At 32.0% G+C, this 144,179-nt stretch overlaps 4 protein-coding genes across 9 annotated transcripts in view; 2 read left to right on the top strand and 2 right to left on the bottom strand.

The window, feature by feature from the left end:
* Positions 1–3,919, bottom strand: part of LOC143079760 (uncharacterized) — a 15,102-nt gene extending 11,183 nt beyond the window's left edge. Inside the window, exon 1 of one of the 3 annotated variants that reach the window (XM_076255339.1) lies at positions 3,897–3,919. The gene's annotated coding sequence lies outside the window, so the exon portion shown is untranslated. Of the gene's footprint in view, positions 1–2,734; positions 2,840–3,381; positions 3,584–3,896 lie in introns of those variants that run through there. The other 2 variants (XM_076255338.1, XM_076255337.1) reach the window with 2 other exon arrangements.
* Positions 3,920–40,152: 36,233 nt separating this feature from the next.
* Positions 40,153–110,178, bottom strand: LOC143079759 (Fanconi anemia group A protein-like). 3 transcript variants are annotated; one of them, XM_076255335.1, is made up of 40 exons: positions 110,105–110,178; positions 104,061–104,173; positions 102,907–102,973; positions 100,073–100,209; positions 94,881–94,973; positions 92,778–92,851; positions 91,668–91,756; positions 88,632–88,699; positions 86,561–86,594; positions 85,870–86,016; positions 84,749–84,825; positions 84,118–84,259; positions 83,538–83,671; positions 80,106–80,312; positions 79,807–79,863; positions 78,940–79,022; positions 77,149–77,209; positions 76,543–76,592; positions 75,209–75,285; positions 70,616–70,744; positions 70,354–70,481; positions 69,463–69,627; positions 68,430–68,626; positions 67,474–67,576; positions 63,111–63,245; positions 60,171–60,244; positions 56,304–56,432; positions 55,062–55,152; positions 54,646–54,782; positions 53,306–53,405; positions 52,804–52,863; positions 52,027–52,104; positions 50,687–50,772; positions 49,542–49,625; positions 49,038–49,098; positions 47,416–47,469; positions 45,899–46,038; positions 44,202–44,316; positions 43,081–43,174; positions 40,153–40,451 (listed from the first exon to the last, which is right to left on the bottom strand). In XM_076255335.1, the coding sequence occupies exons 1-40, from the start codon at positions 110,130–110,132 to the stop codon at positions 40,393–40,395; spliced, it is 3,957 nt and encodes a 1,318-aa protein (XP_076111450.1). In that variant the 5' UTR covers positions 110,133–110,178; the 3' UTR covers positions 40,153–40,392. The 3 variants fall into 3 exon arrangements, with proteins under 3 accessions (XP_076111450.1, XP_076111449.1, XP_076111451.1); XM_076255334.1 differs by having other exon boundaries at positions 40,153–40,516; positions 43,082–43,174; XM_076255336.1 differs by having other exon boundaries at positions 40,153–40,516; positions 43,082–43,174; positions 91,683–91,756.
* Positions 97,661–99,634, top strand: LOC143079761 (uncharacterized). The gene is made up of 2 exons (XM_076255340.1): positions 97,661–97,826; positions 98,487–99,634. Exons 1-2 carry the CDS (start codon positions 97,754–97,756, stop codon positions 98,717–98,719), a joined length of 306 nt encoding a protein of 101 aa, XP_076111455.1. The 5' UTR covers positions 97,661–97,753; the 3' UTR covers positions 98,720–99,634.
* A 4,653-nt stretch (positions 110,179–114,831) lies between the features above and the next one.
* On the top strand, positions 114,832–123,020 carry LOC143079758 (DAZ-associated protein 1-like). Of its 2 annotated transcripts, XR_012979476.1 has the most exons (5): positions 114,832–114,980; positions 116,491–116,531; positions 120,633–120,799; positions 121,298–121,416; positions 122,575–123,020. XR_012979476.1 is itself a non-coding variant. In XM_076255333.1 (4 exons), the coding sequence occupies exons 1-4, from the start codon at positions 114,952–114,954 to the stop codon at positions 122,602–122,604; spliced, it is 267 nt and encodes an 88-aa protein (XP_076111448.1). In that variant the 5' UTR covers positions 114,832–114,951; the 3' UTR covers positions 122,605–123,020. The 2 variants fall into 2 exon arrangements, 1 of the variants encoding a protein (XP_076111448.1); XM_076255333.1 differs by lacking the exon at positions 121,298–121,416.
* Positions 123,021–144,179: the final 21,159 nt, after the last annotated feature.

Below are 144,179 nucleotides of genomic sequence, written 5' to 3'. Positions count from 1 at the left end.
TGTAAGATCAACTTTCAACTCTTTGGGACATCTGAGTATGAATAAAAGAAAGATGTGGAATATGGTTCAATAAAGCATCAACCAACCAAACAACACAAAAAAAACAAAAAAGAGGTCTAGAGGTCTACACATCTAAAATCCTTTGATAAACAACTGATAATTTCTATCAAATTAGTTTATCAATTTCGATAAATAAACAGCTGCAAACAGATTGTGTCAGGACTTTTCCTTATTTCTTTTATCACTTTAGATACAAATGATATCAATATATTCTTTGAAGGTGGTAAATATTTTTTCTATTCAACTTGATAATTGTTTTTTTTTTTTTTTCTTTCTCATGTGCGAGAAGAAAAAATGAAAACGTATATATGCATTAACTCGTATGCTTACATGAGTTTACTTAAAAGGGATAATCGCAAGTTCACTGTGTCTTTCTGTTACTTTGTTATACGTCTTTATATGGGTATTACATCTATAAATTGATCCATTTATAGGTTTTATTCATATCTATTTTATTCGATTGTAGATCATTTCTTTTATAAATGGTAATATTGACATTTAAACTCAATTGGGGATTATTTTTGAACATTTTTTCGGATGATGAAGTAGATGATACAGTTGTAAATACGTTTTTAAAATTAATACAATGCTTATTTGTCAAATGACCTTCGAAAGATTTAACTTATGTATTTACATACTTAAATAACACTTTGAATAGTCTACAAGATCAATATCTCTTTTGTGTCGTTTGTATTCACAAGGTCGTTAAAACCAAACAGCGTCAAATCACACTGACCATTGCACGTAGAACATGGTGGCCTCCAACTTCACAAAGGTCAAATTGATGTGTTCAAAGATATCAGTCCCAATCAGTAAAACAACATGTTGAACTAACGAATTTAGATTTGAAGCATGATAAAAAAAAATTAAAAAAAATATTGATGATAAAATTGAAATAAATGCACGGAGCAATACAAGATTAATCGAATTATCCTGATTTAGAGTAATTTCTCGCAATTTGATTGGCTGATATTGTCCTAATAAATTTCAGTACAATTTTTTATCACGTCAATTGGAATTATCTCCCTTATTTATTACGTCAATTGGAATTATCTCCCTTATACCATTGACCTAATAAAAAAAAAACAAAAAACAATTGAGTTGCTTTGTAGTCATAATATTTTTTATTTTTCACATTTTTTTTATTTAATATCTAAAATATATTTATTGATATTGCCCTAACATTGAATTTGAATATAATAATATGTAATATAACAAAATTAGGATAAATTCGTTACACAGTGTTCAATTGTCCTAATACGGAATTTATCGGGTCAATAAAATTCATATCGGGTTTGGCTTCGCCTCACCCGATATGAATTTTATTGACCCGATAAATTCTCGTATTAGGACAATTGCACACTGTGTAACTAATAATATCATCGCTACTTTATAGTTTATAAAGCAATTAGGAAAGGATTTTCTAGTCCGTCGGCCACATAACATGTCTGAAACGGTTATGTAATGTAAACAACGTTATTGCTAAATATATTATTGTTATAAAAGTTGAAAGCCCTTTAAAGTAAATGACTACTTATTCAAATGGTCTGGGATGTGTTTATTTCGCCATTTACTCGATATTTGATATATTTCTTTGTTGTTACTGTAATCCCCTTGTTATTACAAAAGCCATACCATGTGCAAGATGTTGTTATTATGCATTTTTGAAAAAAAAAAACTTAAATAAAAAAAAAATTAACCATTGGTAACTCAACATCAACGATATACGTATGAGAAAAAAAGGAAGGGTAAACAATATGCGTATGAGAAAAAAAGGGGGGATTACGACAAACTTTTTGTGAAAAAAAATCTAATGAGAACATACGGGAAAGTGAAAATACACTTAATTAATTGTGTAAGTTCAAAATGATTCATGAATTTGACTTCATCAGGAACGTTTTTTCAAAAGCAACACATATTTTAGAGCAAAGAAAGTATAAATAATTGAATATTAAGTTTTGAAGATCGTTATGACCTAAAACTACCAATTAGAACCCTCTAATGTCAACCTTTTCAGGGGGTTTTAAAACCTTACTTTTTTTTAATATTTTTTCAATACATAAACGGAGAATATGTGAAAGCGTTACTTTTTTCTCACAAATTATTTTCTCGGGCGGCATATTTACTACGATTGAACAAAATATGAAAAATTTCTAATCATGATTTTTTGGTTTTTACTTTAACAATTAAAACAAGTTTACATTAAACTATAGGTGATTCTTTCGTTTTGATAATATTTTGCCGCATTATTCCTAACCGTCAACTTAAGCAGCTCTTTTTGGCATTCTTCTCTTGCATGGTGTATGCAGATAAAGACATAAGAAGTTTTCTTTCGTCTTGATTAATATTCTGATAAATATACCATTTCTAAAGACAACATTGAACCTGATTTTTAAAAAACATTGTAAAACATATATTTTAAAAGATTAACCTTTCTAAATAATCATGTTTCCAAACCTTTGATTTCCTCAAATAATAACTTGTTTCTCCGTTTTCATTGGTGGACACAAAAATGTCTACGCTGCAACTTGATAACATTTCCAATCTAATTTTTTTTTTTCAGAAGTGAAAAACAATTTATCAAAAAATATATCGTAAAATATCCCAAGAATTTGAATTTTGTTATTAGAAAATGATGAAAAAATATTTTAAGATGTATAATTCTAAGACTAACCTTTGTCTGGATTTTGTCTGATTGGCGTGTTTTTAAAATAGGTCAAAATTTTTAGACTATGTCCACATAATTAAACTAAAATAACGATTTAAACTTTTATATAGCATGCTAGAAATTGTCATTGTTTGCTCTGGAGGTGTCAACTGTTACGTCATAGGTTTTAATTTCTTTAAAGTTAATTGAATGACGCCTTGGACTTGATAAATCATAATTTAATTATTAGGAAACATATTTTTTAACATTAATATAAGATTAGTTAATTAAATCATTTGGTAGGAAAAGTGCATCAGCTGTCAATTAAATAATGTTAACTTGTCATATTAACCTCGTAAATATTAAAGATCAGTGGTCATTTATCTTTTTGTTTCTTCTCAAAATCTTTCAACTAATTCATATTTTTTTTTATTAACATGCATCGTAACAAAAATGCGGTATAGGGTACTATACAAAACCATTATTGTTAAATTACAGCAACGTTGATTTTTTAAAGTTTGAAACCATTGGCACACATTTTTTTCGCCCCCCCCCCCTTTTCTCATTTCATTTTTCTTTTTTTCTTTCTTTCTTTCATTCATTTCATTTCTTTCCTTCTAGTTTAATTATTCATCTTTATCAATTTATCTTAATTTATATGGTAAAGATCTTACCTGATCTTCATTTTTTTAAACATTATTATACTCCATATGTAATAAAAAGAACAAATCCAATAAAAAAAAATAACTATATCATTTCCTTGTGTACAAACAAGTTTAATCCTGATCCACAGCGGTTTTTCATGTATAACAATGTATAACAATGTAGAGGTGCTTTAGTGATCCGTAGCGGCTAGTCTCAACTATACACCCGACTGTCACCGTAATTGGACACGACCTTTTGTAGCCGGTCCTTTTGTACTGAAACATTTAAACCAAACTATATGCACTGAAAAAAATTAAAAACCAACCATATTGAATGAAGTCACTATTACATGATTTATTTATGTAAGATATTTGGCAATGGCTTTTGCAAAACACATTGCATAAACATCTATGATAGATATGCATGGGCTATTTTGTACGTTATAAAAAATACCTCTTGGTTAATTTTTTCTCAAAGACAATTTAAATTAGTTATTCTGTTATTATTCTATATAGTCGGTATATTAATTTTAATTGTCTCTTACTATATGTTATTGGAAATCTTCGCTTGCAAATTCGCACCTCCGTAAAACAAATTGAACCTGAACCGGAATCTGTAAATGTGGACACCGATGCAGCGAAGTTCTCCGTTCACATAAGCTCATCACATATATTCAGCAACTATTGACCTTAACTATATCAGTAAAACAAGGACATCTATACCATCTATTAAAACCATATAGATTCTTTAGTCGTCTTCCTCAATTTCAGCCCAATGTTCAATGTTTCTTAAATGTGTGACTGTCAAATTAAATTTGCATACAGAAAGTTGTTTCAGCTTCTTAATTAGAAAAAAGCGACTATTAACCGATGCACAATATACATGTATACAGGAATATTCTTCATAAACTTTCTTGATGAACTGGGATATACATGTAATTACAAAACAAACATTTCAGATATAAATCTCAGTCAATTAAAATAACACTTGAAGAATTTTATGTCATACATAGGCTAATGCGCTATTTTGCCACGGGACAATTCTAACAGCGTCGGTTTACATTGTGAAAACAAAGAATTGACCAAAAAGTGCTAGGATTTTTGAGAAGCAAAAAAAAAAAAAGAGATTAATAGTGTAAAAATGTATTTGAATAAAATTTGATGATTCAACGCAATGCAACGGACATCTGTTGCTTTGGCGTTAGCATACATAATAGGGATTAGTCGATGTATTAACTTTAAGATATATCTTTTAAAAAATCGATGTTCATATATATTCAAGTGAATTTTGGGCAAAATCTTTGCAAATAGATATAGGAAGATGTAGTGTGAGTGCCAATGAGACAACTCTCCATCAATTTATAAAAGTAAACCATTATATGTCAGTGTACGGCCTTCAACACGGAGCCTTGGCTCACACCGAACAAAAAGCTATAAAGGGCCCCAAAATAGATATCATCGGAACATTTTAGGATTGAACCTTAATCCCTACTTCACTTAATTCCAGTATGTTTTGGCAAATTAAAGTTGTCGATTGAAGAAGGCCTGTTTTCGGTCCGTGAAACCTTTCACTCTTACGTCGGATCTAATCCAAATTCCAATTATAAATGGGCTAATGGCCGATTTCATTTTCGTAAAATATATAATTGAACAAATGTAAATGAAGTTGCTTCTTTATTTGAATTTACTTTGCGATTTGATTTATTATTATAGCAAGTACTGGATACATGTATATATGTAGCTTAAATGTTGTAATAAATACACCCATCATATATTCCAGGATTAAAATTATGTATTTGTGCCAGACACGCGTTTCGTCTTCAATAGACGCATGAATGCAAAAATGTTAAAAAACCAAATACAGCACGAAGTTGTAGAGCAATTGTAACTAATGTTACTAGTTGCGAATATCACGTTCTGGTTATTAATTATCGGCCCTTTCCAGATCTGAAAGTTTCAGAAGCGGTATGGCATACAAAGTGCAAACATGTTACATGATACATTAATATCATATGTCATTCGGGATCTTTACATGAGATACGGGCTCATATTCCCTGTCAGCGTTATACATCTCCCGATTCGGAAGGGATATAGGGCACTGATAGAGAATATAAGAACCCATATCCCTTGTGGAGTCCAAATAACAGTTGTATTATACTGAAGTGTTCTAATTTCAACACTAATTATCAAATTATCTTTGTTTTCCTTCAAAAGGGACATGGGCTCATATCTCATGCTTAGACAACTAATCGAATAGCAGAATTGACCGAGTATAACATAATAATAAAACACCACGACTCATGCATTCTTAGCAAGTTGTAATTCTTTATGTATTGAATTTGACCTCTGTAGCACTTTTAACAAACATATGTGTGTACTATTTTCAAAATTCATTGTCATATTCAGCAGAGAACTATGTTTTAAGTATGAAATATTATACATTTATTTCCCGTGGCTGAGGGAAATATGAAGATTTGTTCACCCAAGAAAAATCATATTTCACGAGGGCATTGCCCGAGGGAAATATGACTTTTCGAGGGCGAACAAATCTTCATATCTCACGAAGCTATGGGAAATGAATGTTTTATTCCACTGCCTATATTTTTTTTACTTCTGAATATAAAATTTACATAATTGATTTCTTATCCGTTTTGTTTTAAAACTAAACACAACATACACAATGATAATAGGTACCGATCTAAAGTTGATTATTTATTTTTTCTTTTCTAATTGTTTTTAAGATATGAAATAATTTTTAAAATAAACTGTATCAAAATGTTTTATTTAAATATCAACAACGGATAACGTCGCACAAGGCAAGCCCGACTTTCAGAGGGCAATATGAGACTCAGAGGGGAATATGAAGTTTTGTTCGACGTCACGTGTGATAGTTTCAACCAATCAAATGTTGATTTTGCTATCAAAATCAACATGCAGTGGAATAATATGTTTAATTCACAATTTTCTACTTGAGAAAATGCCTGTACCAAGCTAGTTATATTTATTTATTCTATATCAAACATAGATTTTAAACCTTTCACAACTAGTATATTAACTATGTGTTATATAGAAATTTAACAAAATATGAAAAAAGCAACTTTAAAAAATAGAATTTAAATCTTAATGTAAAAGGTGACTTAGAGTTCTTGCACTTCTTGTCTTGAATCATCAGCACATTACACATACGTGAACCAATCGTGCAAATTCATAAATATTTTTTTTTAAATTTCTAATTTTTTATGTAGGCTATTTTTGTAATTTCACACTTAGAAACACACAATTTGGCAAGTATTAAGGATTCCATTGTACTATGTTTGCTAGTTTTGCAAATTTCATATTTACTACCATAAGTTGACGAGTATTCTATTGTTCTTTCTTTTAGTGGAAGATATTAGCAGGCAAAATCGAGGGAATTGTGCAAATGATGATACAAGCATGAAAATTACCACAAAGCATCATTATTATGTACTTTTAAAGAAACAACTGCTGGCCATTAAAAAAAATCATTTTTTCAAGATGGCCACCGCCGTTTTCTAAAATGACTGTTTTTTTCAGTTTGAAAATACTGATTTTTTCTGGAAAACATTTCGTTTACCTTCTTTTAGTGAAAAACAGCTGTCAGGTTTGGTAGCTACCTTCCTTACATGTAAATAATTCACTAGACATGAGTATTTAACATATACAGGGTTTGCGCATGCGCGAAAAATGTAACACAATTCATTAAATAATATTTTAACTATTTACTATAAAATAAGTGATTTGGGATTTTCAATGATATTCTGATTTGGTTTAATAACATTCTCCAAGTTTATGACACGATTTAATCATTTTGCGCATGCGCAAACTATTTATAGACATAATGAGTCATTTGTTTGCACTACCAGGGCAAACCGTAGTTCATCTCATTACTTTAAAAAGCAAGTTAGTGTAAAATCTATGATGCCACTGTTTAAAAACAAGCCCATTCAGTTGCAATGATAAGGCATTTGATGGATAACACGGAAAATGTGGTTAATACGAGAAAAACATCAATAGTAACGGCAGATCAGCCACTTTGGTAATGGATAATCAGTGGGAATCGCCTGATTTGTACAAAGAAGATAAGTTTATCGTCATTTGAGGTGGATTTCACATTGAAATGACTTGTTATAAAATTCTGGGTGATATATTACGTGAAAGTAGATAGACATATGTCCTCACGAAAACCATTATTGCAACACCTAGAACGGCATATTCTTGTATGTATGTTCAAATGTACCTAGGACTAGACACGTGCATCAGATAACTCTATGTGTTTTAGCTTGAATTGTATATATCGGCTTAAGAAAGCTAAACACAGAAATTATAATCATGTCATGACTCTGTGACGTTCAATGATTTGATAGACTGGTGTAAGAAAATATAGTCATCTCTACCACAGTTCAATTCCTGGCGTTCAATTATAAAATAAAAACTTCTTGTGAATTTGGTAGTATGCTCATTTCATGAGTCAGATTTTGTACAAACAGTCCATATAAAGCATGATACCGTATTCATTTAGGTCTTGATCGTGTAACATATTCTCGATCGCTACCGACCTTTTTCAAGATATGGCTTCCCTTCTCTTACGTCACCCACAGGTGGCAATTGATTTTGAAAATGATAATTTAAATGTACGTAAGACCAGCAAATATTTTTCTTATAACACAATTGATCAGACAAAAAACTCAAAATCATACAATTGTAAAGGGCGATGTGTTGTCATAGGTTTAACCGAAGACCCCGTTTAGACGTATTGATGGTAGCTGGACCAGAAGTCAGTAGACTATCAGATGAATTTGCAAGATCTAGTGGTTTGAGGCATTCTATAATAGATGAACGACTTAATGAACACAAAGGATTTCTCTAAAAAGATCAAAGGCAAATAATTTGAAGATCGTTTAAAGCAAATACAAAACGAAGGAGAACCGGTTTCTTATTACCAGATCAAAAAGAACAACTTCCTATTATGTCGGTAAAATAAAACTGTAAACGTTTTGTAGATATCTTTTCTAGACTTTTATTTCTTGTCGCAGTGGACAAACTGATTTGGAATATTTCTTAATCCATAAAGACAAACTGCTCCTCCGTTTTTGTCTTCGGATGTCATTTTAAACAGTGGTATGAAATCGGTGCAAATGGATACACTTGAAACATTTTGCAATTTGCAGATCCAAATTCTGACGCATTTACCGTTGATGGGGCAGCAATGGTTAATTCCAGGCCACCTTGTAGGGCAACAATATTGGATGATTTTGCACTTGTGTCATACGATCTTAAATAAAATCTTTCATCGATAAGTATTCAAGAGTAGACATTGTGTTAGATTTACTAAAAAGACAAAAGTTGGGTTCTGGAGTAGTTTTCTCTATGAAGATGACAACGAAACGAAATTTTTGCCGACAGAAATGCTTCTATATAGACTAATAAGGATACTTTCCAGCTACCCCTTGTAAGCATAGAGAAGCAGATATACGAATGTTTGTCCCTGATTATGAAAATTGTTGTAAGACGGTTATTTAAGGTAGCACCGACACAGATGTAGTAGTATTAAGAATTGCAGCACTCCAAAAATGTGGTGGAACAAACTGTGAAAAGGTTTTGGCAGGAATGAAGACTTTTGATGGCTTCCTGTACGTGATATATCAAATGCGTTTGGTCCTCGTATAGCTAATCTTCCTTTCATTCATTCAGTGGATGTGACACTAAAGGAATAAGTCAGTTTGGATGACATGGGAAGTATTTCAACATGTAAGGGACGTACTTATTTCTTTGCTGAAGTATAAGGACACATATATGGACATAAATAAAGCATTTGTTTGCATCATATCTGACAGAACAACATCACTACTTGCTGTTAACGAGGCACGATGTAAATGTTTACCCAGGTAGCAGCGGCATTGTGATGTAGTTCCGCCTACAAGAGCTTTTTTCCGGAGCACATCTAAAGAGCAGTGTATCAAGGAGGATAAGTTTGGGCTCAGCCTGATTTATGTACCAATTCATGAACACTGGGGTTGGATGAAAGAAAAAAAATCGATGACAGTTGGGAACCAAAAAGGACTTCTTCGGCTGCCGTTAAAGTTGCATCCTCCTGTCGGGAACTTTTGAAATGAGGAGGCGAAAAGTCCAGTTGTGTTGGTGACTGTAAATGCTACCGTTCTGTCCTTCCTTGTACGAGTTTTGTTATTGGCTACTGTCAGATAATTATAAGATAACGAACCTGTCTTTCTATCAAAATTAGGTATTTAATCTTAACAAAGAATGTGATATCACTTATTAAGTTGATGAAAATTATAAAAAAAAATACATTTTCAAAAATTTTGCCGCCATTTTGAAACCGGAAATCACTCTTTTTTGTCATTTATGTGTTGTTTTTTCGTACTTTAGGAACTGTTATTAACGCTTAATAAAAACTTACATTGGATTATACCTATAACACAACTTTCAAGGATTTCAACTGGATATGACGCCATTTGCAAAATGATCGGTGGCCATCTTGAAAAAATGGAAATATTTGATGGCCAGCACCTGATTTCTTTTATTTATCATTTAGTCCACCTTTATTCCAAATTTCATGCTTGTATTTCATGCTTGTGTTATTATTTGTTAAGTTGATGAAAATTATTAAAATATTTTCTACGTATTTGCCTCTAATTAGGAACCGGAAACCACTATTTTTCTTCATTTAAGTGTTGTTTTGTCGTACTAAGGAGCTGTTTTTAACGTTTTATCATACCTTACATTAGATTATACATTACACATCTTTCAAGGATTAAAATCCCTTGTAAAATTGCTTGAAAGTAAAAAAAATCGATATTTTTTACTCTTTTGCCGACATTTTGAAACCGGAAGTCACCTAAAGTTTCATTAATGTATTGTCTAGTGGTTATTTATGAACTGTCATTTGCTTTTTATCAAATCTAATAATGGATTTTACATAAAACACACCTTTCAAAGGATTAATAAATAATGGCTAATTTGTTATGACGCCATTTTCAAAATGTGTGGTGGCCATCTTGAAAAAATGATTTTTTTTTCTGGCCAGCAGCGGATTTTTTATAAGTATCATTTAGTTAACCTTTATACCAAATTTCATGCTTGTATCACGATTTGCACAATTATGTCCATAATATCTCCCACTATTTTACTGAAGATTAATTATTACGGCTTACAAACACTGAAGTTGTATTTAATTTTATAACTAAATATTTACCTGTTTTTTAAAACAACTCTTATCGTTTGTTGGCAAAGGTTGAGTACATATTTTTCAAGTGTTGGTCATAAGTTGAAGATACCCCCTTCACGTAATCAAAGGGTGTCCTGTTTCAATATTAAATCCGTTGAGAACTTTTAGCATTGGTTATTATTTTGTAATGATACATAATGGTAATCACAGTTAATTTATGCTTTCATATCTTGAAATATCTTTCTTTGAATCCCTTTATTGGAGGGGTTTGAGGACGATGGTTCAGATGATTGGATACCCACCTTAACAATTATGTAAACAAAAATCATCAAACTCGTTCTCTATTCCTCGAAAGAGAAAGTACCGAATTAAAATTTCACCTGATTTGTATTAGCATGCGCAACACTACGGATGTCACATTTTGAATCCGCTTACCCTTCCGAAGCACATGACATCACCCCGGTTATTTTTGGTAGGGTTTATGTTGCTTAGTCTGTAGTTTTCTATGTTGTGCTTTGCTGACTGTTGAATATTTTTTGGTCGTTTTTTTCCGTTTTGGCCAATGTAATGGCACTTTGAAGCTTTACTTCGACTTCTCAGTTTAATTATTCCTTTTGTATTTTCCGCCTCTCATTTCAATCAAGAATTTTTTTTATCAGAATAATAAAGACTTGATAGAGCATTCTATCGGGACAATTCATACTAACTTGTTTTCTTCCTGATTTTTAATGTTCCGCTGTAGTAGTCCCTTGGCTTCAAAACATTTCATCTAATTTATTCATTTGTGTAAAAAAGAACAGTAATCCGACGCAAGTTCACAAACGTTTACAGCTATAAATGCATGAATGATAAAATTACAATGTATGTTTTGAAATCCAATGCACAAAACAAATGACGAAAACATAAACAATGATATAACTTACGTTTCACAGACTGTTCTAGTTAAAGTGATTTAAATTATTTTTAAAAATCATCTTTTAAAGTTGTCTTTGTTGTAGATTGAGAACAACCAGAAATAAATTTGAAATTAAAATATTAACGCTTTCTTGTACTATTATTTGACACTTAGTCATACCAAAGAATTGAATTGCGTAGTTTAAACATTTATAGTACAGCTATGCATTTGAACCAGGTTACATTCATCGCTATGCACCGTGATTTATTGTCGTCATCTTTGTTGCATAAACACATCATATAGAGATTAGTCTAAAGATATTTTTCAAGTATATGTAATTAGTTCTGCAATGATGATAATGGCTTTTAAAAAATGCCCACACTTCATTGAATCTTCTAATATTTCGGTGAAACTTCAATCATCTTAATAAGTGCATGCACACATTAGATTGACCTTGACTAATCTAAACTGTATCAAACTTATTCTTGTCTCTTAACTGGTTTTTTTTCTGTGCTCTTTTTCAGACTTGATTATTTTTTTTTAAAGATTTATTCGATTATTAGGATAACAGGAAGGTACTTTTTAGAGTGGTTCAATTGTCCAATTAAGACGTTTAAGACAAATGATGACTTCGGATTCTGGTGATACAGATTGCCCAAAACTGTAATTTTCTTTGTCTTTGCCTCAGTTGTCTTCTTGATTTGTGTATGTTTTTAGTGTACTCTGGAGTCGAAGCAGTTGGTTTGATATGTTCTAACATTAATTCTTTCAGAAAACATTAAAATCGGCGGTTTTCCTTTTCTATGTTGTAAGTAAAACAGCGTTAGAATTACTGCAAGTGTGATGGAATCACTTATTCAGCAATCAGGGTTCCTTCATTTGAATGGTTTGAAGATTATAAAAATGAAATGGCCTCTAACAAATACTACAGATTTCAATCAAATGTTTTAATGAGACATCTTGTTTCTTTTTCCAGTATCCTGATTGTCTAACAAATGCTGTTCCCTTAGTTGTAGATTTCTGATGTAGCGAAAACGTTTGAAATTACTTTTCAAGTTAATGTCCAGTTTTCAGAGGAGTAAGTTGTGGGTGGTTGACGTGGTCTATTTTACTGTGTGGTTTTTGTGACGATTTTTTTATTAAGTTTTTATGTTCTATAAGGTTGAATGAACCAAAAATAAAGAAACTTTATACGCAATGTCATCAAAAAATCAAGCTAGTTTAATGTTCAGTTAATAGTTCGTAGATTCAGGTACGTGACAGACAAATGGGATTTAAATAATATGAATCGCATGAACTCCTACAAAAATGAGACCAGGTGCGTGGACAGGATAAGCGATCGCTTTTCACACTACCAGAACACAGCTATTATACTTGTAGTGCATTTCTTTTAGACAATGAACGAAAACTCAAAAATCGCTACGGCACTTTCTCAATTATATTTTTACAATGTGATAAACTACTTTTGGGACACATTATATCAAAATCATAGAAAACTTCACCAGCTCTAACTTAAAGTATGGATAATCATATCCCCTTCTTGCTATTAGAGGCATAACATATGAAGAAATAAATTTGAAAGGGGTAAGAACATGAAATTGCAAGTAATTCACTGTCTTAACCAGGGACTTTATTTGCGATAACTGCTTTCCCGGACCCTAAATAAGATTTTCTAGCGTTATTACATTCTACATTAAAGCTTCGAATTGCAATCATATAAGTAATAAAATATTAAAAATATAAAGTCAATTAGAAATCTATCAAAATTTATAAAAACTGACGTAATAAAAAGTACGTGCTCTTCAGGATGCATATTAATAAATACGCCAAAGTGTAAAAATCAAAAAAGGAGTGGTTACTTTTACGTTTGGAAGTTTTTCAGAAACCGGCGAAAACCAGTGTAACTTAAAAAAATTGTTACCTTATAATATTTTTAGTGCAAAAATATTTACTTATAAATTATTAACAAAATACACACAATTTAATTGAATCACTAAAAAACTTAAAAATGAAGTATAATGCACTGCCTATGTTTTGTAGGATACTCACCTTTTTCCATCACAGAAACAAAAACAGTTTTAATATTTGAAGACATAGATTCATTGGGAGCTGTATAAGAACACTTGGTCTGAAAAGAAAAGAAAACAAAATAAGTCAGCTTTTCTCAACGGAAATGCAACCTCACTTTTTTGGTCAAATGTACAAAATGTTTAATCTGTCTGGGAATTTGACAAATAAGCTATATACCATAGATAAGGCAACTGGGTTGATGATATTACAGTCAAACAAAAGTAGTATCAACATATATACGTCTTAATTCTAAGAAAACGATTCGTTATGGTGTTAACTGCATTTATTGGATTTCTTCTAAATGGATTTATGAAATCATATCTTTGGTAAACTACTTACTACTGGTTGTATTTTGAATCAAATTTCTAAATTGCTATTTACAACCAACGTTCAAAAGTGAAGACAGCTGACGGATGATAAATACACGTTGAGGATAAAATACTGAAAGAAGCATAACATGAAAGTCAAAAGTAAGGTATCTTTGAAGTTTTTAGTTTGATGTGAGAAATTATTTAAAACTATGCATAAATCATGCGTATTTCAGTTCAATATGTAAACTGAAGATTCTCCATGTATATCATTTGGAACAGAGTGTTAGACTTGAAAAAATAACCCACTTCTTTCAAAACAAAATGATGATGTTCTTGTAAAAATCTATCAGCTTTTGACCTTCTTAAAACTTCCTTTTGAGTAGATTTTTATGCGATAGGATTAAATTATGCTTCTTTTGAACAAAATGCAAAAGGAGACGTCTTTACACTTAAAAGAATGTGAATAAATGAAATTTTCACGCTTGAATTATGTCTTAATTTTTTAACTGAACATGAAATAACTTTTTATTATTAGAAATTGTATACTACAGACTTCAGTTCCCAGGTTTTGATAGTGTAATGTAATTTGATCATTTTTTTCTCATCTTTTTGTACTGTAATATCATTTATATTTTACACAAATTTGAACACAGATTAAACAGTCTTCATTCTAAATAATCTCATAACGTATATCCAACTCTGTTGGTTTGCTCTTCGCCTAAATGTTCACATACTGTAATATCATATTGTACTTTACGTCTGCTCCTTAATTCAACATTAATTCATTTTCTGTTAATTTTCAAAAGAAACTTATGCAGTTTGTACGTATGTTCGTATGTATGTAAGTATGTAGGTAGGTACGTACGTACGTATGTATGTATGTATGTATGTATGTATGTATGTATGTATGTATGTATGTATGTATGTATGTATGTATGTATGTATGTATGTATGTACGTACGTACGTACGTACGTACGTGTGTGTGTGTGTGTGTAGGTAGGTAGGTAGGTAGGTAGGTAGGTACGTAGGTATGTATGTATGTACGTACGTAGGTTTGTATGTATGTACGTATGTAGGTTTGTACGTAGGTATTGTATGTATGTATGTATGTATGTATGTATGTATGTATGTATGTATGTATGTATGTATGTATGTATGTATGTATGTATGTACGTACGTACTTACGTACGTACGTATGTATGTATGTATGTATGTATGTATGTATGTATGTATGTATGTATGTACGTACGTATGTATGTATGTACGTTTGTATGTTTGTATGTATGTATGTATGTATGTATGTATGTAGGTTTGTATGTAGGTATGTATGTATGTAGGTTTGTATGTATGTATGTAGTTCTAAACGGTGCGGATACCAGAAAAGTGTGTGGGAGGATGAAAATCGCCCTTCTGATGTACTGAAATTTGAATATCAATGCGATTGTAAGTTATCTACTTCGATGTCAGTTATGAATTGCAGACACGGTTTCTCTATCCTCAACCAAACATAAGGGTACTTTTATATGAAAAGGATAATGCGAGAATACAAATTTTATGGTTAGGAATATAAAATTATTGTAATTTCACCTTTAAGATGTTCACATTGAAATCGAAATTCTACTGTTGATTGACAATCAGTACCGCAGAGTATTGAGAACCCAGCAGTCAGTCCCTCAGAACTAGTAATATGCCAATTTCAGTTTATTGAATGATGTACCGACAGTAAGGTTACAACTCCCTCAAGCAATTAAAAGATGGCATTGAAATTGATATAGTTTTATTTGAACTGCTGGTGAGATGCAGTAATACATGTTGGTGTAAACTGAATCTGTATCATTCGTTTACATTTCAAGTGCTCATTCAATAATATCAGATTATTACATGTCATTTTTCATATCGCATGTATTATCAGCCCTAGGTTCAATATCAGCCCAAGAGCCGAATGGCTCGAGGGCTGATTTTGACCGAGGGCTGATAATACATGCGATATGAAAAATTGACATGTTATGATCTTTTTATCATATGCTTCAACAATGGAGAAAAATAAAAGATTCATATATAGATCCTTTTACGTGGTTCCCAAATAGGAGCTCAAAGAGCGAAAAGTTCACGGACATCGGACCATAAATTTAGTTCATTCGATATGAAACCTTTCTATCATATGAATCAACAGAGAAGTAACACATTTTAACATGCACGAATCGACAAAAAAGTAATTCAACAATATACATAATGAACAGTTTGGAAAATTCAACTTTTTTAAAGTAACTTTCTAAATTATGTTTGAAACTTTTAAAAAATGCATTTATTTTATAATTTATAATTTTTAAATTATTTTTTTTAATTTTTTTTACACAATATACTTTCCAGTATCCACATAATTGTTTTGTACACTACTTTGTAATGTTTTTCACTGAAAACGTAGCACTGAGGTGTATTTTCCGGAATTTGCCGAGTATCACCGGAATGACATGCGATAACGTTACGGAAAGGAATGTGATAACAATCGAAGCATGTGATAAACTTTTCATATCAGCCCGCTAAGCACCAATTCGAAAGATATGGAATTAACGTTAATTTAATGCTATTATCATACAGTAAAAATCATATGTTATTAAGTCTAAGTATATGATAATTTGTTTTACTAAATTATTATTGGTCGTTATTTATATTTTGGAAAGACATAAACAGTATTTAATAGGCTTCAGTCTCTTGATTTAGGTAAAAGCTTCCTAGCTGTGAGTGAACAAGCAACTTAACACTTTCTACAACTATTTTGTTATGTTAAGGTTTTTTTGGGGAAATAACCTAATTTGTACTCATAGGCGGATCCAGGGGGGGCCTGGGGGGCCCGGGCCCCCCTTTCGTGGGAAAAATTTGGTTGATTATATAGGGAACAATTGAAAATTGAAGCATGACTGGAGCGGGCCCCCACTTAGGTCAGTCAGCGCCCCCCCCCCCCCCCTTAGGAAAAGTTCTGGATCCGCCACTGCTTATACTCGTCAGTATATCACCAGTGCAACATTTATTTTAGTCAAATGTAAGAATATCATCAACAATATCACTCACTGCCGGTTCAACAGTTCTAAAAAAGATTTGTCATTTAGTTCCAGCTGTTGGATATTTTTTCCAATGTAGTATATGTGAATTTTAAAGTACTGTTGACTTTACAAGGTCAGTTTACTGCATAATTCGTAGCCATTAAGCATGAAAAACATCGTGGATAAATGATTTATTCAATATAAAGTGCATTTTGTACATAAGTTGTCCTTCGGCAAAAATAATTCCTAAATACTCTGAATTGTTGGTATAAGAATGTTTACAATTTTCAAGATCTTATAAGTGCATTGTCATGAAAAATGCATTTTATAATTCTGTCAACTTAATTATACATTTTCTAACGTTTTAAAAGACGAAATGAAATGAAGTAATATAAGCAATACGCCTGAGAAAATAAAATCCTGAAGGATGATAATGTCTCCAGAGAATAACAATAATTTCTACATTATTTTTTTTTTTTTTTTTTTTAAATACACAAAATTGCGATTCTTATGATTTATGTAAACAAAATAAAAACGTTGAATACTAAGCGAACTGTCCTGTAAGTCTGTTTCAACCTCCGTCCAAATTTGAATCGGTCTATCATTCTGTTTGAGAAAACCAGGACAATATTAAGATTATTCATATACATTTGAACAAGTCTCTCGAACCTTTTGGAAAGAAGTGTTGTTTTTGTCTTGGTTCATATACTTATTGACATAGACATTACCTTACAAGATATCAACTCCTTATAGATAACTGTCTTTCACGTTTTTACACCAGACACACGTTTCGTCTATCGGTGACACTAGAATCAAAATGTTTAAAATATAGACAAAATATAAGTACAAAGTTAAAAAGCATTGAGAACACAAAATTTTGAAAATTCAGCCTAAGAAGATACAGTAAACTGTTCCAGGAGTGAAAACTCCTTGGTATTTCGAAAAATTAATTGTTTGACAACAGTTTATTTATAGTCATGACCACATCCATGACAATTCATGTCTAAAGTGCTGACTACTGGACTGGATGAATCCTCGACCAGCAGTGATATCGACCAAGTGGTTGTAAATAAACTCATCATGGATACCAGACTTCGATTGTGTACGTCAGACGCTTTGTGTCTATTGATGGATGGTCTTTTGTGTTATTTTTCATGTCAATACGACGGGGCGAAATAAAACAGTCAGAATCATGGGGCAGTTTATATTTATTCTAATTGAGGTATTTTCAAATCTATCATCTTTAAATATTTTAGATTTAATTCTTTTTGTATTCGTTTTGAATCTAAACTTGTAGATCGTCTCCAATCCAAATCCGGAAATTATAACTCTCATTGAAAGGTCTCTTCAGGGACTCGAACCACCCGGGACCTCTGTGTTACAAATTAGCTGAATGAGCAAAATGAGTACTCCTCTAACTCGACTGCTGCTTACGACTGGCTAAGTATCTACGATGCAATGGAATTAGTCCTGTTACATCGTCCAAAAGTCTTTAATTGTCAATGTGCTAATATAGTTACTAGTATTCAATCATTGTGTGTCAATAATTGTCATGACATTGTAGATCATTTATATATATATATATATATATATATATATATATATATATATATATATATATATATATATATATATCTGTGAAATAGATGAACAGATTTTGCAAACGAAGGGAAATTTAGAATTTAGCTTCGTTCGAAATCAATGTATCAATGACTACTTTTAAAAAAAAGTACTCTAACTTCGTCACATGATTCAAATTCCAACCCAAAATGATCGGATATCATTACCTCCCCAAAGTTTAGCGTCCAATTGCCGAGTATGAGAGCGTCGTTTTTTTTTTTGCTAAGAGGTTACACAAATAGTGCGTTTGTGTATTATTTTGCTCGTAAGTTGCACAGTTACTAGTAGAACTATTGCATATTTGGTTTTCTATGAATTTGAACGGGACATGTGAATAAACTCATCATAGATTCCAGGACTAAATTTAGTATACACGCCAGACGCGCGTTTCGTCTACAAAAGACTCATCAGTGACGCTCGAATTCAAAAAAGTTAAAATGGCCAAATAAAGTACGAAGTTGAAGAGCATTGAGTACCAAAATTCCTAAAAGTTTTGCCAAATACAGCCAAGGTAATCTATGCCTGAGGTAGAAAAGCCTTAATTAGTATTTCAAAAAAATTGAAAATTAGTAACCAGTAAATTTGAAAATTAGTAACCAGTAAATTTAAAAATTAGTAACCATATCAATGACAATTCATGTCAGCACAAAAAAGTGCTGACTACTGGGCAAGTGATATGTCCTTTCGTTGTGATTGTCAATTATGTGGGATATTTAACATGATACCGAGTATGTATTTTCAGACAATCACTAGTTTGCTTATTTCTACAGGTCACTGAAAATACAGAATACATGCATACAAGTTTGGTTTTTGCCGTGAAAGTACTCTATCATTCTGTTTGAGACAACATTTAACCGGTCCATCTCACCACAAACAAAAAGTTTTATAACAGAAAAAGGACGACTCAGAAAACATAATAATGTCACGTCAGTATGTTCTTAAATTTTTTTGCCTTTATGTAAAATCATTCTTATTTGTCTTTTTATAATTTTTTACTAACATAATCTTTGTTATACTGTCAATGCGAAGGACGGGGAAAGTTTGATTTATCTACTAAGTAGTACAGTTGAGGTTAGAGCATACGTTTTCTATTCAAAATTTACTTTTATCTTTATCTTTGATTTATTACATTAATGTTAAAAGTGTCGTTTTCAAAAATAGATAAAGATTTATGCATCACATATTCTGCAGTCAGTTATATATAATACATCAAAACGAAAAAGGTTATAATTCAAATAAAATATTAGTTTCTTGTGACTCTTTTACCATCGGATATTGAACTTTTATAAATCACGTCTTTAGTTTTTCCCATAAAGGACTCTTCTACATGCATTTACAGTATACAAGTACAATTCTCATACAAAAGAAGATTATTCACACAGCATACAATGATGAAAGCACGCGGTCATTGTCGTCCCTTGATTTTCGTTGTTCACGAATATAGTCCCTAGTGTTGACAGTGGGTTACTTGCCATTAATTTTTATACCCCTTCCAAATTTATTTCTCCATGTTTAATGCCTCAAATTGCAAGTAGGGGGTGAAATTACACTGTAAAAAAATTTGGGTCCAGAATTTTAAAGGAAAGTAGTGATTTGGTCCAGCTGAAAAAGGTTGAAAATTAGCACTTCGGAAGCTGTCAAAAGATTTCAAGACGCCCTAAACATAAAATTGTCCATATTTTGAATTAGAGCCGATGAAGTTTTCTATAATTTTGATATAATTTGTCCCAAACGTAGTACAACACACTGTAAAAGTTTCTTTGAGAAAGCGCAGGTGGGATTTTTTTTATTTTCATTTATGTTCTAAAAGAAATGCACTGCGAAATAATTGTGTTCTCGGACCACGTGTGTCGCTTAATTAATAATGTGACTGTTATTAAATAAATCTGATATATTCTAGATAATAGATAATGGAACAAAAAATATATACAGTTGTTACAGAAATTTCGAAGAAATAGCGTATCAATTAAATGTCGAATTTGGATAATTTAGAAAAAAAAGTAGACTTGCGCTTTTGCACGATCATATTGAGTCAGGTTAACGATAGTCTACTAAATAAGACATATTCTATATTTGTTAGGATGAAATTGAGAATGGAAATGGGGAATGTGTCAAAGCGACAACAATCCGACCATAGATCAGACAACAGCCGAAGGCCAACGATGGGTCTTCGATGTACCGAGAAACTCCCGCACTAGGAAGCGTCCTTCAGCTGGCCCCTAAACAAATATGTATACTGGTTCAGTGAAAATGGACGTCATACTAAACACCGAATTATACACAAGAAAAAAAAATTTAAAATCATACAAGACTAACAAAGGCCAGAGGCTCCTAACTTGGGACAGGCGCAAAATTGCAGCAGGGTTAAACATGTTTTATTTAGATCTCAACCCTCCCCTATACCTCTAGCCATATAGAAAAACTAACGCAAAACAATACGCACAGTAAAACTCAGTTTAAGAGAAGTCTGAGTCCGATGTCAGAATATGAAACAAAAGAAAGTAAACAAAATGACAATAATACACAAATAACAACAGACTACTAGCAGTTACTGACATGTCAGCTCCAGACCTCAATTAAACTGGTTGAAATATTACGTCTTCATCATATGTATATCAGGCACAATCCCTCCTGTTAGGGATTTAGTATTATACCATCATGAGTATTTGAGAAGAACATAACCCGTGTCATGCCAGCAACTGGTTCTAGAATAAATGTGTTTAATTCCGATGCAAAGACCCTATAAATAAACTCATCATAGATACCAGGACTAAATTTAGTATATACGCCAGACGCGCGTTTCGTCTACAAAAGACTCATCAGTGACGCTCGAATCCAAAAAAGTAAAGTGAATCAATATTAAAGCCAACATATGCAATCTTTGATGACCTGACAACAGTATCGTAACTATATCCCTTCTTAATAAGTCTGTTTAAAGGTTAAGTTAGCTTTTGAGGTGAATACTGACATTTTTGTGCTTTGTAAAGAATATTACCATAAAAGATTGGATGTGAAATACATAAACGTATAAGATGTCTGCATGTTGAGTTATATTTATGAATTATTTTCTTATACCGATGATAAAGTTTAGTAAATGGTTTGACTTATGGTAGCACAATACAAAGATTTGTTCACTCCCAATCAGACAACTTTAAACTGATGTAATTCATTTTATCTTTCTTTATACTTTATAAATGAGGTACCAAAAGAAAGAAGATAAATTAATCTTTCAAATTGTGATAATTTCATTATGACATAATTATTACATAATCAATTGTGTCTCAGATTTCCAAAAACATTAATAGAACAAATTTTATACCACTTTGAATTTAGTGATCTCTTATGAATTGATGTTGCAAACTTCAATGAAGATTTACGAGAGAATGAAATACAATAGGAAAAATCTGAGACACAGTTTTGGAGGTCAAACTGTGTTGTGCAGGAATCTATAAAATATTTTGGGATGCTATGAATAACAAAGAAGCTAAATTCATTCAAGTATGGACATCACAATATAGCAACTAATCATGTAATAATTATGTCAAAATGAACTTATCACAATTAGAAAGATTAATCATTCTTCTTTCCTTTGGTACCTCATTTTTAAAATTTAAAGAAGGATGAGTAGAATTACATCAGTTTAAAGATGTCTGATTTGGGATGAAAAATAGGTGTTTTAGGATAGTCTTAAAAGTTATGATGTCAGAAAATGAAAAATAAAACAAAAAAACATCAAATATAGAATAAACTCAATAACAAAATACTCATTCAATATTAAACTATTAAACTGTTATTAGAATTAAACTAATGAGACACAACATTATATAATATTTGAATGCGATTCAATTGTTTTACATTATTTTCAATTTGTAGAAAAATTTGATCCATAAGATACTTCCAGATACCAACAAAGAGCGTTTATAGTATTCAGTTTGAGTTTTTTGAAATAATAAGCATAGTACAATATCTTTCTGTTGGTGTTCTTGAACTAACTTGATGCACATAACATAATACATGCAGATAATGCGGACTCATTTAGTTAAGTACTTTACTAATTAAAATTGCTTTTCTATATACAAATTAATCAGAATTGGGCATCACTACTAGTAGTAACTCTCCAAAAAGTATATTTGACGATGTCATATTATTACGCTCATTTTAAATAATTCGTGCTGCTTCGCTCTCACCCAATATGAAATTTACTGACCCCATATATATCGTATTAGGTCACTAACACACCATGTAATTAATAATATATGACCAGCCCTTTTCATTTTGATTTCATTTTCAAGATATTTTATAAAGTTAACAATATAGTTATATAAAGTTAATGATATATCTGATAAAGGTTATTTAGTTAATGCTATATCTTATATAGTTGATAAGATGTATTTTACACTGAAAAAGATCTCCTATAAACCAAATAAGATATCTTATCAACTAATTGGGAATTATCATAATTTTAATAAATTAACTTATAAACTTATTGACATATCTTTTCTATGAAATAAGATATATAATGTTTCATTTAACCGTTTTTAAAAATATAGTTAGGTTATGATAAATTATATCTAGTTTAACCGTATGGAGCATCATATATGGTAAATGCATAGACTTTATAATTAGTTATCAAAGGTATCAGGCTTATAATTTAATACGCCAGACGCGCGTTTCGTCTACATAAAACTCATCAGTGATAATATTGAAATAGTTATAAAGCCAAACAAGTATATATGTCTCACACATAAGTTGCCTAGTCCAGCTGTTTCCCCTTTTTCAAAATCCCGGATCTGCATCTGGTATGCTCGATCTTATTCAGCATACATTGTTTAAAAACCACTTTGCATGATTTGTCTATTTATGAGAAGAAAACAAACCAGCGACTTTAAAATTCTTTAACTTACTTGCTTTTAATCGGATGGATAATCTGTTCCAATATCACATCTATATTTAAGACGATCACGTTTATTTTAGGAAAGCCCCGAGTAAGCAGACACTGTAATTTATTCTGATTTGGGCATCGAATCTGTAGGTTATCAGAAATCATGTCACTTTTTCAAATGATTTAATAGATGTTACCTACCTGGTTTATTTTCTATCGCTTATCATGATTTTGTAAGATCATGTTAGTAATTTTCAACCCGGACGAGGGATGTTAAATATTGAAAGACTTAGGCCGGACCAAGCAGTTGTTGTTCTTATCTCTAGTGATATATGTACCATTGGCGTTTATTCAACGTCACCTTATTATGATATGGTACTTCTACAAATTATTATCGAACGAGTGGCGCTCTTAATTTGCTAATTTTATTTTTAGTGTAACCATAAAGAATATGTTTCGTACAGTTGTTTTATTTTAGGAAAGACGTGATATTTGAATTTGAAGAAAGTCAATTGTTTTGAAAGCAATTCCCTACTTGATCTGATTTTCAGTCAGTTTTAGTTCTGTTTCACTTCTCATACCTTTCAGGCAAGTCTGCATTAAAAAGACTACGTAAGTATTATTGAAACTGTGACAAATAGTTCATTCACAAACACATTCGTGTGCTTCTGACAAAACCAATCATGCAAATGAAAAGGAAAAGTAGAACCTTTCGTGATGGATTTTGCGCATGATAATTACGAACTGATACGATAATCTTAAACCACTAGTCCAATGGTTTTGACATTATCAGCGAGTAATCATCGAATCAAATAGTTATCAAAGGTACCAGAATTATAATTTAGTACGCCAGACGCGCGTTTCGTCTACATAAGACTCATCAGTAACGCTCATATCAAAATATTTATAAAGCCAAACAATTACAAAGTTGAAGAGCATTGAGGATCCAAAATTCCAAAAAGTTGTGCCAAATACGGCTAAGGAAATCTATGCCTGGAATAAGAAAATCCTTAGTTTTTCGAAAAATTTAAACTTTTGTTAACAGGAAATTTATAAAAAAAAAAAAAAAAAAAAATGACCACATTATTGATATTCATGTCAACACCGAAGTGTTGACTACTGGGCTGGTGATACCCTCGGGGACGAAACGTCCACCAGCAGTGGCATCGACCCAGTGGTGTAAATAGTTATCAAAAATATACAAATTACAGATATATCAAGCTTGTTTGAAATTTATAAAAGTTATATAAGCACGAATATAGTAGATACGATATATTATGTACTTTTAAAGATATCTTATAAACTGCACTAGATATCGTATGTAGTTTTTAAGATATATTATAGTTGAATAACAATACATTCTGTGTGTAAATAGTTATCAAAGGTACCAGGATTATAATTTAGTACGCCAGACGCGCGTTTCGTCTACATAAGACTCATCAGTGACGCTCATATGAAAATATTTATAAAGCCAAACAAGTACATTAATATATACATACCGAGAGGAACGATATCAGTTAAACATCCCTTTTGGCGTTGACGATCATCGAATTTTTCTGACCCCAATAGCACCATACAAACACCTGATATTCTTTACAGGGCATACTTATTTTGATAATTTCATCGAAAACCTTTCTGAAAAAGGATATGCCAATTATTTTTTTCCAAAAAGCATGTGATTTCGTGGTGCTACTTTGATTTAAACATTTAAATTGATTTTCACATTTTTACCAAAAAAACGAACACAAATTTGATAGGAATTTATATTAGTAAACGACGAGGAAGATCGAATGCACTCAATATATTCGGTTAAATTTATCCAAAATGTTCACAATTATAAAGACTTCTTTGTTCTTTCATTAACACAAATACATAAATGTGTCAAATGATTCTTAAACCTCTACTTACTTTTCATTTCTACGTCTGTGTTCAAAAATTTGAAATATCCTTGAAATTTAAATCATATGCACATAATTTGTGATAAACTTTTATATTATATAATCATAAATTGTTTAAAATTAGCTATCAGATTTTTTTAGAATTTCGGTGTTTGATCTACCGCAGATAAAAAAAATCAATATAGGGGATAATTGATAATTTAAGAAAGGTATGGGTAGATGTTTAATCGGGAGGTAGAGTAAAGGGGGATGTATTTTAGCCCTTTTCTTTAGAGTATCTTTCAAATAATAATATCTTAGTAACAATATAATTCATATTATTACCTCTATTAGATGACATAATTATGATTGATCAATCATCGTTTGTACATTTTTCCTTCGATCTATAAGTACTAGCTGATTATGTCAGTATATTTTGACTGGTGATGATAAAACGAATTGTCGGTTCATTTCACAATTGGAATGAACAAAATGCGTCAAGCAATGATCTACTTTTTTCTTCCATTCACAAAAATCGTAACTGATTTGCTTTCTCAGAAGCACTCGATTGTGTGTGTGTAATAGTTCTTATTGTTTCAATAAAATTTCTGTAGCATCTCGTTTGGCAGACTTGTCTGCATGTTTGAAAACTGCATCAGAAATTTAATGTACTAAAACCCTGATTAACTACGAAATTTCATTCAAAATAATTAATTTTCCACAAATTTAATTTCATGTTTTAACAAATCCTTGTACAATGCATAAACTATAGTCATAAAAGAAGGTTTTCATGTAGCAGACCGTTTGATTTTGAATCTTTAAGAAATTTGTACACGTAGGTAACATTTGATTTGTATGGGGTGGGGTGTGATGAAATTTGAAAAATAAGCAGGACAGGAGTTTTAAGTAAAAAAAAGAAAAGGTTAAAATTTGTGTAAACAAATGTCAGGAAAAACTAAGGCAGGACCGAGTAGAGTAAAATATAAATAGACAGGACAGAGATTACAACTATAAAAAAAAAAGCAGGTCAAATATTTTCATCCTTTTTTTTTTTTAATGATTATTGTTATTTTTAACTGCATAGTAAAATTGTGGATAAATAATAAACCTCTTAAGTGTTGAATTTCACTCTTTAAAATATTCGACTGATTGCAAATATTACAAGAATTAAATTATACAAATGAACAAATTCTCAATTTTTTATAAAGTCAAAATGTCTAACGGATTGAAATATCAAAAGTGAAGCTTGCAATTTCGCATTTTCCCTTGTTGAAATGAAGTGGTATATTTTCACAGCTTCATATACCTAAATCATTAGATTTTTTTACGATATTTACCCGACTTTAAATAAAACCATGGTCTGAATTTCACAGAACCACATTTATTATTTGTTCAATATCCTGATAAAAAGAGATTTTGTTTATGTATTCGCCATATTGAAAAGGTCAATGATATTTTCTGGACGATGAATACAACTTAGTTCAAAAGAACAACAATGTATGTATCACCAATATATATTTGTTAGGGAAATGGACTTGAAATTGCAGATTTGATGCTTTCAATACAAACTTAAGAACGTTTTCACGCAGATTTTATGTGTTTTGTGTACAAATATCCACGTATTTTGCAAGGATTCCGTAAGTAATATTCATAAAAATAAAAGAGATAAATGCGCCATATTTTTTCTATTCATAGTTCAGTTCAGTTAGACAGACAGTGTACTAAACATATTCTTTCTCCTTATGTTAGACAGACTGAATACGCCTAGTTCTTTACAAGATGTGTAGAAGCGTGTTCATCACTTTTTCAAAAATGGATTAGAATCAAATTCAATTTTGATGATGACCTTATTGGATTGGATTGCTAGTACTTCGAAAGTCCATTACGCTTGCTAAATAAAATAAGGATATTTGATATAATAATAGTTGATGCTTAGCCGAACCTAAGTATGTGGAAGTCTTGTGCAATGTATATGTTACCAGTTAATCAAAGTTATCAAGCTTAAAATTTGCTTTGTCAGATTCACAAGACTCACCAATGACGCTCAAATCAAAAGATCGAAGGCCAAAACCAAATAAGATATTGAAGACCACTGCAAGACAATTGCTATAAAAAAAATGTGCCGAATATGGCTAACAGAATATCTGGCTGGTTTATTAATGACACAATCAATCAGCATGCAACTAAAAATATTAAAAAAAATATATTAGAGGGTTTATAAATCGTCACTTTGTTGAAGTTTAGATTTAAAAAAATCAAAGATTTCAACTTGAAATGTAAGAAAAAGAGAGAAACGAAAAATCCTCAATAAGAATAACTGCCTCGCAATGCCCGCTATATTTTTATTTCGTCCTGTGATATAACAATGAAATATTTTATACAAGACCACCCATTATCAATAAAAGGTATTAAAATAATCAATTTTAAAGCACTTTCCCACATGTTCGAGATAGATTTTGTAGATATGATTAATATGATTAATCTAAATACTGTCCTGGTTTCAAAGGTTTTTTTTTGCACACAGATTGATAGAGAGATGCAAACTTGCATGGTGGGTGGAAAAACTTCATAAATACTAGGCTTTAAATTTGAAAGCCAGACGAGCGTCGTTTCATCTACAAAAAAACATCGCACAGTGCTGAACTAAAAATATTTGGACAAATAAAGTTCGAAGTTGAAACGCATTTAGGAATAAAATTACGAAAATTATTGCCAAATACGTCTAAGGTGATATATTATTGTGGTACAAAATCCTAAGTATTTCGCAAAAGTTAAAATTTTGTAAATAGTAATTGTTACCATATCAATGATAACTCGTGTCAACACAGAAGTGCAAACGGTAGGGTTGGTTAAACCCTCGGGGAGGAAAGCTCAACCAGCATTGGTGTCGACACAGTGGTGTTAATAAACGCATCATAGATATCAGGCTTAAAATTTTGTACGCTCGAATAAAAAAAATAAAGTACGAAATTGAGGTTCCCTGAGAACCCAAAATTTTTATCGACAGACAGAGAGAGAGAGAGAGAGAGAGAAACCATTGCACTTATATCAACTTATTATTCAGTCTTTTTCTTTAATCTTTAGAATTATGTATTTCAAAAAAATATCGAATAATATAAAAGTACATTTTTTAGTTTTTCTCTATAAGACATTATCATCATTGTTTGGTTTGCCGATGTGTGTACTTCTACGATGCCTTTTCACTGCTTTCTTCTTTCAAAACATAAGTACATGTGAAAGAAAATGAACAATTGAGTGGACAGATTTATACATCATATTTTTATGACAATGCACTCACAAGATCCCAAGTATTCAACCTTCAAGAATTATACTAACAATTCAGATTATTTAAGACTTATTTTTGCCGAAGGATAACTTATGTACAAAATGCATTTTATATTGAATAAATCATCTACCACAATGTTTTCCATACTCAATGACTATGATTTATGCAGTAAACTGACCTTGTTAAGTCAGCAGTACTTTACAATTCACATATACAATAATTGGAGAAAAAAATGTCAGAAAATTCGAACTAAAAGGGCTTCAATTTGTTAGGACTGATGAACCGGCAGTGATATTTAGATCATCTACTTACATTTAATTGATGTAAATGTTGTAACGCAGATGTATTGACGCACTCAAGTAAAGTTCTTTTTCAAAAATAAAATAAAAACGTGTCAGAGGACACGAATGGCTCCCATCAAGCTGCCCAAATTCGAACTCTATGCATTAAGTTTAGTTCTTAGAATTGCGTATGAGTTTCATCAAATTTGAATGAGAAAAAAAAAATTAAAATGTTGAAACGAAATGAAAATAGCAATTTCCAAATTTTAAAGGGTCATTTACCCTTACAATAAGCTGCTACCCAAAGTGATTGAAACAAAGCACTTGAAACCTGTCAACTACAATTAAAGAGTATTCAAAACGTCCACAACGACCCATAATAATTTAAAAAAAAATTAATGAATGAAATGTAAAAGAATGAGAATTATTCAGTGTGTAATAGCATTTATTTCTGGGCAAATCTTTATTGGTTCGAAAGAGGTCCAAATAAAACCGACATAAGTTCCCATGCCATCTTTAAATTGCTTTTGGGAGTTACAACATTAGTAATGGCACACGTACAATATTAATAAAATATAAAATTTGTATTTTCTTTTTCATTGGCGTTGTGAGTTTATTTTCGATTTATGAGTTTGACTGTCCCTCTGGTATCTTCCGCCCCTCTTTTGTATTGCATCAATTATACCAGTTCTGAAGGACTGGCTACTTGGTTACTAGTACTCTCTGGAACTCACTGAGAACCTGTAGTGCACACGAACTCAACGTGAACATCTGAAGGTTGACATCATGGCGTGTACAATAAATTGAATTACGAACCATAACAAAGTGATCTTATCACATTCTCACTTATTTATTCAATGAGTTCAATTACCCTTAAATTTTGGATAAAGATAGGGGGACCATATCGGCTATTCATAATTTATTTTGAAAATCGCTAAGTTACAGTTGAGATTGAAATTCAAATTGTTCACTAGAAAAGACTGGGAACAGTTAACAAAAACCTTAAAATACAAGGTTGGTTTTTTGTGTGTGTGTTTTTTTCTTTCTTTTTCGTAACATTTACAGCAAACAAAATAAATGACCTAGTAAATGTGAGTATGATTATATGGATTGAATCTTCAATGTGACTAGAACACCCCCGCGAAATCGCGGGGAAATAGAGGGTATGTAAACTGTAAAAAAATATAACTGGAGAATTCCAGAAGAGGTATCAAAAGTCAAAGGTACTTGGGGACTGAGCACATTTTTTTTTTGCCCTCCCCCTTTTTTCCAAATACCGATTTTTATTCTTTCTGTATACTATAAACATACATATAGTATATATATATATACTATACTTACTATATGATAAAACGGTCACTGATATATTAAAAGTCACCCCAGTAAACTATTGGAATTTATAGTAAAAAATAGAAAATTTATACAATTTATTCATAGTATATGTATGTAGTATACAGAAATATTTCAGTGACCGTCGTGGAAAGAAAACTATTGGAATTCATAATATATATAAATAGCAAATCCACTTTATCTATGTATATGTATGATCATAATATACAGAAAAACGTAAAAATAAAATTGTTCTGTACCAAGTACTTATGCAAATTGTGTTTAATTTCAAAACAGGCCTAAAGGGCAGCGGAAGTCTTTTATATTTCTCAAAAAGTCAGTCCAATGACGGAAAAAATAAACATATGAGCGCCTATATTTTCGTTTTCCTCCAAAAATAACCCAAACTGGAATACTTAAGCAAGGCATGATGATAAATGCTAGAAACACACCCGCGAAATCGCGGGCATCCAGAGCGTGGTTGAAAGCCAGTACATGTAAAGTGTTGTAGGATGAATTTTTGTAAAAAAAATTAATGACTGGAGAATTTCAGGTTTTTTGTTTTCTATTTATTTCAATATGAACATACGTTTATGAACATACATTACTATAAATAAAGTGTGTTTGCTTTTTACTATCAATTCTCAGTTAACTAATCAATCCACGGCGGTCATTGATATATTATATAGACCCTCTCTATTTACTATACTTAGTGACCCGATGAATTTTTGTAAAAGATTTTATGACTGTAGAATTTCAGAAAAGGTATAAAAAAATATAGGTACTTTGGGACATGACAATTGTTTTTCCTCCAAACTCCTACATTTTTTGTTTCTATTGATTTCAATAATGCTTTTTACTTTCAACTCTCAATTTACTAATCGATCCACGGCGGTCATTGACATATATGTATTATATAGACTCTCTCTATTTAATAAACTCAGTGACCGCCGTGGATAGTAAACTTGAAATTGATAGCAGAAATCAAATACACGTTATTCATAGTCTTTGGTATGTACAAAGTACACAAATTACGAAACACAAACCGGATGTCTAGTCCGACTTAAAATTTCGTCCAATGACGGAAAAATATCCGAACGCAATTTTTTTCGTTTTTCTCCCAAAATAACCCAAACTGAATAATCATAAGAATGGATGACAAGTGCGACAATACATGGTACCTATAGGATACAGAGGCATGATGATTAATTTATTGTGGAAGGAAGAGAAGCGACACACAAAATGAGGTCTTCTCGTTTAATAGTATAGATGTCAAACTAAAGAAAAGAACAGGGGCTAAAGTACAATATGCGATCATAAATATTTAAACTCAGGAACAAGAACTAATTAAAGTACAATGTGCGATCACAAATCTTTATACTAAGGAACAAGGACTAATTAAAGTACAATGTGCGATCACAAATCTTTATACTAAGGAACAAGGACTAATTAAAGTACAATGACTTTTATGTGCGATCACAAATCTTTAAGCTTCTTTTGTTTGCACTGGACAAACCAACTAACATTATGCGAGAAAAGTTAGATATATACACGTATTGAAAAGATAAATGAGAACAAATCTGGCTTAATATATGTTCAAATTGTATTGTAAAATATTAACGACACGCGAGTACTATAAAATACCCCCAAAAATATATCTATTTACATAACTCTATCCAAACAAGGGAACTGGAGTGTGCAGTGTACAATTTCTTATATAAATAGAAAGGTATGTCATGCTCAGCCTAAAACATAAATCAACCGTGAAATGTTTAACCTTTAACACCCCAAAAGGGAATTTTATTACAACTTTGATTTCAGATTAAGTAGATCTTGATTTTTAAATTATTTTTGCCCCGTGTTATCAATTTCATGTAACCCCTTATTTCTTCTTTTTCAATTATGTCGCTCAACTTGGTTGATAGTCATAATTTTTCAACTAAAATCAATACACACTAAATCATACTTGTCGAGTTTTGTTTGAATAAGTATGACTTTCGCTTTATTATACTGAGAATGACTTGCAAACTCAATTAACGACAAGAATCAGTCTATTTTTCAAGTTAAACAATCATCAACAATTGTTAAAATCGTCGTTTTAAGTTTACAACTCTTACCCTTCCGGAGCACCTGAGATAACCCCTAGTTTTTTGGGGGGTTCGTGTTGTTTATTCTTTAGTTTTCTATGTTGTGTCATGTGTGCTGTTTTTTGGTTGTCTTTTTCATTTTTAGCCATGGCGTTGTCAGTTTGTTTTAGATTTAGGCAGCAACCATTTGATTTTCTGGGGGTGGGGGGCTATGGTTTTTTTTGGAAAAAAAGTTTGTTTCCAGTTTTTGGAGAAAAAAATAATTTGTTTTTGATTCTGAGAAAAAAAAATTGTTTGTTTCACCCTCAGCTTCCACTATATGTTATGCTAAAATTGAAAGAAAAAAATTGTTTTCGACTTTTCACGAAAAAAATTTGTCCAGAAAAAAAAACCCATAGCCGCCCCCCCCCCCCCCCCGAAAATCAAATGGTTGCTGCCTTATGAGTTTGACTGTCCCTTTGGTATCTTTCGTCCCGTCCCTCTTTTGTAAGAAGTCTTTGGTGATAATTTTCTTCGTAAAATAGTAAGCTTAAATTAGTACTTAGATTTTTCAAAAACTAGTCAAAAGTGTTTTGTTAAAATATACATTTCACTTTTTTTGGTCTTTTGGAAAATGTTGTTTTTGATGTTTTTAGACCCCTCTACCAAGACATTTGTTTTGCATGCACACGTATAAAAATTGCGATTTTATCCAACGCTATCATATGTTTGAACGTTGTTTTCAATTTAGACTTGTTTAGTCCAACAATGTTAGATCTGTCTTTCCTGGTCGGGATCGTACTGTTATATCGTGGCACTCAATGTTCCAATGTAATGTTGACGTATATATCATACATGTATAGGAAAGAGGGGCATACTATTACGGTTGGTTTGAAAATATTTACATCTCAATTGCGGGAAAGAAATTGTTAGACAACCCTTTTTGAAGTTGTCCTAGAAATACTTTTACGAAATTTCTGTTTTTGATTATCGTAAATACCATCATAAAAAAGAACTTTTTAAACGGTTTACTTGTTCAGCAACTTCTCAATTTTTTATAAAGTCAAAATGTCTAACGGATTGAAATATCAAAAGTGAAGCTTGCAATTTCGCATTTTCCCTTGTTGAAATGAAGTGGTATATTTTCACAGCTTCATATACCTAAATCATTAGATTTTTTTACGATATTTACCCGACTTTAAATAAAACCATGGTCTGAATTTCACAGAACCACATTTATTATTTGTTCAATATCCTGATAAAAAGAGATTTTGTTTATGTATTCGCCATATTGAAAAGGTCAATGATATTTTCTGGACGATGAATACAACTTAGTTCAAAAGAACAACAATGTATGTATCACCAATATATATTTGTTAGGGAAATGGACTTGAAATTGCAGATTTGATGCTTTCAATACAAACTTAAGAACGTTTTCACGCAGATTTTATGTGTTTTGTGTACAAATATCCACGTATTTTGCAAGGATTCCGTAAGTAATATTCATAAAAATAAAAGAGATAAATGCGCCATATTTTTTCTATTCATAGTTCAGTTCAGTTAGACAGACAGTGTACTAAACATATTCTTTCTCCTTATGTTAGACAGACTGAATACGCCTAGTTCTTTACAAGATGTGTAGAAGCGTGTTCATCACTTTTTCAAAAATGGATTAGAATCAAATTCAATTTTGATGATGACCTTATTGGATTGGATTGCTAGTACTTCGAAAGTCCATTACGCTTGCTAAATAAAATAAGGATATTTGATATAATAATAGTTGATGCTTAGCCGAACCTAAGTATGTGGAAGTCTTGTGCAATGTATATGTTACCAGTTAATCAAAGTTATCAAGCTTAAAATTTGCTTTGTCAGATTCACAAGACTCACCAATGACGCTCAAATCAAAAGATCGAAGGCCAAAACCAAATAAGATATTGAAGACCACTGCAAGACAATTGCTATAAAAAAAATGTGCCGAATATGGCTAACAGAATATCTGGCTGGTTTATTAATGACACAATCAATCAGCATGCAACTAAAAATATTAAAAAAAATATATTAGAGGGTTTATAAATCGTCACTTTGTTGAAGTTTAGATTTAAAAAAATCAAAGATTTCAACTTGAAATGTAAGAAAAAGAGAGAAACGAAAAATCCTCAATAAGAATAACTGCCTCGCAATGCCCGCTATATTTTTATTTCGTCCTGTGATATAACAATGAAATATTTTATACAAGACCACCCATTATCAATAAAAGGTATTAAAATAATCAATTTTAAAGCACTTTCCCACATGTTCGAGATAGATTTTGTAGATATGATTAATATGATTAATCTAAATACTGTCCTGGTTTCAAAGGTTTTTTTTGCACACAGATTGATAGAGAGATGCAAACTTGCATGGTGGGTGGAAAAACTTCATAAATACTAGGCTTTAAATTTGAAAGCCAGACGAGCGTCGTTTCATCTACAAAAAAACATCGCACAGTGCTGAACTAAAAATATTTGGACAAATAAAGTTCGAAGTTGAAAAGCATTTAGGAATAAAATTACGAAAATTATTGCCAAATACGTCTAAGGTGATATATTATTGTGGTACAAAATCCTAAGTATTTCGCAAAAGTTAAAATTTTGTAAATAGTAATTGTTACCATATCAATGATAACTCGTGTCAAAACAGAAGTGCAAACGGTAGGGTTGGTTAAACCCTCGGGGAGGAAAGCTCAACCAGCATTGGTGTCGACACAGTGGTGTTAGTAAACGCATCATAGATATCAGGCTTAAAATTTTGTACGCTCGAATAAAAAAAATAAAGTACGAAATTGAGGTTCCCTGAGAACCCAAAATTTTTATCGAAAGACAGAGAGAGAGAGAGCGAAACCAGTGCACTTATATCAACTTATTATTCAGTCTTTTTCTTTAATCTTTAGAATTATGTATTTCAAAAGAATATCGAATAATATAAAAGTACATTTTTTAGTTTTTCTCTATAAGACATTATCATCATTGTTTGGTTTGCCTATGTGTGTACTTCTACGATGCCTTTTCACTGCTTTCTTCTTTCAAAACATAAGTACATGTGAAAGAAAATGAACAATTGAGTGGACAGATTTATACATCATATTTTCATGACAATGCACTCACAAGATCCCAAGTATTCAACCTTCAAGAATTATACTAACAATTCAGATTATTTAAGACTTATTTTTGCCGAAGGATAACTTATGTACAAAATGCATTTTATATTGAATAAATCATCTACCACAATGTTTTCCATCCTCAATGACTATGATTTATGCAGTAAACTGACCTTGTTAAGTCAGCAGTACTTTACAATTCACATATACAATAATTGGAAAAAAAATGTCAGAAAATTCGAACTAAAAGGGCTTCAATTTGTTAGGACTGATGAACCGGCAGTGATATTTAGATCATCTACTTACATTTAACTGATGTAAATGTTGTAACGCAGATGTATTGACGCACTCAAGTAAATTTCTTTTTCAAAAATAAAATAAAAACGTGTCAGAGGACACGAATGGCTCCCATCAAGCTGCCCAAATTCGAACTCTATGCATTAAGTTTAGTTCTTAGAATTGCGTATGAGTTTCATCAAATTTGAATGAAAAAAAAAAAAAATTAAAATGTTGAAACGAAATGAAAATAGCAATTTCCAAATTTTAAAGGGTCATTTACCCTAACAATAAGCTGCTACCCAAAGTGATTGAAACAAAGCACTTGAAACCTGCCAACTACAATTGAAGTGTATTCAAAACGTCCACAACGACCCATAATAATTCAAAAAAAAAAAAATTTAATGAATGAAATGTAAAAGAATGATAATTATTCAGTGTGTAATAGCATTTATTTCTGGGCAAATCTTTATTGGTTCGAAAGAGGTCAAAATAAAACCGACATAAGTTCCCATGCCATCTTTAAATTGCTTTTGGGAGTTACAACCTTAGTATTGGCACACGTACAATATTAATAAAATATAAAATTTGTATTTTCTTTTTCATTGGCGTTGTGAGTTTATTTTCGATTTATGAGTTTGACTGTCCCTCTGGTATCTTCCGTCCCTTTTTTGTATTGCATCAATTATACCAGTTCTGAAGGACTGGCTACTTGGTTACTAGTACTCTCTGGAACTCACTGAGAACCTGTAGTGCACACGAATTCAATGTGAACATCTGAAGGTTGACATCATGGCGTGTACAATAAATTGAATTACGAACCATAACAAAGTGATCTTATCACATTCTCACTTATTTATTCAATGAGTTCAATTACCCTTAAATTTTGGATAAAGATAGGGGGACCATATCGGCTATTCATAATTTATTTTGAAAATCGCTAAGTTACAGTTGAGATTGAAATTCAAATTTTTCACTAGAAAAGACTGGGAACAGTTAACAAAAACCTTAAAATACAAGGTTGGTTTGTGTGTGTGTGTGTGTGTTTTTCTTTCTTTTTCGTAACATTTACAGCAAACAAAATAAACGACCTAGTGAATGTGAGTATGATTATATGGATTGAATCTTCAATGTGATGTCAAACTAAAGAACAGGGGCTAAAGTACAATATGCGATCACAAATCTTTATATTAAGGAACAAGGACTAATTAAAGTACAATGTGCGATCACAAATCTTTATACTAAGGAACAAGGACTAATTAAAGTACAATGTGCGATCACAAATCTTTATACTAAGGAACAAGGACTAATTAAAGTACAATGTGCGATCGCAAATCTTTATACTTTATACTAAGGAACAAGGACTAATTAAAGTACAATGTGCGATCACAAATCTTTAAGCTTCTTTTGTTTGCACTGGACAAACCAACTTACATTATGCGAGAAAAGTTAGATATATACACGTATTGAAAAGATAAATGAGAACAAATCTGGCTTAATATATGTTCAAATGTATTGTAAAATATTAACGACACGAGAGTACTATAAAATACCCCCAAAAATATACCTATTTACATAACTCTACCCAAACAAGGGAACTGGAGTGTGCAGTGTACAATTTCTTATATAAATAGAAAGGTATGTCATGCTGGCCTGTCATGCTCAGCCTAAAACATAAATCAACCGTGAAATGTTTAACCTTTAACACCCCAAAAGGAAATTTTATTACAACTTTGATTTCAGATTAAGTAGATCTTGATTTTTAAATTATTTTTGCCCCGTGTTATCAATTTCATGTTACCCTTATTTCTTCTTTTTCAATTATGTCGCTCAACTTGGTTGATAGTCATAATTTTTCAACTAAAATCAGTACACACTAAATCATACATGTCGAGTTTTGTTTGAATAAGTATGACTTTCGCTTTATTATACTCAGAATGACTTGCAAACTCAATTAACGACGAGAATCAGTCTATTTTTCGAGTTAAACAATTGTTAAAATCGTCGTTTTAAGTTTACAACTCTTATCCTTCCGGAGCACCTGAGATAACCCCTAGTTTTTTGGGGTGTTCGTGTTGTTTATTCTTTAGTTTTCTATGTTGTGTCATGCGTGCTGTTTTTTTGGTTGTCTTTTTCATTTTTAGCCATGGCGTTTGTTTTAGATTTATGAGTTTGACTGTCCCTTTGGTATCTTTCGTCCCTCTTTTGTAAGAAGTCTTTGGTGATAATTTTCTTCGTAAAATAGTAAGCTTAAAATAGTACTTAGATTTTTCAAAAACATCCGGTGTTCGACCAACCAGTCAAAAGTGTTTTGTTAAAATATACATTTCACTTTTTTTGGTCTTTTGGAAAATGTTGTTTTTGAGATTTTACTTTTTGTTATGCATACACTGTGATATACACTTTGTTGTAAAAATGTTCAGCAGTGATATCTACGAATTTCTAATCAAGACCAGGAAGATAAAGGAAGTTATTGTCCTTCAAAGTTTTTAACAGAAACTATGATTGAAGCATATCAGCATATAAAAAGTTCATATGTTTTGCAAAGCAAGACTTACAAATTAGGCAAAGGTTCGATCCCCGTTTCGGCTCTCATTTGCGAGTATGATCTTGATAATAGTCCGTCGAATTGTGACGATAAATGGCTGACCTGTTTTAAGAGAGTCATATCTCTTGCACGTAAGACACCTTTGTAGATTTCGAAAAAGAGAAGGTTAATGCCGCTACAAGGCAGAACCCGCACCAGCAAAGTGCAAAGGGATTAATATAAGTTGCCATTACTTGTTTCTCAGTCCACTATAAATAAAAAGGTTTAAACTTAGTCATCATGAACGAAATTGTAAGTCGACCTCTTATTAGAAGTTGTATCCCTCGATAGACAATTCTTACCAATTGTTTTATTTATTGTAGAAACTATAGTAGATGGAGAAAACCTTAAAATGGCAAAGCTGTTAGTAGTACCGATACACCCTTATTGGCGGCAGATCAAACTTGACATCACAGGCTGCATTACATCGTTTAAAATGTCGTCACAATGTTGTAATAATAGCTTTGGGCTGCCCCAAGATTGATAATTGTTTTGTAGTTTATCGGAAAGCACATTTCTTTTAAATCTCAAACTTATTTCAAACATTTTAATAGATGTAACTCAACTTTGGTCTATCAACTTTCGCTATTCATGACTTTTGCAATCATGTCAATGATTTTTCAGTCTCAACCGATATATAAACCATTAAAGCACAACATTAACCTGTAATTTGTTAACATATTTGTTCTTTGTCTATGAATAACTGTCCATCTACTGACATTCAAACCATACCTCCATCTATTTTTATCTGTTTATTGTGTATTTGTTTTTTTGTTTATAGATTCTCTCATGTAATGGCTGCAACTCTTTAGTTACTCTTTATGTGTTGTGTCTAAATTTAAATTGCAACACTTAAGAGTGACTGAATAGGTTGAACAAAATCTTCACAAGAAAGAGAAATGGAAGACGCATTGGAACAGCACCAGACAATTTAGCATTCAAGCTTATAAATGAATACTCAGATCTGTATATTAATGTGAGCAGGTTTTTGTATATACATTTTCTGATCATATTTTCACTACCATATAAAGTGACAACTAATTTTATTATAGAAATGCTGTTTCTGAGAAAAAAAAAAGTACATTTCTGAATGAAAATGAAAGGATTATTGTTGTTTACTCATGGATGTCAATTGTGAACTAACCACCAATTTTTGTTCATCATGACCAGTAATCTCAAATTTAAGAAAAAATGTACAAATTACTGATAAATTATATTTGCCCTGCAAGATCCTGTAAAAGGGAGTAGGCTGGATCGATGTTCTGATAGTAGTAAGTATGCTACCAGACATAGACATATTTATGATACCCTGATTAGGACTACATAATATGAGGGTTTTTTTTATTGACTATTGACTATGAAGAACCTTTGAGAGCATTCTCATGTGTCCTAAGTCATACATTATCACTTTTGAAACAAAATCTCAAACAGTTTAAAGACTCATTACTCCTACAAAAATCAACTGATAAAAAAAGTGTGGATATTACCACCTACATATTATGTCCTTATTATATACATAGTTTCATTTAATTCTATTGTGTAGTTTCAGGTGTTGTGAGGACAAACTATTGCATTAGTATATTTAGGTCAAAATTTTATGTTCAAAGATGTTTAACTCCTTGAAAAAAAATTAATCATAATATCTTGTCAATATGCACATCTACATAGGATGAAAAAAGTAAATGAAAAAGTTTCATGAAATTCTGTTGTGTGGTTTCAGAGGAGTTGCTGGTCAAAAACAGTTAACCCTAAAGAACTTTGTTTTGTGGGGTATAATAAATATGATGGTTGTTATTGGTAATCAATCCATTCATAAAAAAGAACAGATTTTAACTCATACCATTTCATTTCTGAGCATGTATACTTGATGAATGGGAGGCAACTCCTGTCTGTTGGATTCATTCACTGTCTTATTTAGACAATGAACAATGTAAAGATTGACATATTGTATTTATTATTAAACCTTTCTTTTGTTGAAGACTTTATTTTGACCTCAAATGTATTACAAATATTTTATCATTATGTTGATAACTCTTTAACATATACCCCACTCCATCTTATTTATATGCCATGCTATATCTTTGAATTTTTCTAGAAAAGCAACAAATCCAAATAAGAATTCATATCTTAATTTTTTTCTTGTTTCTTTATTAATTTATAAGATCTGATGATCTTATTTGTATCTTTCTTGAACAGCTAATGTAATTTCCATTCCACATTTCTTCACTAAGTTGATCTTATTTGTATCTGTCTTGAACAGCTAATGCAATTTCCATTCCACATTTCTTCACCAAGTCCTAAAACAAAAAAAGATAACATATAAGCATTCTCTCCAAAATATTGCCATATTTAAAAATGAGCAAAGTAAAATCTAAATACAGAATATTTTTTTCCAACAGAAATAGATTAAACACTTCTGAACTTTTCTGGAAAACAAAAGTTCAGATATGCAATAGAAAGAAATGTACAATTTGTTCATAGAAGATATCATTTTGTTGCAACTGTTGATAAATCAAGCAGTTTCTTGTTCATAGTTTCACATAAATAGGGTTTTTAGCTTAAAAAGTCCATTATTTCTGATTTTAGTAAAAAATATTGTTTTACAATGATTAAAATGTTCTTCTACCATGAATATCTGATGGGTGTTGATACACAGTACAAAAAAAAACAGCACTTTTAATCAAACTTTTTATAGAATGAAACAAATGTGCAGGTATGGGAATACATTTTCTCACAAAAACTTGTAGTTGTATTTGGACAATGTTTCTTAATGCACAAGCTCCCTCAATTAGGTAGAAATCAGTAGAGGCATCCTATAAAATGTTACGTATGTAACCAAACAATTTCATTTTTACTGGTGTGCAAGCACATTATTTATTTTGTTTATTTCCACCAGAATTATTATACAGTATGTGTATATATTTATGTACAAGTTATTTGATAATTACTAAACACAGAAACTTTATTGATTTATAAGGCAAAGACTGACCCTTATGATTATCTGTATGTTTGAAGAATAAGTTTGGGTAAATTTAAATCAATTAAAACTAGAGGCTCTTAAGAGCCTGTGTCCCTCACCTTGGTATATGTGCATATTTAACAAAAGGCACAGATGGATTAATGACAAAATTGGGTTTTGGTGATGGTGATGTGTTTGTAGATCTTACTTTACTGAACATTCTTGCTACTTACAATTATCTCTATCTGTAATGAATTTGGCCCATTAGTTACAAAGGAAAATATTTTGTTAAAATTTATAAAATTTATGAAAATTTTTAAAATTGACTGTAAAGGGCAATAACTCCTTAACCCTTTCGTTGATGAGTCCCGGTTTACCTGGATTCACGCTTCAGGCAGCTGACGATGAGTCCTGTTTTACCGGGATCGGAATACCTCTTTTATACTTCCCGCTCAAAACAGTGCAAACATGAGTTATCTTTCTTTGATGAATACCCGGATGAAAGTGTAAACATGGCGCTTCCGTTTGTTGAAAACCGTGTCAAAATCAGAGGAAATTTACGGAATTTACGAGAATTTGAAATGAGGGAACATTTTTTTTGAAAGAATATGGAAGAATTGAAGCCAAACTAGTATACTTTTTTGACATAAAATGTCGTTTTATGTACTAAACACTTGGAATGGACATTGTTCAGTATGAGGAATTTGTACAGCCTCTTCAAATTTTTCAAAATTTTGCCGTTTTTGGTTAAAATTACGATTTGGGGTCAAAGAGCAAAATTTTGAGAATTTCACCTAGATAATGTTGAAAATTTGAATATTTTATGAAGAAAAAATTATCAAAACATGAACAAAACTGTGAACATAGTGTAAATGAATGAAATAAATACACAAATAACTACAAACAAGTTTTTATTGACATTTATTATGAAGATCCCCCACTTAAGTAATAGTAGCCAGGGAAGCTATCGTCTCAGAGTAGCTTCAGTCTGGGCAGCAATCGGTGAAAGGGTTAAGGGGTCAACTGACTATTTTGGTCATGTTGACTTATTTGTAGATCTTACTCTACTGAACATTATTGCTGTATACAGTTTATCTCTATCTATAATAATATTCAAGATAATAACCAAAAACGACAAAATTTCCTTAAAATTGCCAATTCAGGGGCAGCAACCCCACAACCAGTTGTCCGAATCGTGTGAAAATTTCAGAGCAGATAGATCTTGACTTGATAAACAATTTAACCCCATGTCAGATCTGCTCTAAATGCTTTGGTTTCAGAGTTATAAGCCAAAATCTACATTTTACCCCTATGTTCTATTTTTAGCCATGGCGGCCATCTTGGTTGGTTGGCCGGGTCACCGGACACATTTTTTAAACTAGATACCTTAATGATGATTGTGGCCGAGTTTGGTGCTCACTTGGCCTTTTAGGCCAGGTGAGCTAAAAATATGAAATGGGAGATAATTTATATAGGAAGGGGCCTTCTTGTCACACCTACATTTTCTAAATTTGTATGGATGTTTTCCCACATGAAAACTTCTGACAGATGAGTCAAAAAATCAAAAATATTAAATGAGGAGCTTTTCCGGCAGGACTTTCCATGATTTTAATTTAAACTTAATAATTATTAAACCAGTATATTCTTTTCATTTACTTTTTGTTCATTATAAAACTGTCAATATGTTTCAGTTCCCCCATATCCTTTAACAAAATAATTTATCCCTTCTATCAGTTAAAACAAGTTTCATGGATTTTCCTTTTTGGAACTTATATTATTAAAGAACTCTGCTAAAAAGAACTCTTTGTACTCTGTCTATTTTGAAGAAAACATCTTAAGAGTGATCTTTTCCTTGCAGCTTTATTTCAACAACTATACAGTTAAGTTTTAATGGAAAAAATACCTTGTCTAAATCTTTAAGAACAAAATCCGGTGATGTATCAATACATTTCTGTACAAATCTAGATAATTCTAACTCTGACTGAAGATGTGGACCCTAAAAAATAAATATATTTATTTAAATTACAAATATTAAACTAACAATGTATAATTTCAAAATATATAACAGGCTTTCAGATAGCCTATTAAAAAAAAATCTAAATGTTAACTTGTTCTTACACATCTTCTTGAAAGAGTCAGTGTGATTGTGAATAACCAAATAAGTAGGGAACAAAACAATATAAAAAACTTGTCTAGTAGTCAAGAATCTTCAGAGAGAGATATTCAAAAGACTATTTTAATCCAAAAATTTAGCCTTATGAAAAAATAAGCAATATATTATAGGTTATGAATAGACTCAAATTAACTTACTGTAGAAATATTAATTTTTGTGGGGTAAAAATTTTCGTGTTTTTTTTTTTTTTTTTTCCTCTCCTTAAATAATGTCTTTATTGCACTTTTCTTTGCTGTTATGCCAAATTACTCAACCTACAGCAGTTGGCCAAGTATCCCTTTGAATTAGTCACTGGATAACCCATGGAATTTATTCAGTGAATTCATATTTATAGATAGTTTGTTAGTTTTACAATTCATAGTTATTACATACATTTTTGCAAAATATAAGGTACCATGATTACGGAAAGTGTACAGTTTTGTCGGACAGTCTGTCCCATTCTGTTTCTAAAGATTAAAACTTTCGTGGTATTGTCTCTATATAAGATTTTTCTTGGGGATTTAATTTCGTGGTTTACAGTATATGGAAGTGATTTTATATGTAGGTTAAATTTTCGTGGAGTTTTAAAATTTCATGGATATATTCTTCCACCAAATAAACGAAATTAAGTCATCAATGAAAATTTATGCTTTTACAGTATCTTGCACTGCTTTAGGATTTATTTTAAGAGTGCCATAACACATTTTTGATTATAGTATAATCTACCACTGTCAATGCCAAATTTTATCAAGGCCTTCCTGATGAACACAACCTGATAATTTTTGGATATATATATCATACACCAATATTTTGTATTTTAGTTTTTCAAATAATGTTATTTTAGATAATAAAAAATCTATCTTATACTTACAGATCCACTGTTTTCCTCATCATATAAATTAACAACCATGCTATACAGACTTAAAACTTTTCCTAAGAAGTCAGGAATTGATTTGAAGTGATTATAATGTCCTTTCGAAATGTACCTGAAAATATAACAACAAATACTGGTTTCAATGATTCGTCAATTGAGTTCTCAAGAAACTGCCAAAAGGCATTTCATATTTCTTAAAACTACCTGTTCCCACAGATGATATCAAGTGATTATAGAATATTATAAATGCATATTACTTACAACTGTTTTATAATATGATGTCTCAATTCTGCAGACATTTTTACCTTGAAACAACTCATCATTTGTCCAATAATTACTGATCCAGGGAAATTAAAATAGACAAACATTTTCTGTATCATTTCAGTACTTAATTAATCTTCAAAAATATACAAGTGTTGCTTAGAAAAAGAAAATTAATGTCTTTTAATTGAAATTGTCTCTTTTGGGGAAGATTCTGTTAAACAGATGTTCTTTAGTGCCATAATCAAAGTAAATAGATGTAAGTTAGATAACAGAATTTAGTTTCTCAATTATCAAACTCCAATTGTAGATTCTTTAATTGACTTTACAGTGTGAAATCTTTTTTTCTTAGAACTTGTCAAATTGGCGAGCAGATTTTCATTTCAACTTGCCAAATTGAAATCCCACTTGCCAGCTTGGCGAGTGTCTTAAATTTTTAACTTGCCATCTTATTCAGATGTTATTGTAAGGATTAAACATTTTTAGAAATAGCTCTAAAGTTGCTACAGTTACCATAATTAATGCATTTTTCAATATCTATGCTACGAGAAAAACAAATATTCTTCTGCTATGTACACTGTAATTATTTTGCTGACCTTTTCCTTCCTTTCATGTTATTTAAAAGTTGGATTAATAACTTAAATAAGCAATGTACAACCTAAAGATTATTTTTGTTAACTTTTCATTTAAAAACTAAATTAATAATTAGCAGCTTATTTTTCCATTGATGCTGCTCATTTAAATATTAATAATAATTATAATTTAGTTTTTATTTACAGTTTATAAGAAAATTATTCTTGCTTCAATCTTCAAAACGTATTTTACATTGCCAAAAGGAAAGTCAAAGTAAATTTGTCTATCTATAAAACACAGTTTGATTGGTTTTAAGTTTTTCATACAACTGCCATCTAGCTAATCAGAACACATGTAACATAATATGTTTCATCTGTGTCCCTGTTTAAACAGAAGTCAAGGTAACAGTATAGATTTTGCGGGAAAATTGTTTTGGTTACAATCTTTTTGATGGCTTGATTCATAGTCACCACAGAAGAGCTACTCACCACTAGGGTGAGTTCTATTGAACTTGGACTTGCCGCCAAATACGATTTTTACTCACATTTGGCGAGTTGACGAGCAGAGGTTTCACACACTGCTTTAAAAGTAAGTAGACTCAACACCCCATGCATGCCTCTATCCATTACATGTGAAATAAGAAAATATCGTTCATAGTTCTATGTTTAATGTTCCTCAATTTGCATTCGACTCTCAAAAGTCAGTTACTGTAGTAAAATGCCTAAAGGACTGAAAAACTATTTAAAAAAAACAGCCTATGGTAAATATCCTGCACACAACACATTACGTCATGAAATTGACCTTTAGTGAAAAATTGATCTCTTTGTGAAATTTCTATGCTATAAAAAAAAAATACTAACATGAGCAACCTATAGGGTATTATTGACTGTGTTGAAGATGAGCACATCTGTTTTATTATACTCTCGTTAGGAAGAGCGAGTATCATATCTGGAGAAGAATTTTGAATAACATCTAATACTCTGCAGAATCTTGGTTCATCCTGAAAAATACCATTATTTTATTTCTGTTATTACAAAATAGCAACCTAAAAACTATTGAACAATTTCAAATATATTCCCATATTTGTTTGGAGATTAAAATACATTGTTGATACAGAGAAATGTCTCACCAGTCAGAAGACAATTCTGAAAAAGACAATCTGATCCACAACATTGTTAATCATTTCAAAGTTGCTGGATCATGACATAATCGTGAAAGTTGGCAGGTATGATATTTGCTGGGGAGCTCTAGGTATCAATTAAAGAACTTTAGTGAGCACGCTCACATACCCCACATCCCCACATTGTCATTGGAGAAATTAAATAAGTATAAGAAAAAAAAATTGTATAAGAAAAATTATTGAATAATAATTTCCTGTTAATATACACAACTACATAGTATGTCCTTATTATCTACAAAATTTCATGAAATTCTGTTGTGTGTTTTCAGAGGAGTTGAGATGACAAACTGTTGCAGAAGTACATTGAATCAAATAAGTTCAAAGGGGCGTAACTCCTAGAAATAAAATTGAATCGTAATTTCCCGTCGATATGCACAACTACATAGTATGTCCTTATTATCTGAAAAGGTTTCATGAAATTCTGTTGTGTAGTTTCAGAGGAGCTGTGATGACAAACTGTTGCAGTAGTACATTGAAGCAAATAAGTTCAAAGGGGCGTAACTCCTAGAAATAAAATTGGATCGTAATTTCCAGTCGATATGCACAACTACATAGTATGTCCTTATTATCTGAAAAGGTTTCGTGAAATTCTGTTGTGTGGTTTGAGAGGAGTTGCAATGACAAGAAACAGGACTGACGGACGGACAGACTGACGGACGGATGGACGGGTCAAAAACATTATACCCTCCGCAACTTCGTTGCATGGGGTATAATTAAGTAATTAAGGGGTTACCACACTTTGACTTAAAATAGATATGGCCCATTTAATTTTCTTAAAATTTTGACAAAATATTAACATTGATCTGTCAATGTAAATATGTAAATTTAAAAAATTTGAACTTAACAATTTACAGGAATAATTTGGTTGGATATATAGCAGTTTGAAAAACACTAATTTTGATCGTTGAAAAGCTTGATTTGTCCTTACTAATAGTATGTGATTAAAGAACTCAGCTGATTTTAAAGAGTTAACTTCCTTAGGTGTTATGTACCCCCCTTAATACATGTTGCCACTGTAACAGAACTGTGACAAGTAACTATTATTTGAGCTTATTCTAATTCAAAACAATTCTTATCAAATGAATTCTGCCAGTTATCTTTTCCTTGAAATCATAATATTTCTAAATGCAACTATACAATCATATTGCCATATTACTGTCAGATTCAAAAAGAACCATTGTCTAATACAATACTTACCAAATCCTGATATGCTGTATGTGCAGTCAATATCACAACAAATTCCTTCAAAACCTGAAATAGATTTTTACAAAAAGACTATTCAAAACACAGTTGTAAAGGTGGTACATTATTTTCTCCCCAATATTCATTTAATTTTAATTTTTGTCTTCACTTCTTTATGTATATTTTCAGGAACATCTAATTTTCATTAAGATTTGTTAATAAGTTGCTACTATTCCCCCAAATAATACAAGTTTGATTGCATTTTATCTAAGGCTTTTTAACACTTCTCACTTCATCTGTTATAACTTAGAAACATTTTTGTATAGTATTTCTGCAGTTATAGCATCTGAGAAAAAAAATCACAAAAAAATTAAACTATAAAATTAGGTCAAGGTCAGGTGCAGCATTTGTTGGAAATAAATACATTGAACTGATTTTTTATGAACTTATTATAAAACTAATATGGTTTTTCTATTGCTCCTAGGCTCCTAACTAAATATCACGCTACAAAAAAACACAACATAAATCATTTAAGTTTTTCCAATCAGACAATGGACCATTAAAAGGTTGCCATGAACAATTGACATATGCTAGAAAGTAAATTTACATCCGTAAAGCTTTTGTATGTAAGATATCAAATTGTCCTTTTGAAATATACAGCTTTATACTAATAGGTTATGTGATTATTTATGGTACAACAAATGGAAGTTTTTAGCGACCTTGACTGGCTATGCAGCCCTCACACGGTCGGCTCGGTTGATGTTAGACAGGGTTCCTCTGGCACAAAGTCTGTTGAATTCATTGCAGAAAGGAAAAAAATAAGTTAACAAAATAAACGTGAAAAATAATTGACAAACTGCCGAATATTTGTTAGAGTATATTTAACAACAAGAATAGAATTGGCTGCAAAAATGAAATATGAACAGTGACACTGTTTTTGTGAGTTTCTTTTTCTTCTCATAAAATCTTGTCTAGGCCAAAATTTTGATCTTTTGAGAATTGTGTTGCTTAATGGACAGTTTCTGCTTGACTTATGATACCTGTTATGTTACTCCTCATAAATTCTATATGATAAAAAAAAACTGATTGTACTAAATCATTATTGTGAACTAGCCTTTCAATTTGTTTTTCAATTCTTTTTGAAAAAAAACCAAGACATAATGTGTGGCATGAACCTACCCCTTCTTTGTTATATGTGTTTATTTACATTTTATTGTATGAATACTGATAGCATCAAAAGATATTCCAAATGAACACTTCATTCAACCTAGTGATTTCCATTCACTTTTAAAGATATAAAAATCATTTTTTTTTTTTTAGCACAACACACATTCATGAGGAAATCGGTCATATATTAAAAATTAAAACTTGGCCAAAAATACACTGTATTGCTAAATTCCATTGCACTTTGTCAGAAAATCACGTAATCATATAATTTTCACATTCACTTAAAAAGCAAACGAGTTATTATCAGGTGAAAGAGAATTGATCTGAAAGACAACAAATAAATCATCTATCAATAAAAATGGTTTGTCAAATTTGTAGGTCCTTGCAAACATACAACTATGTATACTCTATGTCAATGTTTCTACCTGAATACCATTCCAATGTTTTGTCTAGGTGAAATGAATACTCACCAAGCTGTTTTTGTTTGTTTTCTGTGACAAGAATTGTGAAATCATATCTTCTACTTGGTCCCTAAGTGAAAAAATCATCAGAAAATTTACATTGACAATAGAAATTAATAATCTTTTATCTTAAAATGAATAGAAATAACTGAAAATATGTGAAAAATTAACTTGAATAAAATGAGATGTGGTAATGCTTTTACAATTGCATACCAAATATCATTGACCTACCATTACTGGTTCCCCTTTATCTGACCACATTAAAAGTTAAAAGTCAATAAATTATGACTGATCCCTGAGTGTCGGACTTGGGAAAAATTATATTAACAGAACTAAGATGTGAAATAAGCTGTAATGTATTTGCCAATAGCATTCTTTTATCAAACAATGTAATTGTGAAGATATAATAATAACAAAGAAAATTTAAATCCAAAAGATCAGAGGAATTCAAAATAACGAAAACAAGAAGAGAACATAACTAGCTAACAGAAAAACTTTGTGGCAATTAGATACCTGTTGATACAAAGGGACAACATAGCTACTGCATACATCCATGGAGGGCAGTCATCAAAACTAGGGAAATGGCCTTCTAATGCCCTGCAATAAAGAAAATAACTTATGATAGTAATCGCTTTGATACATTCATCAAAAGTGGAGAAATGGCCTTCAAATAGCCTGCAATAGAGAAAACAATTAAAGAACCTTAGTGAGCACGCTCACATACCCCACGTCCCCACATTGTCATTGGAGAAATTAAATAAGTATAAGAAAAAAAAAATTATATAAGAAAAAATATTGAATAATAATTTCCTGTCAATATACATAGTATGTCCTTATTATCTACAAAATTTCATGAAATTCTGTTGTGTGTTTTCAGAGGAGTTGAGATGAAAAACTGTTGCAGAAGTACATTGAAGCAAATAAGTTCAAAGGGGCATAACTCCTAGAAAAAAAATTGAACCGTAATTTCCTATTGATATGCACATCTACATAGTATGTCCTTATTATCTACAAAGTTTCATGAAATTCTGTTGTGTGGTTTGAGAGGAGTTGCGATGACAAACTGTTGCAGTAGTACATTAAAGTAAATAAGTTCAAAGGGGCGTAACTCCTAGAAAAAAAATTGAATCGCAATTTCCCGTCGATATGCACAACTACATAGTATGTCCTTATTATCTGAAAAGGTTTCGTGAAATTCTGTTGTGTGGTTTGAGAGGAGTTGCGATGACAAGAAACAGGACTGACGGACGGACGGGTCAAAAACATTATACCCTCCGCAACTTCGTTGCGTGGGGTATAATTACTGTCGATAATCACAGAGACAAAATTTTGAGAATACAAGGCATATGTACTGTTATTCTAAGATGAATTATGTAATTTCCATGATAAGGTTTGTGAGTCCAAAATATCAATGAATTCTATTTAGAACACACGACCAATAGCTAAATGGACATCTAAAAACAATCTATGCAGCAGTGCCAAATTTAAAAACAAATGATAATTAATAAATAATGATACAACTTTCACAACCACAACAGATAAAAGTTATTGCTTTAAAATTTAATGTAGATACATTACAATTATTGAAATTTAATGTAGATACATTACAATTAAAAGGTGATACCTTAGAGATGATGAGGAAATATTACAAAAATTACCTTTTCAACCAGCCCACTACAGACACCAGATTGCCATTCCTAAAAGTTACCTGTTCTATTAGATATTTAATTGTTGGAAGATAAACCTGAAAATACAGATTTAGTAGATTATAGACTGTTTGGAACTTGTGCTCCTTCTTAAAAAAAACTGAAAAATTACACAATTATAGCCTTTGTATGAGGTCGATACAAGGATATATTGACCTGATAGAAGTATATTGACTGAGGAGGAAGTCTGAGGTCGATATACTTCTTCTAGTTGATATATCCTATCTTTTTTTTCCCTTTTTTTTTTTTAATGTATTTGAAGATTATTTTCCTTCAAATAATCCATCATAGATATTTTTTATTATCATTATATGACTTCACAAAGTATATCGGTTTTTAGATATTCTAAAAATAACCGTGCAATATGCTTTTTGCTATTCGCCGTTTTCTGTCTACCTTTGAAAATATAGTTTAATATGTGATTATCCCTGAACTAATCAAATAAGTTAAAATATACAAATTAATAATATAATCAATTAGTGTATAGTTTTTTTTTTCTCATAGGTTTAATTGATGTGGAATATAAACCTGATTATGTATTTAGTGAACTAGGGTTGGGTCTAAATGAAAAGTTTTTAAAACAAAATTAATCTGTTTAATAACTTGTGATTATATGTTTGTTTTCATAATAAATTCCTTAAAATCATTATATACATACAGATTACAGTTGTAACTGAACTTTGTATAAAAAACAAAATTCAAACGTAAGACATGGAATAAGTTGTCTGCTAAAAAAATGTTGAATAGAAATAACACTTGTGTTAAACTTTGTAATTGTTTTTCATCCAGTTGTCATATATTCAGAATTCTTCAAATGTTCAAGGGTTAACTATGAAATGTTCAAGTAGCTTGCTATGAAAAGTGACATTATATTGAGTGAAGTTAAAAAGAAATTAAAAACATTTGTTCAAATGGCAATCAAAGATTTAATTAGACATGCATCCATTGTATTTTTATTTAAATCATTTGGCAACACTTGTTTCCAATAATCTCAAAGTTCTTAATCCTTCAGAAGAATCAGAAGGACCATAACTCTTGATAAGCACTTTTTTAACAACATATGCATATTTTCTCCTGGCTTGTAAGTATCTTCCTAGTTTCCTCTGTAATTAGTGCTAAATGCTGTCAAATCAATATCAAATGTTCATAAGATGAAGGTACAAAAATCAGTATACGTTTTCTTAGACAGGATGAAAGTATTTTGAGTTCTGGGCCTTAGTTTCGATTCTTGCCCTAGTTCCAGCATGGATCTTTACAAATTTTTGATTGGTTGCCATTACAAATGTACTTACCATCAAAGATGTCAACATAATTGGACAAGTAGTGAATATTTTATCAATATCAATAGCCTGTTTAACCAGGATCATGCCCTGAAAAAGACATTACACAATCAAACTAAACTTATTTAATCTTTCAGCTTTATTATTAACTTTTAAAATTGCATATTGAAATGGGAATACATAAATGTCAGTTTTGCTACTATACATATAAATACAATGGTAATTTGTGTTGAAAAAGATCCTTCAAGACTTTCCTTGTCATATCCTTTATACATCTTTTAGTTTACCAACTTAAAAACAATATTGCTATTACTAAATTTATACATTTAAATTATAAAAGTCTGAGTTTTTTTATAAATATTTATTATAGTACTTTCAATGCCTTTCCCAAAAAACTTAGTACTTAATACTTCTGTGACTGTAGATCTTTATGAAACAAGAATGTGTCCATAGTACACGGATGCCCCACTCGCACTATCAATTTCTATGTTTAGTGGACCGTGAAATTGGGGTAAAAACTATAATTTGGCATTAAAATTAGAAAGATCATATCATAGGGACAATGTATACTAAGTTTCAAGTTGATCAGACTTCCACTTAATCAAAAACTACCTTGAGCAAAAACTTTAACCTGAAGTGGGACAGACAAACGGAGGGATGGACGAACAGACGGAGGCACAGACCAGAAAACATAATGCCCCTCTACTATCGTAGGTGGGGCATAATAACTCATAATGGTGTTCTTATCCATGTAAATTATATAAACTAAAACAATGACAACATTTATACCTGCATAAGATATGAAAACACATTACTAGGAAAGACACAGCCATCTTCTAGACCTTCTCTCTGAAAAAATAAAATGTTGTTGTCAAGATGTTTAGTTTTTTTTGAATTTGAAAACCCCGAGTTATATAGAAATTGTCATATAGTATGGTGCCAATTGCTTAAGGTCACTATACAGTATATATAGAACTTGTAATATATTATGTGCCAATTGCTAAAGGTCACTGTACAGTAGAAAATGGGCTAAAGTCACAGATTTTGTTAAAATTTCGAATAAATTTATATTTAAGTATGTAGATAACACTTTAGTGACTCACATGTAGGAGCACGGTTGTCGTAGTCAAGTGCAAACAAATAACAACTTTGTGATAGAATTAGGTAAAATTTGTTTCTGCCAATACAAAGAACGTAATAGAAGTAAAAGTTGATCCCACACCATTCTACTAATTTATGGCTATGATTTCATAATATGCATAAAATAGACAAGACACCACAGTAAACTCACCATTTCACCATTTATAGTAGAAAGAACTAAATCTTCATCAACCATAGGTTCTGTAAAACTGTCAGTGTAAAAAAGGTGTCTTGGAAGACAACAAACTGTCCTTTAAAGAAAAAAAGAAAAATATGGTCAGCATGTTTTCTTCATAATACCTTTTTAACATATTTTTCAAATAGTTAAGGCAGTTTAGTAACCATAATTGATGCAAAGTGTATATGGTTATTGATTGAATCAATGTATTTTATCCGAGTAACTGACTAACTTCATGGACCAAGAACAACAGACTGAAGATAAGTGAAAAATTACTTAAATGTATTACTTTGAGTGTACTTTAGCGACACATGGAAGAAGATATTTTCCTTTGAAAAAGATCTGAAGTTGGTTTCACCAAAAAACTTCCGCCTCAGTATGATCTTAAGTATACTGAATTGTTCATGACTGACGATCAATCTTAGTCGCAAGTTTTTTTGTGAAACCAACTCCTGGCTGTTAAGACTTTCTCAATAATGAAAAACACAGGACAAGGCACATTACCAGTCACATTTGGACACACAAATGCTATTATTAAGCTTTCAAGTTTAGAATACTCTATTAAAAAAACAACTCATTATACATATTTCCTCAAACTTCTTGCAATGGTATTTATTCATCATGCTTGCATACTTACAATTTCCACAATTTTAGTTGTCTTCAAATTGCACACATTACATTCGTTTGGAAAGTGTAACCATAACCCTGAATCAACTTCATTATGAGTACAATTTAATAAATGTATTTACCTTTGCCTAAAAATTGCATTTTAGAAAAATAGTTGAGGTTTTCTGAAAACAAAATATGGAACTTAAACTTGAGCATTAAGAAACTTTTCAGATTCATACCCTTTAATAGTCTATTTGCCAATTCCCGTAATTGACCCTGTATTTAGATCCCTTTTTTAGTTGTCTCCCTTATGAGGGACATTAATTTTTATTTACAATGAAGAGCTAGCGGAAAGAGCAAATTTACCTGAGCGTAATGTGAGTAACCTTTAAGTTTTTTAAATCTTTTAATTACATTAATTTGTTATGAAGCTTAATACTTTTGACATCAGAAATTATTTTTCATGAAGAATTAGTCAATAGTCAATAAGAACCACCAAACCAACACTTTCAATTGATCATGCTTTGCATTGGCAAAAGCCAATTTTGTCTGGTATAGAACCCAGTTTACAATTGACAAAGGGAAGTAATTTGATCAAAAGATGTTTAATAACAGAATCAAATCGGTTATTGGCAAATGGACTATTAGGACTACTTTTTATGTTGCATTTTATGTAAATACATACATGTATATAAGGTATTTACCTGAAAAAAGTTTTAACAACAGCCTCTAAACTCCAGGAAGTACTGTAATTCTTGGCCAACAGTTGCAAATGAGACATTAACCAAGGTCTACTATCATCAGCTGAATATCTAGATGATGGTAATAACCAGCATAATTCCTTCAAAAAACAATAAATTATTTTTGAAATTAATGTTTACTGATTGTGAAGGATCACAAAAGACCAAATGAAACTAGAATTAGGTAATCAAGTGATCACAGATACCCCAATCAGCAGCATAACTCTTGAATGGTAAATGCTCACTGCCAAAAAACAAACATGAAGTTGTTTCTCAAATTATTTTTGTTAGCAAAAAGAGAAAATATTGAACTAAACCTTATACATAACTTATTCTGGGAACCATCAATCTATAATTATGATTCTAAACATAGACTGTACCTGAAGATACTGTATAAAGATCACTTTACTGTTTGTCTCCTTGCATCTTTTTAAACATAAAGGACAATACATGTCATTGTTACTGTAGGACCTGAAAATAAATTAAAATTAAAACTTTTGAAACAAATAAAAACTTCAAGTCCAACAGAGACTTCTAGATAAGCTAGCTTGAACTCATTTTTGTTTTAATGGCCTATGATAGTCCATAGGAAAGGGACAATAAATGGCTGACCCTTGTTAAGAGAGAGCCATATCTCTTGCACGTTAAAGACACCCTTGTAGATTTCGAAAAAAAGAGAAGGCTAATGCGGCTACAAGGTAGCACTAGCACCCGCAAGGTGGAAAGGGGTTAATATACAATGCAACACTTGTTTCCCAATCCACTTTTAATCAATATGTTTAAACTAAACTAAAAACTAATTTATAAGACTAGAAACACATTTTCAACTTTTACTAATATTTCTCTTTGGAACAGTAAAATCATTTTGAGACACAACAGACTAGTCTACAATTAACTGTTGTCTGTAGTCATATGTTTAAATTGAACACCAATGTACTCAAACAAGAATAGTGAACTAAAAATATGATTTATATATTCCATATATTGTTTAAAAAAAAATGATTATAAATACACTTGTATTTTTGTCCATCTGATGAGTTGAGCCTTTTTCAACTGATTTTTATAGTTCTTTCTTATGTTGTACGGTTATACCACTGTCCCAGGTTAGGGGAGGGTTGAGATCTCACTAACATGTTTAACCCCACCACATTATTTATGTATGTGCCTGTCCCAAGTCAGGAGCCTGTAATTCAGTGGTTGTCATTTGTTTGTGTGATACTTACTTGTTTTTCGTTCATTTTTTAAAAATAAATAAGGTTGTCAGTTTTCTCGTTTGAATTGTTTTACATTGTCATTTTGGGGCCTTTTATAGCTGACTATGAGGTATGGGCTTTGCTCATTGTTGAAGGCCATACGGTGACCTATAGTTGTTAATTTTTGTGTCATTTTGGTCTCTTTTTTATATAAATCAATCATACCACATCTTTTTTATATAAATATCATAACTCACAAACCTGAAAAATTTCATCACAATTTAATTCAAGTGAGATATGATATTAGTCACAGTATTTTTATATGGGATGTCCACCAACAATGAACTCTTAACCCTTGAACTAATACTTCAGATAATTTGATATAAAGCAGCTACTTCACGGCAAAAAGTTTGTCTAGGTAAGTTTTACCTCATATCTGAATGGATTACAGACTCCAGCATGATGGAACAGGTATATCTGTAGTCATAGTTACAGCCACCATCTTCTTTTGTTGTTGCCATGTAATGTTTGTATATACGGTCATGTAGATATTCCTGTCTGAATAAAGATATGAAACTATAACAAGCACTTCTAAGAGTGTTGTATGACAAACAATTCCCCTATAGATTACAAAAATTCATTGAGCTGAATTGTGGAAATAAATGACAAAAAGTGCTGAAAATTGACTATTTGTACATATTTTCTAAGTCTGATGACCAGAACTCTGTAAAAACATGATATGAACCAAACAAAATTCAAACCTAATCTGTAACTTGTCATGGTAAAACTATTTACCAAATATTAATTCATGCTTGACCAAAAAAGTGTGGGAAACTGATTACTTGCATGAATTTTTTAGGTATAAAGGACCATAACTCTGCATAAAGTCATCAGTCCAGAACAAAATTGACAGTTGATCTGAAACTTGTCACGATTAAACAATATACCAAATATCAAATAAAAAAAAAAAGGACGAAGAAAAAAAGTGAGGAAAACTAATTTGCAAGACTGACTGACAGACAGACAGACAGAATGCAAACCTTATGTCCCCTTCCATTTTGCCGGAAGGAGAATAACTAGAGGCTCTAAAGAGCCTGTGTCGCTCACCTTGGTCTATGTGCATATTAAACAAAGGGCACATTAGTCATGATAAAATTGTGTTTTGGTGATGGTGAAATGTTTGTTGATCTTACTTTACTGCATATTCTTGCTGCTTACAATTATATGTATCTATATTTGGCCCAGTAGTTACAGTGAAAAATATTTTGTAAAATTTTACAAAATTTATGAAAATTATTGAAAATTGACTATATAAAAGGGCAAAAAACTGACCATTTTGGTTATGTTGACTTATTTTTAGGTCTTAACTTTGCTGTACATTAATGGGGTATACAGTTTATCTCTATCTATAATAATATTCAAGATAATAACCAAAAGCTGCAAAATTTTCTTAAAATTACCAATTCAGGGGCAGCATCCTAACAACAGGTTGTCTGAATGGTCTGAAAATTTCAGGGCAGATAGATCTTAACCTTATGAACATTTTAAACACAGCCAGATTTGCTATAAATACTATGGTTTCAGAGATATGAGCCAAAAACTGCATTTTACCCTATGTACTATTTTTAGCCATGGTGGCCATCTTGGTTCGCGGGTGGGGTCATCTGACATATTTTTTAAACTAGATATCCTAATGATGATTGAGGACAAGTTTGGTTAGATTTGTTTCAGTAGTTTCAGAGGAGAAGATTTTTGTAAAATATTACAAAAATTTACAAAAAAATTGTTCAAAATTGCCTACAAAGGGCAATAACTCGTTAAGGGGTCAATAGATTATTTTGGTCTTGTTGATTCATTTGTAGATCTTACTCAGCTGAATATAATTACTGTTTACAGTTTATCTCTATCTATAATAATATTCAAGATAATAACCCAAAACAGCAAAATTTCCTTAAAATTACAAATTAAGGTTGTCGGATTCATCTGAAAATTCCAGGGCAGATAGATCTTGACCTGATAAACAATTTTACCACGTGTCAGATTTGCACTAAATGCTTTGGTTTCAGAGATATAAGCCAAAATCTGCATTTGTTCTTTTTTAGCCATGGCAGCAATCTTGGTTGGCTGGCAGGGTCAACAGACACATTTTTTAAACTAGATACCCCAATGATGATTGTGGCCAAGTTTTGTAAAACTTGGCACAGTAGATTCAGAGGAGAAGATTTTTGTAAAAGTTAAACAACGATGGACGACGGACGCCAAGTGATGAGAAAAGCTCACTAGGTGAGCTAAAAAGGAACACAAGAACAGATATTTAGGACACAATATGTCTTGCTTGCGAAGAGACCATACACAGATATTTGTAATGTTTAAAAGAACTAGAGGCTCTAAAGAGCCTGTGTCGCTCACCTTGGTCTATGTGAATATTAAACAATGGACACAGATGGATTCATGACAAAATTGTGTTTTGGTGATGGTGATGTGTTTGTAGATCTTACTTTACTAAACATTCTTGCTGCTTACAATTATCTCTATCTATAACAGTACTTTCTGTGGAAAATGTTATTGAAAATCTTCAAATTTTAAGAAAATTGTTAAAAATTGACTATGAAGGGCAATAACTCCTTAGGGGGTCAATTGACTATTTTGGTCATAGTGACTTATTTTTAGTTCTTACTTTGCTGTACATTATTGCTGTTTACAGATTATTTCTTTCTATAATAATATTCAAGATAATAACAAAAAAACAGCAAAATTTCCTCAAAATTACCAATTCAGGGGCAGCAACCTAACAACCGATTATCCGATTCATCTGAAAATTTCAGGGCAGATAGATCTTGACCTGATGAAGAATTTTACTCCTGTCAGATTTGCTCTAAATGCTTTGGTTTTTAAGTTATAAGCCAAAAACTGCATTTTACCCCTATGTTCTATTTTTAGCCATGGCGGCCATCTTGGTTGGTTGGCCGGGTCACCGGACACATTTTTTAAACTAGATACCCCAATGATGATTATGGCCAAGTTTGGTTAAATTTGGCCCAGTAGTTTCAGAGAAGAAGATTTTTCTAAAAGATTACTAAGATTTACGAAAAATGGTTAAAAATTGACTATAAAGGGCAATAACTCCTAAAGTGGTCAACTGACCATTTTGGTCATGTTGACTTATTTCTAGATCTTACTTTGCTGAACATTATTGCTGTTTACAGTTTATCTCTATCTATAATAATATTCAAGATAATAACCAAAAACAGCAAAATTTCCTTAAAATTACCATTTCAGGGGCAGCAACCCAACAACGAAATGTCCGATTCATCTGAAAATTTCAGGGCAGATAGATCTTGACCTGATGAACAATATTACCCCTTTCAGATTTGCTCTAAATGCTTTGGTTTTTGAGTTATAAGCCAAAAACTGCATTTTACCCCTATGTTCTATTTTTAGCCATGGCGGCCATCTTGGTTGGTTGGCCAGGTCACCGGACACATTTTTTAAACTAGATACCCCAATGATGATTATGGCCAAGTTTGGTTAAATTTGGCCCAGTAGTTTCAGAGAAGAAGATTTTTCTAAAAGATTACTAAGATTTACGAAAAATGGTTAAAAATTGACTATAAAGGGCAATAACTCCTAAAGTGGTCAACTGACCATTTTGGTCATGTTGACTTATTTCTAGATCTTACTTTGCTGAACATTATTGCTGTTTACAGTTTATCTCTATCTATAATAATATTCAAGATAATAACCAAAAACAGCAAAATTTCCTTAAAATTACCATTTCAGGGGCAGCAACCCAACAACGAAATGTCCGATTCATCTGAAAATTTCAGGGCAGATAGATCTTGACCTGATGAACAATATTACCCCTTTCAGATTTGCTCTAAATGCTTTGGTTTTTGAGTTATAAGCCAAAAACTGCATTTTACCCCTATGTTCTATTTTTAGCCATGGCGGCCATCTTGGTTGGTTGGCCGGGTCACCGGACACATTTTTTAAACTAGATACCCCAATGATGATTGTATCCAATTTTGGTTAAATTTGGCCCATTAGTTTCAGAGGAGAAGATTTTTGTAAAAGTTAACGCAGGACGACGACGACGGACGACGCCGGACGCCAAGTGATGAGAAAAGCTCACTTGGCCTTTCGGCCAGGTGAGCTAAAAAAAAAAGAAAGTCAAAGCATAAGCATTTTATGTTAATATGATTGCTGTAGAAATTATTTTTCTCTTTGTGTTTTGTGGTTAGGTCTTTTGCAGTACTATTACGTATTACACTACTGATAAAGTACAATATTACTTACCTTTCAAAATCAGATAACATATCTTGATTAGGACAAACTGCCAACTCCATATTCAACCAGACTTCAAAGGTTAGCTATATTTTGGACAAATATTAAATAAACATATAAAAAGTTTCCAAAGCCAAAAGAATCTACTGATCAAAACTAACTAAACAAAAGATCTATATAATAGCTTGCTTATACATAGTATGTAGTAAAATAACTAGAGGCTCTAAAGAGCCTGTGTCGCTCACCTTGGTCTATGTGGATATTAAACAAAGGACACAAATGGATTCATGACAAAATTGTATTTTGGTGATGGTGATGTGTTTGAAGTTCTTACTTTACTGAACATTCTTGCTTCTTACAATTATATCTATAATGAACTTTGCCCATTAGTAACAGAGAAAAATATTTGGTAAAAATTTACATAAATTTACCAAATTAATGAAAATTGTTAAAAATTGACTATAAAGGGCAATAACTCCTTAAGGGGTCAATTGACCATTTAGGTCATGTGGACTTATTTGTAGATCTTACTTTGATGAACATTATCGCTGTTTACAGTTTATCGCTATCTATAATAGTATTCAAGATAATAACCAAAAACAGCAAAATTTCTTTAAAAATTACCAATTGGAGGGCAGCAACCCAACAACCGGTTGTCCAATTCATTTGAATATTTCAGGGCAGATATATATTGACTTGATTAACAATTTAACTCCTTGTCAGATTTCCTCTAAATGATTTGGGTTTCAGAGTTATAAGCAAAAAACTACATGTTACCCCTGTTCTATTTTTAGCCGTGGTGGCCATCTTGGTTGGATGGCCAGGTCATCGGACACATTTTTCAAACAAGGTACCTGAAAGATGATTGTGGCCAAGTTTGAATTAATTTGGCCCAGTAGTTTCAGAGGAGAAGATTTTTGTAAAAGATAACTAAGATTTACGAAAAATGGTTAAAAATTGACTATAAAGGGCAATAACTCCTAAAGGGGTCAACTGACCATTTCGGTCATGTTGACTTATTTGTAAATCTTACTTTGATGAACATTATTGCTGTTTACAGTTTATCTCTATCTATAATAATATTCAAGATAATAACCAAAAACAGCAAAATTTCCTCAAAATTACCAATTCAGGGGCAGCAACCCAACAACAGGTTGACCGATTCATCTGAAAATTTCAGGGCAGATAGATCTTGACCTGATAAACATTTTTACTCATGTCAGATTTCCTCTAAATGTTTTGGTTTTTGAGTTATAAGCCAAAAACTGCATTTTACCCCTATGTTCTATTTTTAGCCGTGGCGGCCATCTTGGTTGGTTGACCGGGTCACGCCACACATTTTTAAAACTAGATACCTCAAAGATGATTGTGGCCAAGTTTGGATTAATTTGGCCCAGTAGTTTCAGAGGAGAAGATTTTTGTAAAAGATTACTTATATTTATGAAAAATGGTTAAAAATTGACTATAAAGGGCAATAACTCCTAAAGGGGTCAACTGACCATTTCGGTCATGTTGACTTATTTGTAAATCTAACTTTGCCGAACATTATTGCTGTTTACAATTTATCTCTATCTATAATAATATTCAAGATAATAACCAAAAACAGCAAAATTTCCTCAAAATTACCAATTCAGGGGCAGCAACCCAACAACGGGTTGACCGATTCATCTGAAAATTTCAGGGCAGATAGATCTAGACCTGATAAACATATTTACCCCATGTCAGATTTCCTCTAAATGCTTTGGTTTTTGAGTTATAAGCCAAAAACTGCATTTTACCCCTATGTTCTATTTTTAGCCGTGGTGGCCATCTTGGTTGGTTGACCGGGTCACGCCACACATTTTTTAAACTAGATACCCCAATGATGATTGTGGCCAAGTTTGGTTCAATTTGGCGCAGTAGTTTCAGAGGAGAAGATTTTTGTAAAAGTTAACGACGCCGGACGACGGACGACGGACGACAGACGACGGACGCCGGACGCCGGACGCAAAGTGATGGGAAAAGCTCACTTGGCCCTTCGGGCCAGGTGAGCTAATAATGTAAAATATAAAATAATCATACATTGTCTTGTATTATAAAATTTATTTGTACAAGGCTGTGGAAAAGGAAAAATGTGCGGCTTTGCAGATTAATATCATAATAACACTCCAACTGATTTCAAGGTATACTTCAGATTTTCATATACCTATAGAGCTAACATAAATTTTGCAGGGTTAACAAATATTACATTTTTGGTAATTTCAGGGTCAAAATAACAGCACTTAGCTCCTTCTTTGTCAACCTTGTTGAAGGTTGATGACTATATATATGATGACCTTAAAATGTCTTGTAAGCCTGCCTCTGGGTGAGGGATTTTCTTGATGTGTTGAAGATCTATTGGTGGCCTTCTGGTATTTTCAGCCCTCTGGTGGTCGGGTTGCTGTCTCTTTGACATATTCCCCAATTCCATTATCAATTTAATCTAGAGTTTTTCATTTAGGTATTAATCTACCTTAATGTCAGGTATTATCTTTTGTTGTCAAAACATCACTCCTCTATGAAACTGCCAAAGCATGTTGCAATTTTAAAACCTAGTAGTACTTAAGCCATTAGCTTATGGATCAGATATCAGAATGTAAGTTCTTATTATTGCCATACTCACCCAGGCGTATTATTCACATTAACAAGAGGCTCTCAAGAGCCTGAATTGCTCACCTGTATTTCAGAGGAGATTTTTAAATGTTAGCAAACTTGATGAACATCTTGTGTAAAATTGTCTTTAAAGGGCAATAACTCCTTAATTGTCAATTGACAATTTTGGTCATATTAACTTTTTCTCTTGTTATGCCAAATAAATATGATTCCTTCTCAACTAAAGACAATGTCAAAATAACCTTGTGCCCATTCCCACCCTTTCTTTTATATAAAGCACATTATCATAATTATAACATTATCTTTACTATAGTAACACACCTGCATGTTATGTTTTATCTCTTTGAACTGTTTAGATTTATAAATGTACAATGCCATCAGTAATTCACCAGATGCCGTCTGCTGTAATGGTCTTCGCTTTAATTCTGGTATCAATCTTTGACAAAGAAACATAAACTACAAAATCAAACAAGAATGCATGTGATGTCAGGATAAGTATAGTTAGTCTATTCAAAATTTTTGGAAAAGAGTAAGTTGGTGATTTACAGATCTGAAAAGCCCTTGATACTTATAACTCATCACAGTCAAGCAGCTGACCAAATGTTACCTCATTTAATTCAGTATTACTAGAAAATTGTATGATATTTTATTTTTTGAAAAACAAACCATGTAACTGCTATTCTATTAGGCCAATTAAAATTAATTGATAGATTTTCATCCCCGCCCGCCCCTCTGAAATCTTCCCGCCCTGATTTTTTTTATTTTTGAAAAAAAATACGATTTCCGGATTTTGTTCATTTCCTTTACCGGTAACCGTCGATAATTTCGTTTCATTTAAAACTTCCTGTTTCAACTATCGGTTTTCGTGTTTCTTACTAAATGATTTAGTCGATATATTCTGCTGATCTATGATGACAACATAATTTACCGTAGATACTCGCTTATAAGTCGGAAGTTTGGGAGTAAAATTCAGAATCCAGAGAGGGGTACCGACTTATAAGCGAGATCCAGCGACCAGAGGAAAAATCCAAGTTCGAGAAAAGTGGTCAGGAGTGAATTTCCTGGTCAAAACTACGTCGGTGATTGCCAAACCTACATAAATTCCTAAATTAAAAAGTTTTTGAAGAAAATAAATGACTACAATACTGTCTTTATGTTTTATTTGTTCTCTGTTAACCCTTTTCTGTCAATTTGTGTTGAATTTCCGACTGTTTCCGGTTTGTGTATTGATTTTCATGGTCAAATGGTTTGTGCATAAACCCAAAAGAAATAGCCAAGAACCAAAAATGAAAACGAGATAACAATGTACCAACTATGTAAAAGGATGTATTCAGCGGAGTTATTGTGTCATTTTTGTGATATCATGATATCAATTCAATACTTATAAATCATACAATAATCAAAAATAATTTTAATATTCATTCCCAAGATTAAAATATTATTCATTAAAATGTCTCAGGTAAACACAAAGATTACAAAATTGATTGGCAAGCCAATATAATCCATTGATAACCCCTAATTAAGAGACAAAGAGTTGTATTCACTAAAGGTGTGAAAAATATCAGTGATAGGTGAACAGATGACACTAATGAGTTGGGAGTTATTTTAATATAAAGTTGATTAGCTTCACTTAATTTTTTTAATCCTTTAATCATCACAATATAATAAGAATTATGAAGTGTACATGCTATTTTAACACTGAGTTATGTATGCTGAGAAAAATATTGATTGACTTAAAAAAATTTCAGGTTCATATTGGTTTATGTTCGCTTTTCTCAAACAATAGGTTGTTAGTCATACCCTACAAAATCATTGATGCATTACGTAAACAACACATGGCTAATCTGTAATCAAACAGTAACAAAACAACAGGAATAAATACATCTTTATTATTACTGTAACAGCTATATAAATTATCATAATCAACATCAACTAAATTAAAACCAAACAAACATTCATTCAGAAAATGAATATAATTCCTGGATTTGCATTTGTTTTACCGGCATTCAGTAACTGTCAGCTGCAAAAAAAATGTCAAAATTTTGTCCGACTTATACGAGGGTCAAGACTAAATCCTCAGAATTTGGAGCTGAAAAGGGCATCCGACTTATAGTCGGATCGACTAATAGGCGAGTATCTACGGTACCAAAGAATGGAGATTGATTACGAGAAGGTAGTGAAATATTCGGGTTACGGGTACTACGCTGTGTTCAAGAACACAAATCGCCGTATGTCAAAGTCGTTTAACAACTTTATGTTCTACATTGTAATTATATTTGCATATTAAGGACCAACCCTATTATTTCAACACTGTTTGAGTTTTCATTTTATTCTGTACTTATCATACTTGTTTTGCATACCAATGCATTTGCTTCATTTTATTAGAACAACAACAAACTAACACGACCGGTGCAGTATACTGTGCAGGAAATGCTTACCCTTCCGGAGCACCTATTTTATTTCCAGTCAGTTTTAGTGGAGATCGTGTTGTTTCTTATTTATTATTTGTAACTGTTGATTTAAATGTCTTTTGGTTTTATGAGTCTTTGTTTACTCCTTGGTTTTGATTGTTATTGTCTTATACACTATACCTTATGCATGTTCATGTATTTACATGATACAAGCTTATTATTACAATTGCATATATGAATAACACGTGACAAGAAGGTTTCATATGAAATAAAATTTAAAAAAATAAAATCCTCCCACCCGACCCTTTTTTTTTCAAAAATTTGGATGAAAATCTACTAATTAATTTTAGTTGGCCTTACAGTGTGAGACTATAAGAGGCTCCTTAGAGCTGAAAATCAGTCCAAAATTATTATTTAAGGGATATAACTCGTATATGGATTATTATGCTGAACATTTTTGCTTTTTTCAGTTCCACCTACTTATTATTGTTTTGGATTTAACAGGCCAAACCTATAAAAAATGTGTAAGAATCTCATTAAATAGTAAAAACTACTACACATCCAATGATTTCAGTCATACTGGCATACTAGTGGATCTTGTATTGCTAAAATATTTTGCAATAAAATCTCACCAGATACAAAAGTTCAAAATTTCTCAGCTCCTACAAAAGTCAACTGAAAAAATTTTTCTGAAGGATATGCACATCTGCATAGTATGTTATTATTATCTTAAAAGTTTCATGAAATTCTGTGTGCGGTTACAGAGGAATTGCGATGACAAGAATAGGACTGCCTGACTCACAGATGGACCTACAGGTTAAAAACTTTATACCCTACTGTTCTTTCCCTTTTGAGAAAAAAACATTGACCATCAAAATTAAGTTTATATCAAATACTTGATTCAAAAGATGGTATCTGTTAACCAATAATAACATGAATTCGTCACATTACAAAGTATTAAGATCAGACATCATGTGTTTTACAACTCTCCTACAAGAAAACGGCTGCACACAGAAATGATTTAGTAAATGAAAATAAAAACGGAAACTCATTAAAAAACAAGAGTGCACACGCTGAAATGTCTCGCCTTCTATACTAATCATTGATATTATGTTGATAGTCCTAAGTATAAAGCTAAGCTTTATTACAACTGTCACATAAACTTAACATTAATCAAGATAACTTAACAGAGACCAATGAACCTTGAAAATGAGGTCAAGGTCAGATGAACCATGTCAGGCAGACATGTACAGCTAACAATGCTTCTATACAACATATATAGTTGACACATTACTTATAGTTTAAGAAAAATAGACCAAAACACGAAAACTTAACACTGTGCAATGAACCATGAAAATGAGGTCACGGTCAAATAAAACCTGCGCGACTGACATAAAGATCATAAAATATTTCCATACACCAAATATAGTTGACCTATGGCATATAGTATTAGATAAAAAGACCAAAACTCAAAAACTTAACTTTGACCACTGAACCATGAAAATGAGGTCAAGGTCACATGACATCTGCCCGCTAGACATGTACACTTTACAATCATTCCATAAAACAAATATAGTAGACCTATTGCATATAGTATGAGAAAAACAGACCAAAACACAAAAATTTAACTATAACCACTGAACCATGAAAATGAGGTCAAGGTCAGATGACACCTGTCAGTTGGACATGTACACCTTACAGTCCTTCCATACACCGAATATACTAGCCCTATTGCTTATAGTATCTGAGATATGGACTTGACCACCAAAACTTAACCTTGTTCACTGATCCATGAAATGAGGTCGAGGTCAAGTGAAAACTGTCTGATAGACACGAGGACCTTGCAAAGTACGCACATATCAAATATAGTTATCCTATTACTTATAATAAGAGAGAATTCAACATTACAAAAAATTTGAACTTTTTTTTCAAGTGGTCACTGAACCATGAAAATGAGGTCAAGGACATTGGACATGTGACTGACGGAAACTTCGTAACATGGAGCATCTATATACAAAGTATGAAGCATCCAGGTCTTCCACCTTCTAAAATATCAAGCTTTTAAGAAGTGAGCTAACGCCGCCGCCACCGGATCACTATCCCTATGTCGAGCTTTCTGCAACAAAAGTTGCAGGCTCGACAAAAAACCACACGAAGGTACAGTACAGTCCAAACAAAATGATCAGGCTTTTTTTAAAAACATTATTAGGTGTTTTTTTTTTAAACATTATTGACAACAGCTTGATATCATTAGTTTAAATATTTCTACAAACCTTTTGGATTAGAATATGTGGAAATATTCTGTTGTAATCCTCCTCTAACAGACAAGAGTTGTCCACAACATTAAATACACAGAAGAAATAAGATGACATTAACCTACAAAAAATACAAAAAATTACCACTACTGGGCAATAATTTATACATGTATATTATAACTTCTGAAACAATACACATAGGTTTCATTATTATTAAAAGATACTTATAGTTTAGTAATATGTAGGAGGTATTTGCTTAAATGTAAAATTTCTTTAATCAAGGTTATATCTTTCTGCAGTTTAAAAGATGAAGTACCAAACCAGCATCTTAATGAAATGCCTTATAACTTTTCATCTGTATATGTTATTCCTCTTTGGTGTTTTTTTTCTCTTACTGAAATAAAGATTTTGGGTCGAAATGAAATCTTTTTAATTTGCTAATGTATGTGTTTTATATTCTACTAGATCTAGACAATAATATATCTAAAGCATTCTTTGAAGAATTATTAAAATTCTGACTTTGTTTAATCCCATCACATATTTGAGGCGTAAAATGTATGCACATCAGACCTTCCTTACTATCCAATATCATGCCAAATCAAAAATATCATTCTTAAATGACATAATATTGTTTATCTCTGGTACTTTCTTGTTCTATGTAGAAGTAAATATATGTTTCCGTGGCCCTTTGTGGTTAATAACCAGCAAGTGCCAATTGGTAGAACAGTCAACACTGAAGTGATCCAATTCAAAATAGAAATTTGTCATAAGCCATTACTATCTACACCCTTACAAAATATTAAAGCTATTAGGCTTGCTCCAATTTGTATATTAAGGTTATCTACGGTAATTAAAATGTGACATAATAGGGTTCTTCTGTGTAAAACAACATACAATATAAACCATACCTTCATGATATATTACTGAAATTGACTTAATTGTATGATTTCTTACTTATTTGCATTTATATGTACCTCAGACAAAATATCATCTGCTGCGCTGTCTGAAGAGGAAGACAGGTCCATAATTTTTGGGTAAAATACTGTTTTTCTTTGCAGTAACTGCTTCTACAAGGTGAAAATCCTACCAAACCAAAGATTTGGCTTTTCATTGACATGAAAGTCAGCAGTGTTGATAGGCCAGCTATGTGATGAGATTCCATTTCATTGATCTGAAAGAAGATTCTTATTAGATATATCAAAGGTGGAAATAAGTCAATGCTATTGAAGTGGTTTTAACAACAAAATTAGGCTCAGTGTCAATATTTTAAAGCCAGAAAAAGTCCAGCACTTGGCTTCTAGGAGAATTTTCTCCTACCTTAGTTTTCAATCCTGGATTGAAGATGACTGAGGTTACTGACAGTGCACTACTGATATGTTTTCTAAACCTTTTAAAGTTGATTTTTTGCAATTATCGTGAATATTGGTAATCTTTTTAAGAAATAATTGATGCAAGCTATACTTTATTTTAGTTTAAACATGGGTAGGCATTATATTTGTGATTATTTTTGACCGAGCGATAGTGAGGGATAAAATATCACAAATATAATGCCTAACCATGTTAAAAGTACAATAGAGTATAGCTTGCATCAATTATTTTGATTCTGATTAGGACAATTAAGGTAATTTGTATGTCCGATGTGTATAAGTGTAGGCTCTTCCATGAACATCCCTTTTTTGTTTGTCAAAAAGCAAATGACTGGCAATGTGATTTTTTAGAGGGAGGAGTTTTGAATAGCCAGCATGAACAGTTGTCGTATCTAGGTCAAATATGTCAATTTGGAATTGCAACACATTAGTCATAATAAATGAATAAGTAACAACATGTGCATCATTTAAGAGTTTGGAAGTGTTTAAAGTAAATGAAATATATTAAATGCATGCCAATTTGATAAAATTCATTATTCTACAGTAGTCATTATACGCATGTGCAAACACATTTTATTGAATTAGAGCATGGGTTTATTAACAAAGCAAAAGAAGCACGTCATATTAGAATATAATATACCTGATATGTAACCAGTCTGGTAATAACTACAAACAAAGTGTGATGAAGAGTTGTAAATTCTCCCAACATATCCACTAACTGTACTGCCCAGGACAGGTCTGGATTGTCCACAACTAGACATGCTTCACTGACTTTACAGAATAGATTAAGTAAACCATTCACTATCTATAAAGAGAGGTAAAAATATCTATAAACAAAAAAAGTTTTATAGTGCTTCCTAACATTTACATTCGAATAACAGACAAACAAAGGATTTGAGGTATCCACCCATCCATCCATGAATAAGCATTGCCATTGTCACAACATAATTTTTAAAAGACTTGTGACTTCAAAATCTGAAACAGACTCTACTTGAACTATAGGTGTTAATATCTGTGTCATTTTGGTCTCTTGTAAAGAGTTGTCTCGTTAGCAAACATACAAACATCTTCTTATTTTTATATTTGAATACATAATTTTGCTTGATGCATCTCTAATAAACAATCAGACCTTGACATTAAATTTTAAAAGCCAGTACAATGCATTGTCACTGAAGTATATCTATTAAGTTGCCTAATTTTGGCCTGTGAAATACACAGAATTAAATTTGGAACTTGATGAATTAGAATAGGACCAGGTTTCACAATCAAATATTAAATCTACTTCATTCTGAGTTAAGTCTCTGAGTGCCAATCAAAACTTATAAAAATAATCTTCTAGCTATAATAAGATAACTAGTGTATTATTTGCACCCATTTAGAACATAAAAATAAAACAATAATATTTGCATGGAAAACAATAAATTAATTTTTGTCAGCACCAAACTTCTCTCTCTTTTTTTTCGATTCACAATAAATAATTATAACAACCTTCTTTTCTGTATCTAAGTTTTAATGATCTGATTTTACTAACCTTAAACTGAAGTGGGTTTATCTTAGTGTTCATGTTTAATTGCAGTAAATTTCTAGTACAAATTGATTCCTCAGAATTAGCAAGTAGCACAATTATCTTTTCTTTAAGTACAGATATCATTTCTGGCACTGAAATAAACAAATCTTTATTTCACAAGTTAAACATTGTAATATAATTAAACATCCAAAAAACTTATCTACAAATAAATATAACACAAAATGTATGTATGGACAACCTTCCCTTCCTTTACAATGTAACTTACAATGTTTCTGCCATTGTCTGTTGATTATTTTATCCATCATTTGATTTAACCTGTGATCAAACTGTTCCATTGTAGTCATTGTCATTTCTTTATCATCATCTTCATCATCATCTATCTCCATAAAAACACCTATGAAGAATATTCAATAAAATGTAAAATGAATTATATTGAAAAAAAACCCTAAAAAAAAAAGTAAAGATGGACTACATTTATTTTTGTTTCAGTTTTACCATGGAAATTTTGGAATAATATCTGTTTGCTATTACGGGATATAATAAAAGGTTTACCTATAAATAACAAGTATTCTCAATACATAGTCTCATACCATTTAAAAATTCATTGCACAAGAACAAAATACTAACTTGATCTATAACTTGACATGGGGTAAACTATAAAACAATTATCAAGTCAATTTCTTAAACATGACGAAAAAAAGTGTGGAAAACTTATCATTTGAGCAAATTTTCGAAGTCCAAGGACCATAAAAGGACCATAACTCTGCCCAAAATAATGTAACTTGCCATGATTAAACGATACACCAAATATCAAATCAACATCTTCAAGCATCAAGAAAATCAAAACGCATGATTGCTCTGAGGGATATGATTGCCATTTTTTGATTTTCATTTGATTTTTGTTTTCATTGATACATGTAATTAGTTTTATTCTCAAAATTAATTCAACTGCACATGTAAAATGTAATTTACATAATCTGAATAGTTATTCAACTTTAAAAATAGCCAATCCTGGATACAAGTGGATGAACAATGTAATGATTGTGTTTTATTTTGTACTATCAATTCCAAGTTACTTTCCATGTGCAGCAGTCACTCAGAGTGAGAGAAGGTATCTCACTTCGTACCTTATCACCTATTGTCTACATGAATTCTAGGAGGAACCCCATTTCTATCTTTTTAAATATTAAATTTCCTGTGGGTCAGTGGGCATGACTCCTTTCTGTACACATTCCTCTGTTCAAATTGTGATCGCTTTTAATATAATATGACGTCTATCAACAGAACAAGTTAATTTTTCTCGATGTATCGTCATATTTTGATTCTGAATTGAAGGAAGTGAAATTAAGGGCAACAACTCGAAGCGATAATAATGAAGACTTCATTTAGGCTGAAGGGGTGTTGCAGTTACACCTTTACGTTGGGGAATACATTTATTTAATTCAAATGATGCATATGAATTAAAATTATGCAACAACAATAACTCTCAATACAATAGCAGACAGACATGGAAAGGATCTCATGAGTTTCAAATTAATCAATGGAGTGGGGAATCCAGAGCAACCATTCAATCTGATACCCCTTGAAGTCAAGAAGACTACAAACATGCGCATACTTACCTAAACAAACCCTAGACTTGTGATTTGTAGTATAGACATATATTAAATGTTAATCAAACGACCTAGATGGTTCTCCATTTCTTTAAGGAAGTACAATATCAAATATCAGTTTCATAATGGTGACATATAAGTAAAACTCCACTTCAGTTCTTATCTGACAGAAATAGATTTATCGGAAATCAGAGAACTCTCGCATTTAAACAAAACTGGGGAATTTTCTCTGACGTGTTTCTTAATTTATAAAAACACTTAATATAAATACTGCTTAAATCTGATTTTCCGTGTTGTTAAAAACATGCATATAAGTCAAGAGAAATATCGAAACATGAAGATTATGAGAAGAACATTATAGGATAGTTGTATGAATTTCGACCCTTTTGTTTGTTTTTACCTTTTAAAGCAAGACAATCTTAAGTATCTGAGATGTTCCTTAATGTTTAGAATAATACGGTTGACGTGAGGACATGGCCCTGAGTCAAATGGTAAAAGTCTACAGATTGCTTGAAAGCAACTGTATTCCTAAAAGTGTGGAAAACTGATTTGCCAGACTGACCAATGGACAAACAGACAGACAGACGGACAGAGTTGCACTTTGACTACATCTGTAGGGGAAAAATTAAGAAGTATGTCTAGAACAAGAATGCATATGCTGAAATGTCTTCCCTTCTTTACTAATAATTTTCATATTATGTTGATAGTCCTAAATATAAAATTTTATAACAACTGTCACATAAACTTAACCAATGAACCATGACCATGACGTCAAGGTCAGATGACACCTACCAGCTAGACATGTACACCTTACAATCATTCCATACACCAAATATAGTAGACCTATTGCATACAGTATAATAAAAACCGACCAAAACACAAAAACTAAAGTTTAACCACTGAACCATGAAAATGAGGTCAAGGTCAGATGACACCTGCCAATAGGTCATAGACACCTTACAGTCCTTCCATACATCGAAAGTACTAGACCTATTGCTTATAGTATCTGAGATGTGGACTTGACCACCAAAACTTAACCTTGTTCACTGATCCAGCAGGTCTAGGTCAAGTGAAAACTGTCTGACTGGCATGAGGACTTTGCAAGGTACGCACATACCAAATATAGTTATCCTATTCCTTATAATAAGAAAGAATTTAACATTACAAAAAATCTTATCTTTTTTTTTTTCAAGTAGTCACTGAACCATGAAAATGAGGTCAAGGACATTGAATAAGTGACTAGTGAAAACTTCGTAACATGAGGCATCTATATAGAAAGTATGAAGCATCCAGGTCTTCCTCCTTCTAAAATATAAAGCTTTTAAGAAGTTAGCTGCCACGGCTAGATCACTATCCCTGTTGAGCTAAGTCGCAGGCTCAACAAAAATGGACTGACAAGGACCAATCAATGTACCAAGATTGCACATGAAAACAAGTTTACATTGTAATAATATTTATTGCTATTTTACGAAATTTTCCTTTGATCTTACTGCCTGATAATTTCCTTCTTTAGCAAAGTAGGGTGATATGAAATATTATTGCAAGAAACTAAGGGCGTGTGTGCTCATTGTCAATGAAATTAAAAACATCGTCATAGGTATTATAGCCATAGACAGATTATCATTGGTCATTTCAACTCGATTGCTTTTCTCTCTTTCACCATACCAGCTCAAGCGAGAAATTCAATCTCATTGACATGGTCAACCATAATCTATAAATATTGGCACCTTAAATTACTGTGCATTTTATTCATATTGCAATAAACTAATTAACTAAACATCTAATGGAATATGAGATTTAAGAAGATATGACAAGTTACCAAAACTAGAGGCTCTCACCTGTTACTGTATTTACTGATGTGGGCCATCTTGGTTGGTAGGCAGGGTCATTAGACACTTCTTTAAAATAGATACCCTGGTAAAGATTGTGGCCAAGTTTGGTTAAATTTGGCCCATAGTTTTAGAAAAGATTTTTGTACAAGTTACAAAAATGACAAAAGTTGTTCAATATTGACTATAAACAGTCAGAGCTCAGACATAAACAAGTCGATTTTTGTTTTCGACTTAGAAGTCAAAACATGTATTTATCATAAAAATATGTTTTCAATTTTAGACTTATCTAAGTCAGAAAATGACAGACTTGTTTAGGTCTATTTATGTTGATGAAAAAACTTAATTTCACTTGGTGGCCAAACTACACCACCTATGACAGAAAAACCTGTCTGAGAGTTCACAAGGACTTGAGCTATCTATATTTAATTTTCTAATTGAACATCCTCACTAAACACAGATGTTTCACCTCATTAAGTGTGGTTCCAGGTGGTTACATTGTAAGGTTAATTAACATTATCTCCGATTTTTTAGACTCTCATTCATATTTTTCTTTAGAAGACAAAACATTGTCTTTCAATGTTGTCATTATTTGATTTAGATGCATGACCTCCTTATAAATATGCGTGGGTCTTGAAGTTTACCAATTTTGATCACTTATCGACTCGTAGAAGTCGTTATTTGCAACTTTTTGATTCTGGTCAATTATTTCTTGCTTAACAATATTTGACTTATTAAAGTCGTATTTTGTCTTGCATTAAAGGGAGACAAATCCTAAAACTTACAAATTTAGACCTCTATGAGTCAAAAGCAGATTCAGACTTATTTATGTCTGAGCTCTGACTGATAAAGGACAATAACTCCTTAAGGGGTTCTCTGACAATTTTGGTCATGTTGACTTATTTGTAGATCTTACTTTGCTGAACATAATTGCTGTTTACAGTTTATCTCTATCTATAATAGTATTCAAGAGAATAACCAAAAAATGCAAAACTTCCTTCAAATTACCAATTCAGGGGCAGCAACCCAACAACAGGTTGTCCGATTCGTCTGAAAATTTCAGGGCAGATAGATCTTGACCTAATCAACAATTTTACCCAGATTTGCTCTAAATGCTTTGGTTTTAAAGATATAAGCCAAAATATACATTTTACCCCTGTGTTCTATTTTTAGCCATGGTGGCCATCTTGGTTTGATGGCCAGGTCATCGGACACATTTTTTAAACTAGATACCCCAAGGATGATTGTGGTTAAGTTTGGTTAAATTTGGCCCAGTAGTTTCAGAGGAGAAGATTTTTGTAAAAGTTTATGGACGACGGACGACGGACGCCAAGAGATGAGAAAAGCTCACTTGACCTTTCAGGTCAGGTGAGCAAAAAAATAAGGAAACTATCTTGAAAAATATATAATATTGTATACCTTGTAACAAGTTTGCTGCCTCCTTCTTACAATCAATTTTATAAGTCTTGTACATATTTGGTGGAATTTTCTCTACTCTTTGTAAAAAAAAAAAATAAGTTATCATTGAAGAACCTATACGACTGATGCAACTGAATAGAATATTACAAAGAAAAAGTACAAAACAGTTAATTGTTTGAGCATTACAATGGTAAACAACCGCATAAATCAGAGTTTGAGTATTGTCCATATATTGTTTTGCTTTCTCTTTTTTCCAATTTTCTTTTGTTTGCATATGTGTGTGTAAGTCAGTATTTTAGTGAGTTAAAGGGGATCTTTTTTAATAGGAATTTTCTACAAACACCTTGTTTTATAAAGTAGCTTCAGTTTTCCCAAAAGAAATATTCTTGCTCTAAAAAACTGTTTTATTTTTGTGTGTCTTTAGTTTTAATCTTTACCTAGCAATATCATAACATTTCATAGTTGCCTCTGCTGTTTAGTTTTGATATTTTTTCTATTGAACTAAGTGTGCAAAGTATAAATACTCCATTACTCTATCATCCTAGACTTTAATATCATGTAAAAAAGCCTTCTATCATATTCGATTCTATGGAATAAATTTATAGTAGATACTTTTAAATGTCTATTGGGTTTATTTTTAAACCCTTTCCTTCCAATATTACTTCACAATTCACTATTGAGACCCCTAAAACTTTTTGATAACCTCTATATCCATATCTGATAAAATAAGTTTTACTGATTAAATATATATAGCAAACTGATTTGTTGAACACAAATCAAATTAAGAATTTTCAAATTTTGCGTGAACAGCATTTTTATGATATCAATATAATACATTTGTTGTCGGAAGAAATCTTGCTACATGGTTCAATGGATTTCAGCTATGAACAAAACATCGAAATATTCTTGGCAGTTCAAGCATTTATACTCAGTAGCAAACGATTTGTCATATGATAGCACACATTTTGTTCAACAAGTAATACTTATATCTTAAATAATTGTGTCCGTTCAGAAACATACACTTTATTATTGAATTTCCGATGTATATCTTTTTCTTCTTTCTTGTGTGTCACAACCTTATATGTTTTTTTTTCTCTCTTCTTTCCATCTAGTGTAACATTGTTATATTTTTTTTTAACATTTTACTCCTTGAGTATTACAATATGAAATGTTCTTTTTATGAAACGGATTAATATAAGCGAACAGCTTGTTTCTGGATCATATTAATTATTTCACTTGTATTATTATGTAAATGCCTATTTGAGTACATTGCTGAATTTAATTAATAAAATATGTTTACACTAAATTAAGAATATTTCAAGCCGTATACATACTTCCTGAGAGCGTCTATAAAAATCATCCTGGCATCAGGAATATCTGGTAGCTAAGAAATATAACACAGACAGTTATCATTATTATTTTGAATGTGTGACTACAATATGTAAAACATTTAAAACATTCCACATTTTAAACCTTATTTCCAAAGAATTTGTGGATGTACAGTGGGCAGCTGCCAAAAAGTTTTCATGCATTTACTCTTGAACCACTCAGCCAAAGCTTTTCAAATTTTAATATGTTGTTACTGATGACAAAATAGAGGTCAAGTTCAATATTGAAGACTGTCACTTTTACCTTTTAGGAGTAATGGTCATTGTGATATTGAAAATTGCCAGGACACGAATAAACGTTAAAAATTTCGGTTTGCTGTCACTCTGACAGTCTCTTATTTACTATGTTGTGCTCATGAATCACAAAAGCTGAGGATCTTAAGTTGACAACTTTCTATGTTTTATTCCGGTAAAGTTTGTTAAACATTTTCAAAACAGTTCTAATAAAAATTTCAAACTTTCTTCATTCAACACATTTTTATTTAATTGTTCAATAAAAAGTATTTTCAAACATTAACATATATATATATATATATTGAGCTATAAACTTACTGGTCTTGGTTTCAGTAATGCAGGAATAAATTTTCCAATAAAGTAGGACTTCCTGAAAATGCTGAAAATAAAGTGATTTTATATGTTTTATAAGCCAGAAAAAAATCAATGGTTACAATTTGATTTAAAACAGTCTGCGACGTTAAGCGGTAGCCCGAAGCCCGTGTCTAGTTTAAATAAGCTCGGACTAGTTAACGTACACTGCCGATAGTCCGACCGGTCTAGTGCTTATCTGTGTGCACTTTTTTAATCGTTACCGTAAGTTAACGCAGAATGTCACTCAACGCCATCGATATTAATAAACTGATACTCTCTTCCTTGCAAAAATTCCGTAAACCAGTTTTGACGGTCTCCCTAATAACCGATTGTTCAAAATTAAAAAGAAGCGCGAAAACGGTCAGTACCACGTGTTTTGAAAATGTCAAATTTTGGTAATTATTGATTGATTTATGTTGCATAGACTGAATAAAATATAATCATAACAGAAAATAAAAAAAAATTGAACATTTTTGCGTCGGAAGATATTAATTCGTAACTGCCCGCTTGATATTGTGGGTATTTTAGACGATTGGTTATTAGGACGACTTCAGTGACTGGTTACCGTTAATTTTATGAAGACGTGGAACCAGTCTTGTTTTCATTTCGAAAGTGTACACATAATTTTGTTCACAAATATCGTTTAATATACATGGCTTCACTGTCGGAAAGTGCGAGACCATGAAAGGCACCACAAAGGCCGTCTCGCAAGTCCGACCAAGTTACGGAGGCTAAAAAAAAATACGAGGATAAACGGGTCCGAGAATTTAAAACTCATTGGACGGACGGTCATCCCTGACCCTGGCTCCAGTACGAGAATCTTGTTATGTTTTGTAGCTACTGTAAGGAGCAGGGAAAAGGAGGTAAATTTGTATCTGTATTTGTATTTGAACAGGAGTTGTTCAGCAAATTGAAAAACAATATGAAAAATTATGAAGAATAAAATTTAAAAACTTATTGATTTTCTTCTTTTCTTGGTCTGCATCAGAAAGGATGATCTCTTTAACTTCCAAAGTCAAATTTGAATGAGAAATTATTTAAACAAAATGTGATGACAAGGGGTTTATATCTACATGTATATATTTATTTTACATGTATGTCTTAAATTCAAAGAAAAGAGTCTTAAACAGTCTTGTCAACAGTTTTGAGAAGGTTTTTTTTAAGGAAAGTAGAATTTTTTATATTACATGGAGAAAAAACTCTATATTTCTGGAAAGTTATATACACTTCCAGATACAAAAATGTAATCACAGAATGCAGGATTTTACATCTAATATTCCAAAATTTTCTTGGGGGGGCATGCCCCCAAACCCCCCTAGCTGGTTCGGATCACTTCGTGATCCTCACCAGTGACACAGATTTTTTTGGGTCCAGTACATATAAATTCGGGCTAGTAATTTTTTTTTTTAACTAGCCCATAGGGCTAGTGCTTCAAATAAGTTTTTGGCACAGACTGGATATCATTTAACAATTAAGTAATTTCAGGGCCTTAGACAATAAATCTAGTTTCTATGTAGGTGCATAAATTATAAATAACTGAGGTAATAGTAAAAATTGAAAACTGCTTTTTGGTAAGAACTGCTACCTCTTGACTGGTGTGTTATTAGCAGATAAGAATTTTGTCCTTATTTTGCCCTCATAATAGTTTAAATGATATAAATTTAAGCACATTTACATTTCAAAATATCAACAATATTATGGATTATGTATATCATCCTGTACTTCAGGCAATATAAAACAATTTATGAATAATACCTGGCTTCCATCACAGCTGATGGCATTTTGTTATTGGTTTCAAATGCTGCCAATGCTTTTTGAACATCTTCTTCCATCTGGTTCTGAAATTTTAATAGCCATCAAATTTATTTATATAAGTTATACTTAAATAAGGCAAATTGAGAACAAGATATTTAGTTTAAACATATTTGCCTATTATAGTGGATTGGGAAACAAGTTATTGCAACTTATATTAATCCCTTTTCACTTTGAGGGTGCGAGTGCTGCCTTGTAGTGGCATTAGCCTACTCTTCTTTTTCAAAATCTACAAGCTTGTCTTAAACCTGCAAGAGATATGGCTCTATCTCTTTAATACGGGTCACTATTTATCGTCCCCTTTTGACGGACTATTATTGTTTCTCAAGACAAAATGGTGTTGAGGGAAAGCTGGAAATTCAGTCCCTGAAATTTTCTCCAAAGAACAGGAATTGAACTAGGAACCTTTATGTTAGAAGTCCAATGGGCTAACCACTACACTACGACAAGATATAAGATATTTGGACATCTTCTTACAAAACAAGTTTGATTATAAGTGTTACCCAAACAATAACCCCTTTTGGAGGAAAACTGGCATTCTTAGTTAATTAAGATCAGTCAATCCAACTTGGCTACAAACAAAGTTTGAAACCATGACCACAACTGAATTTATAATCACACAATTGGTGGGAATCAGGGAATCCAAATTCAAGCATTGATTCAGAAAAATTCAGCACATAAGGTAATGTTTCAAGTTTTGATGCTCAAAATACAACTAGGAATTTGGAAAAGTATAACTTATAAATCAATATCTTTTTCTGCAACCTACCTTTTTCGGCAAAATTCATTATATCCTGTATAAATACTTACCTTGGAAGAAGATGAACCATTTGATGTGTCAAACATTCCAACTTGTTCTAATGGTTCCTAGTGTAAAATAAACTTTACATTAAATTCAACTTCACAAGAATTCGCAAAAAAATAAATTGTAAATTTACAACAGATAAGGTTAATTAAAAATTCCTAAACAGTACAACAAAGAAAACTGAAGTTAACTTCTACGTTAAAACTGCAATTTTAAACATTTCCTTCTCTCTAAAAGTCTTCTGACAACTCTAAAAGTCTTCTGACAACTTAGATCAAAATTAAAGTTTTTAAACAAAATGTACCTTTAGATCAGCTAGTCTAGTCTTTCCAAGGACAATGTAATCTGATAGTAGCTCTTTACACTTTGAAGGTACAAATGGTGGTCGCAGGATATGAACCTTTAAACAAGATGGCTGATCATATGGTACCAGATCAGTTAAAACCTTCATCAAGCATGTAAATGTCTTCTTTGAATTTGCTAAAGACCTTTGGCTGTCACCAAATAAATTCTAATAAAAAATACATAATTAACAAGGTTGCATACATGGCAGAACCAAGAGTTCTGTCAAATAAATTATTTATCAAAACATTATAATGTTCAAAATATATCATATGCATCAAAAAGGATAAGGCTGCATGAGGAATGTAAATCAAAGTGCTGGATAGCACCTCTGGAAAGTTTGCAACTGTATATGTGCATTATTTCAAATAGGTTATACACGTGTATTATTTCAAATATGTACTAAATCACAGTTTTGATTTTTCAAACTAAACCATTGTCTCGCAGCAATTTCCAAAAATCACTTTTTATGCCCCATTTATGGGCATTATGTTTTCTGGTCTGTGCGTCCGTTCATCCGTCCGTCCGTTCATCTGTCTGTCCCATTCAGGTTAAAGTTTTTGGTCGAGGTAGTTTTTGATGAAGTTGAAGTCCAATCAATTTGAAACTTAGAACACACCCGTGATATTGGGGGTCCGTGACTTAGTATTGGGATTGTCATATGATAAAGTCATGCCCATTATAAGATGCACAGTTTCCTCTGCTTTCAAAATCTTTCTGTTTGAACCTGTCGACCTGGAACTTATCAATTATTGGTAATATTAATTATTCGGAAAACAAAAGGCCCTGAAGTATTTTTTTATTTTTTAATGAACATGCAGCATTGTCCTATATTTATTCATTTAGTTATAAATAAAGTTGAATTCTTTGATTCGCTGTTTTATGTCATGCCCGCTAACAAATTGAAAACTGTACCTATACGCCTTATTTTAAAAATTTTAGTATTCGTATTGTCATCTTAGAAAGTCTTACTGATTAAAATACTACAATAGGGAACAATTTGACAATGATTGAATTTATTAGTGTCAACCCTGCAATTATGACCCGTGTATATAGCAAAATTCGAAATACATCGTTTGGTGGTGCACCTGTCAGATGAGAAATGTACAGATAAGGTAATAGGTAATAGGTGAATATACATGTACTATTGGTATTGGTATCGGATTCGACCCTGAACTTTTGTACTCACTTGTGTACTATGGACACATTCTTGTTTTATATATATACATATCTATACTTCTAAATCTAAAGACCGTTTTTATATTCACCGGATAAATGTATAACCGAAGAAAGCTACAAGTCAAACTTATATATACACATATAAGGGTAAATATACTTGATAGGGTATACTGAAAATTTCACCCCTTTACATCTAGAATGGTAAAAGTGACGCCAACAAAATTCAAACTTGACTTGTGTTTTGTGTTTAATATAAGAATTGCGTATAAGTTTCATAAAATTTGGTTTATGCAAACTAAAGTAAGAGAACAGAAATCAATTTTGGGATGCATGGACATACGTACAAGTAAGGGACGTACATACTTACAGAAAAAAACAAGGATAAAACTCAATATGGTGGGGGCATAAAAATAGTAGTATGACCTCAGGAATAAAACGTTTATATACACTAGATTTATACAATGTTGATCAGAGGCGGATTTAGGGGGGGGGGGGGGGGGGGGGGGCCAGGGCCCCCCCTTTTGGGAAAAAATTTGGTTGCTTATATAGGGAATCACTGAAGCGTGACTGGAGCGGGCCCCCTCTTAGGTCAGTCAGTGGGCCCCCACTTATGAAAATTTCTGGATCCGCCACTGTTGATCTGAGGTGCTTATAACCCTGTAACACATTTTAGTTGCTGCTGTGTAATTACCATTGAAGCAATGACATTTGAGATTTTTGTTTTAAGCCATTTATTTGATATACTAGTAATCATTGCCTCTGTGTTAGGACGACACATTGTTAATTATAGGTCATTCACAATCTTAAAGAATCATACTGCCCCAGGAATAAAGTGTGAGGATAAAAAGTTCTGGATCCGCCACTGCATTGTTAAGCACTAAGAAAGTCATTGTGCTAGTACATGGACAAATGTTATTAGATCATTTTAATAATTTCTACAGCACTTGTCTTTAGCTTGACCTCGGTCTTGATACACTGAACTATAATATTCTAAGAAGTAGATGATGACTCGGTTGTTTTTAAATTATACGGATGCTATGATAATTGTCATTAAGACAATGTTTTTCTGTTGTCAGTTTGATCCACTTGAGCATGCTGAACGAGTGAAGGTCCTTATATCCACATTAGAATGTGAAACAGCTAGATATTTAAATAACGCAATAAAGTTTTCAAATGATTTTTGGCATCAAAACTTTCAGATCGATGTCAGTTTGACAAAAACAATGCACTTTTCTATTAAAGCCGGTATTTACCTTTACTCGTCCTTGGCGTGAGACACAAGCCACATTATTATCGATTATTTTATATTCTATCACCTGTGTATTGTTAAAATAAATCAAACCATTATCACTTGTCAATTATCTGACAACTTGGTCAAATATCTACTTGTTCTCGCATACCGGATTTTCTTTCGATACACTCGGGCTTTTACTTATTCAATAATAAACAGTTGTAAATATCGTACATAGTAAAAAATAGTGCGGGAAAAAGTTCATTCATGAAACATTCATGAATGAAACGCTGTCTCAAGTAGATTTCTTTTGATTTTCTCTTCAGCCAATGGCCGATCCGCAAAGTAGTGTTTGTGATATTTATTTTCAAAATGATGTTAACTCATCTGAATTGTCGGTGAACATTTATTCCTTTTTTTTTCAAGCTGTAATCTTTTCAAAAGATTAGCAACTCAAAATATCCAAGAATGAGAATTCGAACACTAGTACTACATTATCATGGATCAGAACATTGCGATAGTCTGTCTCATCAGAAGTTAAGGTTGACGCCTATGGAAAGTAGCTATAGCAAGCTATAGCAAACTTTCCAAAAATGCTCACTTGCTACAACTCAATATTATCCAGACAAAATATTAATATTTTCCATTCAATAAAACCCAAGAAAACTTTGACAAAAGTTTTCTACCAAAGGTCTTTATGACGGACAGTCCAGAGATACTAGACATGGGTTGAGTTCAAGATCGTAGCGGCTATGTAGTGCTAGGTAGATTTTGACTATTGAACGCGTAGCTACTTTCTAGTCGTTACATAAATATTGATAGCAGCTACGATATTGAACTAAACCCTGTTCTTGTCTTCTGCCTATGTAGAGCGGACAATAGATCTGTCTTTGGACTACCTCAATGCATATAAAAAAAAAGTGTAACCAAATCTTAAAATATACTTTGGGGATTAAAACTTTTATTTTCGGCAGCTTGACTTACCAGAAACCAGTCTTGGTATGAATGGAAGACATGTGATCCCTCAAAGCAACATTGGCGACAAATCAAAAATACTTTTAAAATGTGGTCAGTCCTGGATTCCTCAAAAGCCATCTTCAATAACTGAATCAAAATATCTGAAATATTTTTTGAAACCAAGTGATACTAGAACAGGCTTAAGTACAGCAACTTCTCTACAAGAATGATAAATTTCTTACTTATATGCAATCTTGGCTAAAAGACAAGAATCTTAATTTGTTTATTTAGAAGGCATCTTTCATTTAGCTTTTCATTAATAAGAGTTTAACCTGGTTAAATGACAGGAATTTGTGTAATAATAACCTTATCTGCAGATGTGCTAACACATCAAATTGATACATGCACTGAGTCAGAAAATTATGTGGCAATGAAGCACATGTGCCACGGAACGAGAAAACTATATACAATGTTTATTTTGAGTTTCATTTCTTCGTAATTTTATTTCATTTAAAGAATGATTCAATCTAATCTTTAATACAAGAAAAGGATTTTCCTAGCTGAGTGAGTTAACTTAAACTAAGTTTTTTTTTAAAGTTTTCCTTACCTTCAGCAAGACTTCTTGACTTCTGGGTACAGATAATAAATACAGACCAGAATGCACAGAAATGATACCAATTTACATCTGATGAATCTAATGTCTGCTTCAACATCCCCAACACATCTTCTACATCCAAAACTAATAAAATCTGAAATAAGTTTTTAGTACACAGAATAGGAAATTTGACACTGTATGACCTTCAAAATCATTATAAGTATACTTATTTCAGAGACGCTTGTCTCCTAAACAAAATCTTTGAAGGATAAAAAGGTGTTTTTTTCTGTTGTCAATTAACAGGGGTTGTACAAACTATTGCCTTAACTGATACTGATTGCAAAAATAATCATATCTATAATAGAACCCTTTCCTTGTTGCCTCATAACAGACAACAGAAGAAAACAAAAGTTGAAATTATTTTTTAACATGACCGTCTTCTATTATTGAATTTATTTCCCATTAAAGCAAATGTCAGCTTTGTAAACCTGCTGTTACAACTTTATTTTATTTTTGCTCTGTATCTTTATATGTGTTTGGCCTCCTAAATCGATTACTAAAACAGAAATATGTTTCATTCACAACAAAGCCATTGTCTCATTTTACAAACATACAACCTTATATGCATTCCTAAATTATTCACCTCTTTACACAACTCAGTAAACTGAATTGGTAGTTTGGCAAATTTCCAATTCTTCTGTAGGCGAAAAGATTCAGCAACTACAATAGAAATGAAAACTTGATTAAGTCAGATCCTATATTTGAAAACTATATAAACATGTACATGTACATAAAAAATATATACCAATCTAAAATCTAGAAGGCATAAGACACCATTCTCCAAATTTTAAACCAAAAGATAGCAACTGCTTGATATATACATCCTAAAAAAACAAATATCTAATTGAAAGTTTGGTGTTATTTTCCTCCTCAGTCACCTGGTATATGGACATACAATTATGTTGTCCATTTGTTCCGGAGCAGCAATATCATTAATTTTTATGTGTAACAAAGCTTATTTTCAAAATATGTTTCTCAGAATAATTTTATCTGTACAAAAAGTTAATTAAAAATGAAATTTTCATATTTTGTGAAACACAGTCTTAGAAACTAAGCAAAAGAAGAGACATTCAACCTCATATGTCAAAAACAAACTGACATTGTTATGGCTAAAAAAGAAAAAGACAAACAGTACACAAAACACAACATAGAGAAAACTTTAGATTTAGCAACAGTACACAAAACACAACATAGAAAACTTTAGAAATAGCAACAGTACACAAAACACAACATAGAAAACTTTAGATTTAGCAACAGTACACAAAACACAACATAGAGAAAACTTCAGATTTAGCAACAGTACACAAAACACAACATAGAGAAAACTTTAGATTTAGCAACAGTACACAAAACACAACATAGAAAACTTCAGATGTAGCAACAGTACACAAAACACAACATAGAAAACTTCAGATTTAGCAACAGTACACAAAACACAACATAGAAAACTTTAGATTTAGCAACACTTACACAAAACACAACATAGAAAACTTTAGATTTAGCAACACTTACACAACCAAAAACATTTAAAAACTGGGGTTTATAAATTGATAATAATGATTGTAATTCACATTAAAATAGTTGACTCTTACTGGTAAGCATTCTGAGCAGGTGCAGTTACATGCCACTTTAATAATCTCTCTCGCAGACTGACATCTTGCAAAAGCGAGGAAACCTTCTCTCTTACTAGATATTAATACATACCAGAAATAGTGGGAATGTAGGTAAATATCTGTTGTAACAAGAAGCATCCATATTTCTTCAAGGAAACTTCTGAGCAAATCATGTGATCACATGGAACCAATGAAATGAGGAGTGAATTTTTGTCATTCTTCATGTTGTTAAGATGTTCTGAAAATAAATAACTTTATCTTACATTTGTCGATTTGATAAAAAAGATTTGGTGACATTGATAAACAATAAACAATGAATCATGGACAATATGAAAATAAAGGAGATGATACTGAGAATGATGTTTATTTGGGTTTTCCTATGCCTTACCATTTTGTCACTACACGCTTCCTTCTACATTTGATTACTTGTTCTATCATCACATTTGTTTCCTTTTGCACTTGCACTTTTCAAATTTCTAGAGAGGTGTTATAGATTGAGGTCACTGCATACAGAAAAGCTGCCAACCAATTAACAGTCAGGAAATCTGCAGCACATTTCTGAAGATTTGAATAAAATATTGGATTTCGTTTTAAAAGTACATCTACGTACACATGTTGTATAGTAAATCTAAGCTATTCAAGTATATAAAACATATTGTCTGGTATGCATGCATCCTTTTTGTCTAATTTGAATGATCATATGTCAGACAGATCTAAATGAAAAATAATCAGATGCCACATTACATAATTTCTGAACACATAATATTTGTTAATTAACTTACGGCATATTGTCTGTATTAAAACTGTTGTACAGATCTACAGTAAAGAACATCAAATTAAAATTATTCAAAAACCAGTTGTTGGCATGACACGGGTTATGTTCTTCTCGTATCTGTTATGATGGTATGATACTAAACCCCTAACGGGAAGGATTGTGCCTGATGTTCATATGATGAAATCATAATCTTTCAGTCAGTTTAATTGAAGTCTGGAGCTGGCATGTCAGTTAACTGCTAGTAGTCTGTTGTTATTTATGTATTATTGTCATTTTGTTTATTTACTTTGGTTACATCTTCTGACATCAGACTCGGACTTCTCTTGAACTGAATTTTAATGTGCTATTGTTATGCGTTTACTTTTCTACATTGGCTAGAGGTATAGGGGGAGGGTTGAGATCTCACAAACATGTTTAACCCCGCCGCATTTTTGCGCCTGTCCCAAGTCAGGAGCCTCTGGCCTTTGTTAGTCTTGTATTATTTTAATTTTAGTTTCTTGTGTACAATTTGGAAATTAGTATGGCGTTCATTTTCACTGAACTAGTATATATTTGTTTAGGGGCCAGTTGAAGGACGCCTCCGGGTGCGGGAATTTCTCGCTACATTGAAGACCTGTTGGTGACCTTCTGCTGTTGTTTTTTTTCTATGGTTGGGTTGTTGTCTCTTTGGCACATTCCCCATTTCCATTCTCAATTTTATATTGGAGAAAAAGAACACATGATGGAATCATATTTGATCACCATAGAATAATCACATTACAAAGTAAATGAAAGTTTACTGTTGTTCTTTATCTTTACAGTAAATGGGACCAGTTAATGTCATTATTCAATTCTATTAAAACCATACACTAAGATTTTCATCAATATCAACCAATTTTTTAAGTATCAAATGTAGGCAAGAGTTTTTTTCATACAATACGATAAATATGTTTGTTACAACTTACATCTTGATAAAACTTAAATTTGAACACTAGTATAGAGAGTATATTACATTTTATGTAGTATCAAATCATTTTCGAATTTTTGAATATAAAAATGCTAAAAAAATGTTCAGTGTAGTATTTACTTCTGTCTTCTGTTTTCCTTATTACTTCTGTCAGAGGGCTGTTCCATTAAAACATACATTGTATCCAGGGAAGGCACTTTAAAAATTTCCACTATGCAATAACATAAATAGCACCACCCACCAATAGTTGAGATTTGGAAGTGCTTTCCCTAGGTCCCATCTATGTATTATGTTACAGCCCTGACATATACTAATGTGGCCAGTACTTTCCATATAGAATATGTTCAATTCTAATGCAATTTGGATGTTACAATTTTTTTCATTGGCTCAAAGTTGCCGTCAAATCCACAGTTGACCAGGCGTAACTATGGAGGGACCCGCCATTTTGAATTGATTGAATCAACATATGTTCGATTACTACTACATAATGGAAAATAAAACAACACCAACCTCGAATATGCCATTTTAATGTAATTTTATCCCAATTTGAAGCGTACAGGTATATTCGTTATAACCTCCAGTTAGTAAGTTTTCATTTGTATGACGTCACGTTTAGCCATGACGTCTTTGTGCCAAAATCATTCATGAAGTTTCGCGGATTTTTTTCTATTTGTCAAATTAGACATTTTTTCAAGTTTTATCTTTTTTTTTTCTTTTTGTAATGCATTAGAATTGGAATAACAGTACGGTAGTTGAAGAGTTGCCACCGTCAATTTTGATTTGATGGTCGCAAATCTCCAGTTTACTTTCTCCGCTACGCGTCGCCAGTAAAACTGCATTTGCGACCTTCAAATCAACAATTGACAGTGGCAACTCTTCAACTACAGTACTGTTATTCCTTAATTAATGGATATCTAAATTGAACAAACTGTAAAATGTCCAGAAAACATAAATCAGGCCACTGGTTTTCTCTTAAGCCTTTAATCTAATGCTATGTTGTGATTTTGGAATATCATTTTGGTAAACTTGTACTGCTCTGCTCCCATCTCACAGAAGTTTACCAACTACTTTTTTTTAAAGAACTCAATTGGATTCTTTATTTTTTTATTTTGTTTTAACAACTTGAAATTACCTTTTTCACAGAATGATCTGTTTCTGACTTTTCTGGAAAACAGTGGTTCACTAACAAACTTAAGACACCTGTAATAACACTAAAAGTTTCATCTTCGCATATGCTGTACAAATATTTCTATAACAATCCATACCTCTATCAACAATATTTTTATGATTCACATATTTTTCATAAAATTGTATAAATGAAGGATAATTTGAGGATTATTGTGACTTCAGAAAAGTCTAAAATCTTAAGAAACTACTTTAATTTTATTGTAAACCTTTTATCAATGTTTTATATCTCTTTTATTGAGGACAATTGATTTTGACCACTATAATGGGTTACAATCCTTGAAATTTTTTTTTCATAAAGTTGCATCTTTTAGTTATCTACACTTCTTTCAAATTATATCTTAAATAAACAATAATTAAAATCAAACACTGCATGTGCAACGGTTTATTTCTTCCTCTGTGATATTTTATCCTGGGGATAATTTTTCACAGTATTTTTTTTCCAGACATGGTATTTCTCAGGTAGATTTTTTCCAAAGGAGTGAAAATCTATCTGTGTTATGTGGATAGTATGTACCAGTATATATTTTTCGTTCCATATTTCACAGAAACTTGTGAAATAGAGTCCCATTAACTACTATGTAAGTTACTCGCAATCAATATATACCTGACCATAATTATAAATGTTTCACAAAGGTAGAACAAACTTGCACAATTTATCAATCAAAGGGAGGTAATTATGAAAAAATTATATTTTAAAGATATTTATATTATATTCCTGAATCTATTTCATAGTGAAATTTTTCCTTGAATCTTATTTTTTATATTCTTTTATATAAAAAGATGACTTAAAACATGATTTAATAAGACAGATAATATTTCACAGGTAAATACTATCCAGCTGTTGAAATTGCTTTTGTTCCAACATATTGTTATGCTATGATTCATCTGATTTTCATATAATCATCAACTACATCTTTGTCCCCAAAAATATCATCATACTCAAATTCTTCAATTACTGTTTACAGTAGTAATGCAACTATATTTCTACCTTTACTTTTTAATTTATATTTGTACTGAGATCTGAAAACAACTCACTTGTATTTCACTTACCTTATTTTACATATATATTAAATTAATCATATTATTTCACAATTATATTCTTTGAAATTACTTCTGGTTTTCTTTCATATGTTTCATGATAATTGCATTGTCTTTTTAATAGAATATTTACTTGAATATTTCAAGATATTATTTTCAATGATAATCTGTGAAATTATTTCCCATTATAATACATTTTTTTTAACAATTTAGCTTTAATAATACACTATTATTATTTCATAGTATTTGTAAAGATTATTTGTTTTTAATAACTATTCAATAGTTTTTTAATAACTACCCAGATAGAATATCCTATGAAAATATTTTCCTCCAGATAAAAAAATAACAACTACTGTGACATTTTTTCAATCGGATTAAATTTCACCTAGATATAATTTTGCTTTACACATGCTTAGAAAGCATTCCTAATATACACATGGAAAAAAGTATTGCAACACCTTGATTTGTTAAAACTTGAAAAATCAGCCTCTTTTTTTGGATGAAATATCATAAAATATGTGTATAATATTATTGAAACATAGTTTATGATAACATTGGCATTGAAACGAACAAAAAATGTTTGAAAAAAAATGATTTATATAACCACAATTTTAATAACAAAATGAAGTGTTTTTTGTACAAAAAAATGCATTTTACAACTTTTACTGTAGTCGAACTTTACAATGTCAGACATTTCAAAATTAATCTTCAGATGACTGTTCACATCATGGTTGATCGTTATATGCCAAAGAATTAATACTTTGTGCGCAGCCTTCATTAAAACGGATAACCGCATCTTAACGTCTTCTGATTCCTGCCATAAATCGACTAATTTGTTGCTAAGGTAGCAGCAACCATTTCTGATGAAGGGCATTGTTTATTTCATGATGTGTTTGAACTGGGGTGTCCTTTCGCGCACTTTTCGCCAAATAGTGTCCCATATATGCTCGATATGGTTCAAAGTCGGGCTACGATCGGGCCAAGGAAGATGAACCAAATTCCATTTGAACATTGGATCTTCCTCCACGATGCTAATTTCCAACTTTGGCGTGCTCTGCACTACATTAGATATGGAAAACTGTGTGTCTGTTTGTTAGCAAAGGTCTCCAAAATGGTTCTAATCGCACGATAACCAGTAGCGATGAGTTGATCTCGAACAGGTCTTGTTAAAAGGCTCCTGTATGGCCACCACTCTCTTTTTAGGATTGTCTTGTATGCAATGGGTTAACTTCTGACCAACCTTCATTATGCTTGATTTTCTCTAGCAAATGATATAGGGGGTCTTCATTATCTCGGAAGGTCTTTAACAGCGTTTATTGCCTGATTTTTATTCTCAAAAAGACTTATAGTGGAATGGTGATGACCAACAATATGCGCAGTTGTTACAGCGACATCCCTGCTTCTCTTATGCTGATAATCTGCCATCTTGCTGCAGTTAAGAGTTGTCAGGGACCCATTACAAGGTGTCAATCACATAACTTTAAAAACTTGGTTATTTAAAGTGTTGAAAACAATGAGGGTAAAAACATCTGTTTTGCTGTTTACAGGTACAGTAGCTGCATGTGCAGATAAAAACTTATCGAGTCGATATTTATTGGTTAAACTCAGGTGATACTTAAATAATGTTTAACTAGTTCTATTTTACCAAATTATATCACAAAAAAATAAAGAGTGTTTTTTTAATTTCAATTTCAATTTGGTGTTGCAATACTTTTTTCCATGTGTATAGTTAAGGTCTTAATGTTTTTTGAGCTTAAATAACATTGTGGTACCAAGTCCGCTTAAAAATACCACAAACCAAACAATAAACCAAATACTTGTCTTGCATCAAACTAAAAAGATGAACCTAAACTGTATATGTTTACCTGATTGATGCAAGCTAGCTATAAAATATCAAACAGAACAAATAGTCTAATAGTAAACAGTAAATGTTATACAATACCATTAAAATGTTTACTTTCTCTGTTAGTCTCTCCAGAGCTCAGAATTTCTTCAGCAAACATAGAAATAAATTTAGAATCTGTCTGTTTGCTGAAAAACAAACATCCAATTGAATAACTTAAAACTATGGAGGCCGGTTAAGGCCATTTCCTGTTTTCGCCTTTCATATTCTATTGGGCAAAAATGCGAATTCGAAAACCGCGAAATCGAAAACACTATGTACGTCAATAGTTTTTTGCAAATGATCATGCAGACCCCAATTTCTTTTACATGTATTATGTTAAATCTAAACTTTCACTTGACCTTAACTTGTTATATACATCTATTTTGAAGGAGTAAACAACTACTTTCTACATAATCTTACAAATGTACATTCTTATGTTGTACTGTTATACCACTGTCCCAGGTTAGGGGGAGGGTTGGGATCCCCTCAACATGTTTAACCCTGCCACGTTATTTATGTATGTGCCTGTCCCAAGTTAGGATCCTGTAATTCAGTGGTTGGCGTTCGTTTATGTGTTTCATATTTGTTTTTCGTTCGTTTTTTTTATATAAATAAGGCCGTTAGTTTTCTTGTTTTCTTGTTTTACATTGTCAAATCCTGGCCTTTTATAGCTGACTATGCGGTATGAGCTTTGCTCATTGTTGAAGGCCGTACAGTGACCTATAGTTGTTAATGTCTGTGTCATTTTGGTTTTTTGTGGACAGTTGTCTAATTGGCAATCATAACACGTCTTCTTTTTCCTATTGGTTACTTACTATCAGTTGAAGAACATTTGAAAGTCTCTAATACGGTACTCTTTCTCCATAACGTTCCTGCATTCAGATATCTGACCAAACTATTTTATGTTAGACAATACATTGTTGTTTTACATTCAAATTGCAAAAATTAACACCAACTTGAAATGCACTGTTCTTATGCAGTTACTCCCTTATGTTTGGCACAAATACAACCATCTTCATTCAATATGTTAGAAGAGTACTTTTCTAATGGTTCACTTTTACAAATTGTGACTTGGATGGAGAGTTGTCTCATTGGCAATCATACCACATCTTCTTATATCTATTTTTAATAAGCTCATTAACATTACATTTTCTGTGTTTTACTTACAATCTGAGATATGAAGTTACAGACATTATGTTTTCTTCATGTAATATATACATTATGGGAACTGGTAAACAGGTCTACAATAATAAGAAAAAAATCAGATCTACAAACGAGCTTAAATTGATAGAGAATGAGAAAACAAACTATTAACATAAATATCTTTTTTTGTTTAAATACCAATCCAATACTGAACTTACTGAAGATTATGCTTTTATACTGATGTAAATTTATATAAGCCTAGTATCTTTGATGAGTTTTTAAACGGGAAATTTGGAATATTGGACATCAATTTCAACAAGCATTCTGAGATTATTGCCTACCGGTTAAAAATAATTGTACTGGAACAAAATACCAACTTGATCTATAACTTTTCATGGTGTAAACTATTGTACAAATATCAAGTCTATAATTTGAAGCATGATGAAAAAAAGCGTGGAAAACTAATTATTTGATTGAAATTTATATGTCCAAGGACCATAATCCTGCATATTCATCAGACCAGAAAAAAATTCGTAAGGGTTCCACGGAACCCAGTGTCTCGCCTACTTTTGCTGTTAATCGCAGACTCAACAAAAATGAGGAAAAACATCAATAAAAATTTCCCTCACGATACTGTCTTTTGATTGAAAAAAGCTTCCAAGTTTGGTAAAAAATCCAGGATAGTTTATGAATCTAATAAATGTTTTATAAAACTTTAACTGCAGACTGTATGTAATGTTAACTGGAAGAAAAACTAAGTCCATTTATAAGTAAAATATGGAAAAAGTGATTTTTCTTTTTACAAAATTTACTTCTGAATAATATCTTATGATCAGAAACAAGCTTTTGTCTAAGTTTGGTAGAAATCCAGGATAGTTTAAGAACATTATAAAAATTTTAAAAACTTAAACCACAGAGTGAATGTTTTGTTTCTGGCAAAAAAAAACTATGTCCATTTATAAGTAAAATACGGAAAAGTGGAAATTTAATTTTACAAAATTTTCTTCTTGATACTATCTTATGATCATAAACAAGCTTCTGTCCAAGTTTGGTACAAATCAAGGATAGTTTATGAAAGTTATTAAAATTTTAAAAACTTTAACCACAGAGTGAATGTAATGTTTCCTCGCAGAAAAACTAAGTCCATTTATATAAAGTAAAATACGGAAAAAATGGAATTTTATTTTTACAAAATTTACTTCTGGATACTTTCTTATGATCATAAACAAGCTTCTGTCCAAGTTTGGCAGAAATTCAGTATAGTTTAAGAAAGTTATTAAAATTTCAAAAACTTTAACCACAGAGTGAATATTTGTGGACACCGCGGCCGACGGCGTCGGAATGTAGGATCGCTTAGTCTCGCTTTTTCGACTAAAGTCGAATGCCTGACAAAAATCATTCTAATCTGAAACTTGTCTTGATATAAGAATATACCAAATTATGAATAAATATCTTCAAGAATATAAAAAAAAGTGTGGAAAACTAATTTGCTGGACTGACAGATGGACAGAGACAGAGTGCAAACCTAAATTCCCATTCAACTTTTTCGGTGGGGACTAATAAACAACTGTATTAAGAGCACACAATACTCCCTTAATGTGCATCTATAAATTACTTTTGACAGTCTTGATGGTAAAAGTCCCATAACTCTGAAACAACATATCTATATATTTATTAAATCAGTCTGTTGTGATGTTTTTTTCCTTTGTATTTATCTGGTGAGTTAAAGCCTGTTGGCAATCATACAACACCTCCTAATTATTATTATGTGTTATTAAAACAATTATGAAAAGTTTCAGGTGAATCAATGCAAGCAAACTAAGTTAAGGTACAACATGTGAAAAATTTACTTAAATCTAACAATTCAAGTCCTGTAACTTTGGAACAGAAAATAAGAAAATCTTTAAAATTCATAATGAAGCTTCCTTTTCACAACGCAACAATAACATGAAGTTTTGAGGAAATAATCCAGGTATGATATAAAAAGTGTCCAATCTGTGAAAAATTGCATAAATTCAAACAATCAAAGTACCCAAATAGATTGAAAATGTCAAAGAATGTCTTGTTTGTTAATTAATTGTTACAACTTCTGGTTTTTTTTATAAACAATGATAATGTTGCATTTACCTCATTACATAATATATTCAGGAATCTTGGTCTGTTAAAATATTGTCCTTTCATCAGTTCTTTAACCACACTTGTATACATTTCTATAGACTCCTACAACAAGAGCATGTTTCTGGTAGATATACATTTCTGTAGACTCCTACAACAAGAGCATGTTTCTGGTAAATATACATTTCTGTAGACTCCTACAACAAGAGCATGTTTCTGGTAGATATACATTTCTGTAGACTCCTACAACAAGAGCATGTTTCTGGTAGATATACATTTCTGTAGACTCCTACAACAAGAGCATGTTTCTGGTAGATATACATTTCTGTAGACTCCTACAACAAGAGCATGTTTCTGGTAGATATACATTTCTGTAGACTCCTACAACAAGAGCATGTTTCTGGTAGATATACATTTCTGTAGACTCCTACAACAAGAGCATGTTTCTGGTAGATATACATTTCTGTAGACTCCTACAACAAGAGCATGTTTCTGGTAGATATACATTTCTGTAGACTCCTACAACAAGAGCATGTTTCTGGTAGATATACATTTCTGTAGACTCCTACAACAAGAGCATGTTTCTGGTAGATATACATTTCTGTAGACTCCTACAACAAGAGCATGTTTCTGGTAGATATACATTTCTGTAGACTCCTACAACAAGAGCATGTTTCTGGTAAATATACATTTTGTATCCTTTATTTTTTTAGGCCAATTTTCTCCATTTTTAAGTTATTTTCCCAATTAATAAGTACAAGAATTATACAAGAATCATGCAAATAAAAGAAATTGTGACTTATTAGCTCATCATCAGTATACCAAAACAAAACAAGAGGCTCTCAAGAGCCTGAATCGGCCACCTGGTAAACAATGCCTTATTGAACATATTGAACCATGCCAGGCAAACATGTACAGCTAACAATTCTTCAATATTACAAATATATATGACTTACTGTTTATAAATAAAGAAAATGAGACCAAAACACAAACACTTAAAACTTAGCAATGGACTGTGAAAATGAGGTCAAGTTCAAATAAAACCTGCGTAACCGACATATAGATCATAATATATTTTCATACACCAAATATAGTTGACCTAATGCATAAAGTATTAAAAAAATAGACCAAAACTAAAAAAGTTAACTTTGACCACTGAATTATGAAAATGAGGTCAAGGTTAGATGACACCTGTCAGCTAGACATGTACACCTTACAATCATTCTATACACCAATTTTAGTAGACCTATTGCATATAGTATAAGAAAAACAGACCAAAACACAAAAACTTACCCCTATGTTCTATTTAAAGTAAGGGTGGCCATGTTTTTTGACGGATCAAAATTCGAAGCACACACTTTGTGCAGGATAATCTAAGGAACTATCATGCTAAGTTTCATCCAAATCCATTCAGTAGTTTCAGAGGAGAAGATTTTTTAAAGTTAGCAAATATGATGAACAAATTGTGAAAAATTGTCATTAAAGGACATTTACCCCTTAAGGGGTCAATTGACAATTTTGGTCATATTAACCTATTTGTAGATCTTACTTTGCTGATCATTTTTGCTGTTTACAGTTTATCTTTATCTATAATGATATTCAAGATAATGACCAAAAACTGCAAAATTTCCTTAAAATTACCAATTAAGTGGCAGCAACCCAACAATGGTTTGTTTGATTCGTCTGAAAATTTCAGGGCTGATAGATCTTGACCTAATGAACATTTTTACCCCATGTTAGATTTGCTCTAAATGCTTTCGTTTTTGAGATATAAGCCAAAAACTGCATTTGACCCCTATGTTCTATTTAAAGTAAGGGCGGCCATGTTTTTTGACGGATCAAAAATCGAAGCACACACTTTGTGCAGGATAATCTAAGGAACAATCATTTTAAGTTTCATTCAAATCCATTCAGTAGTTTCATAGGAGAAGATGTTTGAAAAATTATTAACGACGACAGACGACGACGACGGACGCCAAGTGATGAGAAAAGCTCACATGGCCTTTTAGGCCAGGTGAGCTAAAAAAAGAGATATAAGACTATTTCAAGAGTAAACAATAATGTGTCCATAGTACACAGATGCCCCACTCATTTTCTGTGTTCAGTGGACCTTTAAATTGGGGTCACAACTCTAATTTGGAAAGATCATAACATAGGGAACATGTATACTAAGTTTCAAGTTGATTGGACTTCAACTTCATCAAAAAGTACCTTGACCAAAAACTTTAACCTGAAGCGGGACAGACGGACGAATAGAGGCACAGACAAGAAAACATAAGGCCAAAATAAAAAACATGTTTGTTTCCCCTCGCCCCGACCGGGTCAAAAATAAGCCCCAGAGTCAAAAAATTATTTGCCCCAAAAAAATCTGATTTTTTTTTATTCCCGAAAATAATTCGTTTCCATTCCGACATTGGTTCCGATATCACCGGAAGTCTTCCCGGAACTCTCTGGAGTTATCTATCAATTTAGCGGTATGTATCGAGGGTAAACTGTCTGCTTGAAAGATGGGCGACAAGATCGCATTGTCGTCTTCTGTACGAATTAAGTACAAGGACGCGTCAAAGGTGTTACCCATCGTGGTAAGTAGATTATACAGCTTTTCAAAAAGGTGCACATGGAACGACGTGTTAAACGATTTAACTACAGATGATGGTCACAACATAGATAAATTACATGAAGTGACAGTTTCTGTGTCTGATAAGATGGCTAACGGTGTGACTTTTGAGCCCGATTTTGCTGAAGAAATAAGAGTTGTTCATGATTTTGACAAGAGACTCAAAATGAAATACGTCCAATTTGACATTATAAGGGACGCACCACCTTCAAATGACAAAAACAATAATCAGACTAATAGCAATGCACAAAATGCATTTGACGTCCTAATGAGAAAAGCTAATACTCAGGCAAACTCGAAAGTGCCTTCCAAACTTGATGAAACAGCACCAAGATTTACTGGTAAGTATGTTAAAATTATTTAAGGTATTAAAGAATTTTCTTTATTTTCTTGAAGGCTTGTGATGGTGTATGGTTCATGTCATTATAAATTAACCTGCCCCACACCAACTCAATTTCTATCTACATCCCAAACTTTTGGCCTGGAAAATGGTGTGGGAGGGGCTAAAATGGTAACTTCCTAGGCGAAATGCTGCCGAAATTTTTTACAGGTGTGGACTTTGTCATTTTTTATACCCCGCCACACGTAGTGGCGAGGTATTATGTGATACCCTCCGAAAAATTTGTAGGTGTAAAGGGGAAATATTATATACCAAACATGATAGTGATTAATTTTTTAGCTCATCTATGTGGGCTATTGCCAGGATCATACACCTTTTTGAATAACTTATGAGGTCAACTTTTTATAAATCCCCTAGGTACATGTACATTTTGTTTTATTTATTTATATGATGAATGTAGTTTTGTACAGTGTGAACATATGCCTGGATCAGATCCTTGTCTGACACTAACATATTTCTTTCACCCCTGGCATGCCAGGAATGAAAGAAATATGTTATAAAGTGTAATAAACAATTTGCCTTGTCAGACAAGGATCTGATCCAGGAATATGTTCTGACACACTGTACAAAACTACATACAAACTGTGTCTTTGTTTTACAGGAGATGTTATTCATGGTAAAGCCTTTGTGAGACTCCAGATGTCCTGCACCACACACATTGAGTTCGCGTACTATGGTTCAAGTGTTGGGAGATTGGATCTATGTGCACAATGTGTATCTCCTGATACCACCAAGGACCCAGAACTACTTAAAAAATTCAAAATAGTTTTACCAGTGTGCAAGGCCTGCATTGACAGGAAAAAAGAAATCCCTAAAAGAAATCCAAAGAAATAGACTTTTGTCAATTAATCTACTGGCCCTTTTGATTCTAGTCATTGTGTGTTCGATTGTTTTGTTCTAGTCAGACACTTTAAATGTATTTATACTAAAGTACATATGTAAAAACTTTTATTTCTAGTTCTATATTTTGGAAGAAATCCAAAGAAACAGACTCTTAATTATTAATCTAGTACAGTTGATATAAAAGTTTGTTCAGTGCCTCTTTTCATTCTAGTCATTGTGTGTTCTATTGTTCAAACCAGACATTTTGTTCTAGTCAGACACTTTAAATGTATTATTATATAAAATACATATATATAATAACTGCAAAGTTTGATTTTCTTAATGTTATTTCCAGTTATATATTTTCGAGATTTTTGTGCCAGGGTAAATATCCTGGAATTGAATACAGTATACATGTATAACAAGCATGGCAATTTGGAATCTTCACCTTGTCATACATGTATTAATATGTTATTAATAAAAGCTTTAATAACTGTCAGATCAGAAAGTGGTAAATATACACTTTAATGCTACATTAGTTTTATGCACTTAATGTGCATATTTTGAATAGTGCTTGAAAGCAAAAGGATTGATAATCTAAATAAATACACTCAAATTGAGGACTAACAACTGATAAGTGGCCTCCAGTGGACAAGTCAAACCATCCATGACATCCAGTTGGAAAAAAAAAAATTACCTGCCTGCCTGGGGAGGGGAAACAGACATTCTTTTAAATGTGGCCTAATGCCCATAAATGGAGCATAAAACAAAAATGGAAAAATTACAACCCTTAAATATCTGTCTTCACATTAAATTCTGCCTTGGGGATTTTCAAAAGTTGGCAGGATTGTAAAAGAAAACAAGAATGTGTCCCTAGTATACGAATGCTCCATCTGCATTCTTTTTCTATGTTCATTGGACCCTGAAAATGGGGTAAAAACTCTAATTTGGCATTAAAATCAGAAAGATCACATCATAAGGAACATGTATACTAAGTTTCAAGTTCATTGGACTTCAACTTCATCAAAAACTACCTCTACCAAAAACTTTAACCTGAAGCAGGACAGATGAACGAACGGACGAACAGATGAACGGACACACCAACAAGAAAACATAATGCCCATAAATAGGGCATAAAAATATTGGCACCAAGTGATGGTGATAGGTTACATTATCCCTGGGGGCCACCCATGCTAAAAAGAATCACTGGTATTATGAAATGCTAATTTCATAAACAAATTTATAATTTCTTTAATTAAAAAGAATTTAAGTATAAGAAGTCAACAAATTCTGATACATTCATTTTTTGTATGTATGTAAATTGTTATTCAATATAAATTGTAAATTAATCCTGTTAATAAATACCATGATGCTAGCATTATCTTCCCTTTGTTTGCTGTCCAATCTGTTAACCATTTTTAGAAGTTCTGTAGCACATGTTTCTGCAGTGTGCAGAACTGTTGAACTACTGATACTGTTTTTTACACATTCTTTTAAAATTCCTAAAATAGACAAATACTTTAAACACATTCAAATTCACAAACATATAAGATACAATGTAACATTTTTCAAATTAAAATATTTTTCCAGATAATGCATTATAAAAATAATGTGCAATCTAAGAGAACAGCATAACATATAACATAAATAATGGCATATAATGTAAACAATATGCATGAGGTGAAAAAATAAGTGCCAATCCGTTCAGCATTCACCAAGTTATTTGGGTAAGGTAAAAACGTAACTGAATTAAAATCTTTATCATTCATATATAGCAAGTTCTTATACGTGTATATACAAATCCTCTCTAAAAGTTTTTTAAATATGGGCCATATAAAAGAAGATGAATCAGTAATTGTGACAAACAAAAAGTGAAAAATATTGAAAAATAAAGGACATGGGTAAAACATATGGCCAAACTTTTCATATTGATGGGAGGGTGAGAAGGGCATACAAAACATTATCAACTATTTTTTAATTACATTTGAAAAAAGTGACATCACAACAAAAGACATAATTCTCACTCATGCTGGTAGGTATCAAACAAAAACCCAAATCATAGGAACATTAGCTAATTTTCTTTCCCCAATTAATTTCTTACATAAAACTAGTGTTGTCAAATTGTACACTTTAGCCTAACCGGTTACTCGTATAATCGTTCGACTGATTAACAGGTTAACCGGTAGTTTAAGTTGATGTTTGAAAGCCTTATCAATAGTACCCTACAAATCAGTATAAGAAGATGTGATATGAGTGTCTGTGAAGATTCCTAGCAAAGTTTGACTTTTAATAATCAAATACACGATACCAACTATGGCATTTGTACTAACTTCAGAGTGAAAAAAAACATGTCATGATCTCGTAGAATTTAATATGTCTGAAACCGATGATTCTTTCATTTTGTCTTGTTGTCTCCAAAAATAATGTAAGGTTTTTCAATTTAAATTTATTAATCCTGATAATTGTACCATCAAGTATACATTGATTACATTCACGTTGGTTTGCTTTTTACAGTTTTTGAGTTAAAATTTAGTTTAAAGTATGACAAAGACTCGCTTGACAGAGATTGCACATTCAGATGTAGGTCTACACAATATAAGATCAAAAATGAAATACTGTGTTAGCGGTAAAGGTCGCCACACTGGCCATGGGCGAATGATTTTATTGTGTGGCTAATAAAAATTCAGTTGCGATCGCCACTTTGGCGAACGAAAATTTATATAAACATGAAAATGTGGCTAAGCAAAAAAATAGTTATTAGCCACTTTGGCTATTGACAATTATTGACTACAGCTTACACAGAAATAATGAAGTTATTGCGAACCCTATGATAGTTTTCCATAGACTCACCTGCAAGTTACCTGTCCATTTAAACTTTTGTAAGTTCTATTGTCCCATTGAACAAATACAACAGGTATTGTTCTCTGTATAGTTTATTTGATGGGACCTTTAAATTTCTTCCAAGAGAAATCTATCACTCATTGATTAATTTGCCTGACCAAAAAAATATCTTCTTTGTTCACTGAAATACATGTATAATCTCACATAAACTGCATGTGATACAGTATTTATTCAATATCAATAATATATTTTCAATCTGTTCAATATAAGCACTGATTTAATTATAAAAAGTTTATTTCTATTGGTTTTTTTAACTACTGCATGCATTTATGTTTTAAAGAATTTGCATGTTTTTTGTGGTTGTTCAGTTATAAAGAATACATTTATGAAGACCTTTATTTAAACATTATCATTTCAAGTTTTTACTTATGAACAGACTAAAAAAAAGCAAATTTTAATAGGTAAAATGTTGAAATTTGATCAGAAATCAACTTTTAATTTTTAAATCAGTGTTTATATCAAACAAATTGAAAATGTGTTATTGATTGAATGAATACAACATCACATGCAGTTTCATAATTACTTATTTGTACATGTATTTCCATCATTGACAGTTCAATTTTTTGTTCAGGTAAATTAATCAGTGAGTGATAGATTTCTCTTGCAAGAAATTTAAAGGTCCCATTGAATAAACTAAACAGAGAACAATAGCTCTTGTATTTGTTAGATGGGACAATAGGACTTACAAAAGTTTAAATGGACAGGTAACTTGCAGGTGAATCTGTGGAAAACTATGATAGGATTCGCAATAATTGTAAAATTTATTCGTATACCCGATTAAAAATTACTGTTAAAAAAACTAATGATGTTTACTTAAGATTTAGCCTTGAGCTGAAAGACAACTTCTAATCAATTTCATTTTTTTGGATTAACAATAGCAATTAATATACTGGACCTTTGATCCTTCAAATTAATTAGCACAACGACAATTTTTAAAGAAAGAACTATTTAATACAAATTCATATCAAATCTATTAAAATTGAAAAAAAAGTCCGGTTAACCGGTTAGCGTTTTTGGTATTCGGTATTTGGTCGTTCGAACGGTTAACCGGTCAACCATTGACAACACTACATAACACCAATCAGTTTTCATCTTCAAGATAAATTGCTATAACCCAACATACTGTCCTGACCTATCTAACATCAACCTATGTTCTTATTGAAGGTGACTTTTCATTGAATTTTCAGATGTTATATATACAGTTAATAAATATATCTTGAAAAAATGCCTCTCCCTGCTTTGTAAGAGACATTTTACTACAGACTTTTTATATTTCCAGGTTTTCGATTGTAACTTACTAGCTGCGATAATTTTATCCTCTTCACCTTGGATTTTTTCTGTCTTTGTTATACTAATACTACTAGCCTGAAATTAAAGGCAACATTTTTTTCAAATCTTATTCAAATCTAAAATTACTATCATTTGACTCGTCATAAAACATGTAAACTTCTATTGAGATCCATCATCCCAGACAATCTCATATCTGTGCAGCAGGTGTTTCCATTTCACATACTTTCATTTTCTTAATTCAAAATTGGTCGGGCAGAAAGATTTATCAAGGAGCCAACTCCCTAACCCCTTCATTAAATTTTTATTCAAATGAAAGCCTTTACACAAGATTTCTGGGGTCTTGACTGAAGCATTAATGTATTAACCTAGTTCTAATTGAGGAAGGCTATTTCTCTCTTGTCTTCTTACCAGATAGTTAGGAAATTATACTCTGTTACTCTGACAAAAGAAATCTAACTTAGTACCTCTGACAAAAGAAATTAAACTGTGTACCTCTGACAAAAGAAATTAAACTTTTGTACCTCTGACAAAAGAAATTTAACTGTGTTCTGCTGACAAAAGAAATCTAACTTAGTACCTCTGACAAAGGAAATTAAACTGTGTACCTCTCACAAAAGGTATTAAACTGTGTACCTCTGATAAAAGAAATAAAACTGTGTACGTCTGACAAAAGAAATTAAACTGTGTACGTCTGACAAAAGAAATTAAACTGTGTACGTCTGACAAAAGAAATTAAACTGTGTACCTCTGACAAAAGAAATTAAACTGTGTACATCTGACAAAAGAAATAAAACTGTGTACGTCTGACAAAAGAAATTAAACTGTGTACGTCTGACAAAAGAAATTAAACTGTGTACGTCTGACAAAAGAAATTAAACTGTGTACCTCTGACAAAAGAAATTAAACTGTGTAACTGACAAAAGAAATAAAACTGTGTACCTCTGACAAAAGAAATTAAACTGTGTACCTCTGACAAAAGAAATTAAACTGTGTACGTCTGACAAAAGAAATTAAACTATGTACCTCTGACAAAGGAAATTAAACTGTGTACGTCTGACAAAAGAAATTAAACTATTGTACCTCTGACAAAGGAAATTAAACTGTGTACGTCTGACAAAAGAAATTAAACTGTACGTCTGACAAAAGAAATTAAACTGTGTACCTCTGACAAAATGACTTTAACATCTTGATGATATGTCACCAACTGTAAAACAGCATCCTTCAGCACACATTTACTTCCATCTGATCCTTGATCCTTTACTATATGTCTTGACTCTACAATTAAAAAAAACATGAACAGATATGAAATACATCCTACACAAAACTTAATTTTTCAGCATATAACTTTTATGCAAACATATCTGACACCCAAATTTTTCATGTGTCTACTCTCAGGAAAAGATAGCAAATGAAGAATGCAAGAACATTTTGTGCATATTGTTATCACTATACATGAACAAGTGTATCACTCAGTACATTTTAACTTTATCACTATCAGGATCACTATACAATGAACAATTTCCAAATTAATTCAATAATCTGTTATTTTAAATCGTGCAACGAATTCAAAACTGACAGTACATGTAGATGTATGATAAAACAAGATGTGGTATAACAGTCAAGGCATCAATATTACAAGTCTTAATGAAAAAAATGCAAACAAGTAAGATGAGCCTTGACCGCAGGGTTTCTGCTGGCAGTTGCCATTTTCACAATTTGCCAAAAAATAATAATTATGGCGATAATAAAAGGTCATTTGCGAAAGAATTTTGCGCAAGAAATATATTTTTTAGGATTTCTCGGACTAACCTGATAAGACAATACTAGAAATTCACCTTGAACTCCTTAAGATTTTGACAGAAAATCAATAATCAGCTGATTGCATTTTATAGGTTTGACAACAAAGGACTAATAAATAAAGGCTTTCATTGTATTGTTTGACAAAATGATATGGTTAAATGGCATCCTTCACGTCACATTAAGAATTTTTTAACCACTTTGCGACGCACGTGTTCAAAGCAAGCAAACTTTTGACGGCTCCTCTCCTTCTTTTAATGATAGTCCACAAAAGAAAACTGTTTTTAAGACGAAAAATTTTTAAAAGATTTTGATTTAGATAATTGATTTGAGAGAGTACTTTCAAGTCGTTTGAGTGACACAAAGTGTTAATTTCAAGCATAGTTTTAGGTCTCACCTTTTTCAATTACGATTATCTAGAAAAGAAAACTGTTGTTATGAAGAATTCTATGCATAAGGTTGGGATGACTACACCTAAAATGAGGAATCAGTTGTAAGTGTTCAAAATATAATGCATTTCCCACATTTTAAGTTAAAAAAGTTCTTCTTCCAAAAGTGCCGGAATGTTTAGTGTTTATTCATTAGAATGTAACTCTAAAATAAGTTTTAGATAATAACTACAGATAACAAATGTGCAAACTCATCTTATTTAGGTGGGAGAAAGGGGGGGAGAGAAAAATTTTAAACCAAAAATAAATGTATGTTTATACTTGGTGAAAAATATGATAAAGTGAGGGAAAAATATATTGTTTTGGCAAAAGAAGTGGTGCAAAAAATAATTGACCCTGGGAAAACCCTGCTTGACAATAAATAAAACCTATACAATACAGTAAGCTATAAAAAGCCCAAGGATGGCATAAAAGTGAAATACATTTTTTTGTACATGTAGAAAAAAACTATTATCTTATACACCGAATATACTAGACATATATTGCATATAGTTTCTGAGATATGGACTTGACCACCAAAACTTAACTTTGTTCACTGATCCATGAATTAAATTTATCCTTTAATCATAATGGCTAAGATTCACTGCTGGATCACTATCCCTACATGTATGTTGAGCTTTCTGTGACAAAAGTTGCAGTTTCAACAAAAATGACAAAATAAATACATGACAGTTACATATCTTGAAGATAAGGTGTCTGACAGGCAAATGACATAGCTGTGCTTCAGGCCACACTTTAAAATATTTTGGTTTGCCCAAACCCAACCCAACATCAAGACAGTGGGTATAGGTAGGCATTTTCTTCTTTTTTTTTTTGGCAAAGAGAAATTTAAGCATGTTAAGTATCAGATGTTTATAAGTCTTCATGCCTATCTGAATAAAAAAAAATATTTCCACGTCAGAACAATGAAATATTTTGAGTACCAACAATGCAATAGTAGACACACTATGTGTTCTGTGGTTTTGGTTTTAAATGTAACTGTACTCAAACTAAACCTGCTAGAACACCTTAGCCTTAGAATGTGTTTTTCCCTGCAGGTAGAAATAGTATTCTGAACGCTTTGCCTACATGTATTAGCAATAGAAAGGGATTAAGGGCAGCCACCTGTCTGTAAATTTACTATTCCTAATATAACAACAAAAACATTTTAAATAGAACAATTGTGAAGTTATATTCTACTCCGTTTATTGGAGGTGGTCTTATATAGGACGGAACTACTACAAGACAAGACAAGTAGGCAGCTATTTTCTGGGTAGGTAGGGTTAGGGCAAACAAACCTATTCTTTTTTATAGCCTCAAATGTAACCCTTCAAAATTTTTCTGATTATTAAATAAAAATGGCTAAACAGATCAGTTTTATTATCGTTGTGTCATATGTTTTCGTATCAACCACATTTTGTCGTTTTCGACTGCATATGCATACATTGTGGTATGTTTTACGGTTTCTATATTTAGAACAACACCACAACTTGACAAATTTAAAACATATTCAACATCATTTTTAACGGTGCATTACGTTTGCGCGCATTACCATTACATTTGCGCGCAAAAATCATTACGTTTGTGCACAGCTTTTGCTTACATTTGTGCTTATTTTTTTGACAGGTAAACTTAGGTAAAATACAGGTCATAATACTTATTTATTTATCAATTAATTTGTTCAATTATTTACAATTATCAGTACCCCTTCCGTTAGTCTAAGTCTCTTCTTAGGCAGGAAAAAAAGGAGATAAAGCCGCATTTTTTTTTTTCGATTTTCAGATACAATTCAACAAGTCAAAGGTGTAGACAAAAGTTTAAGAAATCTATGACATAGCCCATTTTTCATAACTTGAACTTAAGATATAACAGGGTTTTAAATTGATTTTAGAATTCAATATGAACAATATATAATTTGAATAAACAAACTATTTTCAAAATTAATAATTGATAGTCATATAGTCATGATAGTATAGTCATTTATAATTTAATATATATGAATTATCATTTTTACCTGAGATTACCTGTAAAATGAATGCGCGCAAAAGTAAAATATTTTAATCCCCAAATGCGCGCAAATGTAGTGCGCCCATTTTTAAAAGACGTTAGATCAAATATAATACAAGAGTGCACACGCTGAAATGTCTCGCCTTCTATACCAATCACTGATATTATGTTGATAGTCCTAAGTATAAAGTTAAGCATTATAACAACTGTCACATAAACTTAACATTAACCAAGATAACTAAACAAAGACCAATGAACCTTGAAAATGAGGTCAAGGTCAGATGAACCATGCCAGGCAGACATGTACAGCTAACAATGCTTCCATACAACATATATAGTTGACCTATTACTAATAGTTTAAGAAAAATAGACCAAAACACAAAAACTTAACATTGTGCAATGAACCGTGAAAATGAGGTCATGGTCAAATAAAACCTGCACGACTGACATAAAGATCATAAAATATTTCCATACACCAAATATAGTTGACCTATAGCATAGAGTATTAGATAAAAAGACCAAAACTCAAAAACTTAACATTGACCACTGAACCATGAAAATGAGGTCAAGGTCACATGACATCTGCCCGCTAGACATGTACACCTTACAATCATTCCATACAACAAATATAGTAGACCTATTGCATATAGTATGAGAAAAACAGACCAAAACACAAAAATTTAACTATAACCACTGAACCATGAAAATGAGGTCAAGGTCAGATGACACCTGCCAGTTGGACATGTACACCTTACAGTCCTTCCATACACCGAATATACTAGCCCTATTGCTTATAGTATCTGAGATATGGACTTGACCACCAAAACTTAACCTTGTTCACTGATCCATGAAATGAGGTCGAGGTCAAGTGAAAACTGTCTGACAGACATGAGGACCTTGCAAGGTACGCACATATGAAATATAGTTATCCTATTACTTATAATAAGAGAGAATTCAACATTACAAAAAATTTGACCTTTTTTTTCAAGTGGTCACTGAACCATGAAAATGAGGTCAAGGACATTGGACATGTGACTGACGGAAACTTCGTAACATGAGGCATCTATATACAAAGTATGAAGCATCCAGGTCTTCCACCTTCTAAAATATAAAGCTTTTAAGAAGTTAGCTAACACCGCCGCCGCCGCCGCCGCCGGATCACTATCCCTATGTCGAGCTTTCTGCAACAAAAGTTGCAGGCTCGACAAAAACTGACATATTTAGCCATTTTTATTTAATGTCAAAAATATGCATCACTAGAATAGTTGTGGAAAAAAAATCTGAAGGGTTAAAATAAAGTCCAGATATGTTTTTTGCCTGTCAGACACTGGATTTTCAAGACATGTGACTGTCATGTTTTTTTGGCCATTTTAAGTACAAATCAGCGAGTTAAAATTAACAAGGTTCTTATATAAAATGGTTGTTCAAAATCTTATTATTCAATATTTTATTGACAATTTTTTGTATAAATCCTTGATACATGAAGATGAAAACATTCTTAACTTTTTATATTTAATCCTAAATTTTGAAAACTGCATTCTATTTTAGAAAAATAGAATGCTGTATTTTGTATAAACCAGGTGCCAATCTGAAATTAATCAAAATCTAACAATTTCAGCAGATGAAACACCAACCTATAACTATTTACTAGTAATTTTTAGTTCTGAAAAGTATTAAATAACTATTTTTATGATTCAAGCAATCACCAGAACCACGACTGTAGAAAATGTTAATTTCCGGATTTTATTAAATAGTCAATTCCTGTCCGTGTACTGATCCAATTTTTATTTCAAACGAAAACATATGACGCCGTTTTTTTTACATACAAAAATCGCAAAGTAATCAGAAACAGTCAAAAATCGTAGCAAGCCTTGACAAGAAAAAACTAGATACCTAAAATTAATCTACAGGACATGCTTTTTAAATTTGAGTAATCATCTTAATACAGTGGCGGATCCAGGGGGGGGGGGGGTGCGTTCCAACTATTTGCTCCCATTCAAATGCATTGATCGTCCAAAAAAAAAGGGAAGGGATCCACACCCGGACACCCCCCCCCCCCCCCCCCTGATCCGCCACTGCCTGAATAAAAACTCATCAGTCAAAAACGTAAGCAGTGAAAATTGTCATTAGTACGAAAACACATCACACGATGATAATCCTTGGACTTGGTTTTTAATAGTCGAAATATTTGGACTAGCTTGGTTTTTAATACATACCTGCCAACTGTCACTATTTGTGGGGGTTTTCCCCCATGAAGACTCCAAAAAATAATTTTGAAAGATCAATTTTGTCCATAATTTTTAACAAAACAATTAATTTTAAAATGGCCATAGGCTTGTTAAAGTAAGAAGCCAAAAAACAACTTTAAAATGTATTTAAAGGCCCCATTGAAGGTTTTGTAGGACTACATTGTTTTACACTAAAGCCATCTTGCATGTAAAACCCCCATGGGCATTTCGAAAAGTTGGCATAATTGGACTAGGTTTTTAATTGTTATTTCGGCAACATCAATTAAGTGTCCCTCCCAGTACATGTGGCCTAAATTTCTGTCATTCTGCAAAAGTGTTTTGAACTTGAGTTCCCCTCCCCCAAAAATGTGAGGTTTTTTTTATGAATGCCAGAATGGGTTACATCGGTTGACCTGAGGTCAATCGCATAGGCGGATCCAGGGGAGGTAGGCCCTGGGGGGCCCGCCCCCCCCCCCTTTTTCGTGGGAAAAATTTGGTTAATTATATAGGGAATCATTGAAGCATGACTGGAGCGGGCCCCCTCTTAGGTCAGTCAGCGCCCCCCCCCCCCCCCCCCCTCTTAGGAAAAGTTCTGGATCCGCCACTGAATCGTGTTTACTGTGACGTAATATTAATAATAATAAATATTGTGAGTTGTAAAATGAACCAGAACATTCAAGAATTTGCAAGTCGTCTTTGAATCAGTCAAACATGATACAGTCCGTCTCTTGGCAATATAATCTTACTGGTAATTTGAGAAAAATTATATGACATAATTTTGATAATAATTCTCCTGTCATAATATAATTTCCCGCAATTTTTGTTTACACAATTTTGATTGGACAGAAATTCTTGTAGCCGGCACTCTTGAGACATCTCGTCCCATTCCACTCAGTCGGTGCGCGGATTTGTACAATAAGTTTTCCAAATAGTCTTACTTTGTAAATCGTTGGTTAGTCATAATGGATTCGACCACATTATTTCATGATTATTATCTGCCAAGATTGTTTTTTGTTTTTTGTTTTAATAAGATTACTTATTAATTAAAGAACGCATGTAGGCCTACTATACCAAGGATTGTAATAAATAAATTGAAAACTTATGCAAATGATGTTTTTTTTTTAAATAAAACACTTTGTAATTGAGAAGAAAATTGTCGTTTTGTTTGTTTCTATTAACTTTTAAAAATTGTGTTACTATAGTAAACATTACAGTTATCATTTATCATGTTCATCGACTTCTCTAACAAAGCGCTTCGATTCTTTTGTTCTATTTCAACTGGGTTTCCGCCTGTAAAAAGTCACGGCCATGTCAGTTCTTATAATATATGTTGCTCCCAAAGGTGTACTGAGACCCATAAAATCCGCATCTGGAGTCAGTATTACCTTACACACGCATTTCTAGTTACCATCAACACTTTGTGCCCAGGTATGTCTCCGGATTAGCTATTGAACGCAAATTGTCAATATGATAATTAATACCTGAAACATATGTGTGTCTGTGTTAATACCCTCTTCTACTAGTCCTATGATATAATACCTCGAAGTTTCATATCTTTTACATTAAAACGTTTTTTTATCGGATATTCGAAGTTCAACTTTACATTTGATTGTATAAAAAACATATATCGGAATAAACACGTTGAGTGTAAATGATATGAACCTTTGAAGTCTTATATTATAGGACTAGCATTTTATTTGTCTTTTGCAGTGCAGGTGTTTTTGTGTCATGGATCGATGGATATTCCATTTTTTTTTTTCTGTTTTATAAAAGAAATCAAAAGCTAAAGCCGTGACTTGATAGATGATTGGATCATGTTTTCACCCGAAGTAGCTGGCAGAACTTAATGATTAACCCATTATAACCATTTCAATAAATCTCAGCATAATTGAAATGTATTCTACAAGTAATGTCAAACAAGTTTTTTTACGAACATTACAACACGACTGGTGTTGCATTTGGGAGCAGGATCTATAATTGCCCATCTGAAGCACCTGAGGTCTAAAGACTTAAACAAAAATTTGTTATAAGACTTAACAAAAGGTTGCCACATATGTATACATGATGGACATATCAACCTTAAACAAAAATTTGTTATAAGACTTAACAAAAGGTTGCCACATATGTATACATGATGGACATATCAACAGGTACTCTTTCTATCTATGTTGCCTAGCTATGTATCCTTGGAAATCTTTAGTATATTCTCATTACTTTTAAATGTGTTTCCCTAAATTGGGTACACAATTTTTAAATAGTTCTGCTTAAAAATTCATCTATTCTTCTTGTTATTGAAAATTATTACCATTATGCAATGCGGGAAAATTGATATTGTCAAATTCAATTTCAAATATATAGATGCGTTTAGATTATGTTTAACATAATGATGATCAGTGTGTGAAACGAATAAGATATTCAATGGTCGATACAATCATTAAAGTTCCATATGTTTAGCGTTGAATCAACACAAGGGTACATAAGTTCCTAAGGGATGACATCAAAAGTTCAATGTAGGATAAAAAACTGAATTCACATAGTTTTTTCACTGACCCCCCCCCCCCCCCCCCCCCTCCCCTCTTAACTTAATTTGGGAAAAATTGATTTACCAATAGGGATATATGTAAAATCGATTTTAGATATACAAAACTTGCAGAATTTTAACCCCCACCCCCAAACTATTTGATTTAAGTTTTTCATCCTACATCGATCTTTTGATGTCGTCCCTAACACATGACATGGGTTAAATCTCTTTGTTCTTACTGTGCTATAATCTAGATAATGTACAGCAAATGTGTGATATACTGCATAGTTCAGGCTTGCGTAGACCCTGGATTTTGAAAGGGGTGTAATTCATAAAATTATAAAAAAAAAATACCACCGAGTGTGGCGAGACTTAAAGCACCTTTTGACGATTTAGTCGCGGCTAAAAATGATACCTTTTCCAATCAAAGGGTGGGACATGAAATATTTAATAATATTTTGTGTACAGTGAAAATCTTAAATCTTGAATTAGTGTTTCACAGTCAAACCGGATGATAATTATTTTTTTTTATATATAATTAGAATATCCAAATGAATAAAATGTCATGATTTGCAATAGTTTTGAACTCAATGGATTTGATGACGACTTTTTATATATGCATTTTTAGGGACTATTTTGGGATCGAATTTGATGAGGATCATATTTAAGTTTGTAACAAAACAGGGGGGGGGGGGTAGCTGCAGATCAATCAGACTTTGTTAATGTAGAAAATATAGCCAATGTAAATAAATTAGACATAAATAAAATACAGGATTTAAACTATAAACAAGAGAAGAGTTCATTCTCAAAAAATATTTAAAAAGAACTAAAAGATAGCTTTGAAAATATTTTCTTTGAAAAATTAAAATTAACTAATGAAACCAGTAAAATATTCTTGATCATTCTTGTACAGTAAAATAAAAACAAAATATGAAATAGACAAATACATTTCTAAAAATAGTTTTGAATATAGAAAAATATTATGTAAAATGCGAGTAAGTGACCATTTCTTGGAAATAGAGAGGGGTAGATATAAAAGAATTCAAAGAGAAAACAGAATATGTAAACATTGTAATATAAATGCGGTTAAAGATGAAACCCATTTTTTCCTTAAAATGTAAAATTAATAAATCTTTACGTAATCAACTTGAAGAAGATATAAATAATATATGTCCAGAATACTTTAAATTGTCTGAAACAGATAGATTACAATTAATTCTATCTTCATTTGATATTATGCAGCTTACTGTTCCGTTCATTAAAAAGTCATTTGCACTGAGGGGAGTGGACAACACCTGCATAAATATTACTGTTTTACCACTTTATATATGATGTTTAATATGTTAATTTTTCCATTGTATATATTGTAGTGTATTGCTTGTATATGTATTCAACCCCCAGGGGTATAAATGTGCATTTCATAAAATAAATATATGTTAATTTGCGACTTGTCTTCAACAATTAATACAGTAGACAACACATTTTTGAGGTGGAGGAGGAGGGGGGACATTGAATTTGAAAGGGAAAAAAATCCGTTTACTTAATATTTTTTAATTTAGGTATATCTCTCCTCGGTTAATCTTCCTCTTAGCATACTATTGAGGGAAAGAAAGGCAACTAATCTATACTCAATAAACATTTCAATTTTGATTTTTTTTTTTACACCAATTTAAAAGGTACACCAACCCGACCTTAAACTGAAGATGTAGGTTATACGTACGTCAAGGCTGTGTTCACACCAAACGCCATGTACAGTAAACATGTTTACAATTAGTTTAATGTAGTGTACACTGGTTTCCCACTAAATTTGTTCACATCCATACACTTTGTTTAGTTACATGTACCTGTACATAAGATTTGTTCACACTTGTAAACTTTGTGTCATTTAAAGGTTCATTACGTAGAATTGAATGAAAATTTTTCAGACAACTTTTCTAGCAGTTAGAGAACAACCGTTTGACTTTAAAAAAAGGGGGGGTTCATTGCAGAATATCCCCAATTTGATAAAAAGACAAACATGATTAAAAAAAATCGGAATCCAGAGCTTTCCCATACGTTATAGTGCTATATATTGTAATCGAAAAAACTGAATAAAAACGTTTGCGCAAAATCGGACTCCCCCCCATCTTTTTTAAGTTAAGTGGATGCTCCTTTATAAAAGCCATTTTAACGATTTTCAGTAGTTTTAAGAGATACCAAATATTTCTCGCATAAGAAAATGTAGGCTGCATCAACATGCTAAACATACGAAGAAAAAAGATTGACATGTTAAGGAGCACTACATTTCTATCTTCTCTGTGTGTTTCTTTTTCTTTTGTTGGTATTTTTCTCCAAGGAGTATTTTGAAAATTGAAAGGGGTACTGTTTTTTTTATATTCCTAAGTGTGTTTTAACGGATCTCAGATACTAGACAAACAAAATAATTTACCTCACACTTTTTTTTTTAGTAATGCATTTATGAGTAAATCGTTGTTTGAGTAAAGACCAGTGGCAAATATTTCTTTGTACCTCCAGTCGATTCGAGACGACTTTTTCAAATGATTTTTTGTTCAGAAATGATGATGCTATGAGTCTTGATAAGGGGTTAATAAAGAAACGTTACGTGGTATTTATAACAAATGAATATATCAAGTTTATACAAATATTTCCGTAAAGAACTTTATTAATAATTGTTATAAATATCAATTTTATTCTATAATCGTTTCTTCTTTATATCAAGGATTTGTACTATACAAATCCTTGTTTATATATATTTGATAAAATTGATGTTCTAAATGCCAAGTTGTGTGTACACTTAACCCCCTTTACTCTGGGTTGGGACCCCCCCTTTTTTTAAATGGCTGGATCCGCCACTGAAAGCTATCAATATTGCTTGCATCAGAGACATATAATACAATTTATTTATGAAGAATATTTTCCCGGGTCGAGACAAAATTAATGGGCGACGTCACCTTTTTCGGAAAAATCAAACGGGATTTACCGAGGCCTTCCGATTTATCTTTCGACGCGCACTTGCAAAAAAGAAGAAGAAACGCCATTTTTTAAACTTAGTCAGATACCTTCTTATTCACAATGGCAGACCGTGGACGAGATGACCCAGGGTAAGAACACTGAATATCTTAAACCACTTTATATTTTAATGTACGATAATACTATCGATAGGCGTTATCACAATTGTTTAGCAAAAACATAGCCATGACAGCCAACTACTTCGGCATAGAACAGGAAATTAAAAGATAAACCGCGTTTAATTAATATTTTGTGGGTGAAATAAAGTCTAAATTAAGTAAGTATGGTTGTTTTCAAGACTAAAACATTATACATTTATACGATATACGTACATTGAATATTGTTATAATATTATGTTTATAAAACTGGTCCTTTGACGGCTTTGTAAAATAATATATTTTTAGCTCACCTGGCCCGAAGGAGGGCCAAGTGAGCTTTTCTCATCACTTGGCGTCGTCGTCCGTCGTCGTTACTTTTTCAAAAATCTTATCCTCTGAAACTACTGGGCGAAATTAAACTTTTTCAAAAATCTTATCCTCTGAAACTACTGGGCGAAATTAAACCAAACTTGGCCACAATCATCATAAGGGTATCTAGTTTAAAAAATGAGTGGTGTGACCTTGCCAACCAACCAAGATGGCTGCCATATCTAAAAATAGAACATAGGGGTTAAATGTAGATTTTGGCATATTACTCTGAAACCAAAGCATTTAGAGCAAATCTGACGGGAGGTAAAATTGTTTGTCACGTGTAAATCTATCTGCCCTGAAATTTTCAAATGAATCGGACAACCGGTTGTTGGGTTGCTGCCCCTGAATTGGTAATTTTAAGGAAATTTTGCTGTTTTTGGTTATTACTTGAATATTATAGATAGAGATAAACTGTAAACCGCAATATTGTTCAGCAAAGTAAGATCTATAAATAAGTCAATATGACCAAAATGGTCAGTTGACCCCTGAAGGAGTTATTGCCCTTTATAGTCATTTTTTACCAATTTTTTGTAAATTTTTGCTATCTTTTACAAAAATCTTCTCTGAAACTACTGGGCCAAACTTAACCAAACTTAGCCACAATCATTATTAGGGTATCTAGTTTAAAAAATATTTTCCTCTGGAACTAAAGGGCCAAGTTAATTATAGATAGACAAAATTGTAAGTAGCAACAATGTTCAGTAAAGCAAGATCCCCAAAAACACATCACCATCACCAAAACACAATTTTGTCATGAATCCATCTAATGATTGTCTTTGTTTGATATACATATATACCAAGGAGAGCTACACAGGCTCTTAAGAGTCTCTAGTTTATGATCCCACCATCATGACCATTTCAAAGGGAAAAGCTTCACTATTCTATTTCTAAAACTGATAACCGCTAGATTCAACTGGTGTCAATATATATCAATTAAATTAATTTGCATTGAAGTCTATGGTAAATCAAGAGGATTCTTATCCACATCACCTCTCAACATTGTTTATATAACACAAATTCTAATCATTGATTGGTCAGTTACATGTTGTGATGTCACTGCAGATCTGAGAATATCGTTAATTTTATGCAAGTATTTAAATATCAAAATTTTGATATTGTCTTTCCTTTTCAGCAAATTTTTTGTTGGAAACCTGAGCTGGGATACAGACAATGGTAAGTTAAGATAACCATACCAAATATTGTGGAAATGTAGCTCCATAACTTTAAAATGTTTGTACCACTGATGAGAATTATTGCTGCATGATATTTTAACTTTAAGCTCTCTAAGCCACAGGGTAGCTCTTGAAGAAATTGCAGGATCAGATTCGACATTTGGGGCGTGGCTGGCAATGCACCCCATAAATTATTAAAGTACATGTATGGGTTGCCTTAGCTACTAAACCGTAGCTCTTAGGTCCCTATGTCATTTTTCACTATTTGCAGAGTACATGTATATACTGAAAATATAACATCAGATCAGGAGTTTTGGATAGCGCTGTAGTAAGCACGTAGTTTTCGACAATTCTCAGCAACTTTGTCGGGGCACGCGGTTTGTTTGTAATTGAGTTGTCATGTGTTTTTCTTGTATTATGCTATTGATGTTTTCTCTTGTAATGATGTCCTCATCCTTCTCATGGAAGTAACCCATTTGTTTGTTAATGTTATTGTCTGGATATAGAAGAAGAGTTTTTTCTCTCCATTGTAAATTCATATAATCCTCATATCATCTGTGTATAAAACCCAAGGAGAAGTCTTTTTCCATGGTGGGTCTATACCATCCTGCCTATGTGAAGATTTCTTAGCACTAACAGGTGATGTTGCAGAACTTGTAGGACCAACAATCAAGTCATTGTCAGCTTCTGTGTTTGGTTTTGTAACCCACTGTCATGACTGTAGCAGTGTACGGTTATCCGTATGACATTTGACAGAAATTAACATTTTTTAGCATAATGATTTCTCATTTTTCTGACCTTAACGTTTTATAACATTCAAATGGCTTCATCCAAGCTGGACATCGAGAAAGTGAATTTCTCAAGTCATATCAGCTTGGGGTTTGTTTTTCTAATCATATCCTCTCAATTGTTTTCAAGTGGTAAAATTCATTACTGTAGAATTGCTGATTAAACAATTATTAGTTTGATTAGGTGATCATTAATACTTCAGAAACTTGCTTATTTTCAGGGTTTGCAAATTGTAACAAACCCCCATGTTTGATTGTTTTTAAAATCATCGTTTTTTATACGACCGCAAAAATTTTAATTTTTTGGTCGTATATTGCTATCACGTTGGCGTCGTCGTCTGCGTCGTCGTCGTCGTCCGAATACTTTTAGTTTTCGCACTCTAACTTTGGTAAAAGTGAATAGAAATCAATGAAATTTTAACACAAGGTTTATGACCACAAAAGGAAGGTTGGGATTGATTTTGGGAGTTTTGGTCCCAACATTTTAGGAATTAGGGGCCAAAAAGGGCCCAAATAAGCATTTTCTTGGTTTTCGCACTATAACTTTAGTTTAAGTGAATAGAAATCTATGAAATTTTGACACAAGGTCTATGACCACAAAAGGAAGGTTGGGATTGATTTTGGGAGTTTTGGTTCCAACAGTTTAGGAATTAAGGGCCAAAAAAGGGCCCAAATAAGCATTATTCTTGATTTTCGCACAATAACTTTAGTATAAGTAAATAGAAATCAATGAAATTTTAACACAAGGTTTATGGCCACAAAAGGAAGGTTGGGTTTGATTTTGGTCCTAACAGTTTAGGAATAAGGGGCCCAAAGGGTCCAAAATTGAACTTTGTGTGATTTCATCAAAAATTGAATAATTGGGGTTCTTTGATATGCCGAATCTAACTATGTATGTAGATTCTTAATTTTTGGTCCAGTTTTCAAATTGGTCTACATTAAGGTCCAAAGGGTCCAAAATTAAACTTAGTTTGATTTTAACAAAAATTGAATCCTTGGGGTTCTTTGATAAGCTGAATTTAAAAATGTACTTAGATTTTTAATTATTGGCCTAGTTTTCAAGTTGGTCCAAATGGGGGTCCAAAATTAAACTTTGTTTGATTTCATCAAAAATTGAATAAATGGGTTCTTTGATATGCCAAATCTAACTGTGTATGTAGATTCTTAATTTTTGGTCCAGTTTTCAAATTGGTCTACATTAAGGTCCAAAGGGTCCAAAATTAAACTAAGTTTGATTTTAACAAAAATTAAATTCTTGGGCTTATTTGATATGCTTTATCTAAATATGTACTTTGATTTTTGATTATGGGCCCAGTTTTCAAGTTGGTCCAAATCAGGATTCCATATCAAGTATTGTGCAATAGCAAGAAATTTTCAATTGCACAGTATTGCACAATAGCAAGAAATATCTAATTGCACAATATTGTGCAATAGCAATTAATTTTCAATTGGAGTTATCTTTCTTTGTATAGAATAGTAGTTGATAATATATGTTGGAAATTTGCCAGACATGACTATGATGTCATTTTCTATTTTTATTTGCCAATACTTTATGTAAATAAGTTCATTGGAAATTTGCCAATATAAAATGTTGCTGATGAAGCTTTTTTTCCTTATCTTATCTAAAATGTTTTTAGATAATGTATGTTGGACATTTGCCAGACATGACTATGATGTCATTTTCTATTTTTATTTGCCAATAACTTTATGTTAATAACTTCATTGGAAATTTGCCAATATAAAATGTTGCTGATGAAGTTTTTTTTTATTGTTTTATACAATAAACAATGTATATTCACTTTTACTACCAACCAATCTTTACCATTCAGTGATAACAAGCACTTTATTTTACATTTTAATATTTTATGATGTATTTAAAAGAGTAGTTATTGTTGCAAACTCCATTAGAAATTTGAATTGATATCAGTTTTGGAAAAAGGGAAACGGGGATGTGAAAAAAAAGGGGGGGGGTTAAATTTTTCTCATTTCAGATTTCATAAATAAAAAGAAAATTTCTTCAAACATTTTTTTGAGAGGATTAATATTCAACAGCATAGTGAATTGCTCAAAGGCAAAAAAAACCTTTTAAGTTCATTAGACCACATTCATTCTGTGTCAGAAACCTATGCTGTGTCAACTATTTAATTTTAGATTTAAAAAGTTTGAAGAAGAAATCTTTAATTGATTTGTAAAATCTTGACATTTGTTTTGTGTAAAAAAAAAACCCATGTAATGTCAAAATTTGATCACAATCCAAATTCAGAGCTGTATCACGCTTGAATGTTTTGTCCATACTTGCCCCAACTGTTCAGGGTTCGACCTCTGCGGTCGTATAAAGCTGCTCCCTGCGGAGCACCTGGTTCAATGTTTGTAAAAAAAAAAGTTTGTGGGGGTAGTCATGAAATGCAGTCAATTTATTTCATCTCATTTCATTCATATACATGTATGCCTCTGTACAAATGCTATATATATTCTTTCTATTAAAAAAAATAGATGTCAATGTTGAAGTCCTTGTTTATTTTGATCTTTCAAAGTCACCATTTTGTAAAATTTATTAGACTGTCACTGGTCCAGTATAGTTACTTAATACAACAGAAAAAGTAAACCAGTTGATCAAGCGATCCGAAAGTGAAAAATAAGCTGGAAATTTGAAAAAAATAAGAAAAAAACATAGCGATTGGATAGCGCTGCAGTCAGTGCAATAAAACAGCGGGAAATTTTGATAGCGCTGAAAAGCACAGTGCTAAAACGGCCTGGGGAGAACACTGACCCTTTGACTGATAAATTGTTTGCCGTGTGACTCAATGTCAGAGGTGCACAAGCGATAGCCTTTCAAAAAGTGCTAAATTCGACTCTTAGCTGATGAAAATGGAAAGAGCTCTCGCTTTGTAGATTAATTCATTTACTAGAATAGCCATGTGCATCAATCAACAAATTTTACCACACACGTGAGGTCACACGTTATGAACTTGTAGTATCGTTTAACGTTGTTGTTTCGTCTATTTATAGATAAAAGTTACCTGTGTAAAATCTAATTGCTAAAATATAGACGACAAATCCGATACTCTACGGGATTGAAGGACATTTACTTGGTTTGGATTGTCCTAACCAATCAATAAATTTTAATTATTCACGTCTCGTGATATCTTCCAATCAGGTAGCAAGAAAAATTCACGCCCTTAGTGTCCATCGTTCAATTCTTAATCTCGACTCCTAGGAGTCGAGAATAAAACTGATTTAATCAGGTATTTTAAAAGTTGAATGGATATGAGTAAATATTAACAGATAAATTAGCATTTTTTTATATTATGCAGACAGTTTATGGAACTACTTCAGTCAGTATGGACAGCTGTCAGATGCTGTTGTAATCATGGACAGACAAACTGGAAGGTCCAGAGGTTTTGGTTTTGTGACATTCAGAGATCCAAGATGTGTGGACTCAGTATTACATCAACAACAACACGAAATTGATGGAAGACAGGTAAATAAATTTGAAAAAAAAAATAGATCACTGCATGAACATGTATCTATATTACCATTAGATTTTTCCAAGGTTTTTGTCCAGATGTGATCAGAAATAGTTAAAAGAAAGTGATTCTCATAATAGAATATTCATACTAAAAATTTGAAATTTTTGTTTGATTAAAAAATGTACAAAGCATTAAACATCAGGATAAATTTAAAGAAAATATTTCAACACCTTAATGAAAGATACATATAAATGTTTTATCAATCAACACATACTTTGGGATTAATATAAGTTGTATATTCCAGGTTAATGTGTTAATAATTAGTTTAATGCATTTCCATATGTTACATGCAAGATGTTTAAAATATGTGTAACTCATATTTTGTCAAAATCTCTAATGCAAACTTGTGAATGGAGAAAAAAATTAGCATGAAAGCAAAAGAGTATATTTGACTGGCAGCTTGTGAATGGACTTGATGGCAGAATAAAAAATTAATTACTATTATTTAGGTGCAATAAAGGAGTATATGCCTGTTGCAGAGGACAGAGCAAGAACAGGGCATGAGGTGGAAAGCTTGCTTTATGTATAAGTTTAACAGCAACACCTCAATAAATGTACAGAGTAATGGGTAAAGGTTGTGTTAATTTAGATGTGTGGACTTGACTGAATAAAACTTGGCTGTTTACACTTCAGAAATTCTATTGCATAAAGTTAACTTCCTGTTTCTGGTCATTTTGTTTAATTGGGAAAAAGTCTGTTGTGATGAGACATGAGAAGTTTGACAAAAATAATGTTAAACATTTTATAGATTAGTTTTATTCTTAGATAATAAATAAGTGGAACTAATTCTCCCACAATCTTACCATATTTTTTTGTAAGTTTGCACATAGTTAAGGTTATGACTTGCTTCTCTGACATTTAAGTAGGAGAAATTAACATTTTACAGTGAAACCTTGTATATATAAGGAAGAAGTTACATATCAAAGGATGTGTAATAAAATGTCTTGCTACTCAAATGTAGGTAGATTTTTACCTGGCTCAAGATCCTAAATTTCATTTTTACAACTTTTTCCTTAGTGATTTGTATGAGCACACTCCTACATTTTCTGTTTCAAAAAAGGTTTTGGATTAAACAAATCATTATAATTTTTGAGAATTACCATAATTCAGTGATAAAGACAAATAATGTTTTTAATTCTCAATTACTGATGAGAACTAAGTTGCAAAAATAAAAGGAATCCTGATTGGGTGAATTATTGATTTTCTGTACATAAATGTCCTAAAAATGATATAGTTACATTTAATAATTAGTATTTTACAATTGTAAAACTTTGATAGTCTGTAACCTAGACTTTTGTGGAAAACTTCAAGGACTGGGGCATTAAAGTTCAAGTAATTGCATAAATGATTTGAAATTATTTCAAAAATGTTAATTTCACTGAGTAGACCAATTTTGTATAGCAATACCAAAATTGAAATCATGGAGCCAAAGATGAAATTTGAAATTTTTGTTATTGTCTACTGCAGAAGCAAATTTTTCTCTTGGGACAAGAAAAGTAAAATTTCATGAAATCCTGAAGATAACTTCTGTGAGGATGTACAACTTGAATGATAAAAAGGTTTCATTGTGTATTTTTCAGTCAGACAATCAAGTAATTTTATGAATTTCTATTAACATCACTCCAAGTAAACGTTCCAAGTGTAGAAAAATAGAGTTATTCATCTCAAGTCCGAAATCTTCATTGTGTTGACATTATTTAATTGACCTTTTTCCCCACTTTTTCAGATCAGTGCCAGACCTTGCAACAGCCGATAGATAAGACTGTTTATGGAGTTGAAGTGGAAAAAACAAATTTAAAATCATGTGTATTGACACCTAACTTGTGGTGTATATAAATCTCCATGATTTGTAACTATGTATTGTTTGTTGTATTGAAAATTCCATTTGTTTTTAAATATAAAAACTTCTCATTTTATACACCTGTCCTTCATTTGTTTTTAAATATACAAACTTCTCATTTTATACCATTGCATTGTGTACTTTGTAACAGCTAAAAAATTTTATTAACAAATGTAATGATAATAATTAGTGTTTTTAACATTGGAGCAAAGTTATTAGTGTATCCAATAAAAGAATAAATTAAAAATGTTAGAATAACAACATTAATTTCATGTATTTTAATTGATCACTGTCTTCAGATGAAGTAAATTATATAAAGTCTTTGAAACTAATGTTGTCTGTATTGCTATGTGTAAGGCATGGAATTCCACCAGATTTATCTGACTTTGTCTGGCCTAAAAGCAGTGTTCTCCCCAGAAATTTTGGATAGTATCACATTTGGCGTAAAAAAATAAATTGTATTTTTTTTCAATGTTATTTATCGTGTCGTGGCAACGCTTTATTTCCTTTATGTTATATACATTATTGTTCATTACAAAATGTATTATAATGTTTGTATGCTATAGGCCCTTATTTGGTAAATAAAATATTCTATTCCACCCTATTCTTTGTTTTTATATTGTTGAATTCATAACTGAGAATACAATTAAACTATAACCATGATAACAGTATTTTCAGTTTATGTTTTCTATATTCATTTATAGTTCCAGAATTATTTTTTTCCTCTTAGTCTAAATAAAAATATATGTGTGGTTCCAGTTACCCTACCTATACCCAGCTAAATGAATGAATGGTTTATTATAGTGCAACCTGTATAGATACAATTGCATTAAATATGTAGGAAAAAACACGGGTTCTTAATAAAAAAATTTGAGTAGAAAAAATTCTTTATCATGTCTTGGAAACATATTGGTTCATGGTCCCAGATGTTTCTTTTTACAAAATGATATATTTTTAACAAAGTTATCTACAAGTAGTCTGTTAATGCTTAGTTATCTCTTTATGTATCATTGTTTTCTGTCTACTGTGCCATTTGTGCATATGTAGTTATTATTGTAAAATGCGTTTTTTTTGTCATATCTGGTCCGGTTCTGATCAGTAGTTTACACTAAAATATTAAATGGCCGCCGAAAGCAATGAAAAATACGAAAATAAACAATGTTTGACAAGAGATTGGGAATGAATATGGCGTTTTTAATGCATTGAATGGATGAAACATATACACAAGCCAATTTTGATCACTTTCTAAAGAAAGTACAAAACTTATTTAGCCCAAAATCAAAATTTTCACTCTCCATTTACAAAAAGTAATAGGAAGAGAAAGAAAGTAATACTAATATATCAAAAGTCGTAAAAAGATAAGACTCAACCTCATTTTAAAAGAGAAAAAATGTTTGTTTCTTTGAAATTTCATTTAGCAAACATATTTCGATTTTTTTATGATTTTCTGATTACGTTTTCTCCTTGTCGAAATTTGCCGATTGCAAACCATGTGGTATTAATCATGTCAAGGTGACAGCTTGGGGTATTCGTATCCAAACAGTTATCACCCAAAGGGCAATTAACACCTTTTTAACCACTCTAAATTGCCTCTATTGTCCGACTTGAAGGGATTACAATTAAAAGTGATATATTTTTTTACGATCATGAGTGGTAATTAGATGAAAGTTCAAAATTTAGGAACGAGAAAAATAACATCCTGAAAATAATTATAGCGTCGCGGTAATAATTATAGCGTCACGGGAAGAAATATAGCGTCGCGGTACCGCGACGCTAAAACGGCCTGGGGAGAACACTGCTAAAAGAGACATGGGTATTGCTTTTCCAGTGGCGTCAACAATTGTGAAGTGTTTTGCTCTTGTCAGATAGTATTGATATTTTCTTCAGAGTGACATAACTGTCAGTACAGTGATTATTGCATGGCCCTATGCTTGGTGTCCAGTAACTTGAAATTAATGTTTCTGTCCTTCAAATGTCCATTTTTGTCGAGCCTGCAACTTTTGTTGCAGAAAGCTCGACATAGGGATAGTGATCCGGCGGCGGCGGTGTTAGCTAACTTCTTAAAAGCTTTATATTTTAGAAGGTGGAAGACCTGGATGCTTCATACTTTGTATATAGATGCCTCATGTTACGAACTTTCCATCAGTCACATGTCCAATGTCCTTGACCTCATTTTAATGGTTCAGTGACCACTTGAAAAAAAAGTTCAAATTTTTTGTAATGTTGATATCTCTCTTATTATAAGTAATAAGATAACTATATTTCATATGTGCGTACCTTTCAAGGTCCTCATGTCTGTCAGACAGTTTTCACTTGACCTCGACCTCATTTCATGGATCAGTGAACAAGGTTAAGTTTTGGTGGTCAAGTCCATATCTCAGATACTATAAGCAATAGGGCTAGTATATTCGATGTATGGAAGGACTGTAAGGTGTACATGTCCAACTGGCAGGTGTCATCTGACCTTGACCTCATTTTAATGGTTCAGTGGTTATAGTTAAATTTTTGTGTTTTGGTCCGTTTTTCTCATACTATATGCAATAGGTCTACTTTATTTGTTGTATGGAATGATTGTAAGGTGTACATGTCTAGCGGGCAGATGTTATGTGACCTTGACCTCATTTTCACGCTTCAGTGGTCAATGTTAAGTTTTTGAGTTTTGGTCTTTTTATCTAATACTATATGATATAGGTCAACTATATTTGGTGTATGGAAATATTTTATGATCTTTATGTCAGGCGCGCAGGTTTTATTTGATCGTGACCTCATTTTCACAGTTCATTGCACAGTGTTAAGTTTTTATACGACCGCAAAATTTGAAAAATTTTTCGTCGTATATTGCTATCACGTTGGCGTCGTCGTCGTCCGAATACTTTTAGTTTTCGCACTCTAACTTTAGTAAAAGTGAATAGAAATCTATGAAATTTTAACACAAGGTTTATGACCACAAAAGGAAGGTTGGGATTGATTTTGGGAGTTTTAGTCCCAACATTTTAGGAATTAGGGGCCAAAAAGGGCCCAAATAAGCATTTTCTTGGTTTTCGCACTATAACTTTAGTTTAAGTAAATAGAAATCTATGAAATTTTGACATAAGGTTTATGACCACAAAAGAAAGGTTGGGATTGATTTTGGGAGTTTTGGTTCCAACAGTTTAGGAATTAGGGGCCAAAAAGGGACCCAAATAAGCATTTTTTTTGGTTTTCGCACCATAACTTTAGTATAAGTAAATAGAAATCTATGAAATTTAAACACAAGGTTTATGACCATAAAAGGAAGGTTGGTATTGATTTTGGGAGTTTTGGTCCCAACAGTTTAGGAATAAAGGGCCCAAAGGGTCCAGATTTAAACTTTGTTTGATTTTATCAAAAATTGAATAATTGGGGTTCTTTGATATGCCGAATCTAACTGTGTATGTAGATTCTTAATTTTTGGTCCCGTTTTCAAATTGGTCTACATTAAGGTCCAAAGGGTCCAAAATTAAACTTAGTTTGATTTTAACAAAAATTGAATCCTTGGGGTTCTTTGATATGCTGAATCTAAAAATGTACTTAAGATTTTTTTATTATTGGCCCAGTTTTCAAGTTGGTCCAAATCGGGGTCCAAAATTAAACTTTGTTTGATTTCATCAAAAATTGAATAATTGGGGTTCTTTGATATGCCAAATCTAACTGTGGATGTAGATTCTTAATTTTTGGTCCCGTTTTAAAATTGGTTTACATTAACGTCCAAAGGGTCCAAAATTAAACTAAGTTTGATTTTAACAAAAATTGAATTATTGGGCCTCTTTGATATGCTGAATCTAAAATTGTACTTAGATTTTTGATTATGGGCCCAGTTTTCAAGTTGGTCCAAATCAGGATCCAAAATTATTATATTAAGTATTGTGCAATAGCAAGAAATTTTCAATTGCACAGTATTCAGCAATAGCAAGAAATCTTCAATTGCACAGTATTGTGCAATAGCAAGAAATCTTCAATTGCACAGTATTGTGCAATAGCAAATATTTTCAATTGCACAGTATTCCACAATAGCAAGAAATATCTAATTGCACAATATTGTGCAATAGCAAGAAATTCCAATTGGATTTCAATTGGAGTTATCTTTCTTTGTCCAGAATAGTAGTGGAATCAACTTAAATCATTGTTTTATACAATATACAATGTATATTCACTTTTACTACCAACTGATAGATTAAAACAATCTTTACCATTCAGTGATAACAAGCACTTTTTTTACATTTTAATATTTTATGATGTATTTAAATGAGTAGTTATTGTTGCAAACTTCATTAGAAATTTGAATTGAGATCAGTTTTGAAATAAGGGAAAGGGGGATGTGAAAAAAAAATTGGAGGGTCAATTTTTTTCATTTCAGATTTCATAAATAAAAAGAAAATTTCTTCAAACATTTTTTTGAGAGGATTAATATTCAACAGCATAGTGAATTGCTCAAAGGCAAACATTTTTTTTTAAGTTCATTAGACCACATTCATTCTGTGTCAGAAACCTATGCTGTGTCAACTATTTAATCACAATCCAAATTTAGAGCTGAATCCAGCTTGAATGTTGTGTCCATACTTGCCCCAACCGTTCAGGGTTCAACCTCTGCGGTCGTATAAAGCTGCGCCCTGCGGAGCATCTGGTTGTGTTTTGGTCTATTTTTCTTAAACTATAAGTAATAGGTCAACTATATATGTTGTATAGAAGCATTGTTAGCTGTACATGTCTGCCTGGTATGGTTCATCTGACCATGACCTCATTTTCAAGGTTCATTGGTCTTTGTTTAGTTATCTTGGTTAATGTTAAGTTTATGTGACAGTTGTTATAAATCTTAACTTTATACTTAGGACTATCAACATAATATCAATTATTAGTATAGAAGGCGAGACATTTCAGCGTGTGCACTCTTGTTTTAAGTTTCCTGTAAAAAATTATTATAGCCTATTGAAGGTCAAAATAACTGTTTCTGATTACCTGGCCAACCTTGTTAATTTCATACCCCCATCAGCCATGAATGGTGAAATTTGTTAAGGAACCAGACAAATTGTAGCTGTCGTATATGGTCATTGTTTTTATGTCCACAAGGCCCAAGAGTCCATTAAGTGATACCCTTGACTGCCTGTCGGATTCATTTTTGCACCCACTCTTACACAAACAAATAACCAGTACCAGTACTTGTAGACATTCTAACTTCCTGAGTTGTGTCCCTTTATAACTTGGAAAATTGCTCATTTTTTAGCTCACCTAGCAAATTGAGCTTTTCTTGTAACTAAGCATTTGTAAATTAACATTTAAAAAAATCTTCTTTAAAAATCTATTGTAGCAAACTTTGCCTCAATCATTATAGTGGAATCTATATAAAAGAAAGTATTGGATATCCAAAATGGCTTTAAAGAGAACCAGGGAGTCAAATGTTTTGTCTATTTTGAAATTTGTACAAGAAATCTGGAATTTAGAATACCATTGTTCATAGTGTGTTTCTTATCTGCTTACCCTTTCCAGAGCACCTGTGATCAACCCAGTTTTTGGTGAGGTTTGTGTTGCTTAGTCTTAACTTTTCCATGTTGTGTTTTATGTACTATTGTTTGTCTTCATATCTTTTTTTTTAGCTATGGCGTCAGTTTACTATATTGGTATAACGTTGTCGTCGTCCAAAGACATTTGGTTTTCACACTATAACTTTAGTATAAGTAAATAGAAATCTATGAAATTTAAACACAAGGTCTTTGACCTTAAAAGGAAGGTTGGGATTGATTTTGGGAGTCTTTGTCCAAACAGTTTAGGAATAAGGGCCCAAAGGGTCCAAAATTAAACTTTGTTTTATTTCATCAAAAATTGAATAATTGGGGTTCTATGATATGCCGAATCTAACTGTGTATGTAGATTCTTAATTTTTGGTCCCTTTTTCAAATTGGTCTACATTAAGGTCCAAAGGGTCCAAAATTAAACTTGGCTGATTTTAACAATATATTAATCTTTGAAGTTCTTTGATATGCTGAATCTTAAAATGTACTAAGATTTTTTATTATTGACCCAGTTTTCAAGTTGGTCCAAATCGAGGTCCAAAATTAAACTTTGTTTGATTTCATAGAAAATTGAATAATTGGGGTTCGTTGATATGCCAAATCTAACTGTGTATGTAGATTCTTAATTTTTGGTCCCGTTTTCAAATTGGTCTACATTAATATTTAATAGGCAAAACAAATATTTTTTCAGTTCATTAGACCACATTCATTCTGTGTCAGAAACCTATGCTGTGTCAACTATTTAATCACGATCCAAATTTAGATCTGAATCCAGCTTGAATGTTGTCCATACTTGCCCCAACCGTTCAGGGTTCAACCTTTGCGGTTGTATAAAGCTGCGCCCTGTGGATCATCTGTTGTTTTTATGTCCCAACCGCTACACAAGTTTTATCCTTTTCCTTGTGTCCCAAATTTGGTTTCCATCCTCCAACTTGCGTTAGCCTCAACCAAATATTGTAAGACCTGAACACAATGCTTTTTACTACAAAACACCAATCAAGTTTGAATTTTGGTGGCTTTGCTTTAACTGTTCTAGAGTCCAGTCCCTTTACAAATGGAAAAAAAATCTGAATTTGTTTCCCTTCTCCAACTTAGTCTGTCACAATCAAATGTTATGAAACTTTTACACACACAAAAAAAAGATTTGGTATGATTGCCAATAAGACAAATTTTCACAAAACGCATAATGACAGAAATTAACGACTAGGTCACTACGGTCTTCAACAATGAGCAAAGCCTGCATGGTGAGCTGTAAAAATCACAGAAATGATGAATGTTATTATAAAACTATTTTAATTCCAAAAAAAATAATAACACTAACAAGAAAACCACTGAATTGCAGGATCCTCACTTAAGATGGACACGTTCATACAGAATGTGGCGGTGTTTACATTTAAGAAGGGTCCTTAACCTTGGAAACAAAGTAGAAAAGGCTTAACTCATCAGATGGATACAAATAGAAATATATCAATAAACAAAAACACTGGACGAGGCTGGGTACTTGTACATCAAACAACAAAAGATCGGAGAGTACTCACAGCTGCTTTACAGCTTGGTCAAAGCCAATAACAACTACCAGAAAAAATGTAATAACAAAAATTATGCTTCTGAGACTAAATTATCAATCAGTTCACATCCAACATCTAATGGAATGTGTGTAAAGATTTATAAACATGTGAGAAAAATATGATCATATGCAATGCCATTTACAATTATCGACAAATTGTAGATCCATGAAAGTGCATTTGAATAATATAACAATAATATTTAGTTTACTTTTAATTAACTGATAACAAATTCAATATTAATACCAATAAAAACAATATTCAAAGATCTAATTGCAGTGCTGAATTTGTAAACTTTTAGAATAAGTTGATTCAATGGATCGTTTCAAAATTTATACTACACTCACACCTAGTAGAACAAGCAACCATTCTTAAAACAGTTTCAATCGGCTTTCTCCACCAAGGATACATACAACCAGCATGAGTTTTCATCTAGATGTCAGGTAAATAGCCGTCCGCTGAGGAACTTACCATAAAAGAAAATGGAATATTCAAATTACTTACAAAAATCAATCCAAATAAAGCAGCAGGAACGATAATATAAGAGGAAGATTACGGAAATAGCTCCCATACTTGCACTCATCTTCCAAACATCAATTGAAACTGGTTGTACCATCTGACTGGAGGATTGCCAATGTTATAGTCCAGTCAATCTGGCATAAATTTGACCCTAACCTTGGAAGTAATTGCAACAGAAGATTTTTATACGACCGCATGTTGGTCGTATATTGGTATCACGTTGGCGTCAGCGTCGTCGTCGTCTTAATACTTTTGGTTTTCGCACTATAACTTTAGTTTAAGTAAATAGAAATGTATGAAATTTAAACACAAGGTTTATGACCATAAAAGGAAGTTTTGGTCCTAACAGTTTAGGAATTAGGGGCCAAAAAGGGCCCAAATAAGCATTTTATTGGTTTTCGCACTATTACTTTAGTTTAAGTAAATGGAAATCAATGATATTTTGACACAAGGTTTATGACCACAAAAGGAAGGTTGGGATTGATTTTGGGTGTTTTGGTTCCAACTGTTTAGGAATTAGGGGCCAAAAAAGGGCCCAAATAAGCATTATTCTTGGTTTTCGCACTATAACTTTAGTATAAGTAAATCGAAATCAATGAAATTTAAACACAAGGTTTATGACCACAAAAGGAAGGTTGGGAGTTGAGGTCCCAACAGTTAAGAAATTAGGGGTCAAAAAGGGGCCAAATAAGCATTTTTCTTGGTTTTCGCACCATACATTTGTAACTTTAGTATAATTAAATAGAAATCTATGAAATTTAAACACTAGGTTTATGACCATAAAAGGAAGGTTGGGAGTTTTGGTCCCCACAGTTTAGGAAAAGGGGCCCAAAGGCTCCAAAATTAAACTTTGTTTGAGTTCATCAAAAATTGAATAATTGGGGTTCTTTGATATGCCGAATCTAACTGTGTATGTAGATTCTTAATTTTTGGTCCGGTTTTCAAATTGGTCTACATTAAGGTTCAAAGGGTCCAAAATTAAACTTATAGTTTGATTTTAACAAAAATTGAATCCTTGGGGATCTTTGATATGCTTAATCTAAAAATGTACTTAGAATTTTGATTTTTGGCCCAGTTTTCAAGTTGGTCCAAATCGGGGTCCAAAATTAGACTTTGTTTCGATTTCATCAAAAATTGAATAATTGGGGTTTTTTTGATATGCAAAATCTAACTGTGTATGTAGATCCTTAATTTTTGGTCCCGTTTTCAAATTGGTCTACATTAAAGTCCAAAGGGTCCAAAATGAAACTAAGTTTGATTTTAACAAAAATTGAATTTTGATTTTTGGCCCAGTTTTCAAGTTGGTCCAAATCGGGGTCCAAAATTAGACTTTGTTTGATTTCATCAAAAATTGAATAATTGGGGTTTTTTTGATATGCAAAATCTAACTGTGTATGTAGATCCTTAATTTTTGGTCCCGTTTTCAAATTGGTCTACATTAAAGTCCAAAGGGTCCAAAATGAAACTAAGTTTGATTTTAACAAAAATTGAATTCTTGGGCTTCTTTGATATGCTGAATCTAAACATGTACTTAGATTTTTTATTATGGGCCCAGTTTTCAAGTTGGTCCAAATTAGGATCCAAAATTATTATATTAAGTATTGTGCAATAGCAAGAAATCTTCAATTGCACAGTATTGTGCAATAGCAAGAAATTTTCAATTGCACAGTATTGTGCAATAGCAAGAAATCTTCAATTGCACAGTATTGCGAATAGCAAGAAATTTTCAATTGGAGTCATCTTTCTTTGTCCAGAATAGTAGTTGAATAAACTTAAATCATTGTTTTACACAATATACAATGTATATTCACTTTTACTACCTACTGATAAATTAAAACAATCTTTACCATTTAGTGATAACAAGCACTTTGTTTACATTTTAATATTTTATGATGTATTTAAATGAGTAGTTATTGTTGCAAACTCCATTAGAAATTTGAATTGAGATCAGTTTTGGAATAAGGGAAAGGGGGATGTGAAAAAAAAAAATTGGGTGGGGGGGGGGGGGGAGGGGTTCAATTTTCTCATTTCAGATTTCATAAATAAAAAGAAAATTTCTTCAAACATTTTTTTGAGAGATTAATATTCAACAGCATAGCATAATAGCATAATTCCTCAAAGGCAAACAAATTTTTTTAAGTTTATTAGACCACATTCATTCGGTGTCAGAAACCTATGCTGTGTCAACTATTTAATCACAATCCATATTTAGAGCTGAATCCAGCTTGAATGTTGTGTCCATACTTGCCCCAACCGTTCAGGGTTCAACCTCTGCGGTCGTATAAAGCTGCGCCCTGCGGAGCATCTGGTTAAGTTTTAATCTTTACCATTATACCCCAAATATACACAGAAAAAAATCCCATTAAACCTAACTTGAGGAAAACTAAAAAATCACGATTTTAAAATTCCTATGGAGATTTGCATCGCTATATATGGGAGATAACTCTGCAAAAAAGGCAGATTAAACAATAAAACTTGATATAAAATTATATCTTTACCACTTCTATTTGACAGAATGTATTGATTCGTGATATTTAAGCCGTCTTTAGAGTATAACAAACAACTCAAAAGGTGTTTTCATATCTTTTATCGAGCTACAACCTAGATTTCATAATTCATTAGTTGACCATTTATTAGATTTTTCAGCATGTTAAGGTATAGAATCTCAAATTGAATAAAACTAATTAAGCATATATTCTTCTTGTTGTGGTTTAAAGTTTCTTTAAACAAGGTAGATATAGATAAAGATAAAGATATAAACAATACCAAATACTCACCTTATTTTTTTCAAAATGGTCACAAAGCCATACATTTGCAATTTCTTTAATGAAAAATGTGCAAAAAAATCAAAATACCCCTAACACTTCGGCTTTGTACATTTCATAAGCAGAAGATAATAAAACATTGTCAAATACAAACTTATAACCCTATCAATATATCATACTTTACATGAATTTTAAGATATCAACCGAAAACCGACAAAAAAAAGACTCATTTTAGCAGAGTTATCTCCCTTTCCAATGTTAATTTCCATAAGAAATAAAAAATACTGATTTTGAATTTTCCTCAAGTTAGATTTAATGGGACTTTGTTCTGTGTATATTTGGGGCTTAATGCCACAGATTAGAACTAAAACATTTTCTGTTGCAATTAATTTGAAGTTCAAATTTAGTTTGACTGGACAATTAGCCCAGTCTTCTAGAAAGGAGAGAGAAATGGACATTTTGGACAATAACAATATGCTCGATTTTAATAGGGAAATGGAAATGAATTAGTTTCTTTTCCAAACTGTGTTCAACTTACCCATTTTTAAAGCATTTTCAGATTTCTATCTAGTTACCATAACTTGATAGCAGTAAAAATTATATTAAAAGAAGCCCTTAGAAAACTACAAATAACTTGATTACAACATTAACCAGATGATCCACAGGGCACAGCTTTATACGACCGCAGAGTTCTAACCTTGAACATTGGGGCAAGTATGGACACAACATTCAAGCTTGATACAGCTCTGAATTTGGATTGTGATTAAATAGTTGACACAACACAGGTTTCTGACACACAATGTATGTGGTCTAAGAACTTAAACTTAAAAACTTTAAATTTTAAATTGGACATTACCTTTTATGGTCCAATATCCAAAATCAAAATACATGGTTAGATTCAGCATATCAAAGAATCCAAGAATTCAGTTTTTGATGAAATCAAACAAGGTTCATATTTTGGACCCTTTAGACCTCAATGTGGACCAATCTGATAACCGGGCCCAAACATCAAAAATCTAAATACATGGTTAGATTAAGCATATATCAAAGAACCCAATATATACAATTTTTGTTGAAATCAAACAAAGTTTAATTTTGGACCCCAATTTGGACCAACTTGAAAACTTGGCCCATAATAAAAAATCTAAATACATGTTTAGATTCAGCATATCTAAGAACCCCAAGGATTCAATTTTTTGTTGAAATCAAACAAAGTTTAATTTTGGACCACGATTTGGACAAACTTGAAAACTGGGCCCATGATAAAAAATCTAAGTACATGTTTAGATTCAGCATATCAAAGAACCCAATGAATTCAATTTTTGTTAAAATCAAACTTAGTTTAATTTTGGACCCTTTGGACCTTAATGTAAACCAATTTGAAAACGGGACCAAAAATTAAGAATCTACATACACAGTTAGATCCGGCATATCAAAGAACCCCAATATTTCAATTTTTGATGAACTCAAACAAAGTTTAATTTTGGACCCTTTGGGCCCATTATTCCTAAACTGTGGGGACCAAAACTCCCAACCTTCCTTTTATGGTCATAAACCTAGTGTTTAAATTTCATAGATTTCTATTTAATTATACTAAAGTTACAAATGTATGGTGCGAAAACCAAGAAAAATGCTTATTTGGGCCCCTTTTTGGCCCCTAATTTCTTAACTGTTGGGACCTCAACTCCCAAAATCAATCCCAACCTTCCTTTTGTGGTCATAAACCTTGTGTTTAAATTTCATAAATTTCTATTTACTTTTACTAAAGTTATGGTGCGAAAACCAAGAAAAATACTTATTTGGGCCCCTTTTTGGCCCCTAATTCCTAAACTGTTGGGACCTCAACTCCCAAAATCAATCCCATCCTTCCTTTTGTGGTCATAAAACTTGTGTTTAAATTTCATTGATTTCTATTTACTTATACTAAAGTTAATGCTGTTATAAAGTTATATGAGAACTAGTTTTAAAAATGAATTTGATTTATCATACGAAATGTTGATGAACAGAGTCCGACAGACCATATGGTATACAGGTGCCATATGTTACGGCCAGAAATCGCCTTTAAATTGTAGCCAACAAAAGACACAAATCAATAATAAAATTTAACAATATTTATTATACAAAAGTATTACACAAATATTACTGTCAACTTAACTGTCAAAATATGAGTCCAATCTTTTATCTTTATCTGTATCCGGATAGCTTTCGGAATCCAATCTGAATATTACGGTCACAATCCAGTATGATGTTGTTTGTAGAATAAAAGTGTCAATCCAAAGGCTATGAATATTAATGTCTATCGATGTCTAAGTCCAAATCCAAGAGTAAGTACAAGAGTGAGTTTAACTTTAGTGTCTGTATATATATATATTTGTCATGGAAGATTCTAGAACAGTCTATAATGGAACATCCTAGAAAGTTACAACAGAAGTTTCTAGTAAAATGTAGAAGTTTAATTATATAATGCATCTTTTATTAGGATCATTCTGGAAAGTTCCAATCATTCTGTAATTGTTCCAGAGATTTCTAAACTGCACAATTCTAAAACTATTCTGTAAACAACTATCAGGCCACACAATACAAATCAGGCCAACATAAATAAATACAATAAATACAATATCATAACACCTCCCCCCTTAAAAGAAGTTTTAGTGTAACAAAAACTTATCATGAATAATATGAACAAAAATACATAGTATATACAAAGTGTTTTAATAAGCTCTAGATAAAGCATCTGCTATTACATTATCTTTACCCTTAATATGTTTTACAATTACATCATATTCCTGTAACAACAAACTCCACCTAGCCAACCTCTGATTCTTGTTTCTCATTTTATGTATGAAGGTGAGAGGATTATGATCAGTACAAACAAGAATAGGATATACAGTGGGATTCAAATATACATCAAAATGTTGAAGTGCTGACAACATTGCAAAACACTCTTTTTCAATAGTTGAATAATTTTTCTGATGTTTATCTAATTTCTTAGAAAAATATGATATAGGTTTCTCAACATTATCATCTGTTTCTTGATATAAAACAGCTCCAATTCCTACATCGCTTGCATCAACAGCAAGTTTAAATTGTTTTTCAAAGTCTGGAGTAATCAGAACCGGACTATTAATTAAAAGTGATTTGCTATTTTCAAAAGCGTTTTGACAATTTTCACTCCAGATAAATTTAGAATCTTTTCGTAAAAGATGAGTCAGTGGTTGAACCACAGTAGCAAAATTTGAACAAAATTTTCTGTAAAATCCAATCATGCCTAAATATCTCATAAGTTGTTTTCTATTTGTAGGAGGAGGAAATTTGGAAATAGCTTCCACTTTAACCATAATAGGTTTCACTTGACCTTGGCCAACTGTATGCCCTAAATAATCAACAGTGGCCTGACAAAATTCACTTTTACCAAGATTAACAGTCAAATTTGATTGTGACAATCTATCAAAAGTATCATACAAATGTGTTAAATGCTGTTCCCAGCTATCACTACATACAATTAGATCATCAATATAAGCATAACAACAGTTTAAATCTTTTATAACATTATTGATCATTCTTTGAAATGTAGCTGGTGCACTTTTCATGCCAAACGGCATTACAGTATATTGAAATAAGCCATCTGGTGTAACAAAAGCTGATATTTCACGAGCTCTCTGTGTCAGTGGAACTTGCCAATAACCTTTCAACAAATCAAATTTGCTCACAAATTTTGATTGACAAATGTTGATAATACAATCGTCTATCCTTGGAATCGGATAGGAATCAGATTTTGAGACTGAATTTACTTTTCTGAAATCAGTCACGAAACGAAAGGTTTTATCTGGTTTTGGCACAAGGAGACAAGGAGAGCTCCATTCACTGTTACTCGGCTCAATAATATCATTGTCAAGCATATATTTAATTTCTTTTCTCATAACTTCAAGTTTGAGTGGATTAAGCCGGTAAGGATGTTGCTTAATGGGAGAAGCATCTCCTACATCAACATCATGACAAACAGCAGTGGTTTTGTTTGGCACATCTGGAAAAAGATTTTTAAAAGAAAATACCAAAGTTTTTATTTCTTCTCTACGATCAAAAGACAGATGTGCAAGTTTTGAGTCTAAATTTGACAAAATTTCTGAATTTTTCAATCTAACTGTCTCTTCCAAAGTTTTAGAACTAAAAGGTGGTTCAATTACATCTGGTTTGTCATGATAGTTCTCAAATTTAACCATGCCTAAAGTGGCAACTGGTTTACTCTCACATTCATTAGTACGCTCAAAATATGGTTTTAACATATTAATATGACACACTCTGTTTTGTTTACGCCGACCTGGAGTTTTTACAATATAATTCAAATCATTGATTTTACTCTCTATTGTATAAGGACCACAATATTTAGCCTGTAAAGGATGTCCAGGGACTGGCAAAAATACAAGTACCCTATCACCAGGCTCAAAAACTCTGTCCCTGGCATCTTTATCATACCATATTTTCATCTTGTTCTGTACATTTTTTAAGTTTTTCTGAGCAATTTGACAAGCAGTGTACAATTTTTCTTTAAATCTAGATACATAGTCTAAAAGATTCAAGTCAGTATGTTCAGTAAGCCACTTTTCCTTAATCAATTTTAACGGTCCCCTTACAGTATGGCCAAATACCAACTCAAAGGGACTAAAACCAAGGGATTCTTGAACAGCCTCTCGGACGGCAAAAAGTAGAAAGTGAACTCCATCATCCCAGTCTCTGTCAAATTGAAGACAAAAAGTTCTTATCATGTTCTTTAATGTTTGATGAAAACGTTCTAAGGCACCTTGAGATTCTGGATGGTACGCACTTGATCTATACTGAGCAATCCCTAACTGGTACACGACTTGCTGAAATAAACCTGACATGAAATTTGATCCCTGGTCGGACTTAGGAAGTCCTACTAACGTGAAAAATTTGATAAGAGCTTTGACAATAGTAGGTGTCTTGATATTTCTTAGCGGAATAGCCTCAGGAAAGCGAGTGGATGTACACATGATTGTCAATAAATACGCATTTCCAGTTTTGGTCTTTGGTAAAGGTCCAACGCAGTCAATTAGAACTCTGCTGAAAGGTTCGTCAAAGGCTGGAATAGGCAGAAGTGGTGCTGGTGGTATTTTCTGGTTAGGCTTACCAACAACCTGGCATATATGACATGATTTGCAATATTCTGCAACATCATTTCTAAGTCTTGGCCAGTAGAAATGTTGCAAGATCTTAAGGCAAGTCTTCCTTATACCTAAGTGTCCAGCCAAGGGGGTGTCATGGGCAAGACCAATAATTTCTTGCCTATAAACTTTAGGCACCACCACTTGGTATACCACTCTCCATTCCTCCTCTGGGGTAGCATCAGGAGGCCTCCACTTCCTCATTAAAATACCGTCCTGATGGTAATAGCATTCGGCCACTTTGTCAGCTTCCTCCTGTGGTTGCGCCCGATGGTTGAGCTGGAGAACCTCAGGGTCTTTATGTTGTTCTTCGAATAAATTCTTTCGGTCTAATGAATGGCTGTTTACGTCTGGCCATGGCATAATAACATTCTTATTAACACTAGGTGATCTTATTATGGCCTTTTCTGAGCTACCAGGACCTTCAATGTCAGCTAGGAAAGTGTCAGAAAGGTCCATGTAATCAAACTGGTCTTCTTGCAAATTCTCATCTTGTTGTTTTCTAGCCATCGCCCTAGTAACAACACAAGCTGGATACAATACAGCATCATCTTCAGGTGATTTAACATCCACCACTGGTTCACTGGTAACAATTGGTTCAGCAACCACTTTGTTCCTAGCTAGATCATTTCCTAGCAATAATGTAACACCCTCTACAGGGAGATTAGGACGAACACCTACAATAACTGGTCCAGTTATCAAATCTGACTTCAGATAAATACGATGAAGAGGAACATCTATACAACCCAACTCTACACCTTGTAACAAAACGGAGGCACCAATAGAAGTCTTCTCGGACAAAGGCAACACACCTTCTAACAATAAAGACTGAGAAGCTCCAGTGTCCCGTAAAATCTTAATAGGCTGAAGAGTGGTATCATCAACAATAGAAATAAACCCATAAGACATAAAGGGTTTATATTCCTCCATGTAATCACAAAAACTGGACTTAAAAGCCTGACTCGCAGGACATTCCAACGTACTGGTAATATAAGGTGTCGTACAAGCACTGGACTTTGGCTTATTATCTCGTTCATTCTTCTTCTGAAGTCTAAAACAATCAGCCATTAGGTGACCATTTTTCTTACAATAAGAACAAATCAGTGACTTCTTCTCAAAAGTATCAAATTTTGGACTAGACATATTATAACTGGACTGACTCTTATTCTGTGCAACAGGCTTACTATCAGTACGTTCAGTGCTTTGATTTTTGTAATTTCCACTTAAAGAATTACCATTTGGACCCTTGAAACTTCTTTTATGTGAAAGGGTATAATTATCTGAAATTACAGCTGCATCATGTATTGTCCCAACAGTTTTGTCGTCTAAATGTGTTTTTAAGTCTAAATGAACACATTGTTTGAACTCTTCTAATAACATCAATTGTCTTAGGTTATCAAAATTGATATCTGTTTTCTTTGAAGTAAGCCATTTATCAAATAAATCTTCTTTTTCCCGAGCAAATTCCACATAGGTTTGCGAATCAAACTTTTTATAAGATCTAAATTTCTGTCTATATGCTTCTGGTACTAGCTCATAAGCTTTCAAAACTTCCTGTTTCACCATGTCATAATCGGAACTTTTTTCTGATGGAAGTGCAGAGTATATTTCAGCGTCTTTACCCTCAAAAACACTTTGCAGCATTGTAGTCCAATATGGCTTTGGCCAATTCAAATTATGAGCAATTTTCTCAAACTGTGGAAAATATTTATCAACTGTTTTTTCACAAAATTTGGGAACCAAACGTATATTTTTTGCTGCATCAAAATATTCTGATTTCGACTTGACTTTAGTGTTGCTTTCTTCTTTGACCATTTCAAGTTTTAGTTTCTCCATCTCTAGCCTTTCCCTCATTTCAAGTTCTTTTAATTTTAATTCATCTTCTTTTTCCTTTTTATCCATTTCCAATCTTTCCTTCATTTCAAGTTCTTTTATTTTCTCAGTCTCCTTCATTTCCAGTTCTTTTAATTTAAGTTTATGTTCTAATTCAAGCTGTTTTAATTTAAAGGCGTCAACGTTTTCGACCTTAAGATCAAGAGCCTCTTCACCTAAAATTTCTGCGTCCACTAATTTGTCTATAACCAAATTTTTTATAATTTGTTTTCTCATAGATACTCTAAAATCTAATTTCAGATGTTTAGCAAGCAACACTAATTCCTCTTTCTTTAAATTATCAAAACTCTCCAGGTCTGGCGTTTTCAAAAAATTACCGGCATCAAATGCCATTTTGTAGAATTTTGTTGGCTAGTTATAATAAAAATATTGAATAAATTTTGAATAAGATATTTTCGTGATCCCGGACGAGCCCCCAATTTCTGTTACGGCCAGAAATCGCCTTTAAATTGTAGCCAACAAAAGACACAAATCAATAATAAAATTTAACAATATTTATTATACAAAAGTTTACAAGAAGTATTACACAAATATTACTGTCAACTTAACTGTCAAAATATGAGTCCAATCTTTTATCTTTATCTGTATCCGGATATCTTTCGGAATCCAATCTGAATATTACGGTCACAATCCAGTATGATGTTGTTTGTAGAATAAAAGTGTCAATCCAAAGGCTATGAATATTAATGTCTATCGATGTCTAAGTCCAAATCCAAGAGTAAGTACAAGAGTGAGTTTAACTTTAGTGTCTGTATATATATATATATATTTGTCATGGAAGATTCTAGAACAGTCTATAATGGAACATCCTAGAAAGTTACAACAGAAGTTTCTAGTAAAATGTAGAAGTTTATATAATGCATCTTTTATTAGGATCATTCTGGAAAGTTCCAATCATTCTGTAATTGTTCCAGAGATTTCTAAACTGCACAATTCTAAAACTATTCTGTAAACAACTATCAGGCCACACAATACAAATCAGGCCAACATAAATAAATACAATAATTACAATATCATAACACATAATACATCCTGTCTTCGACAATAGTATATAAAACCAATATAGATCTTCCCCTTAGCATGTCGATTACGTATATTATTCATATTAACAGTATTTTTGTCGATGTTGGATTTTCAGTTATACACTTTGAACAAAAAGCTAAAATATCTGAAATGCTCTTAATGGGTTGGAGATATTAAGGAAATTCAATAGGTCTATTATTTTCTTGTTTCTGGATGACAATTGTAGAAACTCCACCAAACTTTTAAAGTTTTCACTTATTCAAAAGATTTTTTAACATTTCAGTAATTTGATTTTCACCATTTCCAAGAAAATTTTTTTTTTCATCGAAAAATGTCTTTGTTTACAACGATGATTAAATTACATATAACTATAACAAATGCTGTGGAACTTTCATTGAATATCATGGACCTCACAATACAATATGGTACAATTTTTATTACTATTACTACAACCATTCAAGAGTTGTGTTACCTTACTATCATAAAAACTTGGATGTTCTGAGTTTCTGGATATCACTGTCATTGAAAGTACGGATTATAACAAATCTCTTGAAAAAAAAACTTTAATACAGTGCCATGGACAATGAAATACAGTTCAATATACCTGGTAAGGATAATTACACTAACAATATAAATAAGAGTTATAAAGACACCTTCAACAAGCTTCTTATTTATAAAGTCCATCCTTACATGTGCCCCTTTTGTGGCCTCCTCTTTTTGTGCTGCTTCAGCAAACCTGGCAACATGATATATTATTGGTGAAACATTTGTCGGCCCATAAAGACGAATCTGTTGTATGCAATTTGTATAAGCATCTAAAATACCCTGTATTCCTGCAAGAAAAAATGATACAAATACATAATACTCTTTTTTCTATTATTCATTGTGTGCTTGTCATTTTTTTAAACCAAAAAATTACCAAAATCTTAAATTGATCTGTAAATCCACATTATTATTAAACAGGACTTTATTAGAAATGCTCAGTATCATTAATTATTCAAAGCAAAATCAAAAACAAAAAAAAACTTTCATACAAGTGCAAGGGTTGTTAAACATTGTATTGTAGCATCAAAAATATAAACAAGCTAGAGCTAAATTCAACCTTTTTGGCAATTCACAGAAAAGGATAACAAATGTTGAAGAAATGGGTAATCTTGTAAAATATATTTGACGTTCAGTAATTCACAATTGAATTCAAAAATAACATCAGATCAATTACTTCAAAATTTAATAAAGTGCTCAATTTACACTTATATGGTCCACATTGGAAAGGTCAACTTTAATTGTTAACTTTTCTAAATAAATTTAATAATTTTAATAGTTCAATGGAAAAAAAAACCTATAAGGGTTGCTTATTAAATAAAATTACATCCAATGTTTGGCACTGTGTCATTTTCCAGGGGATCTTCTGTTCGGCAGGACAAATAAAAGTTGACACTACTCTGGAGTACAAAAGGGAAATTTCAACATGTTTCTAATATTCAGGTAAGATATACAGCATCACAAGACGAGCAGTATTTGTTATTAGGATAGCATTTTGAGAATAACAAATTTCATCTCAACACTGGGAAGAATACTGGAAGGTTATTTCAGTAATCAATGTCAAACATTTATAGTGATTGATTATAAATTTGCTGAAGTACAAGTTGACATATTCTTGTGTTCTGCTGTTACATAACTTCCAATCTAGGTGGAGGATCAAACACGCACAAACATGTATAACAATGCAACATTCTTTGTGTCTTTTCATAATCAGGAGCCTGTCATTCAGGGGAAAAGAAACGATGAACTCCTGTTCAAATACATTATTAAGTAATATTTAAGAAATGAATGCTTCTTTTTGGAATTTTAATGAATTTTGAAGTAAAAGTGTTGATTGTGCACACATTTTTAGAATGAAGCACTTCCGCGCCTCATACAAAATGAGCTTCGGTCAACACTTTTACAACCCTATCAAATCACTAAAAGAAGCATTCATTTCTTATGATTACATTTTTATGCTAAGACCATGAAATTTTTTTTATCAAGTTTTTCTTTCATTTACCTGTGCACTTTTTGTGGAAGCATGTGTCATCACGAATGTAACATTTCATTTAGATATGAAGGTTAATTTTTGAATGACCTGCGATTGTTGTTAGCCAATCAAACTAACAGATTCTCATGAAGCATACATGTAATGTAATTATTATAACATGAAAGGTACCAAATTTATAGGACTAAATGCACATTTCGACAAAAAATGTTTCTTTGGTGATGCTACAGGCAAAAACATTTGAAAATACAAAACTGCAAATTTTAAGAGCTGATATAACCAAAACTAGAGGCTCTCAAGAGCCTGTATCGCTCACCTGACTTTTTTTGGGTTTTTGAAATTATGTAAAAAAAAAATTTGGCTACAAAGTAACAACACTTGTCCAGCACCTCAAAAGGAAAGGAACAAACATGTTTGGTTTCATTCAATTCAGTGGTTCTCTAAAAGAAGAAATTTGTATGCATTTCCCATAGGGTTCTATGTTAAGCTAAGTCCCCCGCTGGCGACCATCTTGGATGATGGGTCGGCTACAAAGTACAACACTTGGTCAGCACCTCATAAGGAACTTTCATGCCATGTTTGGTTTCATTGCATTCAGTGGTTCTCTAGAAGAAGTTCAAAATGTAAAAAGTTAACGACGACGACGACGACGGACGACGACGGACGGTGGACGACGGACGCCAAGTGATGAGAAAAGGACCAAAAAATAAAGCCAAACCACGACAAGGAATCATATGTATGATAGAGATACATTTATTATTTTCAAAAGATTTTCTAAGCTGTGTAATGGTGTACCCTCTGGAGATTCTGTGATTAGGCATCCCACAATAGCAGATTGGAAAATGTCTCTTATCTAACCCTAAGACATTTCTAAATTAAACATTGGTCATGAAACTTCTCTTACCGTAAAATCTTACATAATGTAAAAGAATGAAATTATTTCCCTTATCTATCCTAATACATCACCAAATACATAAACCATGGGTTAT

The sequence above is a fragment of the Mytilus galloprovincialis genome, chromosome 6 (genome assembly GCF_965363235.1).
Source record: "Mytilus galloprovincialis chromosome 6, xbMytGall1.hap1.1, whole genome shotgun sequence".
NCBI classification, from domain to species: Eukaryota; Metazoa; Mollusca; class Bivalvia; order Mytilida; family Mytilidae; genus Mytilus; species Mytilus galloprovincialis.
The sequence above is the reverse complement of the archived record's forward strand: the minus strand, read 5'-3'. Positions and strand labels throughout refer to the sequence as shown.

What these genes read in the sequence shown, in the direction of transcription:
- LOC143079761 (XM_076255340.1), top strand. Translation starts at nt 97,754, where the DNA reads ATGAGAAAAGCTAATACTCAGGCAAACTCGAAAGTGCCTTCCAAACTT. An exon ending in AACAGCACCAAGATTTACTG is followed by an intron (nt 97,827 to 98,486) that starts GTAAGTATGTTA and finishes TTTGTTTTACAG; the next exon opens with GAGATGTTATTCATGGTAAA.
- LOC143079759 (XM_076255335.1), bottom strand. Translation starts at nt 110,132, where the DNA reads ATGTCATATAATTTTTCTCAAATTACCA. An exon ending in CACATATTCTAATCCAAAAG is followed by an intron (nt 63,246 to 67,473) that starts GTTTGTAGAAAT and finishes TTGATTTTGTAG; the next exon opens with TTTATGTTTCTTTGTCAAAG. An exon ending in AGATAAAACATAACATGCAG is followed by an intron (nt 60,245 to 63,110) that starts GTGTGTTACTAT and finishes TCCAAAATATAG; the next exon opens with CTAACCTTTGAAGTCTGGTT.
- LOC143079758 (XM_076255333.1), top strand. Translation starts at nt 114,952, where the DNA reads ATGGCAGACCGTGGACGAGATGACCCAGG. An exon ending in GAGCTGGGATACAGACAATG is followed by an intron (nt 116,532 to 120,632) that starts GTAAGTTAAGAT and finishes TATATTATGCAG; the next exon opens with ACAGTTTATGGAACTACTTC. An exon ending in ACGAAATTGATGGAAGACAG is followed by an intron (nt 120,800 to 122,574) that starts GTAAATAAATTT and finishes CCACTTTTTCAG; the next exon opens with ATCAGTGCCAGACCTTGCAA.